The 144,179-nt window shown below is 41.2% G+C and overlaps 1 protein-coding gene across 1 annotated transcript; it reads left to right on the top strand.

The window, feature by feature from the left end:
• The first annotated feature begins 111,257 nt into the window (after positions 1-111,257).
• On the top strand, positions 111,258-112,973 carry LOC110493840. The gene is made up of 2 exons (XM_021568351.2): positions 111,258-112,265; positions 112,401-112,973. Exons 1-2 carry the CDS (start codon positions 111,536-111,538, stop codon positions 112,580-112,582), a joined length of 912 nt encoding a protein of 303 aa, XP_021424026.2. The 5' UTR covers positions 111,258-111,535; the 3' UTR covers positions 112,583-112,973.
• Positions 112,974-144,179: the final 31,206 nt, after the last annotated feature.

A 144,179-nucleotide genomic window follows, 5' to 3' on the forward strand; every position in this document is an offset into this window, starting at 1 on the left:
TAATCAAGTCTCCGTATAAATGCACCTGCACTGTGATAGTCTCAGAGGTCCGTTAAAAGCGCAGAGAGCATCATGAAGAACAAGGAACACACCAGGCAGGTCCGAGATACTGGTGTGAAGAAGTTTAAAGCCGGATTTGGATACAAAAATATTTCCCAAGCTTTAAACATCCCAAGGAGCACTGTGCAAGCGATAATATTGAAATGGAAGGAGTATCAGACCACTGCAAATCTACCAAGACCTTGCCGTCCCTCTAAACTTTCAGCTCATACAAGGAGAAGACTGATCAGAGATGCAGCCAAGCGGCCCGTGATCACTCTGGATGAACTGCAGAGATCTACAGCTGAGGTGGGAGACTCTGTCCATAGGACAACAATCAGTCGTATATTGCACAAATCTGCCCTTTATGGAAGAGTGGCAAGAAGAAAGCCATTTCTTAAAGATATCCATAAAAAGTGTCGTTTAAAGTTTGCCACAAGCCACCTGGGAGACACACCAAACATGTGGAAGAAGGTGCTCTGGTCAGATGAAACCAAAATTGAACTTTTTGGCAACAATGCAAAACGTTATGTTTGGCGTAAAAGCAACACAGCTGAACACACCATCCCCACTGTCAAACATGGTGGTGGCAGCATCATGGTTTGGGCCTGCTTTTCTTCAGCATGGACAGGGAAGATGGTTAAAATTGATGGGAAGATGGATGGAGCCAAATACAGGACCATTCTGGAAAAAAACCTGATGGAGTCTGCAAAAGACCTGAGACTGGGATGGAAATTTGCCTTCCAACAAGACAATGATCCAAAACATAAAGCAAAATCTACAATGGAATGGTTCAAAAATAAACATATCCAGGTGTTAGAATGGCCAAGTCAAAGTCCAGACCTGAATCCAATCGAGAATCTGTGGAAAGAACTGAAAACTGCTGTTCACAAATGCTCTCCATCCAACCTCACTGAGCTCGAGATGTTTTGCAAGGAGGAATGGGGAAAAATGTCAGTCTCTCGATGTGCAAAACTGATAGAGACATACCCCAAGCGACTTACAGCTGTAATCGCAGCAAAAGGTGGCGCTACAAAGTATTAACTTAAGGGGGCTGAATAATTTTACACGCCCAATTTTTCAGTTTTTGATTTGTTAAAAAGTTTGAAATATCCAATAAATGTCGTTCCACTTCATGATTGTGTCCCACTTGTTGTTGATTCTTCACAAAAAAATACAGTTTTATATCTTTATGTTTGAAGCCTGAAATGTGGCAAAAGGTCGCAAAGTTCAAGGGGGCCGAATACTTTCGCAAGGCACTGTATAATTAATACTCAAACCAATCATTAAATACTAATTTCCAAAGAAAAGAGGGAGAGAGGGGAACATGTATGTATTATCCTAATTAAGGAATGATTGACATGAGGGAATGCATGCGTGCAAGGGTGTGGGTGCTGCTGATGGCTCTTTTGTCAGAGCTAACAGGGTGCCCTGTGGGACCCCAAACACAGGCAGATGGCCCAGACTCACAAACCTGGCTTTAACTGTGAAGGTGTGTGTATGTGTGTGTGTGTAAAAGGATGATGGAGACAATGGATGAGGGACAACAATGGGTGGACGGAGGATGAAGGTGAGGAGGTACCGGTGAAGGTATCATGCCGGAAATGCCACACTATGTCTAACAATTTTTTATATTTACTAAAGAGACCGTCTATTATCAGAGGTATAAAGAAAAGCATTTAGGGATGGATAGGACACACTAAACTGTCAAGCAGTCCCACGGGGGAGACGAGCAGTGATACGGTGGGGTTAAACCAGTTGGGAGGGTGTTGTGTGTGTGTGTGGTAGATCACAAGTCCATTTGGATCTTGTTAGAGTTTGAATGGAGCCATGTGGTGCTGGGTCACACCCCCAGTGCTGTTGCTGGGATACACGACTCTGAAACTCCGAGAAGGGCGGGTACTGAATACTCCATCTTCCTCACCCTTCCTCTACCCTTCCCCCACTTCACCCTCTCTTATCACTCCTCGTCTCTCCCGTGGGACTGCTTGGAGGTTTAGTATGTCCTATCCATCCCTAAATGCTTTAATATATACCTCTGATAATAGACTGTCTGCTATCTCTACACTGTAAAACTTTTCCCTGTAAATTTACAGCATTATACTTGCACCACAGTGGCCAGCTTAATGCTGTAATTTTGCTTTACAGCAGAGATGCTGTCATATGTTTTACATAACTATTTTACTTACTATAAAGACATATTACAGCATCCTTGCTGTACATTTACAGGATGCAGTAATGTTTTACAGTGAGGAAAATAGTACTATAAAGCAAATTACAGTATTAAGCTGGCAACTGTGGTGCCAGGATAATGCTGAAAATATACAATGAAATTCTACTTGAAATCTAAATGTAAGATAAACAATACGTTTGTACATAAAATAAATGTATTCAAATTGGTAACAACATTACAAATTAATAAACAACATAATTGACAATAGAAGTATTAAGAAGTTAACACATGTAACCAAATTAGAGAATCATCACAACACTTATGAGAGAGAGAGAGAGAGGGAGAAGGAGTTAAAATTGGGATTGGGTACAATCTTAGATTTTCCGATTCAGAGCTCCGAGCTCCAACTTGCAGGACTAAGTGAAATAAAACAATGAAAATGGTAATAAGAAAAATAGACATAGTACAATATATATAATAACAACTGTAGCAGTGATTAATAAATACATGTCCATAGGGGTGGACATTGCCCATAGGTGGAGCAGCAGGCAGACTAAATTACCATTGAGGGGTGTAGAGACAAGTGAAATAAAAGAAATACAAATAATAACACAAAAATAGGTAGTGGTGGCAATTCAGCAGCCTGATGGTCTGGGGGTATAACTAATTGGCAAGTCTTCCAGTTTTCACCGTAATGCTCCTGTGCCAAACGCGTCTGAGTAATGGAAATGGGGAGAAGATGGCTCGGATGGCTGAGGTCCCTGATGTTCTTCTTGGCCTTCCTGCAACACCTGGTGTTGTAGGTGTCCTGGAGAGCAGGCAGTGTGTGCCCAACGGGGCGTTCGGCTGGGTGTATCACCCTCTGAAGCAGTTTGCGGTCCGCGTCGGGGGAGTTGCCATACCAGGCTATGATGGACCGGAGAGCATCCAGGAGAGAGAAGTCACTGCAGCATCAGTTGTTCCTCATGGGGCTTCGTAACAAGCCTCCTCAATTCTGATTTGTCAGCTCTTCTAACCACAAGGACAAGCATAGAAAAATAAAGAATAGAATGAGAGAGAGATCACCAGGGGTGTTACTCTGTTGGTAAAAAGACAGGGGACAAGCGACATATCAAGCTGGTGTCGTGTGTATGTGCACTTACTTAACTAGACGTCTTCATTCAAACTCAGGGGAGCTCTTGGAAGAATTGAGCAAGGTAGGGATTGAGAACAAACGGCTAGCTTCCTCTGGGCCACCTTGTCATGCACTTTGTTTCAGCTTCAGGATTCATCATGTTTGATTGATTCGAACACACCACTTGACTTTTTCCACATTTTGCTACATTACTGCCTTATTCTAAAATGGACAAAAAATTATTTTAAATAGTCAACAATCTACACACAATACCCCATAATTACAAAGTGAAAACAGTTTTTTTTTCTCAAATATAAAAAAACTGAAATATATTATTTACATACATTGGAAGTCAGAAGGAGAGAGAAGGATTTATTTCAGCTTGTATTTCTTTCATCACATTCCCAGTGGGTCAGAAGTTTACATACACTCAATTAGTATTTGGTAGCATTGCCTTTAAATTGTTTAACTTGGGTCAAACGTTTCGGGTAGCCTTCCACAAGCTTCCCACAATAAGTTGGGTGAATTTTGGCCCATTCCTCCTGACAGAGCTGGAGTAACTGAATCAGGTTTCTAGGCCTCCTTACTTGGAACACGCTTTTTCAGGTCTGCCCACAATTGTTCTATGGGATTGAGGTCAGGGCTTTGAGATGGCCACTCCAATACATTGACTTTGTTGTCCGTAAGCCATTTTGCCACAACTTTGGAAGTATGCTTGGGGTCATTGTATGGAAGACCCATTTGCGACCAAGCTTTAATTTCCTGACTGATGTCTTGAGATGTTGCTTCAATACATCCACATAATTTTCCTACCTCATGATGCCATCTATTTTGTGAAGTGCACCAGTCCCTCCAGCAGCAATGCACCCCCACAACATGATGCTGCCACCCCAGAGCTTCACGGTTGGGATGGTGTTCTTCGGCTTGCAAGCGTCCCCCTTTATCCTCCAAACATAACGACGGTCATTATAGACAAACAGTTCTATTTTGTTTCATCAGACCAGAGGACATTTCTCCAAAAAGTTTGATCTTTGTCCCAATGTGCAGTTGCAAACCGTAGTCTGGCTTTTTGGAGAAGTGGCTTCTTCCTTGCTTTTCAGGTTGTGTTGATATTGGACTTGTTTTATTGTGGATATAGATACTTGTCACGTGCTGACCTTTATTTCCTTTGTTTTGTCTTTATTTAGTATGGTCAGGAAGTGAGTTGGGGTGGGCAGTCTGTTTGTTTTTCTATGTTTGGTTTCTGTTTCGGCCTAGTATGTTTCTCAATCAGAGGCAGGTGTCATTAGTTGTCTCTGATTGAGAATCATACTTAGGTAGCCTGGGTTTCACTGTTGGTTTGTGGGTGTTCATTTCCGTGTGTGTGTTTGTCGCCACATGGTACTGTTTCGTTTTTTGTAGATTTCACGTTATCGTTTATTGTTTTTGTGCGAGTGTTCATTTTGTCTTTAAAACATTATGGACACTTACCACGCTGCATCTTGGTCCGATCCTTACTAGCACGGCAGAGCGGCTGGAAGCCCGAGAGGTAGCCCCAAAAATTGATTAGGGGGGGCACAAGGGGACTGTGGCGAAGCCAGGAAAGGAGACCTGCGCCAACTTCCCGTGCTTAACAGAGAGCGAGAGGGACCGGGCAGGCACCGTGTTACGCGGTGGAGCGCACAGTTTCCCCAGTGCGTAGAGGAGATCTGCCATTACAGAAACACCCACCAACCAAGGACAAAGCAGCGTGGTAACAGGCAGCAGCAGCAGCAGCAGGAGAGGCAGTGATACCTGGATAACTGGACTTGGGAAGAGATTCTGGACGGTAAAGGACCCTGGGAACAGCCAGGGGAATATCGCCGCCCCAAAGCAGAGCTGCAGGCAGAGAGGCGGCATTATGAGGAGCTAGCACAGCAGAGCGGCTGGAAGCCCGAGAGGCAGCCCCAAAAATTTATTAGGGGGGTGGCACAAGGGGACTTTGGCGAAGCCAGGAAAGGAGACCTGTGCCAACTTCCCGTGCTTACCGGAGAGCGAGAGGGACCGGGCAGGCACCGTGCCGGCCAGAGTCTCCCGTCTGTCCTGAGCCGCCAGAGTCTCCCGTCTGTCCTGAGCCGCCAGAGTCTCCCGTCTGTCCTGAGCCGCCAGAGTCTCCCGTCTGTCCTGAGCCGCCAGAGTCTCCCGTCTGTCCTGAGCCGCCGGAGTCTCCCGTCTGTCCTGAGCCGCCGGAGCCACCCGCCTGTCCTGAGCCGCCAGAGCCGCCAGTCTGTCCTGAGCCGCCAGCAGCTGCCAGAGCCGCCAGTCTGTCCTGATCCGCCAGTCAGCCAGGAGCCGCCAGAGCCGCCAGTCAGCCAGCCAGGAGCCGCCAGAGCCGTCAGCCAGCCAGGAGCGGCCAGAGCCGCCAGTCAGCCAGGAGCTGCCAGAGCCACCAGTCAGCCAGGAGCTGCCAGAGCCGTCAGTCAGCCAGGAGCTGCCAGAGCCGTCAGTCAGCCAGGAGCTGCCAGAGCCGTCAGTCAGCCAGGAGCTGCCAGAGCCGCCAGTCAGCCAGATGCTGGCAGAGCCGTCAGTCAGCCAGGAGCTGCCAGAGCAGCCAGCCAGCCAGGAGCTGCCAGAGCCGTCAGCCAGCCAGGAGCTGCCAGAGCTGTCAGTCAGCCAGGAGCTGCCAGAGCCGCCAGTCAGCCAGGAGCTGCCAGAGCCATCAGTCAGCCAGGCGATGCCAGAATCACCCTTCACTCCGGAGCTGCCGGAGTCTCCCGCCTGTCTGGCGCTGCCGGAATCTCCAGGCCATTTGGGACCCATGGCTATGGTCCCCAGTCGGAGGTCTGCGGGCAAGGGTTGCCGCTCATAAGAGGCCACGGGGCGGTTGAGGAGGCGGACAAAAACTGTGGTGAAGTTGGGTCCACGTCCCGCACCAGAGCTGCCACCGCGGACAGACGCCCACCCAGAACCTCCCCTATAGGTTCAGGTTTTGCGACCGGAGTCCGCACCTTTGGGGGGGTACTGTCACATTCTGACCTTTATTTCCTTTGTTTTGTCTTTATTTAATATGGTCAGGGCGTGAGTTGGGATGGGCAGTCTGTTTGCTTTTCTATGTTGGGTTTCTGTTTTGGCCTAGTATAGTTCTCAAACAGAGGCAGGTGTCGTTAGTTGTCTCTGATTGAGAATCATACTTAGGTAGCCTGGGTTTCAATGTTGGTTTGTGGGTGTTTGTTTCTGTGTGTGTGTTTGTCGCCACACGGTACCGTTTATTGTTTTTGTTCGAGTGTTCATTTTGTCTTTATTAAAAACATTATGGACACTTACCACGCTGCATCTTGGTCCGATCCTTACTCCTCTTCAGACGAAGAGGAGGTCTGCCGTTATAATACTTTTTTTTACCTGTTTCCTCCTGTTTCCTCCAGCATCTTCACAAGGTCCTTTGCTGTTGTTCTGGGATTGATTTGCACTTTTCGCACCAAAGTACGTTCATCTCCAGGAGACAGAACACGTCTCCTTCCTGAGCGGTATGGCGGCTGCGTGGTCCCATGGTGTATACTTGTGTACTATTGTTTGTACAGATGACCGTGGTACCTTCAGGCATTTGGAAATTGCTCCCAAGGATGAACCAGACTTGTGGAGGTCTACAATTTTTTTTCTGAGGTCTTAGCTGATTTCTTTTGATTTTCCCATGATGTCAAGCAAAGAGGCACTGAGTTAGAAGGTAGGCCTTAAAATACATCCACAGGTACACCTCCAATATACTCAAATTATGTAAATTTGCCTATCAGAAGCTTCTAAAGCCATGACATAATTTTCGGGAATTTTCCAAGCTGTTTATTAAAGGCACAGTCAACTTAGTGTAAGTAAACTTCTGAACCACTGAAATTGTGATACAGTGAATTATAAGTTAAATAATCTGTCTGTAAACAATTGTTGGAAATATTACTTGTGTCATGCACAAAGTAGATGTCCTATCCAACTTGCCAAAACTATAGTTTGTTTTAACAAGAAATTTGTGGAGTGGTTGAAAAACAAGTATTAATGACTCCAACCTAAGTGTATGTAAACTTCCGACTTCAACTGTTAGTGTTAAGACCCTTCGCTAATAGACTCGAAATTGTGCTCAGGTGCATCCTATTTCCATTGATCATCCCTGAGATGTTTCTATAACTTGATTGGAGTCTGCCTGTAGTAAATGGAGAGACCTGAAAATAGCTGTGCAACAACGCTCCCCATCCAACCTGACAGGATATGGAGAGAAGAATGGGGGAAACTCCACAAATACAGGTGTGCCAATCTTGTACCGTCATACCTAAGAAGACTCAAAGCTGTAATTGCTGCCAAAGGTGGTTCAACAAAGTACTGAGTAAAGGATCTAAATTCTTAATTAAGTACATTTTTTATTTTTTTATAAATTTGCATGTCTATTAACCAGTTTTTGCTTTGCCATTATGGATGACAGTATGGATTGATGAAGAAAAAAGCATTTCATCCATTTTAGAATAAGGCTGTAACCTAACAAAAAGTGGAAAAAGTAAAGGGTTCTGAATACTTTCTGAAGGCACTGTATATCCAATATAGTTCATGAAATCAATTGAGGCATTGAACAAATACAAATAAGACAGATAGATACACCTACTTCAAACCCTAGCAAACTAATACAACATTGCTATAGCCTACACAGTGTCACAGATTATTTTACCAGACTCACAACATTTTCCTTTCCTGCCGGTCCATCAAATGTTTGGAACTACTGGTAAAGTGAACAGGTTTAACTAAAACTTTTTTTTATAAAACAAATGCTTAGCGGGAGAGGCAATATGGACAATCCTGGCCAACAGAACTATTATTTATGTCGCGCAGATGAGAGCCAAGTGAACCGAATCACACAGGGTTGTGACAGCTAAGGATACTGTGCCAGTGTTTTTGCCAGTTATGCTCTCCCCATTGAGTAGAATATATCACGGTGACATCTAAATGGCTACCAATATTAGTTATTACCTGTGTAGACTGCTATCTTACTTGAAATACTGTATAATCCTGGGAGGGGAAAATTTGCCACATTACTCGTTTCCACTGTTAGGCTACAGATGATCAGTGGTACTGCACCTTAGGTCGGCAGGCACCTCGATACAATATGATGCGCTGGTCACTCGCAACTGCTTTAGCGGCTCGTGAGTATGACCCACAATGCAGTTTATGTGTAACATGCAACCCGTCATTTTGAAATAATATGGGTCATCTTTTGAACTGCTCGAAACAAGCCATTCTCTCTGTAGTAAGGGAGGAAACATAATGTTCACAAATCTGCGCTCAGTGTATTCTCTATGGCACTCAGAAGCTTGTGATACAGCCTATAATCACAATATTCTCTGTGCGATGTTTTTCTAGGTCTCACAGTTAGATATTTATGAGCAATTTAGAGCAGACCAAATGGCTTTGTCAATTTGAGCTAGCTAGCTAGCTAGCTAGCAAACATTAGCTAGCTATCTAGGAAACATGCAGTAATTCAACGTTGGCTAGCCATAAAAATGCTTAAAAACAAGCCAAGGTACGTACCCAACAGCTGCTGAAAATATTATTCCACTTCACAGCTACTTCAGGGAGATATTACTTAAAATAGTCTGAGCTTCATGTGTCGCACCTGACAGCATGAGGTTGGCGCCTGAAACGGATAATTTGAATCTACAGTAGGCCAGAGGAGGCGCCTTTGAGGTGGAAGGGGAGGACCATCCTCCTAACTGAATTTCATAAAAATTCTAATTGTTTTTTTGCCGGTCACAGACAGCACTTGTGTTCCACAAGTGAAGGGAAAGGGTGAGAGGAGGCGAGCGTGTGGATAGTGGAAAGGAAATTATAGCAAAGTCAGCATCCTGTTTTTATATGGCTGCTACAAATGTGAACTGTGTGTGTGATCAGGGGTGTTTTCATTCTGCCAATTCTGTTGAAAACGTTTCTTAAACGGAAACAAATGGAACGAAATGAGGATAAACACACCTGAATTTGTCCAATGGAAACTTTCCTTTGCAACTGTAGGACTAATAATTACAACCTCGATCAGCTAGATGCAGGTAAGAGTGTACAAGGTGGAATTGAATGTGTAAATATCTATCACTTTGATTACTCAATTTTCTCGACCTGTACCCATGTTATATGGTGGGTACATGGAAAATCTGAGTATCATGTAGTAGCATAAACCTATCAATGTTACATTGAGCTAGGTGAATGGAATATGAATAACAGTCATCCAATATGCTGTAATAGAAATAAGGCCATGCTCATAAAAAAAAATCATCCTCCCTCACTTTAAACGGCACCGACCACCACTGCAGTAGGCATAAGCTGTTACTGTAAATAAATACAGTATGTTAAAAGTTTTACAGGGTGGTTCTAAATTACAGTTCATAACTTTTTTTCAGCATTTTCTCCATATCTGTTAAACACAGATATGGTATTATACTGTGCATCCTACAGTGTTTTACTGTTGAAATTACAGAAAAGTCTTACAGTGAATCTCTCTTGTGTGCTTCTGTTTTGTGACATTGTTTGATCATTGTTATTTTGTGTTGCCAAGGCCTTGATGTTGTGTTTGAGTGTGTCCTAAGGCCTGTGTGCCGTGGGTTTGAAGCCAGACCACTGCTTATTACTGACCTCTTCAGTTCCTTCTCATTGTCTGAAGGTTGCAACCCATGTAGCTTGTAATGAGAGATATACTCCTGATTGATGTGCACTTTCATGTTTAGTTAGTGGTCATGGCTAGGGAGGGTCATTGTCATGTCTGAGACTGAAGGACTCTGTTTGTCCTGGGTTTAGGACCAATTACACTAATGAATAAGATCTACAGATACCAGAATATGTTTTTTTTAAATGACAAAAGATGAAAACACCTAAAGCATTTCTCAGGAGAAGTGGACACACATCTGGACATTTAGACTAATTTAGTACATTACGACTACCATCTGATGTGTCTGCCACTAGGGTGTAAAATACTTAATAAAAAATATTTTAAAGTACTACTTAAGTAGTTTTTTGGGGTATCTGTACTTTAATTTACTATTTACATTTTGCAAACTTTTACTTTTACTCCACTACATTCCCAAAGACAATAATGTACTTTCTACTCCATACATTTTCCCTGACACCCAAAAGTACTCATTACATTTTAATGCTTAGCAGCACAGGAAAGTGGTCTAATTCACACACTTAAAGAGAAAATTCCTGGTCATTCCTACTGCATCTGATCTAGCAGATTCACTAAAAACAAATGTATTGTTTGTAAATTATGTGTTGGAGTGTGCCCCTGTCTATCCATAAATTTAAAAAAAAAGAAAATTATGCCATTTGGTTTGCTTAATATAAGGAATTTGAAATGATTTATACTTTTACTTTTGATAATTAAGTATATTTTAGCAATTACATTTACTTTCGATACTTAAGTATATTTAATACCAGATACATTTTTTACTGGGTGACTTTCACTTTTACTTTAGTCAGTGCGTTCGGAAAGTATTCAGACCCCTTGACTTTTTCCACATTTTGTTACGTTACAGCCTCATTCTAAAAAAAATTATGTTTTTAATCCCTCATCAATCGTCACACAATACCCCATATTGATTAAGCCATTATTAAAAATAAAAACAGAAATACCCAATTTACATAAGTATTAAGACCCTTTGCTATGAGACTCAAAATTGAGCTCAGGTGCATCCTGTTTACATTGATCATCCTTGAGATGTTTCTACAACTTGATTGGAGTCCACCTTTGGTAAATTAAATTAAGTTGATTGGACATGATTTGGAAAGGCACACACCTGTCTATATAAAGTCCTACAGTTGACGGTGCAGAGCAAAAACCAAGCCATGATGTCAAAGGAATTGGCCATAGAGCTCTGTGACAGGATTGTATCGAGGCACAAAATGTCTGCAGCATTGATGGTCCCCAAGAATACAGTGGCCTCCTTCTTTCTTAAATGCTCCAGAGAGCTCAGAACCTCAGACGATTCACCTTCTAACAGGACAACGACCCGAAACACACAGCCAAGACAACGCAGGAGTGACAAGTCTCTGAATGTCCTTGAGTGGCCCAGCCAGAGCCCGGACTTGAAACCGATCGAACATCTCTAGAGAGACCTGAAAATACCTGTGCAGCAATACTCCCCAACCAACCTGACAGAGCTTGATAGGATCTGCAGAGAAGAATAGGAGAAACTTCCCAAATACAAGTGTGCCAAGCTTGGGGTCTCTCGAGTGGCACAGCGGTCTGAGGCACTGCATCTCAGTGCTAGAGGCATCACTACAGACCCTGGGTCGTTTCCAGGCTGTATCACAACAGGCCGTGATTGGGAGTCCAATAGGGCGGCGCACAATTTGCCCAGCGTCACCCGGGTTAGGGTTTGGCCGGGGTAGGCAGTCATTGTAAATAGAATTTACTTTAAAAATATTTGTATATATTTAACCTTTATTTAACTAGGTAAGTCAGTTTCACTTGCCTAGTCAAAAAGAGGTTAAATAAAAAATAATTAAAAAAACACCCAAGAAGAATCGCTGCCAAAGGTGCATCAACAAAGTGTTGAGTAAAGGGTCTGAATACTTATGTAAATGTGATATTTCGGTTTTTATTTTTTTATTTGTCATTATGGGTATTGTGTGTAGATTGATGAGGGGGAAACATTTTTGGAATCAATTTTAGAATAAGGCCGTAACGTTACAACATTTGGAAAAAGTCAAGGGGTCTGAATAGTTTCCGAATCCCCTGTATGGCTTTGCTTCTGAGTGTGTGTGTATGCACAATATCTATGTATGTATGTATGTGTGTGTGTAGGCTTAGGAGTGAAGATGTTATCCCCTGGTCATTTATCAAGGCGGTGACACTCTCTCCCCTGCGCTCTTGCTTGCACAGGCAATGTTTTATAAAACAATAACACGTCAGCATGCGCCCACCAACCATCCATTACCCTCCTCTCTCACCCTATGGTTTACAGTATATGCTAGAGCTGTGTGGATTTCAGTCTGTGTGTATGTGTGTGTTTGTGTGCATGTGTGTCTCTCCTGCCCAATCATTGGCTGATTATGATTCTGGAGTGTGTGGAGGTGACCGGTACATCTGGCTCCTGCAAGGCATGCAGCTGGTGTAATCTCTGTCCTTTTTGTATTTTTCTCTGTTCTCTCTGCATCCTCTCTCAACTCTCTGTTGTGTCTCTGATCTTGCTGATACAACCCGATGTACTGAAGTCCAGAATGGGTTAGTACAGGTTTATGGATATAGGTTTCTAGCGCTGTAATAGTAGTGCTGTAATGGTAGATAATAAAACCTGTAAAGCCATCTGCAGAAGAGCAGGGAGGAAGAGGAGAAAAGGGAGCAGAGGCTCAGGAGAAGAGATGATTTATGGATACTAAACGGGAGGGTGAAGGTGTTGAGTGTTAGCGGGAGAATGTATTGGTGTTAAGACACACAGTAAAGCTGCCCACACATAACTCACCTCTCAACCAGCTGACGCACTGTCAGCCTCTGTACACACACACACACAAGTGCATACAGCATACACCCCTGTATACACACATTCATGATATTACAGCAAGGGAAAATAATACTGTAGCAATACTCTCGACAATAAGACTTAAGTACCAGAAACAGGTAGTCATTTGAAAATAGAGACAGGCTCTAAAATCCAAATGGGTATGGTTAATTTCCTAGATGATCCGTATGCATGTTGGCTCTGAGAGAGTGTGACCATTGAAGTTCAGGACGTTATAAGTTATAGAGCTCTTAGACCAGTTTACGAGGACCATTATCACACAGTTAGTCTCAATTTTATGTGCATTTTCTCTGGGCTTGGCTGGAACCATCAATTTAATGCCAACATAAAGTATAGTTTGATAGCAGTGAATCACAGTGACCACTTCTTTGGCACACCGAGACTATCCTTTGGTTTAGAGCTAAAGTCACAGAGAAGAGAAGAGTAAAGGAGAGAGAGAGAGAGAGAGAGAGAGAGAGAGAGGTAGAGAGAGAGGTACAGGTAGTTTCTCATTTGAAACATTTGTGTCTTTAATGCTAACTGGGAGTGTGTTGTTGACGAAACATGTTTTTTCTTGCCTGAGTTATAATACACCGACATTATTTTTCACATCGTGAATTTGACAAAATGTTTAATTAATTGTGTGTTTGGTGTAGACTTACCTTGTCCTGACGCTTCATAGCTGTGTGGTTCTCTCTCGGACAAGTTGGAATTCCCCGTCAAGATGAGAGACACTGAGGCCTAACTAGCCTGGAGCCTCAAATGGAGGACGCTAACAAACCTTTTCAATGCTGTGTTTATTTTGCTTTATTCGGGGACAATGTGGACCGCCCGTACTTTCAATGTACTGTAACAACTGTTTGCTTGAAGGGTAGTACAGGTATGAAGTGGTTACTCTTAGCAAACAAGTAGCGACCTACTCAACCTACTGGGGAATCTACGCCCACCTACTTTTTCTTTCTCTTCTACCCCAGTAGCTGGACTCCGCTCTGGCCTGGTGGAAGTGTCGAAGCCGTGTCGGCTATCCATATCTGAATAGCCGGTACTCTGCAGGTATCCCTCCCCAAAGGGGTCTCCCCCTTCCCTGGAGAATGGAGTCAGTACGATACTCCTGGATGACATGGTGGATGTTCCTGTTCTCGATCCTACCAACCAGTCATGGAGATATGTCACTCGGGCCCTCTGGCAATGGGGGCCTCCTTGGAGATGTTAAGCCCGGACCGGACACAGACAACAAACAGCTTCGCTGCCCTGGATTCAGTGGTTCCGGCACCTTCTTCCCTGGGGGCTTCCGATTTGAGATTGGATCTGGAGGTCTGTTCTTAGCCACCTCGTGCGTTTCTGTCGGTAGGATTAGTGGGGTTCCGTGTGGTAGAGGGGATCAATCCAATTCGCAAAGAAATAGATACAGTTATAGAGGCCCAAGAAAAAATAAAAAAAAATGTCCGATAGATCTATTCAGATAGCAGCCGATAAGACAACTAACGATTAGCGGACTGCAGATGGGCGTTCAGGTAACGTCGCGACCGAGGAGCCAGCTGGATAATTCCCTCGGGCAGATAACGTCGGTAGTCCAGTTGTGAAGGCCCGGTGGGGCTCCGCGTTGGCAGTAAAACGGGTCCGGGTCCCAGGAGTGGCTGATGGAACTCTTCAGCTGGTTAGCTCTGGAATAATTGATGTTTGCTCTGGGATCGACGTAAGCCGATAGTCACACGGATAGCAGCTAGCTAGCTGCGAGATCCAGGTATAAATGTCCAGAGTTTGCGGTTGAAATCCGGGGACATGGAGAGAAAAATATGTCCGGTATGTTCTGGTCCGAGCCGCACCGTACAAAACTGCCGATAGGTTTTCGAGCTAAAGGATAGCTGATGACCACAAACCGTGGTTAGCTGAATACTAACGATTAGCCAGTAAATAAGCTAACTAGCTTCTGGCTAGCTTCTAGCTAGCTTCTGATTAGCTTCAGGCTAGCTTCTGGTTAGCTTCTGGCTAGCTTCTGGTGAGCTTCTATGGAGGATTACAGATTTGAGGTAAATAATACTTTATTTTGTTATAAATTGGTGAGGCGGGTTGCAGGAGAGTGTTTTGAAGTCGAGTTTATGGAAAATAAAAAATATATATAAAAAGGTATGCGAAGAAAGTTGTAAATATATACAGTATATATATATACGGGACACGACAAGACGAGGACAAAGGACATCTGACTGCTATGCCATCTTGGTGACGAATTATGAAAAACAAGCATTCTAATTTAGAATTCCATAAAGTGAGTGTGGAAGAGGTGAAACATTTATTGTTGTCGATCAACAAGTCTGACAACTTGGATCGAAATTTTCTGAAAATAATGATGGACGATATTGCTACTCCTATTTGCTATATCTTCAGTCTAAGCCTACTAGCAAGTTTGTGCCCCCAGGCCTGGACAGAAGCAAAAGTCATTTGGCTACCCAAGAATAGTAAAGCCCCCTTTACTGGCTTAAATAGCCAACTTTTTTTGTGTGTGACTTTTTTCACCCTGTTACCAAGCCTTAGTAAACTTCTGGAAAAAATTGTGTTTGACCAGATACAATGCTAGTTCACTGTAAACAAATTGACAACAGATTTTCAGCACGCTTATAGGGATGGACATTCAACAAGCATGGCACTTACACAAATGACTGATGATTGGCTGAGAGAAATTGATGATAAAAAGATTGTGGGAGCAGTTTTGTTAGACTTCAATGCGGCTTTTGACGTTATTAATCATAGTCTGCTGCTGGAAAAACATATGTGTTATGGCTTTACACCCCCTGCTATATTGTGGATAAAGAGTTACCTGTCTAACAGAACACAGAGGGTGTTCTTTAATGGAAGCCTCTCCAACATAATCCAGTTAGAATCAGGAATTCCCCAGGGCAGCTGTCTAGGCCCCTAACTTTTTTCATTCTTTACTAACAACATGCCACACTTAACAAAAAGCTGCAGGTAGTTTCAAAATGAGTGGCAAAGAATAAGTTAATCCTAGATTTTTCAAAAACTATTAGTATTGTATTTGGGACAAATCATTCACTAAACCTCAACTAAATCTTGTAAAGAACCATGTGGAAATTGAGCAAGTTCAGATGACTAAACTGTGTCACTGAGTTGTCATGATGCTGCAGAAAATGTACATTATCGCTGGAGCAATGGCAGACATGTAAGTAACCGAATTTATGTCCCTCTAACTGCCTTGAATGCCTCTGTTTATCCTACAGCTACTGTATGCAGTAATCATGTGCCTATGAACCAGAGTTATACTGTTAGCACTGAGGCGGTGTGCGGTGTGCCCCAGTTGGAAGTCCACTGTGTGCAGCATACCCTGCACTATCAGCAGGTTCATGAAATCAATAACTTGCTAGTAACAGATGACATTCATAACCCTAAACCTAACTCTGACTATCTCTGAAACTCACTTAGATAATAACTTTGATGATACAGTGTTGTGGCCTATGTTCAGAACCAAAATCCTGTAAAGCTTAGAGAGGATCTCTTTTTAAATACTTTTGAATTGTAAACTGTCATGTCAAAACATGTTCATACAACAGTAGCTAAGTTGGGAAGTCTGTCAATAATAAAGCACTGCTCTGTCTTCTTATCCACACTATCAACAAGGCAGGTCCTTCAATCCCTAGTTTTGGCGCACCTGGACTACAGTTCAGTCACGTAGTCATGGGACACAAAGAGGGAGCACGTCTGGCCCTTAAATGTACTCGGAGAGCTAACATTAATAATACGCATGCCAATCTCTCATGGCTCAAAGTGGAAGAGAGATTGACATCATCACTAAATGTAAGTGTTGACATGCTGAATTCACAGAGCTGTCTGTTTAAACAACTAGCACACAGCTTGGACACCCATGCGTTCTCCACAAGACATGCCACCAGAGATCTCTTCATGATCCACAAGTCCAGAACAGACTATGGGATTTGCACAGTACTACATAGAGCCATGACTACATGGAACTCTATTCCACATCAAGTAACTGATGCAAGCAGTAGCATAAGATAAATACATTTTAAAAACTGATACACCTTATTGAACAGCTGGGACTGTGAAGAGATGTACACATTGTAATTTTGTTGTATGGTGGTATTATACATTTTGTATTGTAGATTTGTAGTGGTTAATAATGTTATATGACGTACTGTTTTATCTCTATTTTTATGTGTTATGTAAATGCCATAATGTTTTTTGACCCAGGAAGAGTAGCTGCTCTTGGCAAGCTGTCAATTTGTGATTGTTTATTTAACTTACTTTGGCAATGTAACACACTGTATGTTTCCTATGCCAACAAAGCCCATTTGAATTGAGAGACAGGGAGAAAGGGAAAAAGGTTTGGAGATGGAAAATAGAGCTTGGCTCAGCTAGGAAGCACCTGGTCTGTCCTGAGAGAAGAGCCTTTCTCATTACCACACACACACATACACACACTGCGGGCAGGTTGAGCATGCTGCTTTCTCTGTCCTTGATGAGTGTGTTATTAACAGAGAGGGGAGAAATGAAGGGCCACATGAGTATTCACATAGCCTGTCATCGCCCCTCTCCCCCGCTCTCTTCTTCTATTCTCTCACCCTGTCTCGCTCCTGCCTCCCAGCCATGTCCTCATCTATTTATCTCCCCTTTCTCTTCCTCCCTCTGTCGTCCACACCCCAACTATTCATACTAAAGACCATTTAAATGTCCAACACTGGAGGGTGCAAGGAGTGATAGAGGGAATAAGAAAGAAAATAATAAGTAACAACTTGTGAATGTTGTGAATAAGCAGTTGATGCCCTCTATTTCTGCTGCCCATTGGATAAAAGTGGACAGATATGTGTTTTACTACTGGAAAAGTGCTGGAAAAATGGTGACTTCTTGCTCATGCTTGAAATACTTCTGATCTCTTGGGGCTTATTGTCCGTCCGTCTATCCCTTAATTGTCACGCCCTGATCTGTTTCACCTGTCCTTCTGATTGTCTCCACCCCCTCCAGGTGTTGCTTATTTTCCCCAGTGTATTTATCCCTGTGTTTCCTGTCTCTCTGTGCTATTTTGTCTGGTATGTTTGTCATGTCAACCAGCGTGTTTTTCCCGTTCTCCTTTTGCTATTCTCTTTTTGATAGTCTTCCCGGCTTTGACCCCTGCCTGACTCTGGACTACTTTCCCGCCTGCCTGATCATCCTGCCTGCCGTGACCTTGATTCTGCCTGCCGTGACCTTGATTCTGCCTGCCCTTCGTTACCTTTTGAACCCTGAACTGGTTTTGACCTTTTGCCTGTCCACGACCATTCTCTTGCCTTTCCCTATTGGATTATTAAATATTGTAAGACTCCATCCATCTGCCTCCTGTGTCTGCATCTAGGTCTCGCCTTGTGTCATGATATTAACAGTGGTCTAATTGTCACCTGGTTAAAAATAGCAGCCACTATGTCCTCTTCATTAGTAACACTTAGCACCTAATTTACTGGCTGAAGTGACTAAGCAGCTTTCAGATAGTCACCCTCCATTCTTCCCTCAGTCTCCCCCTCCTCTCTCCGGTGCAACCCCCATCTCTCCCAGACCCAGGGTGACAGTGGTAAAGGAAAGGTTTGAGAATGGAAAGGGAACCTTAAGAGGGACCCTAGCATAAAGTGGATGCCCATCCTCCTTTGGTCAGCTGGGAAAATATTCCAGTGTTAAACTCTGTCATGATTATACTAATATAATGTCACCCATTGACTCTACACTTATACATCTTTCTTTCTCTTTCAGCTCCTCATGTCTCGGTGTTCTTTAGTGTCATTGCCATTCTCTTTTTCCATGTTTGAATTCTCCACACAGCTTGACACACAGGCTTCCCTGCTACTTCTCACAACCTGGTGTGGAATATCACATTCTCTCAACTCCAGATAATCCAATACTATATCAGTTTTGGACTTGCACCTAAAGACTCTCAGTCCATGAGAAACAAGATTCTCTGGTCTGATGAAACCAAGATTGAACTCTTTGGCCTGAATGCCAAGCGCCACGTCTGGAGGAAACCTGACACCATCCCTTCGGTGAAGCAAAGTGGTGGCAGATTCGTGCCGTGGGGATGTTTTCAGTGACAGGGACTGGGAGACTAGCTCTCAGGACCTCAGACTGGGGCGAAGGTTCGCCTTCTAACTTGACAACGATCCTAAGCACACAGCCAAGAATTAAACCTGATCGAACATATCTGGAGAGACCTTAAAATAGCTGTGCAGAAACACTCCCCATCTAACCTGACAGAGCTTGAGAGGATAATCAGAGAAGAATGGGAAAAACTCCCCAAATACAGGTGTGCCAAGTTTGCAGCATCTACCCAAGAAGACTTGAGGCTGTAATCGCTGCCAAACGTGCTTTAACAAAGTACTGAGTAAAGGTTCTAAATACTAATGTAAATATAATATTTATAATAATATTTTAATTTTTTCTTAATTATCAAACATTTTGAAATAAACTGCTTTTGCTTTGTCGTTATTGGTTATTGGGTGTAGATTCATGAGGGGAAAAAACTATTTTATCAATTTTAGAATAAGGCTGTAACCTAACAAAATGTGGAAAAAGTCAAGGGGTCTGAATACTTTCCGAAGGCACTTTATGTGTGTGTGTTTGCGTGCATGTGTCCGTGTTGTAGTTGGCTTTGAGGCAATTAAGAATAAAGTAACAATACAGGGATGATGCAGCCCAGGGCGAACGTCAGACTCCTTTAGTGGCCCTTTGAGGCAGACCTGTAGTACACCCGTATATAACATAACAGAGCCTCACTCATAACACTAAGCATTACTGTGTATCTGTGTGTGTAAATGGTTCATCATCACTGCAAGTTGCTCTGTCAAAAGATGTATACTTAAACCAACCAAAAGAAGGGGAAACACAAGCCACTGACTGGCCTAATTGTGTTTTTGATTAGAATGTGAAAGCATCATGATAAAATGCACATGAGAAGGGGGAGAGGTAAAAGCTTTTACCTTTACTAAGAGCTGCATTAAAACAACTCTCATTCTGAAGGAGTGTGTTTATGAAAACGGCCATATCAAGCAGATTTGTGTGTGTGTGTGTGTGTGTGTGTGTGTGTGTGTGTGTGTGTGTGTGTGTGTGTCTGCGTGTGTGTGATAGAGACAGAGAGAGAGTGAGAGAGTAAATTGAAGCAGGTCTTTTAGGCTGCTTTTCAGCTCCCACCTCTAATTAGAATCCAGCGTTTCTCGTCCTTCCAAACAATACGTGCTGTTCCCTCTGAAGAGCCTGTGTGCCCGCCCTCAGCCCCTCTACATTAGATCTGTGTTCAGCACCACCCACTCCCACCATGACAGACGGGCTGCATGAAAAGCATGTTTGATTCTCTCCCTGCTATACTATTAAATGACTGGTTTATTGTCTGTCAATGAGGGGACCAAGTGTAATGGACAAAAGCTACGCTGCACAGCCAGAGTCAAGAGGATGTTTTTATGCATGTTCCCTCTGAGGGAGTTGTATACTGTCTACATCTCTGCCAATAATGAGGAATCAACAGAAGCAACACAAGGCTACTTTGTTTTACAATGTTCACAGATTTTGTATTGGACTTTATGTAAAACTGATTTTCCTGTGTGGCTCAGTTGGTAGAGCATGGTGCAAACAACACAAAAGGTTGTGGCTTTGATTCCTGCAGGGGCCGCCCATATGTAAAATGTATGTACACATTTTGATAAAATTGTCTGCTAAATGGTACAGGTAACTGCCAAAATAATGTAAACATTTGAGTAAAAAGAGGGTTACTAAAGCTTTGTTCAGATTGCAGGCCTTTAGGTTCATGTATAAAAATGCTGGGTAGGCCATTATTTTGTCCATTAATTGACCTGCCATGGTTATGCCCCCATAGGATGACAATGCCCCATCCACAAGGCACGAGTGGTCACTGAATGGTTTGATGAGCATGAAAACAATGTGATATTGCCATGGCCATCTGCCATGGCCACCTGTCACCAGATCTCAACAAAATACCCAATTATGGAATTTCTTGTGGAAGAATGGTATCGCATCCCTCCAGTAGAGTTCAAGACACTTGTAGAATCTGTTCTGGCTCGTGGTGGCCCAACGCCCTATTAAGACACTTTATGGTGCTGTTTCCTTTATTTTGGCAATTACCTATATACATGTATATATTATTAGGCCTACTTTACATGTTCATTATCAGCCTTGCCTGCACGGAAGTGGTGGAAGTGGTGTTAGATGGCCAGTAGGAGGAACCCTTCTCTACTCTAAAAAAATTGCCCAACGCCCCAGGGCAGTGATTGGGGACATTGCCCTGTGTAGGGCGCTATACTTCAGATGGGATGTTAAATGGGTGTCTTGATGCTCTGTGGTCACTGAAGATCCCATGGCACTTATTGTTAGAGTAGGGGTGTTAACCCTGGTTTTCTGGCTAAATTCCAAATCTGGCCCTCATACGATCTTGGTCACCTAATCATTCCCAGTTTACAATTATCCTCCCCCCTGTAACTGTTCCCCAGGTCATTGCTGTAAATGAGAATGTGTTTTCAGTCAACTTACCTGGTGAAATAACTTAATTGGATTTAAGAAATGTTTTATTGTTCTAACTGTAAGCAGTAATAGGCTTAGTTGATGCCACAACCTACAGTATTTTATGGTTAAACTTGTATAGTATTAGAGCTGCTTCGGAGGCATTGTGTTCAGTAACAGTGCCCTAGTTAGTAAGCCTTTATCCTGCCTGTATCAGGCCAGATGATCACACTTTTTTCTAGCTCATTATGTATGTAGTGTGTCCCCTGGGAATTGGACAAGGAGAGGGTCCCAAACCACAGATGCTGAAGAGTATCTAGCTATCAAACATACGCATTCTCCCCGGTAGCACACAGGGCCTCAATCAATTAACCCTTTGAGGAGTGATGTTTTGTCAGCTACTCAGTGTTCTATTGTGGATTTTTTCCTGTTCTGGAAGGATTCGAATCAGCAGTCCTTTGTGATTTAGAATCTTCAACAAAATGTAAATGTTTTATTGTAACAATACACATAGAAAGTGAAGGTACATGAATGCACGTCACAAAGGTGAAATATAAGCAAAACTGGAGACACCTCGTCAAGGTTATTGACACGTCAGTGCTTCTGTAGCTAGCAAAATAGTGTAGAAGCCATTGCTAACTAACTGTAAACCGGCTAGCTAATCATCTTGGCTAACTTTGTGGCGAAACAATTCACTTATTTACTGTCTATTAGCCACTGCAAATGTCTTTGCTAGCAAACATATCCAGTAGTGTTTTTTTTCCCACTTTCAAATAGACAAATCAGTATAGACAAGCAGACTAAACAGTATCAAAATACATAAAAATACATTTAAGATAACGTAGGTTATCAGAGGTAATTATTAAAATGAAGATATTTACATCATGTAAAAAAATGTACAGTAGTCAAAGACTTTTCATGGAACAAAAGATGGACACTAATCGACTAACTTTTAATTACCTAAGCAGGTACACTAGTGTGATAGGGATACAAATAATAATAAGATACTACATTTGTAAAGCTCTTTTTGTTACATTTAAAAATAAAATAAAATATATAAAAACAGTAAAGACATGTTATTGTATCTATATAAAAAAACACAACAATCAAATCTAATTGGAATGATATATATGCTAGCCGGTAGAGGTGAGACTTAAGACCTGCTTTAAATGCCCCAACAGTTGCGCTCCCTTAGATGGTTAAGAAGGGAGTTCTATAAGCGTGGAGTGAGGTAGGAAAAAGCACGGTCCCCCATAGTGCAGAGCTGGGTATTGGGGGCATGGAGCAGGTTAAATGCAGGGCGCGTGGAGGGTCGCATAGACGGAGAGTAGATCGCTCTGGTACAAAGCTCCAGTGCCATTTAGAGCTTTGAACAAAAGGAGTATTTTATTTTGCATAGGCAAAGTAGTGGAGATCAGCCAGGATGGGGGGATGTGGATGAGGGATGGCCTCAGGCGGCGATGGGTGACATGTTATTTAAAATCCCCAGCACTTTTGTTCGTAAAGGGGGACATTCACACCCACTATCCTTTTGGCCTTTGCCTGTCATCCAAACTGCTAATTCCCCAAACCCCTCATGAGAGCAGAGGTGCTCTGGGACATGGGGGCTGAGGGGATGGTGGAGGGTTGATGGAGGCTTTTAGAAATGGCGTTTTAAAATGTCCCTTTGTTTACATGGAGCTCCCCTGCGACCCTAATGAAGAGTGGCAGGTTATTAATTGTAGGTTCTTTAAGTAGTTCTTTAAGTAAAGATTATGTGCGGTGCACCAATGACGTCTGCTCCATTGAGACCAGTGTGGTAGAAGCACCAGACCTTAGGTTATCACTGAGTGATGAGACATTGTAGGAGGAAAAATGGTTTTCATGTTGATGTGAAATATTTTTATTTCATGTGAAGTACTTCGACATTATTTGCTGTATAACTTGAAAACAGCAGACAAGGCATGCCGACAGTCAGGGTTGGGGAGTACTGGATTACAGATACTTTTTAAAAACTAAATGATTACATCGAGGATTACTTTTAAATTCAAAAAGGATGTTTTCCTAAAAAAATGGACACTTTTCTGTTTTCTCAATGACATTCAAATCAGCATTGAAAAAAGACACAAGTTTAAATTTGTTCAACTTGAGCGAGTCTGACCATAAATCAGAGACCACTATGATGACACACCAAATGTGTTTGATGGATCATGGGAAAAGAGCTGAATTTGTAATTTTTTTTAGGCAAAAGTCCAAGCTATGTGTTCCAATGGTGCGACTGCTGTCGGCATCCAAAGATTATCCAACTTGAAAAAACGCTTGGAGGTAAGGATGACATCAGTGGTGTAGTCTACGGTTATACGGATATCACTTATTATTAATATCTACATAGCGCATTGTTGTGAATCACACTGCTGCTCTCATTTATCTATTTGTGCCTCTATTTGGATTGTGGTTGTTGTGGATGGCTGTTCACAAATCGAAATGTGTATTTGAACTCAACAATGGTTGAATTCAATATTTTTTTTTAACCAGTGGACAGTCAGTGAAAAATGTGCTCTTGAAACAGCTGCATAGTGCAGATCCCAGCCTATGGAATAAAAGTGTGGCTTTTATTGCACAATCTAATTCATGCTGATAATTTATTCTTATTTTTATCCATAGGCCTAATGGACACATGCTCAAACTCACACACTGATAGACTTCAAGGGGCAATCTGTAGTTGCTACATCAATTTTGGGACTTATAGAAATTATATAGTGGCGCAGTGGTCCAAGACACTGCATCTCAGTACAAGAGGTGTTGCTGCAGTACCTTGTTCAAATCCAGGCTGCATCACATCCGGCTGTGATTGGGAGTCCCACTGGACCACAATTGGTCCAGTGTCATCTGGGTTTGGCCGGGGTAGGCCATCATTCTAACTAAGAATTTCTCCTTAACTGACTTGCCTAGTTAAATAAAGGTTACATTTAAATAAATAAAAATGATTGAAGAATATAATTTATAAAATGCCTCATGAGCTTAGTTCCACTGTCACACTCCTTGAGAACCTAAAATATAAGCTTGTTTTTCTCCAATGTTTGTAAAGATTGTAAATGTACACAAACACTGTTTAACATCACAATAATTTGGATATCATGGGTGGTCAGTCCATTTCTCCAGGCCCAGTCCTGTTTTTACCAAAACAGATGCGGGGCAGCTGTTTTGTTATTGTCTCATCTGTGTATTTGCCCTTTAAACAGCTGCATATGATCAATATATCAAAGTGTCATCAAATAAAAGGTCAACAATAGGCCTATAGCAATTGCAGCATATGGCATTCATTTTTCACATGTAAATAGCACTTTTCAGTAGTATTTCAGTAGTATTCAGTAATACCATTCCATGAGCGCAGCGTTTATTTTTCAACTCAAATCAATGAGCCCAATCAGTCCCCCATTGCAACAAAATCATAAACAACAGAATGGGGCTGGCTAATAAATCCTTGTTTTTGGGGTTATGCTCAGGTTAAACAATTTAGCTAACCTATACTTTCATATGTCCAAGTCCTATTCTTTAAGATCAAGAGGTATAACATTTATTGGAATGACTTTAATTCTGATTGACTTTGGTTATATTAAGACATAATTTAATCGTATTATTATATGTAGTAGCCAACCCATAAAGTAGAATTTAACATCCATATGGCCAACTATGTACATTTTAACATTGATTTATCCTGCAATAGATATCGTTCAATTGGTAACATACATGATCTTCTTCTAATGCCTCTTAAGGGGAAAGTCATCTAAAAGTAACAGAATGTAATCAGATTACGTTACTGAGTTTGGTTAATCCAAATGTTATGTTACTGTTTACAATTTTGGACAGGTAACAAGTAACTGTAACGGATTACATTTAGAAAGTAACCTACCCAACCCTGCCGACAGAATGAGTCTGTCATTTTTATATGGGCTAGATATCCTTGTGGCGAAAAATAATCTCAGAGACAACAAACCCACTCCACAGCATGCGTTAAGTGAAATGATGATTAAGTCAATACTCCATATTGAATCGTGGTTTATCTGCTACACCTCATTTCCTTCCACCTTCTTTACCATCTGCACATCTCTCCATCTTCCCGCTAACAGGAAAGGTAAACAGTCGTCATTCTTTGGTTTTTAGGGCTAAATAGCATTGCTAATGGCTGATTTATGGAGGGGGGAGGGGTAGTGACGTGTCTAAAAGGGCGCTGATGGAGAGTAAATAGACTGTTATTTATCGTCATTGAGAGGCTTCTCTGAGCAGAACATTTTCTCTACAAATTGAAATATAGCTGAGTTTACCCTCCTGATTACTGCTGCAGTTTACTCCCGGAGCCTGAGGCCATCATTAAACAGAGCAGAACACACTGACACCACATTGTTGTGTGGGACAAATGTATGAACAGGGACAGGCGCAAAATCCAATACCACACGCCTGGGACCCTGCACTATTATGGGCCTGTGTCCACTCTCACACTGTCTTGCTCACTCAGCCAATATTTGTCTTACTGCTGGGATGTGGGCATTTTCTCCTGATGCAACTTAGGCCTACTACTTCTTTATTTTTCCAGCTTGTTAGCCTAATATGTTTCTTTTATGCATTTGTGAACTTTCACCATGCAGGCATCAATTCGCACATTCTGATTGAATATGTTAGGTTTCACTGGAGGCTTCGTGCCATGGATCATCACTGGAGTCTCACCGGACTGAGGAGACGTACTGGAAGCCTGGTACGTGGAGCTGCCACAGGGCTTACCAGGCTGGGGAGACATACTGGAGTTCTGGTACGTGGAACCGGAACAGGTCTCACTGGACTAGGGAGATGCACTGGAAGCCTGGTGCGTGGCGCAGGCACTGGCTACACTGGGCCGTGGAGGCGCACTGGAGGTCTCAAGCGTAGAGCCGGCACAACCAGTCCTGGCTGGATAGTTACTTTCGCCTGGAAAATGCGGGGCGCTGGCACAGGATGCACTGGACTGTGCAGACGCACCAGAGACACAGTGCGCAGAGCCGGTGCAGGATATCCTGGGCCGAAGAGACGCACTGGAGGCCAGGCGTGCTGAGCCGGCACCATCCGTCCTGGCTGGATGCCCACTCTAGCCCGTCCACTGCAGGGAGCTGGAATGTAGTGCACCGGGCTGTGCATGCGCACTGGAGACACCATGTGCTTTACCGCATAACACGGTGCCTGACCAGTACCACGCTCCTTGGGGAGTGGCTTCCCGGTCTTCCTTGCCAGCCTTGACCCTATGTAACGCTGGTCCCCTTGACTAGCTGCTTCCGCCTTCCTCGCTGCTTCAACCTGCTCCAACAGCAGGCGATCCTTTCCAGCCAGGATCTCCTCCCACGTCCAGGATCCCTTTCCTTCCAGAATGTCTTCCCATGTACACTCTGTCTGCTCCTCCCGGTCACGCCGTTTGTGGTGCGTAGTTCTGTCACGATCACCGTCGTTGTGGAAATGATCGGACCTAGGTGCAGCGTGGTGGGCGTACATGTTTACATGTTTCTTTATTATGAATGTCGCCAACAAAACAAGAAACAACAAAAATGAATGTGAAGCTTACAGGCCACTAACAAAGACAACTACCCACAAAATACAAAAGGAAAAAAAGGCTGTCTAAGTATGATTCCCAATCAGAGACAACGATAGACAGCTGTCCCTGATTGAGAACCGTACCCGGCCAAAACATAGAACATAGAGTTCCCCACCCGAGTCACACCCTGACCAACCAAACAGAGAATAAAAAGATCTCTACGGTCAGGGCGTGACACACGCACACAGGGCTGTTACTACGGTGACCATATGATGACCACACTGGCGGTCACGAGTCATGAAGGCAGTCCACGTGATCATTTTGTCATGTAATTAGGCTTCTCCAAGCTCTGATTCTGCTGATGGTCATTAGTAGCCTACCAAACTTGATAACTAAAGTGGCCAAATAACTACTTAAAATTAAGCACAGTAAATCCGCTTCTAGCGGATGTAGAGCCTAACTGGCATACATATGCAGCATGGATAATTTTCACCATAAAAATGCACCTTTATAAATAAAAGCATTACATGCATAATCACATTTGCGGTCACATTTGATAATGGTGTTTTCCTGCTAATGGAACATTCACGCTTATAGCCTACTGCCGCGTGCACATTTCTGCGCTTATAATGTGAAGAAATATCCTAATAGTTTATCAACATTTCAAGCGAAACATTCTGATCTGTTGTGTCAGCCTCATTGCGTCAAAACGTTTTTTATGTTAGTGGTTGTATTAATTTGGGATCCAGTGCATTCCACATCTGTCCCAGACTATGTTTGGAATATTTATTTCTCACACAGAATAGGTCAACTTTTGTACTATGCCAGATAGTAGATTGACATAGACTAGTGCTTTTGCTATTCGTTACGCCTAATCATCTTGTTGGCTGTCAAAAAATAAATGTGGACAGTTCTTCCAATATGCGCCTCGGAATTGGATAAAGACATGCACAGTTGCGTCCCCAATGTGTCTGTTTTCACTTGCAGCCTGTGAGAAAGAACCGATCATGTGACAGAGATCCATGTGACAGAGACAAAGATCCATGAGTGAGGGGTGCAGACTTAGAATGTATTAAAAATGAAAACATGTTGCCCAATGTTTGTATCACAACTTAAGTTAGATAAATAGCTCTAAAATAATCTTATTGGAGTACCTGTTTCTTTGTTAACCTCTCAACACAGAATGGCCACTTGTGCGCACTCCCTCAAATCGCTTGGAAATATCCTTTCTATTTTATTCAGTTGTATTCTTCCTACTATAATATAATGCCATATGGCATAGCCAGATCAGTACCTAATATAAGGACAACTCAATAGTATGCTATTCTGTTCTTCTGAAATAGACTACATTTTCTTTATATTATGTTTGTTTAGACCTGTCTAAAATAAATAATGCATTTATTTTGAAGTCCTAGGTCTAGGCTATATTACATGGATTCATTAGACTTTTTTAAAATGTAGACGTTTCAACGGTCTGCTTCAGTGGCTTGTAGGCTATGTGTGGAAGCCAGAAGATGCTAAATGTGTTAATAAACCATCAATTACCGTGAGACCAGCAGTTATTTGCTTGACAATCACCTGCTGATGAAATTTCCTGACCACCACAGCCCTACACACACACACACACACACGCAAACAGACTTATTTACTATTGCTAATTCTGCACAAACAGTAAACACTTGCCACCCAAATCCCCCTTCCCTGATACATGCACAAATATCACACTTATCCTAAAATGTTTATTCTATTGAGCCATTTACTTTATTTTCTTATTGTTGTTGCATTGTCAAGATGGAACCTGCAAATAAGCATTTCCTTGGAGGGTGCATAACGTGTCCATAATAAAGCACTTCTCTGCCTTTTTAACAACACTATCAACAAGGCGGGTCCTACAGGCTTTAGTTTGTCGCAAATGCAAAATGCACCGAAGTGTCCGTTTAATTAAACTACTAGCACACAGCTCGGACTCCCATGCATTCCCCACAAGACACGCCACCAAATGTCTCTTCACAGTACCTAAGTCTAGAACAGACTATGGGAGGCGCACAGTACTACTGTACCTAATGCCATGACTACATGTATCTCTATTCCACATCAGGTAACTGATGCAAAAATCAGACAAAAATACATCTTATGGAACAGCGGGGATTGTGAAGAGAAACACAAGCACAGACACAAATGACACACACATGCACATGGATGATGTATTGTAAATATGTGGTGGTGTTGTGGTGGCCTGAGAGAACACACTGAATTGGTTGGGTAAGGTGTTATGAAATGTAATGTTATGTAGTATTTTTAACTGTATGTAACTGTCTCATGTTGCCTTTGTGGCAGCTAATGGGGATCCATAACACATACAAAATGTGAATCCTGTACATGCGACTAATAAAACTGTAAGTTGGTTTGTGACTAACGTGGGAGATAATGTCTTAGCATAGAGGTGATGGGTATGAATATTATGAATATCGAATAAGCACGTTAGGATTTACTACTGAGGGACGGTGCTTCCAATGCTTCATAAAGTTTAATGCAGTGGAATATATGCACGTTTGCATTTTAATACTCATGAATTGGCCTTTCTCCGATGTGGTATGTCACCTATACCTGCAAGCTGTATCGCTACAACAGAGAGATGGATCGATGCACTAGCCCCAGTGATCATAAGTCTGAAACACAGTGCTTAAAAGGGCACTTCCTGAAAGGGCACTTCCTGATTTGACCTCGTTTTAGATTTGGTTCATTAGGAAATGCCAGCGGCCATGGCTGAATTCAAACGTGAGTTGGTTTCGGGATGTGGTTGTGTTGTGTGTGCAGGAGGGAAGAGTTAGACACATTATTTTGCCGTTAGTTACACCAAAGTTGCTTTAACACAAAAATAAGACTAAGTGCATTGTATCATATTTCTCAAATTCTCTTCACGAGAAACAACCACATACGCTCATTTGTCTTACTCGGATCAAAATAAGAGATTTCTAAATGATCTGAAATAAGTCTAATTTAACTCCCCTGTATATGTCTACATGAATTAGACAATGAGATTAGAGAAGGATCAAATAAAACTCAATATGAGAGTGTTATGACTCCAAGGATTTGGATGCATCTTCTCAAACATGTCTCAGTTTGCACAATAGTCTCACCGCTATTTTTTTTTGTTACCAATCATTTTTAGGCCCAACTGGTACAACTAGCTCCGATCAACCAGTACCACATATCGTACGGGCGTGAGTATTTGAATTTCAGTGACAGTTAGAGAGCCAGTCACTGCAGTCTATTAAAACATGTCAAGCCTCTCCGCAATAGCTGTGATTTCAACAAGACGCCAACGTAGACTACGAATGACTTGAAAAGAACCGAGGTACCTCACAATTTTACAGCAAACATTAGATGTTTAGACACTAATGTTAGACCGACTGTGCAAATTGTTTGCTTTAACATGTTATTTATTAGGTAGTTAATGTATGTTGAATGTTGGTTGCCATACTAAATTATCTAATTTACCTAGCTGCTACCAGAGATTAATAAACATATTTTATCAGGCTAACGTTAGCTAGCTAGCCGACTGGTGAGTTGAGTTTTGAATAGCTAGGTTTTTTGCTAACTTGTTAAATCAAACTGAGTAGCTGGACGAGCTAGCTACACATGCTAACATAGTTATATCTAAACTAAGGTAAGGCGAAGAATCTACCTAACATACCAAAATGTAAAGGTAGCTAGCTAGTTATCCAAATCATAACTAGTGGGTTGAAAATATTGGTATAATAACATTAGCTAGTGAAACAAACACAGCTAACGTTAGCTAGCTAGCATGTGACGTTGCCACTGTTTTGACATCAGTGCAGGCTGGAGCAAGTTTTGTTACAGTATGCCAGAGGTAGCTAGGATTAACAATGCATGAATGCAACTTTCTAGCTATAAATGCATCAAATGGATTGTGTTTCGAAGTAATAACTATGTCATGTTGTCGATGTCATTTCTTGACAGAAGGCTGTTGTAGCTTACAGCCGATTTAATTGATAAAGTTAAAACAAAGTGCATGACTATTTCTCTTGCATCTACGCGGAGCAGTGCTGGTAAAATAACCAGATATATTGTCCGAAAATAAACTGTGCATTCTTAACTTGAATTGTGAAATGTATAATTAACAAGTGTCTATTTAGTGTTGCTAAATTTAACTGCCAGTGCCAATACAGCGCATATACAAACTATTCAGACAGACAATTTTACTTTTCCACATTTTGTTACATTACAGCCTTATTCTAAAATGTATTAAATTGTTTATTTTTTTCCAATCAGTCTACACACAATACCCCATAATGACAAAGCAAAAAACAAGTTAAGACAATTTTGCAAATGTGAATATTCTTTTGTTGAAATATCACATAAGTATTCAGACCCTTTACTCAGTACTTTGTTGAAACACCTTTGGCAACAATTGCAGCCTCGAATCTTTGGCGCACCTTGAATGAGTTTATCCCATTCATCTCTACAGATCCTCTCAAGCTCTGTCAGGTTGGATGGGGAGCGTTCTGCACAGCTATTTTCAGGTCACTCCAGAGATGTTCCATCGGGTTCAAGTGTAGGCTCTGGTTGGGCCACTCAAGGACATTTGGAGACTTGTCCCGAAGCCACTCCTGCGTTGTTTTGGCTGTGTGCTTCGGGTCGTAGTCCTGTTGGAAGGCGAACCTTCACCCCTGTCTGAGGTCCTGAGCGCTCTGGAGCAGGTATTCATTAGGATCTCTGTACTTTGCTCTGTTTCTTTCCCTCAATCCTGACTAGTCTCCCATTCCCTCCTGCTGAAAAACATCCCATGGCATGATGCTGCCACCACCATGCCGCCACCATCATGCTGCCACCACCATGCTCCACCGTAGGGATGGTGCCAGGTTTCCTCCCGACATGACTCTTGGCCGTCCGGCCAAATCCTGGTTTCATCAGACCAGAGAATCTTGTTGCCATTGATCTGAGAGTCCTTTAGGTACCTTTTGGCAAACTCCAAGCGGGCTGTCATGCGCCTTTTACTGAGGAGTGGCTTCTGTCTGGCAAATTTACCATAAAGACCTGATTGGTGGAGTGTTGCAGAGATGGTTGTCCTTTTGGAAGTTTCTCCCATTGGGTTTCCGATTGCTCAGTTTGGCCGGGCTGCCAGTTTTAGGAAGAGTCTTGGTGGTTCCAAACGTCTTCCATTTAAGAATGGAGGCCACTGTGTTTTGGGGGACCTACAATGCTGCAGACATTTTTTTGGTACCGGTACCCTTTTTTGGTATCTTTCCCCTGTACCTCGACACAATCCTGTCTTAAAGTTCTACAGACATTTCCTTCTTCCTCATGGCTTAGGTTTTGCTCTGACATGCACTGTCAACTGTGGGACCTTATAAAAATAGGTTTGTTTCTTTACAAATCATGTCAAATCTATTGAATTTACCACAGGTGGACTCAATAATGTTTGCCAAGTGTGCACAACGTGGGTTGCCAGGACTGGTGGTTAGTAGACTGGCAACGTTGAGTGCCGGAGGTAGGGAGCAGGAGTAAGTGTGGCACAAAGGGTCTGAACACTTATGGAAATAAGGTATTTCAGTTTTTTATTTTAATACATGTGCAAACATTTATAAAAATCTGTTTTTGCTTTGTTATTATGGGCTATTGAATAATTTTTTAATTTTTTTTATTTAATCGATTTTAAAATAAGGCTGTAACGTTACAAAATGTGGAAAAAGTCACGGGGTCTGAATACTTTCCCAGATGCACTGTATGTGTATAGGCTAGTTCTTATGATAAACATGTACAATACATGAGCAGCCAAACTAATGTGACTGCGAGGTAAAGTTAGGTAGAGAGGAGGAGCAGGAAAGCTTTTTTCACACTTGTGAATAATATTGAAGTATCAAGGTGTTTTATGAGTACAATAAAAATTATTGTACTCAATATTTTTGTTCTGATAAGTATTTTAGAAAGCTATGGCAACCTTTTCTTAGGTATACTTTTAGGTTTGTGTGTGTGTAGGCCAGCAGAGGCGGAAGTATTATGACCCCTACACGGTCCAAACTGTGCCCGCAGGAGGCCCTGACCGAGTGGTTTCAACGCCCAGCTCCCACACAACCCGGCACGGTATGATCACCAAGGGCTCATCACAACCATCCAACTGCATGTAGTATTTGTAATTTACTTTTATGGTCTCTCCTGCTTGAGACTCTCATTGCCTGCTTTTGTGTAATGTATCTCTATCAAATCTCTTCTCACAGTTTCTGTGCAGTCTTCAGATATCTGGCAGAGGCTTTCCTCTGAGATATAGCTGGCTTGACTGCCGGGATACTGGCACATCCCCGGGAGCACCACCCCCTGCCCTGTGGACATGAGCTTCATTGAGCAGCCTCTAGACATGCCCCCTCCTTACACCCCAGCTTCCTCCCTAGTAGGAGGAACTGCCTATACCCCTCGCTCCGGGACTCTGTTCTCACAGCACTCGGGCTACGCTGTTGCAAGGTGAGTTTGTCATGTCACCGCACATTAAGTTCTCTCAGGAAATACATTTGAATTAAAACACCCTGCACCCTATTGGTGTGACATTTTTTAGGTATTTGAAAGATATTAAAATATACATATATATGGCATAACAGTAGTCTTGAAAACCCAACGTTAGGCAAGTGACTAGGGTCTGGTTTCAATCACGGACTCTTTTGGCAATTTCGATAAGGAAAAATGAATTGTTCCGGGTTGGGTCCTTTTCAGACAGACAACTCTCCCAACAAATCACAAGGCAGACAATGCCAGAACGTTACGATTCGAAACCATTGTTTGCAGGCATAACCTTTGCAGTGGTTTTAGTGAAGGTAGTTGATACAAACTAGCCACTTGCGAATTGTACTCATTAAAGGGCACTTCCTGATTTGGCCTCGTTTTTATCAATGCTCATTAACAAATGCTAGCGACCATGACTAAAGGCAAATGAGAGTTGTCTTGGGATTGTTGTTTGATGTGGGTGTTTCTTTGGCATTCAATCAACATAAACACTTGTATTCATGTAAATTAAGCATTGCTTTGGAGAGAACAAAGTTTTGAAGTTGAGGACTTCTCCCATCCTTACTGACTCACCATCTCAAGATGGTCAGCTAATTCAGTTCTATGTGTAGGTTAAAGCAGCTAGCTAGCATAGCTTGCTGATAACTGCAGCTGGCTATCGAATCTAGCTAATATTTGTCTACCAAATCAGTTACAGCAAGAGACAGTGTCTGGAATGTGTTTCATAAGACACTTGTTCTACGACTCCTTGCTACGAAAGTAGCTTTCAACATAGTTTCAAAGTTTCATCATGTCAAGTAAAGACGTTACCAATATATAAACTGCGAGTTGAATGCCCACATGCCCTTCTGTCAGCTCAGCTGTCCTACAACACAATATTCTATATTTGGCTAGTTTAATCTCAAATCAAATCAATTTGTCACATGTTTCGTAAACAACAGGTATAGGCTAACAGTGGAATGCTAACAGTGGAATGCTTACACACGGGCCCTTCCCAATAATGCAGAGAATAACAACAGGAATAAATGCACAATGAGTAACTTGGCTATATACACGGGGTACCGAGTCAATGTGCAGGGGTACGAGCTAATTGAGGTAGATACTGTATGGGCTCCCGAGTGGCGCAGCGGCACTGCATCTCAGTGCTAGAGGCATCACTACAGACCCTGGTTCGATTCCAGGCTGTATCACAAGGGCGGTGCACAAAAAGCGTCGCCCGGTTTAGGGGTTTGGCCGGGGAAGGCCGTAATTGTAAATAAGAATTTGTTCTTAGTTAGGGATAGGCGTCCTGCTAGTGGGACAACATCCGGTGAAATTGGAGGGCTCGCAATTCAAATAAATAATCATAATATTAAACATTCATGAACATACAAGTATCTTATCATTTAAAGGCTTAAATTATTATTAATCTAACTGCGTTGTCAGATTTACAATAGGCTTTACAGCGAAAGCATACCATGTGATTGTCTGAGGACGGCGCCCCACATAAACATATTTTTCAACCAGCACAGGCTTCATAAAATCACAAATAGCGATTAAATAAATCACTTACTTCTGAAGATCTTCCTCTCTTTGCAATCCCAAGGGTCCCAGCTACAACATGAATGGTCGTTTTGTTAGATAAAATCTTTATTTATATTCCAAAAAGTCAGTTAAAAAGTCTAGTTAAATAAAAAAAAAACATAGGTAAGACTAAAGTGACCAGGCAACAGGATAGATAATAAACAGTAGCAGCGGTGTATGAGATGAGTCAAAAGAGTTAGTGCAAAAAGGGTCAACGCAGATAGCTACCTGGACTAACTATTTAGCAGTTTAATGGCTTGGGGGTAGAAGCTGTTCCGGGTCCTGTTGGTTCCAGACTTGGTGCATCGATTTCCGCTTGCCATGCGGTAGCAGAGAGAAGAGTCTATGACTTGGGTGGCTAGAGTTTTTTCAGCATTCCGCCTGGCATAGTGGATGGCAGGGAGCTCAGCCCCAGTGATGTACTGGGCCGTACACACTACCCTCTGTAGTGCCTTGCGGTCAGATGCCAAACAGTTGCCATACCAAGCGGTGAGATGAGATGCTCTCAGTGGTGCAGCTGTTTCCTGAGAGGGAATAGGCTTTGTCATGCCCTCTTCACGACTGTGTTGGTGTGTTTGGACCATTTTAGATTGTTGTTGATGTGGACACCAAGGAACTTGAATCTCTCAACCTACTCCTATACAGCCCCGTCGATGAGAATGGGGGCATGCTCGGTCCTCCTTTTCCTGTAGTCTACGATCAGCGCCGTTGTCTTGCTGATGTTTAGGGAGAGAGTGTTGTCCTTTTACCACACTGCCAAGTCACTGACCTCATCCTTATAGGCTGTCTCGTCATCGGTGATCAAGCCAACCACCGTCGTGTCATCCGAAAACGTAACTTCTTATGGCTTGGGGGCAGTATTGAGTAGCTTGGATGAATAAGGTGCCCAGAGTAAACTGCCTGATACTCAGGCCCAGAAGCTAAGATATGCATATTTGGATATATTTTGATAGAAAACACTCTGAAGTTTCTAAAACTGTTTGAATTATGTATGTGAGTATAACAGAACTCATATGGCAGGCACAAACCTGAGGAAAAAATCCAACCAGGAAGTGGGAAATCTGAGGTTTGTAGTTTTTCAACTCTTTGCCTATCCAAGATGCAGTGTAAATTTGAGGCTTCCCGCTAACTGGATCGATATGACAACAGCCAGTGACAGTGCAGGGCGCCAAATTCAAACGGAAATCTCATTATTAAAATTCCTCAAACATAAGTATTTTACATAATTTTAAAGATAAACTTGTTGTTAATCCCACCAACCTCTCTGGGATATGTGGGACACGTCCCACCTGGCCAAAAGCCAGGGAAAATGCAGAGCGCCAAATTCAAATAAATTACTATAAAATCAAACTTTCATTAAATCACACATGCAAATTAAAGCTACACTTGTTGTGAATCCAGCCAACATGTCAGATTTCAAAAAGGCTTTTCGGCGAATGCAAACGATGCTATTATTTGAGGATAGCACCATAGTAAACAAAGAGAGAAAAGCATATTTCAACTCTGCAGGCAAAACTCAGAAATAAAAATATATTTCATGCCTTACCTTTGACAAGCTTCTTTTGTTGGCACTCCAATATGTCCCATAAACATCACAAATGGTCCTTTTGTTTGATTAATTCCGTCGATATATATCCAAAATGTCCAATTTGCGCAACGTGACTACAAAATATCTCAAAAGATACCTGTAAACTTTGCCAAAACATTTCAAACTACTTTTGTAATGTACATAATCGATAAATTGAAGACGGGATGATCTGTGTTCAATACAGGAGGAAAACAAACTGTAGCATGCTTTCTGGTCATGCGCCTCTATCTAACAGTACACTTCAAGTTACCCTCGGTCAAGATGGCCTTCTTCTTCATTACACAAAGGAAAAACCACAAACAATTTCTAAAGACTGGTGACGTCCAGTGGAAGCGGTAGGAACTGCAAGAATGTCTCTTAGAAATCTGGATTCCCAATGAAATCCCATTGAAAAGAGGGACCTCAAACAAAAAAATCTGAATGGTTTCGCCTGCTAAATAAGTTCTGTTATACTCACAGACATGATTCAAACAGTTTTAGAACTCTTCAGAGTGTTTTCTATCCAAATCTACTAATAATATCATATCTTATCTTCTGGGGCTGAGTAGCAGGCAGTTGAATTTGGGCATGCATTTTATCCGGACGTGAAAATACTGCCCCCTGTCACCAAGAAGTTAACATGGATTTCAATTTCCTTGCATTAATATTTCCCAGCCACTAGCTGGCTATGGATGTGCATTTTCTTTTTTTGCGTATGGCCCCATACATCTTGTTGAGTACGGTCTTAGTGCCACCATCGGTTTGTGGGGGATCGATTTATTTGTATTTTTTTTAAATGATTTTTTTTTTTTTTTCTTCTTCTTCTTCTTGGTATGGCAGCTTATCATTAGGCATTCTAACCCAGGCTAGCAAAATACTTTGTATTTTTGTATTTATTAAGGATCCCCTTACCATTAGAGACTGTGTACCAGCTGTTGTAGAGAAAGGCACACACACATCTCTCCCCTTAAAATAAAATCAAACTTTATTTGTCACATGCTCCAAATACAACGTGTAGACCTTACCGTGGAATGCTTACTTAACCTTACCGTGAAGTGCAGTTCACAATATAGTTAAGAAATTATTTACCAAATAAATTAAAGTATAACATTTTAAAAAGTAACACAATAAAATAACAATAACGAGGCTATATACAGGGGGTACCGGTATCGAGTCAATGTGCGGGGGTACTGGTTAGTCGAGGTAATTTGTACATGTGGCTAGAGGTGTGACTATGCATAGAAAATAAACAGTGAGTAGCAGCAGTGTAAAAAGACAAACAAATATAGTGTCAATGTAAATAATCCGGTGGCCATTTTGTTAATTGTTCAGCAGTCTTATGGCTTGGGGATAGAAGTTGTTCAGGAGCCTTTTGGTCCTACACTTGCTGCTCCGGTACAGCTTGCCATGGGGTAGCAGAGAAAACAGTCTGTGACCTGGATGACTGGAGTCTTGGACAATTCTGTTGGGCTTTCCTCTGACACCGCCTAGTACATAGGTCCTGCATGGCAGGAAGCTTGGCCCCGGTGATGTACGCAGTACACTCTGTAGCACCTTACGGTCAGATGACGAGCAGTCGCCATACCAGGTGGTGATACAACCGGTCACGATGCTCTCATTGGTGCAGCTGTAGAACTTTTTGAGGATCTGTGGACCCATGTCAAATCTTTTCAGTCTCCTGAGGGAGAATAGGAGTTTTCGTGCCCTCTTCACGACTGTCTTGGTGTGTTTGTTGGTGATATCGACACCAAAAAAACTTGAAGCTCTCAACCTGCTCCACTACAGCCCCTTCGATAAGAATGGGGGCATTCTCGGTCCTCCTTTTCCTGTATTTCACAATCATATCCTTTGTCTTGATCACATTAAGGGAGAGGTTGTTGTCCTGGCACCACACTACCAGGTCTCTGACCTCCTCCGTATAGGCTGTCTCATTATTGTCGGGGATCAGGCCTACCACTGTTGTGTCGTCAGCAAACTTAATGATGGTGTTAGAGTCACATTTGGCCATGCTGTTGTGGGTGAACAGGGAGTACAGGAGGGGACTAAGCACACACCCCTGATGGGCCCCAGTGTTGAGGATCAGTGTAGCAGACGTGTTGTTATCTACCCTTACCACCTAGGGGCGGCCCGTCAGGAAGTCCAGGATCCAGTTGCAGAAGGTGTTTAGTCCCAGGGTCCTTAGCTTAGTAGTGATGAGCTTTGTGGGCACTATGGTGTTGAAAGCTGAGCTGTAGTCAATGAACAGCATTCTCCCAAAGGTGTTCCTTTTGTCCAGTTGCGAAAGGGTCGTGAGGAATGTGATTGGGGCGGTATGCGAATTGGAGTGGGTCTAGGGTATCCGGGAGGATGCTATTGATGTGGGCCATGACCAGCCTTTCAACGCACTTCATGGCTACCGATGTGAGGGCTACGGGCCGGTAATCATTTAGGCAGGTTATCTTTGCTTCCTTGGGGAAAGGGACTATGGTGGTCTGCTTGAAATATGTAGGTATTAGACTCGGTCAGGGAGAGGTTGAAAATGTCAGTGAACACACTTGCCAGTTGGTCCACGCATGCTTTGAGTACACGTCCTGGTAATCCGTCTGGCCCTGCGGCTTTGTGAATGTTGACCTGTTTAAAGGACTTGCTCACATTGGCTACTGAGAGCGTCGGTAGCCAGAACAGTCGTCCAGAACAGCTAGTGCTCTCGTGCATGCTTCAGTGTTGTTTGCCTCGAAGCGAGCATAAAAGACATTTAGCTCGTCTGGTAGGCTCACGTCACTGGGCAGTTCATGGCTGGGTTCCCTTTTGTAGTCCGTAATAGTTTTCAAGCCCTGCCATATCCGGCGAGCGTCAGAGCAGGTGTAGTAGGATTCAATATTAATGCTGTATTGATGCTTTGCTTATTTGATGGTTCATCTGAGGGCATAGCGGGATGTCTTATAAGCATCCAGATTAGTGTCCCGCTCCTTGAAAGCGGCAGCTCTAGCCTTTAGCTCGATGTGGATGTTGCCTGTAATCCATGGCTTCTGGTTGGGATATGTACGTACAGTCACTGTGGGAATGACGTCGTCGATGCACTTATTATTGAAGCCAATGACTGAGGTGGTATACTCCTCAATTCCATTTGATGAATCCCAGAACATATTCCAATCTGTGCTAGCAAAACAGTCCTGTGGCGTAGCATCCACGTCATCTGACCGGTTCAGTATTGAGCGAGACACTGGTACTTCCTGTTTTAGTTGTTTGTTCTTTTAACAGGAATCAAGAGGAATAATTATGGTAAGATTTACCAAATGGAGGGCGGGGGAGAGCTTTGTATGCATCTCTGTGTGTGGAGCAAAGGTGGTCATGTTTTTTTTTCCTCTAGTTACACATGTGACATGCTGGTAGAAATGAGGTAAACCGGATTGTTTGCCTGCATTAAAGTACCTGGCCACTAGGAGCGCTGCTTCTGGATGAGCATTTTCTTGTTTGCTTATGGCCTTATACAGCTGGTTGAGCGTGGTCTTAGTTCCTGCAGTGGTAAATAGATGGCTACGAATAATATAGATAGAGTATATTATGATAAAATGTAGACTACACTATCTCAGGCGAGCAATACCTTGAGACTTCTTTAATATTAAATATTGAGCACCAGCTGTTGACAAATAGACACCCCGCCCCTCGTCTTACCAGACGTAGCTTCTCTGTCCTGCCGGTGCATGGAAAATCCCGTCAGGTCTATATTATCCGTGTCATCGTTCAGCCACGACTTGTTGAAACAAAAGGTATGACAGATTTTAATGTCCCATTGGTAGTATAATCTTGATTGTAGGGCATCCATTTTTATTTTGCAATGATTGCACGTTGGCCAAGAGATCGGGTGGCAGTTTACTCACTCGTCTACAAATTCTCAGAAGGCAGCCTGATCTCCACCCCATTTTTCTCCGTCTTTTCTTCACGCAAATGATGGGGATTTGGTCCCGTTCCCAAGAAAACAGTATATCCTTCACGTTGAACGCATTAAAGAAAAATTATTCGTCCTGTTCGAGTTGAGTTGTCCTGATGGCCAGAAATTATTTTTGGTCATAAGAGATAGTAGCAGCAATTATGTACAAAATAAGTAAAACAAGAAGCTACAAACAACACGAAAATACAAACAATATAGCACAGTTGGTTAAGAGCATGTAAAACGTCCGACATCTCCTCCGGCGCAATTCTACCTTATTCTCTTACGCCATCTCTTCCTCTTTCGAGTCCAGGGAATTAGGGCCTGGTCCGGAATGAGCAGTACATCCACAGCTGTTGACTCATTGAAGTATAACTCTTGATCCAAATTGAGGTGTGTGATCGCTGTTCTGATGTCCAGAAGCTGTTTAGGAAATTATGGCGGAAATATCATGTCAATATTAAGACGACTATCCACTGCAGCGACATCTTCATACAGTAGACAGCTGGTCTATCCTGATGTACGCTGTTAGATCTTTCCTGGAAACAAATCCCAGAACTAATATCCCTACAGATGTAGGCAACATATGGACATTGCACAAACATCAGCCAGCTTATGTGTAAATACATCAACAAAGACAAAACATTTTCTGCTCCAAATATCATATTGATGCGCTTATATAGACAGTATGCCTACACTTTACCTAACAAATCAAAATCAATTGTGTGTGTATAGTATAAATTCCACTATCAAACCAGAACTAGAATGGTATTTCTATGTCAATGGTCTTTTTGACGAAATCTAACATTTATTTGATATTTCAAACTTTTTTAACAAATCAAAACCTGAAATATTGGGCGTGCAAAATTATTCAGCCCCCTTAAGTTAATACTTTGTAGCGCAACCTTTTGCTGCGATTACAGCTGTAAGTCGCTTGGGGTATGTCTCTATCAGTTTTGCACATCGAGAGACTGAATTTTTTTCCCATTCCTCCTTGCAAAACAGCTCAAGCTCAGTGAGGTTGGATGGAAAGCATTTGTGAACAGCAGTTTTCAGTTCTTTCCACAGATTCTCGATTGGATTCAGGTCTGGACTTTGACTTGGCCATTCTAACACCTGGATATGTTTATTTTTGAACCATTCCATTGTAGATTTTGCTTTATGTTTTGGATCATTGTCTTGTTGGAAGACAAATCTCCGTCCCAGTCTCAGGTCTTTTGCAGACTCCATCAGGTTTTCTTCCAGAATGGTCCTGTATTTGGCTCCATCCATCTTCCCATCAGTTTTAACCATCTTCCCTGTCCCTGCTGAAGAAAAGCAGGCCCAAACCATGATGCTGCCACCACCATGTTTGACAGTGGGGATGGTGTGTTCAGCTGTGTTGCTTTTACGCCAAACATAACGTTTTGTATTGTTGCCAAAAAGTTCAATTTTGGTTTCATCTGACCAGAGCACCTTCTTCCACATGTTTGGTGTGTCTCCCAGGTGGCTTGTGGCAAACTTTAAATGACACTTTTTATGGATATCTTTAAGAAATGGCTTTCTTCTTGCCACTCTTCCATAAAGGCCAGATTTGTGCAATATATGACTGATTGTTGTCCTATGGACAGAGTCTCCCACCTCAGCTGTAGATCTCTGCAGTTCATCCAGAGTGATCATGGGCCTCTTGGCTGCATCTCTGATCAGTCTTCTCCTTGTATGAGCTGAAAGTTTAGAGGGACGGCCAGGTCTTGGTAGATTTGCAGTGGTCTGATACTCCTTCCATTTCAATATTATCACTTGCACAGTGCTCCTTGGGATGTTTAAAGCTTGGGAAATCTTTTTGTATCCAAATCCAGCTTTAAACTTCTTCACAACAGTATCTCGGACCTGCCTGGTGTGTTCCTTGTTCTTCATGATGCTCTCTGCGCTTTTAACGGACCTCTGAGACTATCACAGTACAGGTGCATTTATACGGAGACTTGATTACACACAGGTGGATTGTATTTATCATCATTAGTCATTTAGGTCAACATTGGATCATTCAGAGATCCTCACTGAACTTCTGGAGAGAGTTTGCTGCACTGAAAGTAAAGGGGCTGAATAATTTTGCACGCCCAATTTTTCAGTTTTTGATGTGTTAAAAAAGTTTGAAATATCCAATAAATGTAGTTCCACTTCATGATTGTGTCCCACTTGTTGTTGATTCTTCACAAAAAAATACAGTTTTATATCTTTATGTTTGAAGCCTAAAATGTGGCAAAAGGTCGCAAAGTTCAAGGGGGCCGAATACTTTCGCATGGCACTGTATTCATTGTGGATGTATTGAAATGCTTGTGTTCCTAGCTCCAACAGTACAATAGTATCTAACAATGCACACATCTAAATAATGACATTCAGAAATATATAAACATTAGTACGAGCAATGTCAGTGACATTGACTAAAATACAGTATGAACATTTGAAATGAGTAAAACAGTCTGTAAACATTATCCAATTCGGGAAAGTATTTCTGGTCGTAATGCTGGTGATTCTAATAATGTAAGAAATAACACAAACAAATACTGCAAAGTTGCTTAGGAGCTAGAAGCAGAGTGTCTATCGGTGCCATCATCATGTTTGCAATCATCTGTTTGAGTGTTCATGTGTTAGTGACAGCACTTTCAATGTCACACCAATTTTAGACAAGGGTGTTTGCAATAACCTCTCTGTGTTTATTGGGAGTTTTACTATGCCTAGAGGTAGTAGAGGTTGTTCCAGTTACGAGCTGGTATGTTGTGAATGACGTCTTCATAGACAGGCCTCGCAGGCATTTTGCAGGGAGTTTTCCACTTTGGCTCTCGGTCTAAACAAGGTTAGTGACAGCACTTTCAATTTCACACCAATTTTAGACAAGGCCAATTTGGACTATTTTGTTATTTTACAAGCAATCTAACCTCTTCCCAGTGATTTTTTTTCTTCCCATGTGGTTAGACAATGATGTAAACATTACAAAGCATTAGTTGTTAACATTTAAAGAATATGCATGCACATTTATATTTCCAGTACCAGTCAAGTTTGGACACCTACTCATTCCAGGGTTTTTCTTTAGTTTTACTGGTTTCTACATTGTAGAATAATAGTGAAGGCATCAAAACTATGAAATAACACATGGGATCATGAAGTAACTGAAAAAGTGTTAAACAAATCAAAATGTATTTTAAATTTTAAATTCTTCAGTTGCCACTCTTTGCCTTGATGACAGCTTTGCATACTCGGGCAATCTCTCAACCAGCTTCACTTGGAATGCTTTTCCAACAGTCTTGAAGGAGTTCCCACATATACCTATTTATTGTTTTGTTTCTTAAAGTGTAATAAGTGTGTGTGTCTTCAGAGTGCAGGACCCTAGTGTGTGTGTGTGTGTGTGTAGCAACATTTAGCCATCACAACACACAGGACAACATTGCCATTTTACTCTACAAAATAATTGTTTTACTATGGCTAAGTTTCCTACCCACTTCGGAACAGCCTGAGCGGTGTCTCTGACAAGTTAAATAGTGCCACAGACAAGATGAATCAATATTGAATGGACACTTCTTAAAAATAGATATTGTCTGAGGTTGTGTGAATTTGTCAGGTCTTTGTTAGAGAGCAGTGGTAGGGGTTGATTTGTTTTAGAGGTTTGTTTCTTAAATGTGTTTTTAATAAGAGTGTGTTGAAAGCATACACAGAACAGAGGAAGGGAGAGTGACTGTAGTATAGACTGGGGCAAAATACGGTAGTACAGTATATTCTGAGCAGGAGGATGAGCAGGCAATGGAGGCGTGGCTGGGAGTGACCCCAGTGGGCCGTCATGGAGGGGCAGGGTCCTTCCTGCAGTCCACGAAGATTGGCCAGGGCTTAGTTTGTGAAGCGGGTGGGGCTTTTTCGGAGGCTGAAGCTGCAGGGGTGCCTGAAGAGACAAACCAGCAGTGTGTGTATAAACCAAATGTTTCACAAATGATCAATAATAAACATGTTTCTACATTTCATACAATTCTTTGATTTGATTTTTATTTGTTGGTGAGTCATTCTTCATTTGTAGCTGAATCTTAACTTTTACTTCAGTTCACAAGAAACAGCAACAGATGGCTAAATATTTAAGATACAAATAGCAAAAACAGGATAACAGAACTATAGTGCATTAACAAAACTTCTATGTTATGAATATATTGACGCAGGTGATTTTTAATTCACCCATTTCAATATAAGATATTGACCATAGGTGTTATTCAGAATTTGTTTCCCACCTTTTCCTTCCCCTAGTTTCTCCTTCTTCCTTCCCCCCTACTATTGTTCCCCAGCTTTGGTGTTTGCAATGTCAAAATAGTGGGTTCAATTCTTGGGACCAACCATACTTAAAAAAATATGCAAAGTCACTTTGGTTACAATTGTCTACTAAATGGCATAAATATATATACATAATTTGACATTATTTAAATTACAATCTAGCATTCATTACAGACAAGAAAAAGTTCTGAAATGTTCTCCTGATGGCTGTCTGCCCACCAGTAGGAAAAACATTGCCTACCAGAAAATACATCCTATTGCATTGTAATGCAAAAACTAATTTTTTTCTCATCTGTTCATGGTTTTCAGTAATTGATCATTGGAAGTGATGGTATGGTAGATGATAGACATTGAGCTGAAGGTTGCAGCACGAGAGAGGAAAAGATTGAAAAGTCACAAATAATAAACGTCACATGGAGAGAGGCCTTTTGGCCGAATCTCAATGGCTGTAGACCTATGGCCACCTTTTGGCATGCTTGCAAATCAAATCAAATTTTATTGGTCACATACACGTGTTTAGCAGATGTTATTGCCGGTGTAGCGAAATGCTTGTGTTTCTAGCTCCAACAGTGCAGTAATATCTAACAATTTCACATATACCCAATGGTTTTAGGAATATATATGGATGAGCAATGTCAGAGTGGCATAAACTAAGATACAGTAGAATAGTATGGAATACAGTATATTCACATATAAGGTGAGTAATGCTAAATATGTAAACATTATTAAAGTAACCAGTAATTTCAAGTCTATGTATATAGACAGCAGCCTCTGTGCTAGTGATGGCATAAAACAGTCTGATGGCCTTGAGATAAACAGCTTCTATCAGTCTCTCGGTCCCAGCTCTGATGCACCTGTACTGACCTCGCCTTTTGGATGATAGCGGGTGAACAGGCAGTGGCTCGGGTGGTTGTTGTGATTGATGATATTTTGGACCGGTGCTGTAAGTGTCGTGGAGTGCAGGAAGTTTGCCCCCGGTGATGCGTTGGGCAGACCGCACCACCCTCTGGAAAGCCCTACGGTTGCGGGCGGTGCAGTTGCGGTGCAGTTGCCGTACCAAGCGGTGACACAGCCCGACAGGATGCTCTCAATTGTGCATTTGTAAAAGTTTGAGGGTGTTAGGTGCCAAGCCAAATTTCTTCAGCCCCCTGAGGTTGAAGAGCCACTGTTGTGGCTTCTTCACACTGTCTGTGGGTGGACCATTTTTCCAGTTTGTCCATGATGTGTACACCGAGGAACTTGAAGCTTTCCACCTTCTCCACTGCGGTTCTGTCGATGTGGATAGGTGGGTGCTCCCTCTGCTGTTTCCTGAAGCCCACGATCATCTCCTTTTGTTTTGTTGACATTGAGTGAGAGGTTATTATTTTCCTGGCACCCCAGTCCCAGGGCCCTCACCTCCTCTCTGTAGGCTGTCTCGTCATTGTTGGTAATCAAGCCTACTACTGTTGTCATCTGCGAACTTGATGATTGAGTTGGAGGCGAGCTTTGCCAAGCAGTCGTGGGTGAACAGAGGGAGTACAGGAGGGGGCTGAGCACGCGCCCTTGTGGGGCCCCAGTGTTGAAGATCAGCGAAGTGGAGGTGTTGAATTCAGGACCCAGTTTCACAGGGCAGGGTTCAGACCCAGGGCATCAAGCTTAATGATGAGTTTGGAGGGTACTGTGGTGTTGAATTCTGAGCTATAGTCAATGAACAGCATTCTTACATAGGTATTCCTCTTGTCCAGATGGGATAGGGCAGTGTGCAATGTGATGGCGATTATATTGTCTGTGGATCTATTGGGGCAGTTAGCAAATTGAAGTGGGTCTAGGGTGACAGGTGATATGATCCTTGACTAGTCTCTCAAAGCACTTCATGATGACAGAAGTGACTGCTACGGGGCAATAGTCATTTAGTTAACTTCTTCGATATAGGGGGTGCTCTTTTAATTTTTGGATGAAAAAAGTTCACGTTTTAAACAAGATATTTTGTCACGAAAAGATGCTCGACTATGCATATAATTGAAAGCTTTGGAAAGAAAACACTCTGATGTTTCCAAAACTGCAAAGATATATGTCTGTGAGTGCCACAGAACTGATGTTACAGAAAAAACCCAGATAAAAATACAATCAGGAAGTGCCGCATTTTTTTAAACCGCCTCATGGCAATGACTCCTTATATGGCTGTGGAGGAGCTAGGAGTCAGCTTACCTTTTCCACGTTTTCCCCAAGGTGTCTGCAGCATTGTGACGTATTTGTAGGCATATCATTGGAAGATTGACCATAAGAGACTACATTTACCAGGTGGTCGCTTCGTGTCCTCCGTCGCAATTATTGCGTAATTTCCAGCTGCAGTATTTTTTCAGTTTTCTTCTGATGAGAAGCCAGCTGCCACCACTGATAGATTATCGAATAGATATGTGAAAAACACCTTGAGGATTGATTCTAAAACAACGTTTGCCATGTTTCTGTCGATATTATGGAGCTAATTTGGAAAAAAGTTTGGCATTGTAAGTGACTGCACTTTCGGGTTTTTTTCTTAGCCAAACGTGATGAACAAAACGGAGCTATTTCACTTACACAAATAATCTTTTTTGCTATCCAACTGAGAGTCTCGTCATTGAAAACATCCGAAGTTCTTCAAAGGTAAACGATTTTATTTGAATGCTTTTCTTGTTTTTGTGAAAATGTTGCCTGCTGAATGCTAGGCTTAATGCTAGCATTAATTGGCTGGCCCTCGCTTCATACTCGTCGCCAAACCCACTGGCTCCATGTCATCTACAAGACCCTGCTAGGTAAAGTCCCCCCTTATCTCAGCTCGCTGGTCACCATAGCATCTCCCACCTGTAGCACACGCTCCAGCAGGTATATCTCTCTAGTCACCCCCAAAACCAATTCTTTCTTTGGCCGCCTCTCTTTCCAGTTCTCTGCTGCCAATGACTGGAACGAGCTGCAAAAATCTCTGAAACTGGAAACACTTATCTCCCTCACTAGCTTTAAGCACCAACTGTCAGAGCAGCTCACAGATTACTGCACCTGTACATAGCCCACCTATAATTTAGCCCAAACAACTACCTCTTTGCCAACTGTATTTAATTTATTTATTTATTTTGCTCCTTTGCACCCCATTATTTTTATTTCTACTTTGCACATTCTTCCATTGCAAAACTACCATTCCAGTGTTTTACTTGCTATATTGTATTTACCTTGCCACCATGGCCTTTTTTGCCTTTACCTCCCTTCTCACCTCATTTGCTCACATTGTATATAGACTTGTTTATACTGTATTATTGACTGTATGTTTGTTTTACTCCATGTGTAACTCTGTGTCGTTGTATCTGTCGAACTGCTTTGCTTTATCTTGGCCAGGTCGCAATTGTAAATGAGAACTTGTTCTCAACTTGCCTAGCTGGTTAAATAAAGGTAAAATAAAAAATAAAAATAAAAATGGATTCTGATTGGTCAGACCAGCATTGAATAGACTTTAGCACGGGTAGTCCCTATTTGAATTTCTGCCTATAGAAAGGGATGAGCAAAATTGAGTCATGATCTGATTTGCCAAAGGTAGGGACGGGGGAAGGCCTTGTAGGCATCCTGGAAGTTGGAGTAGCAGTGGTCGAGTGTTTTAGCAGTGCGAGTACTACAGCCAATGTGTTGATAGAACTTTGGAAGCATTTTCCTCAAATTTGCTTTGTTAAAATCCCCAGCTACAATAAATACGGCCTCAGGATATGTGATTTCCAGTTTGCAGTGTAGTTCCTTGAGGGCGAATATACATGCCTGTGACTATAACCTAAGAAAATTATCTTGAGGTAATATATTCCGAAGCGGTGGATGATGTGCACACCTGAGTCGGATTAAAAGTCCACTCCGAATACCTCTTCTCTGCTGGTGGCGTCTTGGAGCAGCCTCTGGGATAAGCTCAATTGAACTGGGGGGTACAAACAAGGGATCCAATTTGGGAAAGTCGTATTCCTGGTTGTAATGCAGGTGAGTTACTGCCACATCCAGCTGCATGTAATCAAACTTTTTGGGCAAATACTGGAATAAAGAAATAAAACACAAAAAAACTAAATACTATAAAGTTGCTTAGGAGCTAGAAGCAGAACTTCCATGCCTGTCGGTGCCATCTTGCAATGGTCCAAGCCAGCTGCCCTGCTGAACACCACACACAACCAAATTTGCATTAGAGGCTTCCATTTATAGGAAATCCTCTATGTTCTATTGGATAGATAACTGTCTATCCATGATAAGGCAGAGGATGTTAACTTCTTATTACTTGGGGTCAATATTTTGACGATTAGATGATTCTACGATGAGATTAGATAGAAAACACTCTAAAGTTTCCAAAACTGTTAACCTCACTAGGGTACGTGACATCCAGTGAAATTGCAGAACGCCAAATTCAAAATCAGAAATAGTCATTATAAAAATTCATAAAAAATAAGTGTTATACATAGGTTTAAAGATGAACTTCTTGTTCATTCAACCATGGTGTCAGATTTCGAAAGCATACCATACCATGCATACCATACCACTATCTGAGAACAGCGCCCAGCAGACTAATCATTACAAACAGTAACCAGCCATGTAGAGTTACATAAGTCAGAAATAGAGAGAAAATTAATAACTTACCTTTGATCTTCATATGGTTGCACTCGGAAAACATTCATTTACTCAATAAATGTTCAATTTATATCCAAAACCCTTAATTTTGTTCAGTAATCCACATGCTCAAATGTAGTCTCAACAGGCAGACGACAAATCCAAATAGTGTCTGTAATGTTCTTAGAAACATGTCAAACAATGTTTATAATCAATCCTAAGGTTGTTTTTAGCCTACATAATCGATAATATTTCAACCGGACAATAATGTTGTCAATGTAAAAGGTAAACAAGAAAGGCGCGCTCTCGGTCTCGCGCATGAAAAATCTCTAGGCCACTAGTGTCTAATTTTTCAGAATACAAACCTAAAACAATTTCTAATGACTGTTGACATCTAGTGGAAGGCATAGGAAGTACAATTTGAGTTCTAAGTCAATGATATTGTAAAGGCATTCAATAGAAAACCCAAAAAATCCTACTTCCTGGATGGATTCTTCTCAGGTTTTCGCCTGCCAAATTAGTTCTGTTATACTCAGACATTATTGTAACAGTTTTCGAAACAGTGTTTTCTATCCAAATCTACCAATTTTATGCATATCCTAGCTTCTGGGCCTGAGTAGCAGGCAGTTTACTTTGGGCACGCTTTTCATCCGGAGGTGAGAATAGTGCCCCCTACACTAGAGAATTTAAAATAATGTCTGTGAGTATAACCGAACTGAGATGGCAAGCGAAAACTTGAGGAAAATCCATCCAGGATGTGGGTATTTTCATTTGAATGCCTATAGACTATCTAAGGGGTTAGGACTCAGATTGCAGTTCTAGTCCTATGGCTTCCACTAGATGTCAACAGTTTAGACATGGTTTCAGGCTTGTTTTCTGAATAATCAAATCAAATCAAATTTTATTTGTCACATACACATGGTTAGCAGATGTTAATGCGAGTGTAGCGAAATGCTTGTGCTTCTAGTTCCGACAATGCAGTAATAACAAGTAATCTAACTAACAATTCCAAAACTACTGTCTTGTACACAGTGTAAGGGGATAAAGAATATGTACATAAGGATATATGAATGAGTGATGGTACAGAGCAGCATAGGCAAGATACAGTAGATGGTATCGGGTACAGTATGCACAAATGAGATGAGTATGTAAACAAAGTGGCATAGTATAGTATAAAGTGGCTAGTGATACATGTATTACATAAGGATACCGTCGATGATATAGAGTACAGTATATACGTATGCATATGAGATGAATAATGTAGGGTAAGTAACATTTATATAAGGTAGCATTGTTTAAAGTGGCTAGTGATATATTTACATCATTTCCCATCAATTCCCATTATTAAAGTGGCTGGAGTTGAGTCAGTGTCAGTGTGTTGGCAGCAGCCACTCAGTGTTAGTGGTGGCTGTTTAACAGTCTGATAGCCTTGAGATAGAAGCTGTTTTTCAGTCTCTCGGTCCCAGCTTTGATGCACCTGTACTGACCTCGCCTTCTGGATGATAGCGGGGTGAACAGGCAGTGGCTCGGGTGGTTGATGTCCTTGATGATCTTTATGGCCTTCCTGTGACATCGGGTGGTGTAGGTGTCCTGGAGGGCAGGTAGTTTGCCCCCGGTGATGCGTTGTGCAGACCTCACTACCCTCTGGAGAGCCTTACGGTTGAGGGCGGTGCAGTTGCCATACCAGGCGGTGATACAGCCCGCCAGGATGCTCTCGATTGTGCATCTGTAGAAGTTTGTGAGTGCTTTTGGTGACAAGCCGAATTTCTTCAGCCTCCTGAGGTTGAAGAGGCGCTGCTGCGCCTTCTTCACGATGCTGTCTGTGTGAGTGGACCAATTCAGTTTGTCTGTGATGTGTATGCCGAGGAACTTAAAACTTGCTACCCTCTCCACTACTGTTCCATCGATGTGGATAGGGGGGTGTTCCCTCTGCTGTTTCCTGAAGTCCACAATCATCTCCTTAGTTTTGTTGACGTTGAGTGTGAGGTTGTTTTCCTGACACCACACTCCGAGGGCCCTCACCTCCTCCCTGTAGGCCGTCTCATGAGACCTTTTTCTCAGTGGACTAAGGAAGAATGCACAGCTGGTTTGCGCGTGTGACCGATTGCTCGCCCTTCGTTGTTTTTCATTTGTATTGAATCCGCTATTGTCCGGTTGAAATATTATCGATTATTTAGACAATTGACAACCTGAGGATTAATTATAAACATTGTTTCACATGTTTTGACCGCCTTTGAGCCAGTGGATTACTGAACAAAACGCGCCAACAAAACTGAGTTTTTGGGATATAAAGAGGGACGTTATCGAACAAAAGAAACATTTATTGTGTAGCTGAGACTCTTGTGACTGCAACCATATGAAGATCATCAAAGGTAAGTGCTAAATTTTATCGCTAATTCTTACTTTTGTAATTTCTTTACTTGGTTGTAAAATGTTTGTATGCTTTTGTAAGCGGGGTGCTGTCCCCAGATAATCACATTGTATGCTTTCGACTTAAATCATTTTTGAAATCTGTCAAAGCGGCTGGATTAACAAGAAGTTCATCTTTAAGCTGATGTGTAATATTTGTATTTTTTATGACGGTTTATTATGACTATTTCTGTGTTTTGAATTTGGCGCTCTGCAATTTCACAGGATGTTGTCGAGGTGGGTCGCTAGCGGAACGCCTGCACCAGAAAGGTTAATCCATAACACCTACGTTTTTGCAGCAATACGTTATGAGCTTTGTCTTCGCCTGCCCTGCTATGCTCTCCGGCAAGAGATAGACGTGCTCTACACTTTGGTGTTGAGGAGGAGCAGCCTCAGGACGATCATTCACAGGTAGGAGATACTCAGCAGCCACAGACAAAGGATCAGGCAGGTTAATCCCCTGCTGAAGCAGACAGATCTTGCCTCTTCACCCTGCGGTTGTGACCCTGGATGACAGTTGTCTGGTTGATCCCTGCCAGTTGCAGGGTAGTGGCCTGCATTATGGCCCAGTTAGTCAGAATCAGCTGCCTGCTCTTGCAGTAGTCATGCAAGATTAGAGTCCATCTTGTTAGTCGCCATGCTTCTTGGGACTCAGAGCCCGACGAAGATGGACTCCACAAGACGGCATCAGTCTGGCCACTGGGCAGCCGAAGCAGTGGCACCCCGGACACACCGCTTCAGGTTCGCCACGCCTGGAGTGAAGACTGCTTTCTTTTTTGGATACCTAAATCTCCCTGTGATCAACCTGTCCTGGTGCCTGGCAGCCAACATGATGCGCTGCTTATCGTAATCTAGCAGGTTCTGCCACAGCCCGACGATGTTGCTGACCTAAGGGGGAAAGTCAAAATTAAAACCCCAAATTAGTGATATGTGGCAAAGATATAAAATTCAGATCCAGGCACTAATATGGGTTTCAAATATTAAACATCTGTTATTTTCTGGGCTAGAACATAATAAAAAGGTTTGCTGACCTGCTGGTTATTGAGGGTCAAGCTGGTCTGTTTCCTCAGCTCCACAAGATACTGCCAGGCTGGCGACCGGATACCTGGTATGTTGTGCTCATACAGCCTGAAACATTGTACAATTTGACATTAGTGCTGGAGGCCTACTGGGAGATGGACAAGACGACATAAAATAAAATGTTGCTGAAGCTTGTGTGTGTATATTATCTATCTTTTTTTCTTTTTTTCTTTTTTTTTGTAAATGTTAATGATTTAATGTAATCTTTAATTCAGTGCTCTTGAATGTAAGACACTTCTGAAAAAGTCCAATAAACGAATCTGAGCTGATTTGTTTATATGGTGCTTTACTAGTGAAACATATTTACATACCAACTACTCGTCATCCACCTGAGGGGGTGCACCTGGGAGACCAGGTGGCATGTCAGCAGCCTGGGCACTGGTGGTTGAAGGCTGGACTGGGAGTGGAGCAGGCTGGGGACTGGACACAGTAGGCAGGGCAGGCTGGACTGGGAGTGGAGCTTTATTTAATCAAGCTTTAATTATACAGCAAATTTCAGACATGGAATGCAGTGTGCTTTACAGGAAGAACAAATATAAACAATGGAAATAAAATCTGAAATATTTACTACACAACAAACATAAGATAAAAAAATTAAAGAATGACAGGAACTGAACAACTAAAAAGCACCCTATGGAAAAACAAAGCTAAAAATGTGTTTTAAGATCTCTTTTAACCTCTAGTGACACCCCATCCCGTGAACGGGACCGTTGTCATCATCTGACACTAATTAGCATAACGCAACAGACATAAATATTACTAGAAAATATTCCTATTCATGAAAATCACAAGTGAAATATATTGAGACACAGCTTAGCCTTTTGTTAATCACCCTGTCATCTCAGTTTTTCAAAATATGCTTTACAGCCAAAGCTAGACAAGCATTTGTGTAAGTTTATCGATAGCCTAGCATAGCATTTTGTCCAGCTAGCAGCAGGTAACTTGGTCACGGAAATCAGAAAAGCAATCAAATTAAACCGTTTACCTTTGATGAGCTTCGGATGGTTTCACTCACGAGACTCCCAGTTAGATAGCAAATGTTCATTTTTTCCCAAAATATTATTTTTGTAGGCGAAATAGCTCCCGTTTGTTCTTCACGTTTGGCTGAGAAATCGACCGGAAAATGCGGTCACTACAACGGCAAACTTTTTTCCAAATTAGCTCCATAATATCGACAGAAACATGGCAAACGTTGCTTAGAATCAATCCTCAAGGTGTTTTTCACATATCTATTCGATAATATATCCGTCGGGACAATTGGTTTCTCATTAGAAGCGATTGGAATAATGGCTACCTCAGTACTTTACGCAAGATTTTCTGCGTGAGCCATCATGTGACCACTTGCTCAATGTGGTCCCTTGCGGCTATTCTTCAACATAAATGCGTAAAAAGACGTCACAATGCTGTAGACACCTTGGAGAATACGTAGAAAGCGTAAGCTCATTTGTAGCCCATTCACAACCATATACGGAGTTATTGGCATGCAGGGCTTTCAAAATATGGGGCACTTCCTGGTTGGATTTTTATCTGGGTTTCGCCTGTAACATCAGTTCTGTTGCACTCACAGACAATATCTTTGCAGTTTTGGAAACGTCAGAGTGTTTTCTATCCAAAGCTGTCAATTATATGCATAGTCGAGCATCTTGTCGTGACAAAATATCCCGTTTAAAACTGGATTTTTTTAAATCCGAAAATGAAAATACTGCTCCCTAGTTATAAAAGGTTAATAAAGATATAATACTTATTTAATCAACCCTTTCCCTTATAATGGAATGGTTATGGTTTTATTTGATTCCTACATAACATTCAGAATTTATGTGGATAAATGCATGTATAAAATGCATGTTTTCTACTGTGGAAAGTCATACCTGAAAATAAAACATTTCATACAAATTATATACAAATTTGCAGTGTTGTGTTCAAGACCACCTAAAGCGAGACCAACACCGGAGGTGCAGCGAGAGAGAGTCAAGGCCGTGACCAGAAAAATGTGAGTCCAATTCAAGACCATGATTGTAATTTGTCAAATCACCACCATAAGAGTTCAAAATGTCCAGAATTTCTATGTTCATGTTTCAGAACACATTTTGTTTTACCTTTATTTAACTAGGCAAGTCGGTTAATGATAGCCTACACTGGCCAAACCCAGAAGACGCTGTGCCAATTGTGCATGCCCTATGGGACTCCCAATCACAGCCAGTTGTTATACAGCCTGGATTCGAACCAAGGTGTCCGCAGTGACACCTCAAGCACTGAGATACAGTGCCTTAGACCGCTGCGCCAATCGGGAGCCTGTATGGGTTCTTTAGACATTCAAAATAGTGAAAAAATGCATGCTGAGGGAAAATAAAGCGCCACTCTACAAATTATTACCAACCCAAAAACAGTGGGGAACAATGGTCCGGGGGTCCCATCGGATGGGGCCACAGTGTGAAAAGGGATGAGGATTTGTAAAATAATGATTATCATAATGATAATTATGTTATTATTTTTAATGATGTTCTGATTTAACCCTTTCCTTTCCAACAAAAACTGAAGAGGTTAACACTGAAGAGAAAAAAGATCCAACCAGGATTTCTCTTTGCTTATCTCTGGTGAGATAAATCTAGCTAGCTAAGTCAGCCATTGGCTAGGCCATCAGAAAATTGATAAAGGCATTTGCCATTCATGTACAGTCTTATCCAGAGGAACTGGATACATTTTTGTACTTTTTCCCCATACTGGTCCCCTGTGGGAATTGAACCCATAACCCTGGCATGTGTCATGCTCTACCAACTGAGCCACAATAGCAAGCAGTAGCTTTACCAAGATTTAGTTAGATAGCTTTTGTTATCTGCTAGTTTGCAGTGGCTGCAGAAGGTGTTCTCAAAGAGGATGTTGTTGCTAATTTAGTTTCTCCCTTTACAAGAATAATTTTCAACAAGAAGTAAGTTTCAAATGATCATCATCTGGTGAGTGGAACTGTGTTTTTTATTGTATCGCTCTTGCTGTTGTTAGCCATCTCTTTGAAAATAACTTGAAACATTGTTGCATTTAAAGTGGAACTGACAGCATTTTAGCAAGATTAAATCTTATTAAAATCTGTCCATTTAAACCCCCAAGAAGAATATGACACTTAAAACATTTAAAAAATCTGACAAGCGACTACTTGGTTATGGTCATTTTCACGTTTTCATAAATTCTTAGAATGTTTGGGAATTACGTATACTCAGGCATTTGTGAAATATATATAGCAATATAGATTGTGAAAGCGGACATGCATTTTGACAATTAATAGACACTGCAGGAAATAAATCCAAACATCTGTCTTGTCCAGCACCAGAGTCTACACAGACCGATGCATTATAGCCAATCAGAGCTACAGTAGGAATTTATACAAACAAGCCATTTGCCACACGGGTCTGCCAACATTAACTTTTAACTTGGCCATGTGTTTACAGGCAGTTGCAACATTACGACCTTTAGATCATTAGAACGCATTTGCCAAAAGCCACAAAATACTCCTTAATGGATTTCTGCAAATATGTAAACACCACAAGAGTGTAAGAAATGACACTGGAGAAAAGAAACAGGTACGGGAAGTTGACATTTAATTAGAAACGGACATGCAATGGGACAGGAACAGGGTCAGAACTGGGAAACACAAAGACAGATTACAAACAATGTAGCAGCGGGGAACAGAGCTGGGTAACTGACTAATATAGGGGAGGTAATAAACAGGTGAATGAGTGAGTCCAGGTGAGACCAATATCGCTGAAGCGCGTGACGAGGGAAGGCAGGTGTGCGTAAATGATGGTGGCAGGAGTGCGTAATGCAGTGGGAGCAGGCGTGATACAGGAGTCCTCTTACATTTGGGAACATGCAGTCATACAGTCATTACAGTCATATTGATAAAACAACCATGATAACATAGGCTCTCTCTTCCTCAGAGAGCAAGATGAGTTCAAATGTAATGGAGGGACATTAGGTAAACACTTATCTAATTGTAGCCTCCTAGTCCTTTTGCAGCTTGCCTGCCAATGCATGCTAGCTAGCTACTTCCAGACACAAATGAGAGAACACCTCACTCTGGCCATTTTACTCGACACAGCAGACAGGGTTAGGCTGTTTGCATGTTATCTAGAGCATTTTTGACTAACTATTACTTTTTTAGTCTATGTGTCCGGTCACATTCTGGGGGTATTGCACGTTTGGAAATTCACCAGTTGTTCTGCGCTCTGGCACAAAGACGAGAGTGCTCTGAAATCAGAGTAGATAGCCAGAGTGAATTTGTGAACATGAGATATGCTAACTGGATAAGAGTTGTTCAAGTTCTTGCTAGCTAACCAAATGACCCATGCATCTCTAGTTGTGTATAGCTACCAAAAATGCGGAAAAAGTCAGTCACTCACCCATTCCTCCAATGTCATGACATGACATCCTCCTATCGTCCTGGCTAGCTATCTAGCTAACGTTAGGCTATGTGTTTTTAGCTTGCTACATAAATATACAATAGCCTATTAGCCACATTATGACTGACTGATCATTTCCCTTGCTAGTCTGATTGTGTTGCCATTCCCAGCCTTAGTTACATTTGTCCGTTTTCGTCCAGAATATTGAGTCATTGAAACTGAAACAGTGCAACCTGAATGGAGGCAGTAAACAATGTTCTAGGCCAGCTGTGATTTATAACCTGATAGCAGTATTTTTGGGACTAAGAAATGTATTGGTCAATTATATTAATCATGCATTGAACTGCATCCATCTATTCTGCCAACAATGCCTTAGTGTACGTCATGGAACATTAAGTCAAAAATAACCTATTTTTAAAACCTCTTATGAAGTTGGATTTGTAGCATAAACTGGGCATTTTATATTTTCGACTGATATTATGATTGTCTATTTGTTTCATATCTGCAAAGTAGTTAAAACGCTGTCCATTTCACTTTAAAACTTAGGTCACCAGTTACTTTGTACGCTAAAGGTGAAATGTTTTTTGCAATGGGAAGTAATAGTTTCAATTGGGAAATGCTTAATGGTTGTGTTTTCGTATTCTTATGATTGGGTCCTACTGTCTTATTATGTCAGAGTTTATGGACTGCTTATCATTTAACATCATACTGTGTGTGACTGCTGTCTTTCCATCAGCTCAATGCAGTGGTGAAGTGGTGCCTGGAAAAGTGGGTACACTGACATTTTGTCCAAATGTTCCCTGACAGCCCGCCCAGCGAAGTAAAGGCAGCCTGTGTGAAAAACCTGTGTGATTTTAAAAAAAATGAGTTTTCCTATAGTCCACAACAATGCTTAAACCACATCAATCTGATTGGGTAGGACTGTCATGGCCTGGCTCCTCATTCAGTGGGTCTCTGATCACCTAGGCCCATCCATGTCTACGCCTCTGACACAAACAGCGCATGATGACAATTGTGCATTACAAATAGCCTACTAACCAACAGTTCACACTAAACTTTTTCAATACCTGCTTTGCATACCCATTGCTGCCTTAGTTAGCATTTATGGGAGATATCATAAGTTGAAATGTCTTTCCTAGCCTACCGGCTACCGATGTCGTTCTTCTGTGAGCTGCTCCATGCCAAAACCAGTTGAGAGCTGCACACTCTTACTGCCTGCAGATGATATTCCTTAGAAACTAGGCTGTGTGTGCAGCACTCATGTGAATATATTTCACGTGCTTTGCGATTGTGTAGGCTACTTTGTGCATGATTTCTCTATTGTACTACAAAATTGATGTCTTATACTGTACCTGCACTACACTACTTTGATATGCATGAGTAGGAATTAAGAAGTGAGTATACGCAATGCCCATTGAAAAATGAGTGGGCATGTGGCTTATACCTGCCTATAGCCTCTACTATACCACAGGCCCTTTTGTGTTTTACATAAAGTGCACTCTCTTATGAGTGCGCTGGTTTTATGGTTACTGTCCTATCAGAATCACCACCGTCACACACTGAAGGCCTGTAGGTTTGCCACTGCGCAAACACGTCTACAATAGATATAAAGGCTGTTAAGATACTGTATTATTTTTTCAAGAAAGGAGTATATATATTTGGCCTGGCGAAGCACTGACTGAATGGAAGCTGATAATAATGAGTATTTTACTCTGCTGGTCTCGGCTGGTCTCAGGAAGAAATTATGAGTTCTCACTGTTTGAGACAGTGTCAAGACCGAGTACAAATGTACCCGACACCTAGACAAGAACAGACACTCAATATGTGGGTTTTCTCTCTTTATTTTGACAGGGAAGACATGTTGAGACCTAGGTCTCTTTTCCAAACGCACCCTATATGATACAATACAAAATACACATTAAACACATCCTCTGGATACATTGACTTCAATACAAAACCTTGGAGTCTCATGGTTGTGACCCCCTTCCATAGACTTCCAGAGAACGTCCTCAAACCTATCAGAGCTCTTGCAGCATGAACTGACATGTAATTTATACAAATTAAAAACTGAAATACCATATTTGCATAAGTATTCAGAACCTTTATTCGGTACATTGTTGAAACGCCTTTGGCAGCGAATACAGCATTGAGTCTTCTTGGGTATGACTCTACAAGCTTGGCACACCTGTATTTGGGAAGTTTCTCCCATTCTTCTCTGCAGATCCTCTCAAGCTCTATCAAGTTGGATGGGGAGCGTTGTTGCACAGCTATTTTCAGGTCTCTCCAGAGATGTTAGACCGGGTTCAAGTCCGGATTCTGGCTGGACCACTCAAGGACATTCATACTCATTGTCCTGTTGGAAGGTGAACCTTTGCCCCAGTCTGAGGTCCTAAGTGCTCTGGAGCGGGTTTTCATCAAGGATCTTTGTACTTTGCAACATTGACCTTTGACCCCATCCCAGTCCCTGCTGCTGACATCCCCGTAGCATGATGCTTCCACCCCCATGCTTCACCATATTTCCTCCAGACATGACGCTTGACATTAAGGCCAAAGTGTTCAATCTTGGTTTCATCAGATCAGGGAGTCTTTAGATGCCTTTTGGATAACTCCAAGCGGGCTGTCATGAAAGCCATTTCCCAGTAAGGCACGTCTGGCCACTCTACCATAAGGCCTGATTGGTGGAGTTTAGCAGAGATAGGTTGTCCTTCTGGAAGGTTCTCCCATCTCCACAGAGGAACTCTAGAGCTCTGTCAGACTGACCATTAGGTTCTTGTTCATCTCCCCGACCAAGGCCCTTCTCCCCCGATTGCTCAGTTTGGCTGGGCGGCCAGATCTAGGAAGAGTCTTGGTGGTTCAAAACATCTTCCATTTAAGAAGGATGGAGGCCACTGTGTTCTTGGGGACCTTCAATAATGCTGAAAAGTTTTGGTACCCTTCCCCAGATCTGTGCCTTGACACAATCCTGTCTCGTAGCTCTACGGACAATTCCTTCAACCTCATGGCTTGGTTTTTTCTCTGACATGCACTGTCAACTGTGGGACTTTATATAGACAGGTATGTGTCTTTCTAAATCATGTCCAATCAATTGAATTTACCACAGGTGGACTTCAAAAAAGTTGTAGAAACATCTCAAGGATGATCAATGGAAACAGGATGCACCTGAGCTCAATTTCTTATCTCATAGCAAAGGGTCTGAATAATGTATCAGTTGTTTTTTATACATTTGCAAACATTTCTTAAAACCTGTTTCACTTTGTCATTATGGGGTATTGTGTGTAGATTGCTGAGGAATTACTTTTATTAAATACATTTTAGAATTTGGATGTAACGTAACAATGTGGAAAGTCAAGAGGTCTGAAAACTTTCCTAAGGCACTGTATATTTCTTTCACTTACTTAGCTAGCAAATGCAGCTAGTTAGTTTAGCCTACTCAAACACCCGGCTCAAACAGAGAGGGATGCTATGTTAGCTAGCTTGTTATGGCTGTCCAACACTGGAACTCTTCCAAGGTAAGCTTTTGGTTTTATTAATTTATTGCCACGGGATTACTGTAAACTATACTGCATGATTTGTAGCAGGTATACTGACACGTTATTTCTAGTAGCTATGGTGACTAAAATTTGGCTTGGAAAGTTTTCTTTTCACCTGGTAACAGACAAGTGATGTGTTGTGCACTGAAGTCCACATGCGAAGGGAAAATGTGAAAGGAGGAGAGCGCATATATGCAAGAAGAAATGATGCAACGATCAAAAGGATCATGCTGTATATATGTACGTAAACCTTTGCATGCCATCTACCATAGGGCCCTTTGTTTAGTTACAGGCCACAGTTTTGATACTCATCACTGTATACTGTATCAATAGGTTGGCTGTACTTCGCTAAAGACCCGTAGATATCTACATTAGTCCTTACTTCATAACCTTCTGTCTTATCTACATTTTCTGTTGAAGTATAGACACCTGAGTTGCCTAACCCATTCACAGGATTGGTTAACTGTTGAGGTTCTTACAGTCTCCACCAAGCTAGTTAAATCTGCTTTTAGTTTTAATGCATGGTATTGCTGGAAAAAAATTATAAATACATTTTATCTTGATGTTCTGGTGCCGTTCAAGCAAGTTAAAGTATTGATTGGTGATTTATTTGTGGTTGATTTGTGGTGTTTCATGTGTGCTTAGCATGACTGTGTTTTTGTATTTGAATGTCTGTGTATATATACACAGTGCCGATGAAAAAGTATTCGCTCCCTTTCAGATGTTCTATTCTTGCATATTTTTTTTATACTGAATGCTATCAGATCTTCAAACAACCAAATATTAGATGAAGGGAACCTACGTTTTCAAATACGTATTTATGTATTTAATTAACAAAGTTATGCAACACACAATTCCCCGGTGTGAAAACGTAATTGCCCCCTTACATTCAATAACTGGTTGTGCCACCTTTAGCTGCAATGACTGCAACAAAATGCTTCCGGTAGTTGATGAGCAGTCTCTCACATCACTGTTGGGGAATTTTGGCCAACTCTTGCATGCAGAACTGCTTCAACATTTGTTGGTTTTCAAGCATGAACTGCTCCTTTCAAGTCCTGCCACAACATCTCAATTGGGATTAGATCTGGTCTTGACTAGGCCATTCCAAAACATAAAATGTATTTATTCTTAACCATTTTTATTTAGACTTGATTGTGTGTTGGATAATTGTCTTGCTACATGACCCAGCTGCACTTCAGGTCACAGACAGATGGCCTGACACTCACACTACCACCAAAGTAGTGATGGCACACCTTTTCGTACTGGTGCCCCATGGGAATCGACCCCACAACCCTGGTGTTGCGAGTGCCATGCTCTACCAACAGAGCCACACATGACCTGTAGAATTATCTGATACAGAGCAGAATTCATAGTTCCTTCTATTAAAGCAAGGGGTCCAGATCCTGAAGCAGCAAAGCATCTCCAAACCATCACACTAAATCAAATCACTTTTTATTGGTCACATGTTTAGCAGATGTTATTGGGAGTGTAGCTAAATGCTTGTGCTTCTAGTTCCGACAAGTTAACTAACTATCACAATTACCTAATACACACAAATCTAAATAAAGGAATGGAATAAGAATATATACAGTGGGGACAGTTGTTGCCTTCTCACCAAGCTGCTTGCCTATTGTCCTGTAGCCCATCCCAGCCTTGTGTAGGTCTACAATTTTATCCCTGATGTCCTTACACAGCTCTTTGGTCTTGGCCATTGTGGAGAGGTTGGAGTTTGTTTGATTGAGTGTGTGGACAGGTGTCTTTTATACAGGTAACGAGTTCAAACAGGTGCAGTTAATACAGGTAATGAGTGGAGAACAGGAGTGCTTCTTAAAGAAAAACTAACAGGTCTGTGAGAGCCGGAATTCTTACTGGTTGGTAGGTGATCAAATACTTATGTCATGCAATAAAATGCAAATGAATTACTTAAAAATCAAACAATGTGATTTTCGGGATTTTTGTTTTAGATTCCGTCTCTCGCAGTTGAAGTGTACCTATGATAAAAATTACAGACCTCTACATGCTTTGTAAGTAGGGAAACCTGCAAAATCGTCAGTGTATCAAATACTTGTTCTTCCCACTGTACATATAAATATATGGATGAGCAATGACTGAGTGGCATAGGCAAAATGCAATAGATGGTATAAAATACATTGTATGCTGTACATATGAGATGAATAATGCAAGATATATAATACAGTATATACTGTACATATGAGATGAGTAATGCAATATATATATAAGCATTATTAATGTGGCATTATTACAGTGACTAGTGACCCATTTATTAAATAGGCCAATGATTGACCGTTGGTATGAGGTTCTTACTTTGGAATGCAGTGTCTGGTTTTCACCAGCTATAATGGGACACATGCTGTCCAAAAAGTTGACTCAGTGTGCCAAAAAGCACCTGGATGATCATCAAGACTCTTGAAAGAATGTGGATGGACAGATGATTCAAAAGTATAGCTATTTGGAAGACATGGGTCACATTATGCCAGGTGAAAACTGTATTCCAATCAAATAATTATGGAATTGTTAGGTTATTTGTTCCCTCAGGTTCCATTTATCTAACATTAGGTTATGGTTGAAGATCTGATAACATTCAGTATAAAAAATATGCAAAAGTAGAGAATTTGAAAGGGGGCAAAACGTTTTCACTGCACTGTATATTACAATTGTTGTCACACGCTGATCTGTTTCACCTGTCTTTGTGCTTGTCTCCACCCCCCTCCTAGTGTCGCCCATCTTCCCCATTATCCCCAGTGCATTTATACCTGTATTCTCTGTTTTTCTGTTGCTAGTTCATTTTGTTTGTCAAGCCTACTAGCGTTTTTCCCTTTGCTCCTGTCTTTTTCTAGTTCCTGTTTTGTTGTTTTCCCTGTTTTGACCATTCTGCCTGTCCTGACCCTGAGCCTGCCTGCCGTTCTGTACCTTATGGACTCTGATCTGGATTACTGACCTCTGCCTGCCCTTGACCTGTCGTTTTGCCTGACCCCTGTTCTAGTAATAAACTTTTGTTACTTCGACACTCTGCATCTGGGTCTTCTCCTGAAACGTGATAGTACAAACTGGCCATGACTGACCCAGCATACTTGGTCCAGTGCCGCAATGCCATCTCCTCCCAAGGAGCCACCATTGGAAGGCACAAGGAGTTTCTTAGTGGTCTTATTGAAAGGTGCCAGACCTTGGCCGAACGCCATGACCGAGCATTGAACACATTACTGGAGCAATTCTGCGAGTTGTCTGTTAGGCAGCCTACCACAACGTTAACTTCCCAGCTCCATAATAACCCACCTCCCGGCCACCCTGATTTCCCAGGAACCCAGTTTACCTTCCCCGTAACACTTCGATGGAAAGTCGGGCACCTGTCGGGCGTTTCTCGCTCAGTGTTCCCTCATCAACAAGCTGCAGTCCTCCTCTTTACCCTCGGACCGCTCTAAGATAGCGTACCTCATCACGCTGATGTCCAGGAGGGCTCTCGCCTGGTCTACGGTAGTATGGGCACAACAGTTGGCCATTTGCCTCAGTCTGGAGGAGTTCTTGGTGGATGTGAAGAAAGTTTGATGCTCCATTGTCCGGGAGAGGAGGCTTTCCGGAGTCTGCCAATTCACCTCTTCCGGAGCTGATGCAACTAGGCAAAGCTAGCCGAACGTATATGGATCTTCCCCAGAACCTACAATAACTCAACCCTAGTCTTTGTGTGGATTTGCGGTGGGTAATTACGCAGTGTAGCCCACTGGCAAAAAAATAAAAAACAGCGTGCGGGCAGATTTCCTCCAGCCACGAATGTGCCCCCGAGACAACTGCTCAGTCCACGGACACCACACAAAAATAAACAAAATAACCATGCCAAAAATATTCCAAAGAGGGAAAAAGAAAAGCTCCGGGTAGCAAGTTTCACTACCCTACTCAAATCTCCCACTGAGGTATACAGCCGATTGTACTCCTCGGACAGATCTTCCAACAGCAAGTAGAGAAAGAGTCTGGGCAGGGGCCTGGAAACTAACCAATGTACTCTCTCCAACGCAGCACACAAACTATCCACCACAGTGGCAAGTTTACCAAACAAACAAATGCAACCAACACTTGGCCTACCAAACATTACAACTCAAAAGCTGTAACAAAAGATGCAAACAAAGCACCTACAGAGTTCTCAAACATTAACTCCACATTTTCTCCCAAACACAACACACATTGTAGTAAGCCCAACGACACTAGTATTAGGCCTTCATAATTAGGCTATACGTCAAAATGTCTAGGAACCAACCTTATGATCCCGTACAAGCCCCCACTTGTCACGAACTAGCTCGAAGTTCATAACAGAAAGGGAGACAACATGGAGATAAGGAATAGCAAAATATATGTATTAACTGAAATAAACTATGGTGTCAGTAATCAGTAGTGTAAGTGAGTGATTGTTTGCATAAATGTGATAATTTTTTAACCTTTATTTTACTAGGCAAGTCAGTTAAGAACAAATTCTTATTTTCAATGACGGCCTAGGAACAGTCGGTTAACTGCCTGTTCAGGGGCAGAACGACAGATTTGTACCTTGTCAGCTTGTCAGCAACCTTTTGGTTACTAGTCCAACACTCTAACCACTAGGCTACCCTGCCGTCCCATAATGAGGGGTGTTGAAAGGTGCCAAAGCAAACAAAATAAAAATGCCACAACCAAACAGTGTGTCTGCATGGAGAGAGTATCCTCAATGAATGGGGAAGAGGTGTATTTATCCTGGGACACACCCGAGCCCAAAATGGGACACCCGTGTCCCATTTTGCTGACAACCCTCCCGGCTCAGCCCACCGACATCCTATTAAGGAAAAACAGAGCAAAGAGAAAGAATTCGGCAGACGGAGTGGGAGGGTCATCACACTAAGAAAAAGCCATATCTCAGACTGGCCAATAAAAAGAAAAGACTAAGATGTGCAAAAGAACACAGACACTGGGCAGAGGAACTCTGCCTAGATGGCCAGCATCCCGGAGTCGCCTCTTCATGATTGACGTTGAGACTGATGTTTTACGTGTACTTTTTAATGAAGCTGCCAGTTGAGGACTTGTGAGGCATCTGTTTCTCAAACTAGATACTCTAATGTACTTGTCCGCTTGCTCAGTTGTGCACCAGGACTCCCACTACTCTTTCTGTTCTGGTGAGGGTTTGTGCTGTTCAGTGAAGGGAGTAGTACACAGTGTTGTACAAGATCTTCAGTTTCTAGGCACAAATGTAAATGGTCACGCCAATACAGGGCGCACATACAAGACCGGCCCAAAACCAGGATCCAACCAGTCCGGAGGAAAAACAAAGGGAAACGCACTACCACAAACATACACGGAGGAAAATAAGCCTGCACAAAGAGCAGGCGGGCCTTACCGGCTTAACCTGTTGCGACGAGCAATCCCGTATCCGGGAGCGTAATTATAGCCTCAAGCTCATTACCATAACGCAACGTTAACTATTCATGAAAATCGCAAATGAAATGAAATAAATATATTGGCTCACAAGCTTAGCCTTTTGTTAACAACACTGTCATCTCAGATTTTCAAAAAATGCTTTTCAACCATAGCTACACAAGCATTTGTGTAAAAGGAATTGATAGCTAGCATAGCATTAAGCCTAGCATTCAGCAGGCAACATTTTCACAAAAACAAGAAAAGCATTCAAATACAATCTTTTACCTTTGAAGAACTTTCTGATGAAGGAGGAGACTCTCAGTTAGATAGCAAATGTTCAGTTTTTCCAAAAATATTATTTGTGTAGGAGAAATTGCTCCGTTTTGTTCATCACGTTTGGCTAAGAAAAAACCCCGAAAATTCAGTCTTTAAAACAAACTTTTTTCCAAATTAACTCCATAATATCGACAGAAACATGGCAAACGTTGTTTAGAATCAACCCTCAAGGTGTTTTTCACATACCTATTCGATGAAAAATCACTCGTAGCAGTTTGGTTTCTCCTCTGTTCAAAATGAAAAAATGCACGCACCTGGAGATTACGCAATAGTTTCGACGGAGGACACCGAGCGGACACCTGGTAAATGTAGTCTCTTATGGTCAATTTTCCAATTATATGCCTACAAATACGTCACAATGCTGCAAACACCTTGGGGAAACGACAGAAAGTGTAGGCTCATTCCTTGCGCATTCACAGCCATATAAGGAGACATTGGAACACAGCCTATTCAAAATCTGGCTCACTTCCTGTATGAAATTTCATCTTGGTTTCGCCTGTAGCATTAGTTCTGTGGCACTCACAGATAATATCTTTGCAGTTTTGGAAACGTCAGAGTGTTTGCTTTCCAAAGTTGTCAATTATATGCATAGTCAAGCATCTTTTCGTGACAAAATATCTTGTTTAAAACGGGAAATTTTTTCATCCAAAAATGAAATACTGCCCCCAGAGGTTCAAGAGGTTAAGAGCATGACTGTAAAAACTGTTAAATCTCTGTGGATTGATGAGGAATTGAAAAATGGCATGGTTGAGAGGGATGAGGCAAAGGGAATGGCAAATAAGACTGGCAAACGTATTGAAAAATGAGAAATCATGTTACTAAACTGAATAAAAAGAAGAATAAACTACAATATGAAACAAAGATCAATGACATTAAGAATGATAGTAAAACGCTTTGAAGCATCTTAAATGAAAATTTGGTTAAAAAAAAGCAAACTCAGCTCCATCATTCATTGAATCAGATAGCACGTTCATCACAAAACTAACTGATAAAGTGAGTTGGAAGAGGTGAAAAAATGGTTGTTTATCAACAATGACAAGCAACCGGGGTCTGACAACTTGGATGGAAACTTACTGAGGATAATAGCGGACGATATTGCCACTCGTATTTGCCATATTTTCAATTTAAGCCTACGTGAAAGTGTGTGCCCCCAGGCTTGGAGGTAAGCAACAGTCATTCCACTACCTAAGAATAGTAAAGCACCCTTTACTGGCTCAAATAGCTGACCAATCAGCCTGTTAGCAACCCTTAGTAAAATTTTTGACAAAATTGTGTTTGATCAGATACAACGCTATTTTTCAGTGAACAAATTGACAACAAACTTTCAGAATGCTTATAGGGAGGGACATTAAAACAAGAACAGCACACAAATGACAGATGATTGGCTAAGAGAAATTGATGATTTAACTTCTTGGTTGACAGGAGGCAGTATTTTCACGTCCGGATGAAATGCATGCCCAAATTCAACTGCCGGCTACTCAGCCCCACTAATATATTATTAGTAGATTTGGATAGAAAACACTCTGAAGTTTCTAAAACTGTTTGAATCATGTTTTCATTGGGAATCCAGATTTCTAAGGGACCTTCTTGCAGTTCCAACCGCTTCCACTGGATGTCACCAGTCTTTAGAAATTGGTTGAGGTTTTTCCTTTCTGTAATGAAGAAGTACAGCAATCTTGAACGAAGGTAACTTGAAGTGTACTGTTAGATAGAGGCGCGTGACCAGAAAGCTAGCTAGTTTGTTTTCCTCCTGTATTGAACACAGATCATCCCGTCTTCAATTTATCGATTATTACAAATGTAGTTTGAAATGTTTGAAATGTTTGTTGCGCAAGTTGGAACCAGTGTTTTTCTGGATCAAATGCGCCAAATAAATCGACATTTTGGATATATATCAACAGAATTAATCGAACAAAAGGACCATATGTGATGTTTATGGGACATATTGGAGTGCCAACAAAAGACGCTGGTCAAAGGTAAGGCATGAGTTATATTTTTATTTCTGCATTTTGTGTCGCGCCTGCAGGGTTGAAATATGCTTTTCTCTCTTTGTTTACGGAGGTGCCATCCTCAGATAATAACATCGTTTGCTTTTGCTGAAAAGCCTTTTTGAAATCGGACATGTTGGCTGGATTCACAACAAGTGTAGCTTTAATTTGCTATCTTGCATGTGTGATTTAATGAAGGTTTGATTTTTATAGTAATTTATTTGAATTTGGCGCTCTGCATTTTCCCTGGCTTTTGGCCAGGTGGGACGATAGTGTCCCACATATCCCAGAGAGGTTAAATATTGGGGGGATTTTTTGTTAGACTTCAGTGCGGCTTTTGACATTATCGATCATAGTCTGCTGCTGGAAAAACTTTACATGGCTTTACACCCCCTGCTATATTGTGGATAAAGAGTTACCTGTCTATCAAAACCCATAGGGGGTCTCTAATGGAAGCCTCTCCAACATAATGCAGGTAGAATCAGGAATTCCCCAATGCAGCTGTCTAGGCCCATTACTATTTTCAATCTTTACTAATGACAAGCCAGTGTCTATGTTTGCGGATGACTCAACACTATACATGTCAGCTACTACAGCGACTGAAATGACTGCAACACTGGCAAGGAATAAGTTAGTCCTAAATATTTATAAAACTGAAAGCATTGTGTTTGGGACAAATAATTCACTAAACTCTGAACCTCAACTAAATGTTGTCATAAATAATGTGAAAATTGAGCAAGTTGAGGTGACTAAACTGCTTGGAGTAACCCTGGATTGTAAATTGTCATCATCAAAACATGTTGATACATCAGTAGCTAAGAAGGGAGAAGTCTGTTCATAATAAAGCGATACTCTTCCTTTTCAACAGCCCTATTGACAAAGGCAGGTCCTATAGGCTCTAGTTTTTGAGCAAGTTGCGGTTGTCATGGTCAAAACATGTTGATACAACAGAAGCTAAAATGGGGAGAGGTATGTCCATACAGTGGGGCAAAAAAGTATTTAGTCAGCCACCAATTGTGAAAGTTCTCCCACTTAAAAAGATGAGAGAGGAATTTTCATCATAGGTACATTTCAACTATGACAGACGAAATGAGAAAAAAAAATCCAGAAAATCACATTGTAGGATTTTTAATGAATTTATTTGCAAATTATGGTGGGAAATAAGTATTTGGTCACCTAAAAACAAGCTAGATTTCCGGCTCTCACAGAGCTGTAACTTCTTCTTTAAGAGGCTCCTCTGTCCTCCACTCGTTTCCTGTATTAATGGCACCTGTTTGAACTTGTTATCAGTATAAAAGACACCTGTCCACAACCTCAAACAGTCACACTCCAAACTCCACTATGGCCAAGACCAAAGAGCTGCAAAGGACACCAGGAATACAATTGTAGACCTGCACCAGGCTGGGAAGACTGAATCTGCAATAGGTAAGCAGCTTGGTTTGAAGAAATCAACTGTGGGAGCAATTATTAGGAAATGGAAGACATACAAGACCACTGATAATCTCCCTCGATCTGGGGCTCCACGCAAGATCTCACCCCGTGTGGTCAAAATGATCCCAAGAACGGTGAGCAAAAATCCCAGAACCACACGGGGGGACCTAGTGAATGACCTGCAGAGAGCTGGGACCAAAGTAACAAAGCCTACCATCAGTAACACACTACACCGCCAGGGACTCAAATCCTGCAGTGCCAGACATGTCCCCCTGCTTAAGCCAGTACATGTCCAGGCCCGTCTGAAGTATGCTAGAGAGCATTTGGATGATCCAGAAGAAGATTGGGAGAATGTCATATGGTCAGATGAAACCAAAATAGAACTTTTTGGTAAAAAATCAACTCATTGTGTTTGGAGGACAAAGAATGCTGAGTTGCATCCAAAGAACACCATACCTACTGTGAAGCATGGGGGTGGAAACATCATGCTTTGGGGCTGTTTTTCTGCAAAGGACCAGGACGACTGATCCGTGTAAAGGAAAGAATGAATGGGGCCATGTATCGTGAGATTTTGAGTGAAAACCTTCTTCCATCAGCAAAGGCATTGAAGATGAAACGTGGCTGGGTCTCTCCTGGCTCGAAGTGCTTGAATACACCGAGCTATCTGTTTGAACTAATGGCGCACAGCTCAGACATCCATGCGTACCCCACAAGACATGCCACAAGAGGTCTCTTCGCAGTCCCCAAGTCCAGAATAGACTATGGGAGGTGCACATTACCTCCTACATAGAGCCATGACTACATGGAACTCTATTCCACATCAAGTAAATGATGCAAGCAGAAATGTTAGATGAAAAAACAGATACAAATACACCTTTTGGAACAGCTGGGACTTGTGAACCAACACAAACATAGTCACAGACACATGCATACACACACACACACACGATAACATACACATTATACACACACATACACATGGATGTTGTGCTGTACATATGTGGAATGGTGAAGTAGGGGCCTGATGGCACATAGTTTGATGTGAAATCTGTGAATGTATTGTAATGGTTTAAAATTTTTATAAACTGCCTTCATTCAGGAGAAGTAGCTGCTGCCTTGGAAGCAGCTAATGGGGATCCATAATAAATGCAAATACAGTATTTATGTATTTCCAGCATCCCTATGGAACGCTTTCGACACCTTGTTGAGTCCATGCCCTGAAAAATGGAGGTTGTTCAGAGGGCGAAAGGCAGATAAACTGAATATTAGGAAGGTGCTCATAATGTTTTGTACAATCAGTGTATATGGAAGTAGTTTAGTGCCAACTGTTATTTTTGTATGGGTCCAAAAAAATATACATAATTTCCTGATCTTTCGTATATCCCGATAGACACTTTAAAACAAACTTCCTTTGATTAATTGTTTAACTTTTTATTTTTACATGTTTGAACATGTTGTTTAATGTGTTTCTGTGGGCTAATTGCAGGAAAGCCAAATTCAATGTTTCATAAAATAAAAATGTTATGGCTTCGACTCTTAAATAATGCATATCTCTGTGGGAATGTGTGCGACTGTGAGAAAAGAGAGAATAGAACAGAACATGATACAAATAGATTATCAGCCAAGGAGGAAATTCTTTCCACAATCTTGTGCATAGTAAAATACATGACCACATCAGTACAAATAATCAAATACAGTGTCAAGATGCCGGGTAAAAATAATAATGAGAAGACAACAATGTGTCAACTGTGTGTTGACTGTTAGATCCCCATTAAAACATGCTAATCTTCAGCCTGTTGTTGCCATTTTGTGTGATGCATGGTGTTGTCAACACAAAGTTCTACTGTAACGTTATTAGACCTAATCATTCATTAACCCCTATCTGACTGAGGAGAGGATATGCATAGTGAATGTGTGCGTGTGTGAGGGAGAGAGAGTAGGGCCATCGTTCATTAGAGTAAAGCACAATCAGCGGTAAACTAAGCATGGAGGCCTGGCTCATTATGGTTTATTTAAACAACACAGCACCTCATTCCAAATCTACTCTCTGCCATATGTATACAGTAATTAGTGACGTGAGGAGGAGGTGGTGAGCTGCTCTGTGTGTGCGTTCATGTGTGTGTGCGTCTGCCAAAAGTGCCTGTGTGTGTGTGCGTGCGTGTTTGTGAGTGAGCATGTGTGTATGATGATTTTCATTTTGCGTTTTGCCTCAGTTCTGCCCCTACAACTAAGGATCTAATCAATCTGCCGGCTATTAAGTTTGTTAATTGATAATGCATACTAATTAGCTCTGGCTCTGTTTCCACGGTTACATAGAGACGGTGATTGTAGGCAGGGGTCCAAATGGACTTTTAAATCAGCGAGCGTGAGGTGAAAGCCACCAGGTCATCACACACATGTGGAGGCTCCTCAGAGGAGGAAGGGGAGGACGACCATCCTTCTCAGTGAATTTCATAAAAATAAAAATAGTGAAACATTTCAAACTTTTTCTTTATTTGTTGATAAATCTATACGGAATATATTCACATCACCAAATAAGTGCTTAAAACACTGTTTTGCAATGAAGGTCTACAGTAGCCTCAACAGCACTCTGAAGGGTAGAACCATGGTGTAGCATGAGGACAGCTAGCTTCCGTCCTCCCCTGGGTACGTTGAATTAAATTCAAAACTTCATAGGCTCATGGTTATCACCCCCTTCCATAGAATTACACAGTAATTATGACAACTTCTGGAGGACATCCTCCAACCTATCAGAGCTATTGCAGCATGAACTGATATGTTGTCCACCCAATCAAAGGATCAGAGAACTAATTTAGTACTGAAAGCATAAGCCACAGCTAGCTAGCACTGCAGTGTTTATAATGTGGTGTGTAATTGGCTCAAAGAGAGAGAAAGACAATAATTGAAGGGTTTTGAACAAATTAATTCCTTCAAAAATGAAGGAGAAGAAATAGAGAGAGAGCTATATGTTGTCATGTTTTTAACTTTCACTTACATAGCTAGCAAATGCAGCTAGCTAGTTTTGCCTACTCACATACCCAGCTCAAACAGAGGGATGCTATGTTAGCTAGCTGGCAATGATTAACCTACACTGGAACTCTTCTAAATCAAGGTCATCTTTTGGTTTTAACTATTTATTGCCATATGGACCCGCCGGTGTAACTGCTAAACTGCTTACTGACTGTACACTGTACTGCATGATTGTAGTGGGTCTACTAACACTTTCGTTTTTTAAGCTACGTTGACTATGTAGTTACTTTAGGTATGATGACAACAATGAAGGCTGTTTGTTGAGGTCAGCAGTTATTATATAGTTTGACTTGCAAAGGTTTGTTCGCCTGGTCACAGACAGCTGATGTGTTGTGAATTGAGTTCCATAATCGAAGGGAAAAGGTGAGAGGAGGAGAGCATGTAGATGCGAGAAGGAATACAACATGGATGCTATGAAAGTGAACTGTGTTTACGTGTGATCAGGGGTGCATTCATTCCGGCAATTTAGTTGAAAAACGCTTCTTAAACTGAAGCAAACAGAACGCAACTGGGATAAACATACCTGGATTAGGCAATAGAGACTCTCGTTTGCAACTTTTAATGATTACACAGATATTTTTCTCTTGACCTGTGTGCACCTACTGTGCGTTGTAAACTTTCATTCACAGGCTAGGTTGTAGCAACCTCATGATGGGTTTCAGGAAAATTTTACTATCATGTAGTAGACTAAACCTATCGTTGTTACATCGAACTGTTTGAATGGAATATGAATGACAGACATCCAATATGCTGTAATAGAAATAAGGCCATGTTCAAAAAACATTTTTTGTCCTCCATCTTAATTAAACGCCACAGATCGCCACGCATGTGCACCCACAAATATACTGTACATACACACAGTACCAGTGAAAAGTTTGGACACACCTACTCATTCAAGGGTTTTTCTTTATTTTTATTATTTTCTACAATGTAGAAGAATAGTGAAGACGTCAAAAATATGAAATAACACATATGGAATCATGTAGTAATGATGAAAAAATTGTTAAACAAATGAAAATATATTTAATATTTGAGAATCTTCAAAGTAGCCATCCTTTGCTTTGCCTTGATGACATCTTTGCACACTCTTGGCATTCTCTCACCAGCTTCACCTGGAATGCTTTTCCAACAGTCTTGAAGGAGTTCCCACATATGCTGAACACTTGTTGGCTGCTTTTCCTTCACTCTGCAGTACAACTCATCACAAACCATCTCAATTGGCTTGAGTTCAGGTGATTGCGGAGGCCAGGTCATCTGATGCAACACTTCATTACTCTCCTTCTTGGTCAAATAGCCCTTACACAGCCTGGAGGTGTGTTGGGTCATTGTCCTGTTGAAAAACAAATGATAGTCCCACTATGTGCAAACCAGATGGGATGGCATATCGCTGCATAGTGCTGTGGGAGCCATGCTGGTTAAGAGTGCCTGGTCTACTAAATAAATCACTGACAGTTTCACCACTAAAGCACGCCCACACCATCACACCTCCTCCTCCATGCTTCATGGTGGGAACCACACATGTGGAGATCATCCATTCACCAATTCTGCATCTCACAAAGACAAGGCGGTTTGAACCAAAAATCTCAAATTTGGATTCATCAGACCAAAGGACAGATTTCCATTTTGTCGATTGCTCGTGTTTCTTATTTCATAGTTTTTTTCTTCACTATTATTCTACAATGTAGAAAATTGTAAAAATAAAGAAAAATCCCTTGAATGAGTAGGTGTGTCCAAACTTTTGACTGGTACTGTACATAGACACACACATACAGTAGACACAAGTACACATAAACAGATACATAATTTTTCTCACTTTATACACAATGATATTGGGCTGGATGCTGATAGTGGAAACTTGCTTAATGACAGAGAAATGATAGTCAAAGCTTTTCTTTTAGACTATCTACAGAAAACAATTTGTGGAGGATTTGCTTTTACCTAGAACAATCTGGCCTTAATGGCAATGTCTCCATCGGTACAGCCATAAGAGGACTGGCCACCCCTCAGAGCCTGGTTCCTCCCTAAGTTCCTGCCTTTCTAGGGAGTTTTTCTTAGCCACCGTGCCTCTACATCTGCATTGTTTGCTGTTTAGGGTTTCAGGCTGTGTTTCTGTATAGCACTTTGTGACTGATCTGCTGATGTAAAAAGGGTGTTAAAAATAAATTTGATTGAAATTTGATTGATTTGATTACATCAAGAAATTTACAGGGGCCGACGGATTGGATCCCGGTCTGCTTAACAGAACTCATCATTGTTGGCTCAATAACGACCATTTTTTATTTAACATTGTTATCGGGACATCTTCCAAAACGATGGAAATCAGCTCGTGGTCCGACTTCATAAGGGCAAAGATAGTAGTGATCTTAATAATTATCGGCCCATTTCAAGCTTCCTTGTCTCGCTAAGATTCTTGAATCGTTGGTAAATATACAACTTTGTTCTTTTTTACCTGAGAAATGTATTTTGCATGTAAACCATTCAGGTTTTAGGCCTGTGCATTGCACTATTAGAGCAACAACTTTAGTTGTTAATGATCTTGTCAATGCTTTAGACACTAAAATTAAATGTGCTGCTTTGTTTGTGGACCTGTCAAAAGCTTTTGATACTATTGATCTTGCTATTTTATTGAATAAGTGTTCCTCGGTAGACCTGAGCTCTGACGCCTGTTCATTGTTTCATGTTTATCTTAGTGACAGAACTCATGCCATCGTGATCGATGAGTCCAATTTTATTGAAGTACATAAAGGTGGTGTTCCACATGGGTCAATACTAGGACATGTTTAAAAAAATATTCATATAAATGCTATTAGTCAATCTGTTTAAAAAATACCTATTTCATCTACACTGCATGACCAAAATCATTAATATGGAGTTGGTTCCCCCAATGATGCTACCACAGCCTTCACTATTCTCGGAAGGCTTTCCACTAGATGTTGGAACATTGCTGCAGTAACTTTCTTCCGTTCAACCACAAGAGCATTAGTGAGGTCGGGCACTGATGTTGGGCGATTAGGCCTCGCAGTCAGCGTTCCAATCCATCCCAAAGGTGTTCAATGGGGTTGAGGTCAGGGCTCTGTGTAAACCAGTCAGGTTCTTCTACAACAATCTTGACAAACCATTTTTGTATGGAGCTCGCTTTGTGCACGGGGCAATTGTCATGCTGGAACTGGAAAGGGCCTTCCCCAAACTGTTGCCACAAAGTTGGAAGCATAATCGTCTAGAATATCATTGTATGCTGTAGAGTTAAGATTTACCTTCATGGGAACTAAAGGGGCCTAGCCTGAATCATGAACTTTAGTTGGCATTATGCATTTGGGCAGACAGCGTTCTCCTGGTACCGCCAAACCCAGGTTTGTCGGACTGCCAGATGGTGAAGCGTGATTCATCACTCCAGAGAACGCATTTCCACTGTTCCATAGTCCAATGGCGACAAGCTTTACACCACTCCAACCAACACTTGGCATTGCGCATGCTGATCTTAGGCCTGCGTACAGCTGCTCAGCCATGGAAACCCATTTCATGAAGCTCTCGACAAACAGTTCTTGTCTTGACCTTGCTTCCTGAGGGAGTTTGGAAGTCGGTAGTGAGTGTTGCAAACGAGGACAGATTATTTTTACGCGCTACACGCTTCAGCATTTTGCGGTCACGTTCTGTGAGCTTGTGTTGCCTACCCCTTCGCGGCTGAACTGTTGTTGCTCCTAGACCAAGGGGGGACAAAGTACGGCCCACGTGCCGAACCCGGCCCACCTGGCACTTCAATCCGGCCCACGAGACATTGCATTTTGGTATTTTTTTATAATAATTTTTTTAATCTATTTTTTTTCTCCCCAATTTCATGGTATCCAATTGGTAGTTAGAGTCTTGTCCCATTGCTGCTACTCCCGTATGGACTTGCGAGAGACAAAGGGGTGAGAGCCGTGTATCCTCCGAAACACGACCCAGCCAAGTCGCACCGCTTCTTGACACAATGCCCGCTTAACTTCACTAGGGTACGGGGCAGCATTCGGAATTTTGGATGAAAAGCATGCCCATATTAAACTGCCTGCTACTTAGGCCCAGAAGCTAGGCTCTGCATATAATTAGTAGATTTGGATAGAAAATAGTCTAAAGTTTCCAAAACTGTTAAAATAATGTCTATGAGTATAAGAGAACTGATATGGCAGCCGAAAACCTGAGGAAAATCCAACCAGGAAGTACTAGTATTTTGAAAGGCTGTTTTTTCATTGAAAGCCTATCCACCATACAAAGACTTAGGACCCAGTTCACAATAGCTATGGCTTCCTCTACATGTGCCCAGTCTTTAGGCCTTGTTTCAGGCTTTTACTCCTAAAAATTAGGGAGATACAGCACTCGCAATGAGAGGCCAGTGGAAATTTCCAGCCATGAGTCCGGGAGCCCACATTTCTTGTTTCTCCTTTTCTCTTGAAAAAGCTTTTGTCTGGTTGAAATTTGATTGATTATTTATGACAAAAACAACCTGGGGATTGATTCTAAACATCGTTTGACATGTTTCTACTAGCTTTTATTGTACTTTTTTGACTTTTCGTCTTGATGTTGAGAGCGCCCATTGTGCCTTTGGATTTCTGAACTAAACGCACCAACAAAACTGAGGTTTTTGGACATAAAGAGGGACATTATCGAACAAAACGAACATTTATTGTGTAATATGAAGTCCTGGGAGTACCACCAGATGAAGATCATCAAAGGTGAGTGATTAATTTCATTGCTATTTCTGACTTTTGTGAGCCCTCTCCTTGGCTGGAAAAGGCTGTATGGTTTTGTGACTAGGCACTGACCTAACATAATCGCGTCGTGTGGAAAAGTGGCATCCTATGACGGTGCCAGGTTGAAAATCACTAAGTGCTTCAGGAAGGCCATTCTACTGCCAATGTTTGTCTATGCAGATTGCATGGATGTGTACTCGATTTTATACACCTGTCAGCAACAGGTGTGGTTGAAATAGCCGAATCCACTAATTTGCAAGTGTGTCCACATACTTTTGTATATATAGTGCATATTCAGATGATACTATTATGTACTCAATTTCCCCAACTGCTGACATGGTTGTGACAAGATTTTGCAGTCGTGCTGGAAGCCCTTACTGATTTAAACATTTTAAATAATATGGACAAAACTAAATGCATGTTGTTTTCAAGTTCTCGTAAGATTGTCTCAGATGGGGTAAATCTTCACTCATTGGATGGTTCTATAATCGAATGAGTCCCTGCATACAAATACCTTGGTATTTGGATTGACAACGACAACGATTCACAGGAGACAAAGGGCTGTGAGACATGGGTTTGATTCTAGACACATTAAAAGTGGGATGTATACTGAGGGAACGAGGCAACAAAAGACAAACAGCAGAGGGGCAAATGATCTTGGAGATTGGGAAAGGGCCGATAAACCGGGGGAAAGTTTGCGGGACTCCACCCAGTAGGGCAGATCCTGGGTGGACAGCCATACCCTCTGCCCGAGACAATACCGGGGAACCGAGGTCCTGTAGCGGTCCACTTGTCGTCAATACCTGGAGGTGGTCTTGAGAAGAGCTGACCGCACTCTCTTCCAGGTACGATGACAGCGGCGGACAAACATCTGGGCCAAGGGTATGCTGACCTCTTCCTCTTGCTCCGGGAAGAGTGGGGGCTGATAACCCTGGGAACACTCAAAGGGCGAGAGACCCGTGCCAGAACAAGGCAGGGTGTTGTGGGCATATTCGACCCACACTAGTTGCTGGCTCCATGTGGTGGGGTTGGTGGAGACCAGGTAGCGAAGAGTCATCTCCAGGTCTTGGTTGGTTCACTCCGACTGGCCGTTGGGCTGGGGGTGGAACCCATAGGACAGGTTGGCCGATGTCCCAATGAGTGTGCAGAACAGCTTCCAGAACTGGGACGTGAACTGAGGACCCCGGTCGGTGACCATGTCCACTGGGAGTCCATGGATCTGGAAGACGTGCTGCACCATGAGCTGGGCCGTCTCATTGGCAGAGGATAGCTTGGGGAGAGGAATGAAGTGGGCAGCTTTGGAAAACCAGTCCATGACTGTCAGGATGGTGGTGTTGCCATCAGACGGGGGGAGACCCATGACAAAGTCTAGGGATAATTTGAGATCAGGGACAGTGAGGAAAGGCAGAGGTTGAAGGAGACCAGCCGGAGCTTGCCGTGGAGTCTTGTTCTGCGCACAAATCGTTCATTCAGCAAAGACCGCAAAGATGTCAGGAACCATGGTAGGCCACCAAAAGCGTTGTCACACAAAGGCCATGGTCCGAACGAGAGCCCGGGTCGAAGACGAGCTTGGAGGAGTGGGCCCACTCCAGAAAATAGGATCGGACAGCGTCAGGAACAAACATCCGTTATCTGGGATCAATGCGCCTCACGAACCAGCTTCCGTATTCGCCCGAGTGCCCGTTGCCAGGCACAAGGTGGGAAGGATGGTGTTGGGTTCCGGGGGTGTAGCCGCGGGGCTGTAGTGGCGTGACAGTGCTTCTGGCTTGACATTCTTGGATACCGGTCGATATGAAAGGAAGAAGTTGAACCAGGTGAAAAGCAGGGCCCACCGAGCTTGCCTGGAATTGAGACACTTGGTGGTGCGAAGATATTCTAGGTTCTTCTGGTCTGTCCACACAATGAACGGATGTTCCGCGCACTCCAGCCAGTGCTTCCACTCCTCCAATGCCATCTTCACCTCGAGAAGTTCACGATTCCCCACATCGTATTTCCTCTCCGTGGCATTGAGGCAATGGGAAAAGAAGGCGCAGGGATGAAACTTGAGGTCCAGGGCAGAATGCTGGGACAGGACAGCCCCCACTCCGACATCCGAAGCATCGGCCTCCAGAGGCAATGTCATTTACAAAATAGCCTGCAACACTCTACTCAGCAAATTAGATGCAGTCTATCACAGTGCCATCTGTTTTGTCAGCATAGCCCCCATATACTACCCACCACTGCAACCTGTATGCTCTCGTTGGCTGGCCCTCGCTTCATATTCATCGCCAAACCCACTGGCTCCAGGTCATCTATAAGTGTTTGCTAGCTAAAGCCCCGCCTTATCTCAGCTGACTGGTCACCATGGCAGCACCCACCCGTAGCATGCGCTCCAGCAGGTATACTTCACTGGTCACCCCCAAAGCCAATTCCTCCTTTGGCCGCCTTTCCTTCCAGTTCTCTGCTAAAAATGACTGGAACGAATTGCAAAAATCACTGAAGCTGGAGACCCATCTCTCCCTCACTAACTTTAAGCACCAGCTGTCAGAGCAGCTCACAGATCACTGCACCATCATCCCTATACTGTTATTTATTTTATTTATTTTTCTCCTTTGCACCCCTGTATCTCTACTTGCACATTCATCTTCTCTACTTGCACATTCATCTTCTGCACATCTATCACTCCAGTGTTTAATTGCTATATTGTAATTATTTCGCCACTATGGCCTATTTATTGCCTTACCTCCCTTGTCCTACCTCATTTGCACACACTGTATATAGACCTTTTCTATTGTATTATTGACTGTGTGTTTGTTTATTCCATGTGTAACTCTGTGTTGTTGTTTTTGTCACACTGCTTTGCTTTATCTTGGCTAGGTCGCAGTTGTAAATGAGAACTTCTTCTCAACTAGCCTACCTGATTAAATAAAGGTGAAATAAAAATGTATAAAAAAGAGTCAGAGTACCCAGAGAGATTTTGAATCATCAAGATGGTATGAAAAGGGGTGCAAGTAAGGGGAGAGGAAAAGTTCTCCGTAAGGCTCACCAGAGTACTCGCTCCTACCGGTGAGCCTGGTCTTTTAGTGGACAGGTGGCCACGAAATGTCCAGTAGTCCTTCAATACAGGCAAATCTTCATGTGAAGCCTGTATAGCCATTAGAGTTCACTTATCCAGATCAGAGTTCAGTAATCCAGATCAGAGTCCATAAAGTACAGAACAGCAGGCAGTCTCGGGGTCAGAGCAGGCAGAGGTCAATAATCCAGGCTGGTGTGACAAGGTACAGAGCTAGGTACAGAAAACTAGAAAAGGACAGGTGCAAGGGGAAAAACACTGTTAAACACTGGCTTGACGAATGAAACAAACTGGCAACAGACAAAACAGATAACACAGGTATAAATACACTGGGGATAATGGGGTAGATGGGTGACACCTGGAAGGGAGTGGAGACAAGCACAAAGACAGGTAAAACAGATCAGTGTGTGACACTTTCTACCTGTTCTTGATCATGGTGATACTATTTATCAGCTGCCTCTACTCTTAAACCCCTGGATACCATTTTTCATAGTGCCCTTCTTTTTATGAAAGGAGACAGTTGTATTACTCATCGCTGTATTCTTTACTAAAAGGTTGGCTGGACCTCTTTGGAGTCACGTAGATCACATTATTACGCTATTTTTGTTGACAAAGCCCTGTTCCACAAACTTCCGACCTAACATCACTGTTAAGATTTAAAAATACAAGTTATCTAACCCGTTCACAGGGTTTGTTAACTCCGGAGACTCCTTTGGTGTCTAGTGAGTTAGGTAGATCAGCCTTTGGTTTCCGTGCTCCTTGCATGTAGAATGAATCTACAACGCACTTTAAAATTGAAAGATTTAGTGCCTCTAGGACATTTCAAACGGTTTTTAGGGGACATTTTAACTGAAGAATGTGTCTTACTTATTATTGTGTTTTGCTTTTTGTGTATTGTTGTGTACAATAATTGTTGTGTATAATAATGTGTATATGAATGTGTAGTTTTATGTGTTCATTGCATTTTGATGTGTATTGTGGCGCTATACAGGGCTCATCTGGAAAAGAGACCTTGGTCTCAGCATTGACTGTCAAAATAAAGGTAAACAAATGTTTTTGAAATACAAATAATACACGGAACATGGAACAGGAGACAAAGGGCAATTAAAAGTGGCAATGCAACCTCAAGGGCAAATGGATCAATTTGCCATAAATGCAGGCCACAGAGATTACGAAGTGTGTTGCCATTTTAATTATGGAGTGTTTTGCCGCCTGTTAGCTGTCAGTCAAACTGTGTAAAAGTTCAACCTAATTTAATCTTAGGCATTAATTCTGAGTGGTTAAAACCTCTTCGGGCTAGAGACTGTATTTTCACGTCCGGAGGAAAAGGATTCCCAAAGTAAACTGCCTGCTACTCAGGCCCAGAAGTTAGGATATGCATATAATTGGTAGATTTGGATAGAAAACACTCTAAAGTTTCTAAAACTTGTAAAACTATGTCTGTGAATGTAACAGAACTTATTTGGCAGGCAAAACCCTGAGGACAAACCATCCCAGGATTTTATTTTTGAGGTGACAGTGTTTTCAATGGGTTTTCTATGTGGATCTAGATTTCTAAGGCACTTGCTTGCAGTTCCTATCGCTTCCACTAGATGTCAAAAGTCTTTAGAAATTGGTTGATGTTTTTTCTTTGAGAAATGAAGACGTAGCCGTTTCCTATCTGAGTGGATAGCCAAATGTACTGTTGTGGTTGGGGCGCACAACCTGAAAGCTCGCTCCACTTTGTTTTTATCCGCTATTGAACGCATTTTATCCCGTCTTAAATTTTCACATGTGGAGTTTTCTTACATATGAAACTGCAAAATATATTTTCACGTGATTAGTTATGACATGCAACTTGAAATTACACATGTGAAAGTATGATTTTAACAAGGAGTTTTCTTACATGTAAAACTGTAAATTATACTTTCACGTGATTGGTTATCATGTGAAACTGCATATTTGACTTCCACATGTGAAACTGCATTTTCGATTTTGTGAAAACATGAACACGTTATTCTCCTCACATGTGAAAAGGTGGAGTTAACGTGCAAACTCTCACATGTGAACGACTGACCTCACAACAGACCTTGTTTTCACATGTGAAAATTTCAGCTCAATGTGAAAACAGATGTCACAGGTGAAAATGCAATTTCACATGTACAAATTTGATTTTAATTTGTGTATCTTAGTCATTCGCAAAGACACTTTCTGGAGAAACCAATGAAGTGTATTGATTTTCAAAAATAGCTTGCATTCCCTTTGAATTTTGTTTTATTTTCCTCCCTAATCACTCCATCCTTGACTCAATCTTTAACTATCTTCCAATGTAAATGAGCAAAATAAATTTACATTGAAAACAATAGGCCACTGTAGCAGGGAACATAGATTACTCACAGAGTGCTGAAATGACAGATATCATCAATTTAAGTGATAATAAAGGCATAATAACAATCTAAATATTGCAGCATCTTTAGGGCTGAAGCTGGGAAAAAACTGTCCATTAATCTGAAGCCTAATGGGAGATTTGAAATACAAAGCAGTTAGCAGAGGCCCTGCATTACCCAACATTCTCATTCACTCGACTTGCCAATTTTTTAAAGCCATCTATCCTGTCATTTTTTGTCTGCAGATAGACAGACAGATGCACACACTCGCATGGTAAACCTCTCCTCTCTCCCTCCTATCTTCACAGAGAGGGACCCTGTGATAAAGTTAACTTATCACAGCTTTAAAACACACGTATCTCTACTTGTGAACAAACACACACACCATGCCTCACACACCAAACCCCCTAAATGATTAGCTGTAAATCTTTGTGCAAGGTCAAGGGGATACAGAAGGTACATTAAAATCTGAAGGGTCAGCACTTTTTACTTTCTATGTTCTTTATACCTCCCTGAGTAAGATACAAAGAAGAAAGGAGAGAAGGGGGAGGTGGGGTGCCCAGGGAAAGAGGGACTTAGAGAGAGACAGAGAAAGACACACTGAGTATACAAAACATGAAGAGCATCTGCTCTTTCCATGACATAGACTGACCAGGGGAATCCAGGTGAAAGCTATGATCCCTGATTGTCAATTCTTCTTCTTCCCGGAGAGATATTTATTCCTGTCGGCACGACACAAAGAATCCAGGTGGCTGTACTGACTCCAACAGCATATTCCGAGAGAGCCATGTTTCTGTGAAACAGAATATGTTACAATCCCTGATGTCTCTCTGGAAAGCAATCATTGCCCTAATTTTGTCTGTCTTGTTATCTAGCGACTGGACATGGGAGAGTAATATACCCGGAAGCTAACTACCAATTGGATACCACGAAATTTGGGAGAAAAAGGGGTAATATAAAATAAAAATAGATTATCCTTCATAACGTGGCTATTTTGAAAGATATCACAAAGACCTACATAAGTGTTACTAATGCTCTCCTCTTTCTGGAGGACCGAGTTTTCAAATCAGTGGAATGCCCGATGGAAGCTAAGGAGATGGAGAAAATTCTGGCGTTTGATTGCAAATAATGCAGAGGTAGTCAAAAAAAGAATACACAAAAGAAGGCTGTTGTGTAAAACACCTGTCTCTGGATTATATCTTCAAACTAAGGGCAACCATGGACTCCATGATGGAGAGGGAGAAACGTTCATCCATGTATACGGGTAAGAGAGTCTAGCTAGCAACATTTTCAGATATTATACATATCTAATTTTGTCAGAAAGTCCTTTTCATTGTAAGTTAAAGAATACTGTTAGCTAGCTAGCTAGCTAATGTTAGTTGGCTGGCTCCCTAGCTAACGTTAAGTGTACGATCTGTGTAGTAATATTATTTGTATCTCAGAGCCATTTGCATTGCTAGTTATAGCCTGACGTTAGCTAGCCAGCTAACATTGAACCGAGGTAGTTGGTTAGCTTTCGCTACCTGCAGATTCATGTAGGGTAGTAACGTTATACATTGTTAGTATGGTACATTGTTTAGCTAGCCAGTGTAAGAATATTCAAAGATAAATACACAACGCAGAGGCCTAAAGGTGAAGAGGTAATTAATGATGAATGAAAATAGTTTTTTTTCTGTAATGGGGAACTGAAGATTAAGTGATTTCACTCACTGTAGTAGTGTATAGTGGTGAGTCATCAACATACAGAGACACACTGACTTTACTCAGAGCCAGTGGCATGTCATTAGTCAAGATTACTTCATTCAAAGGACCTAGACAGGTGCTCTGGGAAATTCCCGATTCTACCTCAAATATGTTGGAGAGGCTTCCTGTTGAACGGGTAACTCTTTATCCACAATATATCATGAGGTGTAAAGCCATAACGCATACATTTTGCCATCAACAGACTATGATCGATAATGTCAAAAGCTGCCTGAAGTTTAACAAAAAAGTTCTCAATGTTTTTATCATCAATTTCTCTCAGCCAATCATCAGTCATTGTGTAAGTGCCGTGATTATTGCATGTCCTATAAGCGTGCTTAAAGTCTGTTGTCAATTAGTTTACTGTAAAATAGCATTGTATCTGGTCAAAGATTATTTCTCAAAGTTTACTAAGGGTTGGTAATAGGCTGATTGGTCGGCTATTTGAGCCAATAAAGGGAGCTTTACTATTCTTGGGTAATGGAATGACTTTTGCTTCCCTCCAGGTCTGAGGGCACACACTTTCCAGTAGGCTTACACTGAAAATACGGCAAACAGTAGTGGCAATATCGTCCGCTATTATTCTCAGCACTTTTCCATCCATGTTGTCAGACCCCACTTGTCATTGTTGATAGACAACAATACTTTTTTCACATCTTCCACACTCACTTTACGGAATTCAAAATTACAATGCTTGTCTTTCATAATTTGGTCAGTTGTGCTTGGATGTGTAATGTCAGTGTTTGTTGCTGGCATGTCATACTTAAGTTTGCTTATCTTGCCAGTGAAAAATCAATGGGTTTTATAATAAATTAGCCATCTGATTCAATGAATAATGGAGCTGAGTTTGATTTTTTGCCAAAGATTTCATTTAACTTTTTATGGCTGCAGGGGCAGTATTGAGTAGCTTGGATGAAAAGGTGCCCATTGTAAATGGCCAGCTCCTCAGTCTCAGTTGCTAATATATGCATATTATTTTTAGTATTGGATAGAAAACACTAAAGTTTCCAAAACTGTCACAATATTGTCTGTGAGTATAACATAACTGATATTGCAGGCGAAACCCTGAGGAAATTCAAAACAGGAAGTGGCTTCTATTTTGAAAACTCAATGCTCCATAGCCTCCCTTTGCTGCATTTAAAGGGATATGAACCAGATTCATTTTCCTATTGCTTCCTCAAGGTGTCAACAGTCTTCAGACATAGTTTCAGGCTTTTATTTTGAAAAATGAGCCAGAACGATAACATCGCGTCAACTGGTCACATGAGTTTTGCTCGTGCAACAGAATTTGGACAGCTATTGTTTTCCCCTCTCCTACTGTGAAAGACATTTGTGGTTGATATATTATCGATTATATATTTAAAAAATAACCTGAGCATTGATTATAAAAAATGTTTGACATGTTTCTGTGGACAGTATGGAAACTATTTGGAATTTTCTTCTGCGTTGTCGTGACCGCTCTTTCCTGTGGATTTCTGAACATAACGCGACAAAAAAAACAAAAAAATAATAATCTTTATGGAACAAAAGGAACATTTGTTGTGTAACTGGGAGTCTCGTGAGTGAAAACATCCGAAGATCATCAAAGGTAAACGATTAATTTGATTGCTTTTCTGATTTTCGTGACCGAGCTACCTGATGCTAAGTGTACTTAATGTTTTATCGTGCGATCGATAAATTTACACAAACGCTTGGATTGCTTTCACTGTAAAGCATAATTTCAAAATCTGACACGACAGGTGGATTAACAAAAGGCTAAACTGTGTTTTCCTATATTGCACTTGTGATTTTATGAGTATAAATATTTATAGTAATATTTATTGTATGTAGCGCTATGCTATTCAGCGGTTGTTGATGACACTTATCCCGATATCGGGATTGTAGCCATAACAAGTTTTAAGGTGCTCCAAAGCTTTTACTATCATTCTTTATATTATTTATATTTGTTTTATTGTATAGTTTCTTCTTCTTTTTATTCAGTTTAGTCACATGATTTCTCAATTTGCTGTATGTTTTCCAATCGGTTGTGCAGCCAGACTTATTTGCCATTCCTTTTGCGTCATCCCTCTCAACCATACAATTGTTCAATTCCTCATTAATCCACAGGGATTTAACAGTTTTTACAGTCAGTTTCTTAATAAAGGGTGCCTGCTTATTAGTATATGGAATTAGCAATTCCATAAATGTAACCCTATATTAGGCTCAGCCTTTGGAACTTTCGTAGATATGGCTACTACTGTATATTGTGATCACTACATCAGATGGATTCGGATACTGCTTTAAAGCTAATTTTATTCCTGTGCTGTTTGTAAATACCCTGGTAGGTTGACTAATTACCAAAACCAGGTTGCAGGCACTAGTTACACTTTGAAGCTTTTTATTGAGTGGGCATATTTATGAAAGCCAGTCAATATCACCCAGAAAATATACCTCCTCTTGATATCACATACATTATCAAACATGTTATCCAGATACTGACAATTAGCACTTGGTGGTCTATAGCAGCTGATTGGTCGGCTATTTGAATTTAGGTGAGGCAGATGAACCTGTATCCATAATACTTCAACAGTATTTAACATGAGGTCCTCTGTAAGCTTAACAGGAAAGTGGCTCTGAATAAAAATGGCAACACCTCCACCATTGGCATTTCTGTTTATTCTGTAGATGTTATAACCATGTTTTGCTACCACTGTATCATCAAAGGAGTTATCTAAGTTATTTTCAGATATTGTCAGAATATGAATGTTATTAGCAAAGTATAGATTTTATGAACCTTGTTTCTTATGTTTAAAACCTCTTGAGGCTAGGGGACGGTTGCGTCCCACTTGGGCAAAAAACAGGGAAAATGCAGCGCGAAAAAAAAAGAATATAAAAATCTAACTTTCATTAAATCACACATGTAAGATACTCAATTAAAGCTACACTCGTTGTGAATCCAGCCAACATGTCAGATTTTTAAAGGGCTTTTCGGCGAAAGCATAAGAAGCTATTATCTGATGACAGCACAATAGTCAACAAAGAGAGTAGCATATTTCAACCTTGCAGGCGCTACACAAAACGCAGAAATAAAATATAAAACATGCATTACCTTTGACGAGCTTCTTTTGTTGGCACTCCAATATGTCCCATAAACATCACAATTGGTCCTTTTGTTCGATTAATTCCGTCCATATATATCCAAATGTCCATTTATTTGACGCGTTTGATCCAGAAAAAAACAGCTTCCAAAAAACGCAACATCACTACAAATTATTTCAAAAGTTGCCTATAAACTTTGCCAAAATATTTCAAACTACTTTTGTAATACAACTTTAGGTATTTTTAAACGTTAATAATCGATCAAATTGTAGACGGGTCTATCTGTGATCAATACAGGAAGAAAACAAACCATGCTACTTTTCATGTCTTGCGCAACTCTCAACAGTGTTACCCAGTTCCTAGATAGCCTTCTTCTTCATTGCACAAATTAATAACCTCAACCAAATCCAAAAGACTGGTGACATCCAGTGGAAGCGGTAGGAACTGAAAACAGGTTCCTAAGAAATATAATTTGGCATTGAGAACCCAGTGAACAGAAAGAGACCAAAAATATATAATTCTGAACTGTTAGTCCTGGGGGTTTTGCCTGCTACATAAGTTATGTTATACTCACAGACATGATTCAAACAGTTTTAGAAACTTCAGAGTGTTTTCTATCCAATTCTAATAATTCTAATAATATGCATATCTTATATTCCTGGCATGAGTAGCAGAAAGTTGAAATTGGGCACGTTATTTATCTAATACCGTAAGAAGTTAACCTGGCTATTTTTAGCACTTTTATGGGATGCTTGATTGTTTTCATTGCTTTATTGGGAAGCTTAGCTGAAGTAGACATACTCATGTTATTTACTGTATTTTATTGCAGGGTGATCTGTACACAGTGGACTTCCTATGAGGGCATACCGCCTCAGTGCTAACAGTATAACTCTGTTTCATAGGCACATGATTACTGCATATAATAGCTGTAGGATCAGCAGAGGCATTCAAGGCAGTTAGAGGGACATCAATTAGGTGACTTACATTGTGTCTTCCAATGCCCTTGGGATAATGTACATTTGCTGAAGCATTATGACAACTCAGCGACACAATGGTAGGGATTAATTGAGCTGGGCGTGGGTCATCAATAAGTCACTGTCTTAATCCAGCCTTATAATGCTGTGAAAGGTTCCAGGAACCCAAATGATTTGGGTGGATGCCAGCCTCCTTATAAAATGAGCTTTATTTTCAGAAAATATCAAACTTGTCAACAAATGTTAGTCCCACAGAGCTGCAATAGTTACGTGTCCAGTTATGGAGGGCTAAAAGTCTACTGAAACGTTCAATCCCACAATTTAGGGAGGGCACAGAGCGAGATATTGTGGGGCATTTGTTGGTGTCAAGCAGAGGCCCAATCAGTTCTTTAAAATCAATTTTCAGCTGTTTTGAGCTGCCCTACATAATGTAATTGAATCCCACATAAACTATGATAAACTCAGTTTCTGATGCAGGTTTAACATGTTTGGGGGCAGCTTAGCAGTTGCAGACACAGGCAGTCCCAGCGATGAAGGTGCAGATAGATCATGCAACAGGGCGGTGAAGCTATTCCTCTTGTCAATCTTCTCCTAACCCCTCGCAGACTCTCCAGTCCCCTTAGCAGCATGTTGCTGCCTTTGTCTTTCCACATCTTGTGACATGGGACCAGCGCTGATTGGAACAATCCTCTTGCTGTTTACCATCTACTCCAATAAAAAAATGGAGGAGCAGATGGAGATGACATCCTTGACAGGCAAGTTACAAGGCAGCACAGGCCATTCGGATAGGGACAGATGACAAGGCGGGGACACATCCATCAAGTCCGAGCGGCATCTAGCCACATGAGTTGAGAATGATAAAGTTAAAATTTGAATTTGCTTGCTTAGGATAGCCACCTCATTCCTGTAATCTACCACAAGCAAACAATTTCCCCATTAGAACTCTGGATTGTCATTATTGTCCTGGACAAAAGTGCTGGAAACGTTTATTAGCTATTCCAGGCAAAGCGAGCTCCATTGCAACCTAGCTAGCTAGCTGGCTAGTTGGTAGCAGGTTTGGACACAAACACTTATGAACAAAATAAAATTAAAACAAAACATTTCGGAAACAACAGGCCAAAACAACAGGTCAAGGCGAAGGAGGTATCCGAGTTACCTAGCTAGCTAATAAGCTAGAAACAAACCAAAACATTGTTTAGAAAGCTGCTTTTAGTTGCCTGGTTTGCTAGAATGACATATACTGAATACATTTATAAACAGATGGGTTTTATTGGTGTTAAAATACACCAGTTTTGCTATTTTGGACCACCAGGCTGCTGATGTCATGCAGCCTGTCGTTTTTGTGTTTATACTTTTTCACAATGACAACGACAAGTTTGATGTCGGACGACAATAGAATGTCCATGATGTCACTGTGACAACTGTCTACAGACATGTCAATAGACATGTATAATCCAGTCTTGAAATATTTTGTTATTTAGGACACTATTGCGCTCACTGTATTTGAGTCCTTAAAGAGATGGGTTGGGCTTAGGAGGGTGTGAACAATGCTGAATGGGTGTAGACAAAGAAGAGCTCTCCAGTAGATGTACCAAAACATCAAAGGGCCATTTTCTCCAATGTAGGGCTACAAGTTTATCAGCTTTGAAAGCAGAATTACTTTCCCATTGTTTCTCAAAAGTAGTGTATGACATACCATTTTTGAGCTCTGAGTCTCTACTTTTATCCAATGTGAAAAACACCATTTCAAATGTTGGTACATAAGACCGAATCAAGCCGGTCGGTCACATTTTCTTATTGATGTAAATGAAGTAATCCAAAATGTCATCAGCTCTTTTTAAGAATTTAACTGTACTCCGATTTATATATATTTTTTAAGAAATACGGGTTGATTAGTTAATTAATTTCTGTACCCTGATTACGTAATCCACGTTACATGTAATCCATTCCTACTCAACCCTGCTAGCTAGCTAGGCTAGCTTTCTACAATGAGACATCAGAACATATAGTGCTTTGCTGGAACACGGCACGATTAACAATAGATCCCTAGCTAGTAAGCTATTTCTTTGTTTAAAGAGCAACTCCCCCGAAAACCCAACTAATCCCATTGAAAATGGCCTATCTGGCATCGATATGAGTCAGAAACATTTATTCTAGTATCAAAATAGACTACAAAATGTCAATAAGATAATTTGGGTAATAAAGTCAGTCTTGTCTAAAATGGAGTTTAGAACCTGAGTGCGTTACAACAAATAAATGAAGGTTGGGTTTGGACTGCAATTATGTAAAAAATTCAGGACCACTTTCGCCAAGCTCCATGTGAAAATTGCCCCTCCACCCACTGCACTTCCCTTCAATGAATGTGGCTCTGTTGTTTCAGCTCCCCCAATGCGTTCAAATGATTATGGTTGTTTGAGACTCAGAGACCTTGTATTCAGTAATAAAATTATATAAGACAATTCTATAACTTTTTACAGTATTTTCTTATTATTGAATTGAATGGTATGACAATTGACATGTTTGGCAAGGTAGGCCAGACAAAATGTTGATAGGTACAGTATCTGTGAATGACAATAAAATATGAAAGACAAGTGTAATATTTGCATATTGTTATATGAGCAGAACACTGCTACAATATAATGTGAAAAATGTGTTATTCTACATGGAACTGTTTTTTCTGTTGGTGTTTTACCACCTTTTTCTCCCCAATTCCGTGATATCCAATTGTGATCGTCTCATCACTGCAACTCCCCAACGAGCTCAGGAGAGGCGAAGGTCGAGTCATGTGTCCTCCAAAACATGACCCACCAAACCTCGCTCCTTAACACCCACCCGCTTAACCAATGTGTCGGAAGAAACACTGCTCAACTGACAACCGAAGTCAGCCTGCAGGCGCCCAGCCCGCCTCAAAGAGTCACTAGAGCGCGATGAGCCAAGTAAAGCCCCACAGGCCTCCCCTAAACCAGACAATGCTGGGCCAATTGTGCGCCACCCTATGGGACTCCCAGTCATGTCTGGTTGTGACACAGCCTGGGATCGAACCCGGGTCTGTAGTGATGCCTCAAGCAGTGCCTTAGACCGCTATGCCACTCGGGAGGCCCTACCTGTTACAATTGAAAGTTATCAAAACACTTTGTTTAGAATATCTACATACATTCAGCAATTGCATTCTTCTCCTATTGCTCTGTAATCCTCCTGCATCTCGGCCTGCAGTTACTGTACTCTGCCTTCTGGACCCATGAGGCAATCTCTGTCATATCCAGGATGGAGTGGCATGCACTACACCCCTCCTGCCACCTGACTGCACATGTCCATAACCCGTAAAACATTACAAAGATGGAAGGGACTTCATCACCCACTGGAAACTTGAAGAGCTGTGCATGTCAGTGTGTTAGACAGCCAAATCTTTAGATGTGGGGAAATAGACCATAGAAATAAAAATGCCATTCTAGTTCTGGTTAGACAGCTGAAGTTGTACTCTACACCAACTGATTTTGATTTGTTAGGTAAAGTGTAGGCATACTGTCTTGATCACATCAATATTATATTTACAGCAGAAAATGTTTTGTGTTTAGAACATCCATAGAATTTTGGTTGATGTTTGTGCAATGTCCACATGTATCCTCCACCTGTGGGGATATTAGTTATGGGATTTGTCTCCTGGGAAAGATCTAACAGCGGACATAAGGAGAGATGAGACAAATACTGTGTTGTAGGACAGCTGAGTTGAGCTGACTGAAGACCGTGGGCATTTAACTAGCAGTAGTTTCGAATTTCCATGGTAACATGTATTTACATGACGTGATGAAACGTTAAGTCTAAGTTGCAAGCCAGTTTCGTAAGGTGTTGTATAACGTCTTATGAAACACATTCCAGACACTGGCTCTTGCTATCTTGCCATAAATGATTTGACAGAGAAATATCAGCTAAATAGGATAGTAGTAGTAGTAGTAGTAGTAGTAGTAGTAGCAGTAGTAGTAGTAGCAGTCACCAAGCTATGCTAGCTAGCTGCTGTCAGCTTGGCTAAACACAAGGTCAGTTCGGGCTTTAGCCTACACATAGACGTGAATTAGCTGACCATCTTGAGATGGCGAGGCAGTCAGGAGGGGAGAAGTCCTCAAACTTTGTTCTCTCCATAGCAAAGCTAGCTTAGCTTATCTCGCTGTACACACTACTGAAACTTGTTTGTTGTGATTGAATGGCAAAGACACACCCAAGAAACACCCACATCAAACCTCTCCCCCAATGCAAATCTTGTTTGGCTTCAGTCATGGCCACTGCATTTCTTAATGACCAAGCCAAAAAATGAGGCCAAATCAGGAGGTGCAATTCTCCTTTAAGCTTACCAGCTTTGAGTGCACAACGGTCCATCAGTTCTCGAAGTAGCTATCCACTCCGATTGATCACCCTGGTCTTTCCACATCCTTCATCCAACTCCCTTTTGGCTGGCCAAACTTATTTTCTTAGCAGATAATCTCCTGTTGACAACATAGTCCTATACTTTTTGAAAAAAAGGCTTCCAAAATGGTTAATCGGCTGTCCCCATAGGAAAACTATTTTTGGTTACAGATAGCACTTTTTTTTGGTTCACTGTAGAACTCAATTGGGTTCCATGTAGAACTCTCTGTGTAAAGAGTTCCACATGGAACCAAAGGGGTTCTTCAAAGGGTTATCATATGTGGACAGCCGAAGAACCCTTTTAGGTTCTAGATAGGGATTTACTTTCTAAGAGTGTAGGTAAACTTTTGTGTTAGTTCCGTAATATCCACTGTGATTGTTTGTTTGGGGTCCCCCAAAAAGGCAAGTGTCACTGTCGCTTACGTACTGTATGTGTTCCTCTTAGAGCGTCCAGACCATTTGTCCTGCAAAATGCAACCCGACCAATGGAATTTATATGTGTTCACAGAGGCCAAACCGAGGTTGAACGTCACCATCTGATCTTCATAGCATCTCCTCTGATCCTTGCCACAATATTATCGTCAATTAAAGCTATTTCAAGGAAAAAAATCATACCTATTGTAGGCTACTTTTAATCAGAGTAATCACATTAAGCATATGTGTTTACACACAAATTATGACTAATTTGAAAAATATACACATTGTTAGTCACGTTTTTTTTGAATGGGTGCCAATTATCTATCTAACCTATACTGTACCTCAGACTGTAGCACAGAGTACAGTTTCATTCTGGAATTCTAAGTGTTCTATTTCCAGACTTCTTAGTTTTCCACTCTGGAATTATTTTAGGTGTTCCATTCCAGAATTATCATGTTTTATGCAGGATTTTATGTATTATTTTCAGGCATTCTTAGTTTTTTTAAATGTTTAATTCAGTGTTCTTTGTAATTCTAGAATCAATTCTGAAATGTTTTATTAAGAATAACTTAGTGTTTTATTCCAGAGATCAACAGTTGAAGGACTCAGGTAGAATAAACAGTAGACACTGCCGGAGTTGATGAGAAACTCTCTCTCTCCCTTCCCATAATCGTGCATGTGTATGCCTGTGCATGTACAGGCTATTGTGTGTGTGCTTGCATGTGTGTGACTACGTGTGTGTGAGGGGGCAGAGCAGCCAGCTGGGTTGTAGGAGTAATAAAGAAGGAGAATCAATAGGCCATGCAATAGAGCCAAGGTGCTGCCATCTATCACGCCGCCTCCCTGACTCCCATCATTCATCATGCCCAATGAGGCAGCAAATAGGAAAATGACTATTTGTATCAAACACATCTGCACTCATCCACTGAGGTATTTTATTCCCATTAACTCTCAAAGTAAAATACCCCGGTTTTCCAGCTGCTGTGTTTTGTGTGTGTGTGTTTAAATATTTGTTGGGGCTGGCAATTGAAGATTTAGCACATAGGAGCACATTTTATGTCTGTTGTTTCTTTGCTGAGAAAACAATGTGTTAAGACCCTCTCTCTGCATCCAACATAAATTCTTATGAATATTCCTCTTGCTCTCTCTATCTCTCTGAGAGAGCCCCCTCCCTCCTCTCTGTCTGCTGTGAATATTTCAGAGTTGTAAGTAGCCATCATTTTACCCAGGCAAGCTTCTCATTTCCCCATAAATTAGCCCAGACGCTGGTTTGCATGGACTGGGGCTTGCTTGTGTGTGTGTGTGTGTGTGTGCGTGTGTGCGTTTGTGTGTGGCTGTGGCTAGCTGGGGTGGAAAGGGGAGTACTGTGGTCATTATGGTCTAATATCCCATGAAATGGTGGAATCATTATGCTCTCTGTTTAACGAGTTGCGTGTGAATATTACAGAAAGATGTATTTTGTCTGATATCTCCTATAAATCACTAACAGCGTTTTAGTTACATGAAATCTCATTTAAATCTGTTCATATACATACCCAGGAAGAATATTACACCTTTTTTTATATTTTCTGATAAGCGAGCACTTAGATATGGTCATTTTGACATTGTCATACATTCATAGAATGTTTGGGAACGACGTAGAGTAAGGCATTTGTGAAAATTCTATTGCCATATAGAGTGGGAAAGCGGCCGTGCATTTGGACAATCAATAAACACTGCACTAAATAAAACCTAATAAAAACACATGTCTTGTCCAGTACCGGAGTATGCACAGACCGGTGCGCAATAGCCAATCAGAGCTACTGTAGGCCTATATGCAAATAAGCCATTTTCAACATGGGCCTTTCATCATTCACTTTGAATTGGACTGTGTGTTTACAGACAGTAGCAACAGCACGACATTAGATTCACTGCACTCTATACTCCTCTGTAAACTGGCCATCTCTGTTTACCCGATGCAAAACCCACTGGTTGATGCTTATTTTTAAAACCTTCTTAGGCCTCACTCCCCCCTATCTGAGATAACTACTCCAACCCTCATCCTCCACATACAACAACAATTCCGACAGTCTCATTCTGTTAAAGGTCCCCAAAGCGCACATATCCCTGTGTCGTTCCTCTTTTCAGTTCACTGCAGCTAGCGACTGGAACAATCTGCAAAAAACACTCAAACTGGAAAGTTTCATCTCCATCTCTTCATTCAAAGACTCAATCATAGACCCTCTTACTGACACTTGTAGCTGTTTCATGTGATATATTGTTGTTTCTTCCTTTTTGCCCTTTGTATTTGTATTTATTAAGGATCCCAATTAGCTGCTACCAAGTCAGCTGCTACTCTTCCTGGGATCCGGCAACATTAAGGCTGTAATATACAATAACAAATATTACATTACATTTCATAACACTTTTCACAACACATTACGTTTGTGCCCTCAGGCCACTACTATACTACCACATACAGTTGAAGGCGGAAGTCTACATACACTTATGTTGGAGTCATTAAACCTCATTTTTTAACCACTCCACAAATATCTTGATAACAAACTATAGTTTTGGCAAGTTGTTTAGGACATCTACTTTGTGCATGACACAAGTCATTTTTCCAACAATTGTTTACAGACAGATTATTTCACTTATCATTGTATCGCAATTCCAGTGGGTCAAAAATGTACATACACTAAGTTGACAGTGCCTTTAAACAGCTTGGACAATTCCAGAAAATTATGGCATGGCTTTAGAAGCTTCTGATAGGCTAATTGACATAATTTGAGTCAATTGGAGGTGTACCTGTAGATTAATTTCTAAGCCTACCTTCAAACTCAGTGCCTCTTTGCTTGAAATCATGGGAAACTCAAAATATATCAGTCAAGACCTCATAAAAAAAAAATTCATCCTTGGGACCAATTTCCAAACGCCTGAAGGTACCACATTCATCTGTACAAACAATAGCACGCAAGTATAAACACCATGGGACCACGCAGCCGTCATAACGCTCAGGAAGGATACGCTGCAAGTTCTGTCTCCTAGAGATGAACGTACTTTTGTGTGAAAATTGCATATCAATCCTAGAACAACACTAAAGGACCTTGTGAAGGTGCTGGAGGAAAAAGGTACCAAATTATCTCTATCCACAGTAAAAACGAGTCCTATATCGACATACCCTGAAAGGCTGCTCAGCAAGGAAGAAGCCACTGCTCCAAAACTGCCATAAAAAATTGACAGTTTGCAACAAAGATCAAACTTTTTGGAGAAATGTCCTCTGGTCTAATGAAACAAAATATAACTTTTTGGCCATAATGACCGTCGTTATGTTTGGAGGAAAAAAAGGGGATGCATGCAAGCCAAAGAACACCATCCCAACCGTGAAGCACGGGGGTGGCAGCATCATGTTGTGGGGGTGCTTTGCTGCAGGATGGACTGGTGCACTTCACAAAATAGATGACATCACGAGGAAAGAAAATGATGTGGATATATTGAAGCAACAACTCAAGACATCAATCAGGAAGTTAAAGCTTGGTCGCAAATGGGTCTTCCAAATGGACAATGACCCCAAGCATACTTCCAAAGTTGTGGAAAAATGGCTTAAGGACAACAAAGTCAAGGTATTGGAGTGGCCATCACAAAGTCCTGACATCAATCCTATAGAAGATTTGTGGGCAGAACTGAAAAAGCGTGTGCGAGCAAATAGGCCTACAAACCTGACTCAGTTACACCAGCTCTGCCAGAAGGAATGGGCCAAAATTCACCCAACTTATTGTGGGAAGCTTGTGGAAGGCTACCTGAAACATTTGACCCAAGTTAAACAATTTAAAGGTAATGCTACCAAATTCCAATTGAGTGCATGTAAACTTCTGACCCACTGGGAATGTGGTGAAAGAAATTAATGCTGAAATAAATCTGTCTCTTTATTATTATTCCTACATTTCACGATCCTAAAATAAAGTGGTGATCCTAACTGAACTAAAATAGGTATTTTTTTACTAGGATTAAATGTCAGGGATTGTGAAAACTGCATTTAAATGTATTTGGCTAAGGTGTATGTAAACATCCGACTTATCCATATTCATTATTTTTTTGTGTTTAATTTTTTACCCCCCTTTTTCTTCCAAATTTCATTATATCCAATTGCCATCCAATTACGATCTTGTCTCATCGCTGCAACTCCTCAAAAGTCTTGGGAGAGTCGAAGGTCGAGTCATGCATCCTCCGAAATGACCCGCCAAGACGCGCTTCTTAAGACCGGAAGCGAGCTGCACCAATGTCTCGGAGGAAAGAATTTTCAACTGTCAACCAAAGTCAGCTTACAAGGAATCGCCACAAGGAGTGCGATTAGCCAAGTAAAGTGACTCAGGTCATTGTTGTCCTTGACGATCCGTTTGACCTTCCTGTGACATCGGGTGTTGTAGGTGTACTGGAGGGCAGCTAGTTTGCCCCCGATGATCCATTGTGCAGACCTCACTACCTTCTGGAGAGCCTTACAGTTGTGGGCGGAGCAGTTGCCATACCAGGCGGTGATACAGCCCGACAGGATGCTCTCAATTGTGCATCTGTAAAAGTTTGAGAGTGTTTTTGGTGACAAGCCAAATTTCTTCAGCCTCCTAAGGTACCCTTGTGGGGCCCTATTGTTGAGGATCAGCGGGGTGGAGATGTTGTTACCTACCCTCACCACCTGGGGGCGGCCCGTCAGGATGTCCAGGACCCAGTTGCATAGGGCGGTGTCGAGACCCAGGGTCTTTAAGCGTAATGACGAGTTTAGATTATACTCTGGTGTTATATGCTGAGCTGTAGTCGATGAACAGCATTCTAACATAGGTATTCCTCTTGTTCAGATGGGTCAGGGCAGTGTGCAGTGTGATTGCGATTGTGTCGTCTGTGGAACTTTTGGGCGGTAAGCAAATTGGAGTTGGTCTAGGGTGGAGGTGATATGGTCCTTGACTAGTCTCTCAAAGCAGTTCATGACGACGGAAGTAAGTGCAACAGGGCGATAGTCATTTAGCTCAGTTACCTTCGCTTTCTTGGGAACAGGAACAATGGTGGCCCTCTTGAAGCACGTGGGAACAGCAGACTGGGATAGGGATTGATTGAATGTCCGTAAACACTACAGCCAGCTGGTCTGTGCATGCTCTGAGGACGCGGCTGGGGATGCCGTCTGGGCCGGCAACCTTGCGAGGGTTAATACATACATTTATATGTTTTACTCACGTTGGCTGCAGTGAAGGAGAGCCCGCAGGTTTTGGTAGCGGGCCATGTCAGTGGCACTGTGTTGTCCTCAAAGCGAGCAAAGAAGTTGTTTAGTTTGTCTAGGAGCAAGACATCCTGTTCCGCGACGGGGCTGGTTTTCCTTTTGTAGTCCGCGATTGACTGTAGACCCTGCCACATACCTCTCATGTCTGAGCCACTCTACTTTGTCTCTATACAGACGCTTAGCTTGTTTGATTGCCTTGCAGAGGGAATAGCTACACTGTTTGTATTCGGTCATGTTTCCGGTCACCTTGTCCTGATTAAAAGCCGTGGTTCGCACTTTCAGTTTTGCACGAATGCTGCCATCAATCCACAGTTTCTGGTTGGGGAATGTTTTTAATAGACGCTGTGGGTACAACATCACCGATGCACTTGCTAACTAAATCAGCGTATTCATCAATATTATTGTCCGACGCTATGCTTAACATTTTTCAGTCCACGTGTTCGAAGCAATCTTGAAGCGTGGAATCCGATTGGTTGGACCAACGTTGAACAGACCTGAGCACAGGTGCTTCCTGTTTAAGTTTCTGTCTATAGGCTGGGTGCAACAAAATGGAATCGTGGTCAGATTTTCCGAAAGGAGGGCGGGGGAGGGCTTTATATGCATCGCGGAAGTTAGAATAACAATGATCCAGGGTTTTGCCAGCCCGGGTTGCGCATTCGATATGGTGATAACATTTAGGGAGCCTTGTTTTCAGATTAGCCTTGTTAAAACCCCAAGCTAAAATAAATGCTGCCTCAGGATATGTGGTTTCCAGTTTACATAGAGTCAAATTAAGTTCTTTCAGGGCCATCGATGTGTCTGATTGGGGCGGGATATCCCCGACCCTGATTATGATCGAAGCGAATTCTCTTGGTAGATAATGCGGTCGGCATTTGATTTTAAGGAATTCTAGTTCAGGTGAACAAAAGGACTTGAGTTCCTGTATGTTGCTATGATCACACCACGTCTCGTTAATCATAAGGCATTACACCCCCACCCTTCTTCTTACCAGGGAGATGTTTGTTTCTGTCGGCGTGATGCATGAAGAAGCCAAGTGGCTGTACCTAGTCTGATGACGTATTCCGAGTGAGCCATGTTTCTGTGAAACAAAGAATGTTGCAAACTCTGATGTTTCTCTGGAAGGCTAACCTCGGATTTTATCTTCCTTGTTGTCAAGAGTCAGGACATTAGCGAGTAGTATGCTCGGGAGCGGTGCGCGATGTGCCCGTCTACAGAGCCTGACCAGAAGACCGCTCCGTCTGCCACTTCTGCGGCGCCGTTATTCTGGGTCGCTGGCTGGGATCCGATCCATTGTCCTGGGTGGTGGACCAAACAGAGGATCCGCTTCGGGAAAGTCGTATTCCTGGACATAATGTTGGTGAGTTGACGTTGCTCTTATGTCCAATAGTTCCTCCCGACTGTATGTAATAAAACCTGGGGTAACAGTGTAAGAAATAACACATAAAAAAACAAAATACTGCGTAGTTTCCAAGGAACACGAAGCGACCATCTCTGTCAGTGTCGGATGTTATTATGTCATTACAGACCACAGACGATTAATTGTTCTTTACATCACCAACATAGGAATCATTACAAAATGTATTTTATGACCTCTTATACACACAGTATATTAGGCCCATCCTTTAGAGCTTTGGTTTTCCTAGATATAGCTACTATATTGTGATCACTACATCCAGTGGATGTGGATACTGCTTTAAAACTGAATTATGCCTCAGTTGTAAAGATCTAACCAATACATGTTGATGATTTCATTCCTGGCATGTTTGTACATACCCTGGTAGGTTGACTGATAACCTGAACCAGGTTGCAGACACTGGTTACAGTTTGAAGCTTTTTCTTGAGCTTGATGAAAGTCAGTCAATATTTAGGTCATCCAGAAAATATGCCTCTCTGTTGCTATCAGATACATTATCAAGCATTTCACACATATTATCCAGATACTGACTGTTAGCACTTGCTGGTCTATAGCAGCTTCCCACCCGAATTGGCTTTAGTTGAGGCAGGTGAACTTGTAGCCGTATTACTTTAAAAGTATTTAACAAGAGATCCTCTCTAAGTGTTACATGAATACTGTATCATCAAAAGTATTATCTAAGTGTGTCAAAGATTGTCAGAATATGAATGTCATCAGTTACTAGCAAATTATTTATTTCATAAACCTTGCTACATATGATATGTGGTTTATTTCTAGCACTTTTCAGGGATGCTTGATTGTTTTCATTGCTTTACTGGGAAGCTTAGCTGAAGCAGACATGCTCATGTTATTTATGTTAGTGCAGGGTGAACTGTACACAGTGGACTTCCTACGAGGGCACACAGCCTCAGTGCTAACAGTATAACTCAGGTTCATAGGTACATGATTACTGCATAAAATAGCTGTAGGATCAGCAGAGGCATTCAGGCAGTTAGAGGGACATAAATTAGTTTACTTACATTGTGTCTTCAAACGTCCCTGGGATAATGTACATTTGCTGAAGCATTATGACATCTCAGCGACACTTGGCAGGCACGTTCCAGGTAGGACAGATGACAAGGTGGGGATACATCCATCAAGCCTGAATGGTGTCCAGACACATGAGTTGATAACGAGAAAGATCTAATGACCTTTTTCCCCATAAGTTCGCAGATAAGTTAAATGTGCTTGCTATGGATAGACACCTCATTCCTGTAATCCTCCGCAAGCAAACATTTGTCGCATTGGAACTCCGGATTGTCAATGTTGTCCTGGACGAGTCAGAATATTTATTTATTTAACTAGGCAAGTCAGTTAAGAACAAATTCTTATTCTCAATAATGGCCTAGGAACTGCCCCTGAAATGCCTGTTCAGGAGCAGAATGACAGATTTGTCACTGCTAATTATCGGCATATATATTTATTATGGCTATCAAAATGTTAGCTTTTAAAATTAGATCCAACTATAATATCAAGGGGCTAGAAATCCAGGGCTTTAAACAAAGTTGTCATTGTATGCTGACGACTCATATTTTAAATCTGCAATTTGTATCCCTGCACAGCCTCAGAGGATCTAGATAATTTATCTAACCTCTATGGATTACAACCTAAGTATACCATATTACATATTGGATAGCAAAAAAAAAAAAAACACTTTTACATTACTGTGTAGTTTACCAATAAAATGGTCTGAAGGTGAAGTGCACATATTCGGTATTCATATCCCGCATGAAAGAAACAATCTTACTACAATACATTTAGTGAAAATAGATAATATTGTGCTACCATGGAAAGGTATTAAATACCTGTCTATTTGTGGAAAAATCATCCTGGTCAATTCTTAGTGATATCCCAGTTTACCTTTTTACCTATGCCTACAATGAACAACTTTTTTTCAATTATATGATCAGAAAAATACTCCACTATTTTTGGAATGGCAAGACAGACAAAATAGAACAGGTATATTTCTATAATTAATTCAGAGGGCTGAAATTATTAAAAATTAAAGCATTGACACTCTTTCTGAAGGCACCAGTCATACAAAGTTGGACATAAATCCAAACAAATATTTCAACAAATATTATGGTTAAACTCAAATATCCTAATTGATAAAAAACAACAACATTATTTGCAGAAAAATAGGACTGGTGGAGTTGTGTCACACATGCAGTTAACAGAATTATATGGAAATGTCTGCTCTATCCAAAATTACAACCAACGGATTGCAGCATTACCACAAAAATGGAGGAGGCAGAAGTGGAAGGGGGAGAAGGTAAGGAATTTGTCTGTCGGCATTACATTAAAGACCTAAATTTGTTAAACAAAATTGTGATAAATAAAGTTTACCAGTTGAGTTAAAGGACCAAAAAATGTAAAGCTGTGCCATACAGGTTGCAAAATAGTTGAGAAGAGATTTTCTATGTGCTGATTCCATGGAACATGGTTTATGAACTGATAAACAAACCAACGCTGGATTCAAAACCAAGAGTTTTGATTTATTTAAATTTAAATTATTACACAAATTCTTGCAACCAATTGGATGTTATGTACAGTGGGGCAAAAAAGTATTTAGTCAGCCCCCAATTGTGCAAGTTCTCCCACTTAAAAGGTTGAGGCCTGTAATTTTCATCATAGGTACACTTCAACTATGACAGACAAAATTAGAAAAAAATCGCGAAAATCACATTGTAGGATTTTTTATGAATTTATTTGCCAACTATTGTGGAAAATAAGTGTCAGTAGCGTTTTGCTTGGCACAACAGAGTTTTGGCAGCCATTGCCTTTCCCTCTCCTACTGAAAAAGAAAGTTGCGGTTGATATATTGTCGATTATATATTTAAAAAACAACCTGAGGATTGATTATAAAAAACATTTTACATGTTTCTGTGGACATTACAGATACTATTTGGAATTTGTCTGTGTTGTCGTGACCGCTCTTTCCTGTGGATTTCTGAACATAACGCGCCAAACAAACGGAGGTATTTTGGATATAAAAATAATCTTTATGGAACAAAGGGAACATTTATTGTGTAACTCGTGAGTGAAAACATCCGAAGATCATCAAAGGTAAACAATTAATTTGATAACTTTTCTGATTTGTGACCAAGCTACTTGATGCTAGGTGTTCATAATGTTTTGTCGAGCGATCGATAAACTTACACAAACGCTTGGATTGCTTTAGCTGTAAAGCATCTTTTCAAAATCTGACACGACAGGTGGATTAACAAAAGGCTAAGCTATGTTTTGCTATATTGCACTTGTGATTTCATGAGTATAAATATTTTTAGTAATATTATTTGAATGTGGCGCTATGCAATTCAGCGGTTGTTGATGACAATTATCCCGCTAAAGGGATGGGTAGCGTCAAGAAGTTTAAGGGAGGGGTGGGCAGATTTAGGGGAAAATAATAAAAAATATATTTAAAAATAAATTACATTCAGAATTAGACATAATGCCGACATTTACATTGATAAAACCCACAATATACAGTGCCTTGCGAAAGTATTCGGCCCCCTTGAACTTTGCGACCTTTTGCCACATTTCAGGCTTCAAACATAAAGATATAAAACTGTATTTTTTTGTGAAGAATCAACAACAAGTGGGACACAATCATGAAGTGGAACGACATTTATTGGATATTTCAAACTTTTTTAACAAATCAAAAACTGAAAAATTGGGCGTGCAAAATTATTCAGAACCTTTACTTTCAGTGCAGCAAACTCTCTCCAGAAGTTCAGTGAGGATCTCTGAATGATCCAATGTTGACCTAAATGACTAATGATGATAAATACAATCCACCTGTGTGTAATCAAGTCTCCGTTTAAATGCACCTGCACGGTGATAGTCTCAGAGGTCCGTTAAAAGCTCAGAGAGCATCATGAAGAACAAGGAACACACCAGGCAGGTCCGAGATACTGTTGTGAAGAAGTTTAAAGCCTGATTTGGATACAAAAAGATTTCCCAAGCTTTAAACATCCCAAGGAGCACTGTGCAAGCGATAATATTGAAATGGAAGGAGTATCAGACCACTGCAAATCTACCAAGACCTGGCCGTCCCTCTAAACTTTCAGCTCATACAAGGAGAAGACTGATCAGAGATGCAGCCAAGAGGCCCATGATCACTCTGGATGAACTGCAGAGATCTACAGCTGAGGTGGGAGACTCTGTCCATAGGACAACAATCAGTCGTATATTGCACAAATCTGGCCTTTATGAATGAGTGGCAAGAAGAAAGCCATTTCTTAAAGATATCCATAAAAAGTGTCGTTTAAAGTTTGCCACAAGCCACCTGGGAGACACACCAAACATGTGGAAGAAGGTGCTCTGGTCAGATGAAACAACAATGCAAAACGTTATGTTTGGCGTAAAAGCAACACAGCTGAACACACCATCCTCACTGTCAAACATGGTGGTGGCAGCATCATGGTTTGGGCCTGCTTTTCTTCAGCAGGGACAGGGAAGATGGTTAAAATTGATGGGAAGATGTATGGAGCCAAATACAGGACCATTCTGGAAGAAAACCTGATGGAGTCTGCAAAAGACCTGAGACTGGGACGGAGATTTGTCTTCCAACAAGACAATGATCCAAAACATAAAGCAACATCTACAATGGAATGTTTCAAAAATAAACCCATCCAGGTGTTAGAATGGCCAAGTCAAAGTCCAGACCTGAATCCAATCGAGAATCTGTGGAAAGAACTGAAAACTGCTGTTCACAAATGCTCTCCATCCAACCTCACTGAGCTCGAGCTGTTTTGCAAGGAGGAATGGGAAGAAATTTCAGTCTCTCGATGTGCAAAACTGATAGAGACATACCCCAAGCGACTTACAGCTGTAATCGCAGCAAAAGGTGGCGCTACAAAGTATTAATTTAAGGGGGCTGAATCATTTTGCACGCCCAATTTTTCAGTTTTTGATTTGTTAAAAAAGTTTTAAATATCCAATAAATGTCGTTCCACTTCATGATTGTGTCCCACTTGTTGTTGATTCTTCACAAAAAATACAGTTTTATATCTTTATGTTTGAAGCCTGAAATGTGGCAAAAGGTCGCAAAGTTCAAGGGGCCGAATACTTTCGCAAGGCACTGTATCTGCAGTATTAATGCTGATCAACCCCCCCCCCCCCCCACCCAAATATTAAATAAATAACCAGTACATAAACCCTCTCAAACTTTTTCAGTTTGCAGTTGGCTGTCATAATTGCAATGATTAAATGGGAAGAGTAACCTGCTCACCGTTCTGCATGCTTGTCCCAACCCACATTTTGACAACTGAATGAAGACTTGCCTGCATGCCCATTTGACCCATGTCAAATACATTTGATTGACAACTAAGAGATATGCTAACTGTGGATGACAGTCATTCAAGTTAAGCATAGCTAGCTAGCAAAGGAATTCTCATTTCTTGTTAACTAACCAAATGACACGTAGCCACAGAAAAACGATATAGGGGGGGGGGGGATTTGGCCACTTAACCCCAGTCGTACATTTACAACATTCTCCCATTGACAACATCCTCCCAGCAGCTAGCTAACCTTAGACTCCATGATTTGAGCTTGCTAAATAAATAGCTACCTAAATAGATAAGCTAGCCTATTATTCACATTATGACTGACTTGTGATCATCGCCCTTGCTAGTTTGACTCTATTGGCATTCCTAGCCTTAGTTACATTTGTCAGTTTTTGTCCAAAGTATTGAGTCATTGAAACTGAAACAATGCATCCCGAATAGCTAGAGGAAGCAAACAATGCATTGATCATGCATTGAACTGCATCCATCTATTCTGCCAACAATTCCTTACTCTGCGTCATGGAATTTTGAATCAAATAGGACCTCTTTTTAAAACATCTTATAGCACAAACTGGGAATTTTATATTTTTGACAGATATGATTATCTGTTTGTTTCATATCTGCAAAGTAGTTAAAAACACTGTTAGTTCCACTTTAATAAGAGGAACAGGGCTGTTGTAATGTGGATTGAGGGTGGAGTGCATGTGCCTGGATAACATCTCTGTTATTAAGTTATGTGTTAAAAGACACCACAAATGTTTTTTGCATGTGTTTTTGTTATGACATGTAGTGGCTGTAGCAGTCCCTTCTCTCAGTTTTTGTACACATCACACACACAGTCCCAGCGCACAAACAGGATAAAGCTATATTTCTCCAGGCTCACTGCTCTACCATTGGAGGGGGATCTAATAGACAAAGGTCACTGAACACATCTATCAGAGCTCTTCAGTGGCCCTCTTTAACAACCCACACATACATGGTATGCCTATGGATGAATTGTACGCACACACACACACACACAATTGATTTCAGGGTGAGGGGTGTGTTTGGATACTTGATTTCAGAGTGAGGGCTGTGTTTGGATCTGATGCTGTGTGTGTGTGTGTGTGTGTTTAGGTGTGTGTTTAGGTGTGTGTTAAGGTGCATCTGATATGTACTACTTCCATTACTGTTACAGTTCATATAAGGAAATCAGTCAATTTAAATAAATAATATATTGATTTCACATGACTGGGCATGGGCACAGCCACAGGCTCACCCACTTGGGAGCCAGGCCCAGCCAATCAGAATGAGTGTTTCCCCACAACTCAAGGAAATACAATTGAGCTTGTCCGTCAGAAAAATGTGTCTGAAGTGAACCGTCTCATTTTCTTTGCTTGTCTTATTATATTTTTCAAGTTCACATTTTAAAGGTTTCCACACAGTGGTTCAGATTATTAATTCCTCCAGCTGTCCGGGTGGCTGGTCTCATAGGAGAAATTATGTCCTTTATTACCAATTACACAGAACACTTAGCTTTCTCAATATAAATTAGCGCTTTGTGCTAAAGCATAATTAAGCCACATAGTCCACTATGAATGAATATTCTAATATAAATGTAAAGGTGCACTATGCAGGAATCGCTCAGCCACTTCCTTCTTACTAAACTTCTAATTTCAGTTTGTAACAAAACAAGCAAGTATATCATTGTATCAGCTACATCTCTGTGAACTATATTTTACATTACCAAAAATATTGTATTTTCAGATGCTTGAAGCTGGTGTACAAAACTAAAAGTTAAAGATGCAAAAACTAAACTTAAGAACAGGAAGCATAGAAACAGTGCATTAAGAATAGCTCTACCGCCTGCTGGGCTATGTTCTCAAATAATTGTAAGGTATGCTTTCGCCGTAAAGCATTTTTGAAATCTGACACCGTGGTTGGATTCACAAGAAGTTAATCTAAACCTATGTAAAATAGTTGTATCTTTTCTACATTTTTATGATGAGTATTTCTGTATTTGAATTTGGCGCTCTGCAATCTCACTGGTCGTGAATCCCACGTCGTGAATCTCACGAATCACGACGTGGCCTTATCTCCAAAACTGAAAATATTTTGAAGCCGAAACTTGGTGAGCATAGGTTTGGCATAATGGGCAGTTGGCCCCGAACAAGATGGCGTCTAGGCCTCAACGGTTTTTGAGTTATGGCAATTTTCTGGGATTAAAGGTCCAAAATGAAAATAGAGCAATAATTTTTCCGCTTCACGTCAAAGTCAAGGAACCTCCGGTGTCAATAAAAAAATAACCAGCCATTTATCTATCGTCATTTAAGAGAAATCGTACAATGTCAAATTGGTGATGTTCAAAAATAGGTGTTTAAAAAAAAAAAACAGTTACAGATCCAGTTGCAGCGTGTTCATACGAATCTTTTTAAAGTGTGCTTCCGAGCTCTGCGAGATTTCTGTGATTTTCTGAAATGACACACACTCACTAAACCCTCCGTAAATAAGTCAGTTCTAAACATAAAGACTTAAAACTCAAAATTCTATAATTGCCTACCGCAAGGAGGATATGCGTTCACTTTCAGCTTCCTGTGTAAACCGGAAGTGCCTTAAAATGGTGTCATAGGTGCTGTTTCCAAGGGTTAAAAAGGTCAGATCTTTTCAAAACTTCATATGTGTGATTAGGCAACCCCCATGAACTCTAAGTCAGTCATTTCTCTCTCTCACACACACACACACACACTCACAGCAAGGATGGAGTGACAAAGTGCGGTGCTTAGAGACACAGAGAGCCTGCAATGGCATTTCCATATTCTCTAGGCCGTGCCGAGTTCAACGAGATGCCCCGCTTGACCGTAGCTCGCTCTGAGTGCAGTAACCGTGAAAAAAAGTAGGCCCAAAATGAAGCCTGGCCCTTAATGTCATTTGCTTTTGGGTGACAGTGAGAGAATCGGTCCTCCCGATCTGTGCAAGCCTAGCCGTGACCATGTGGCATTAACCCTTAACAGTAAAACAGGGTTTTTTGATCTCACAGATTACAGTGACATCTCTCCCCATAGGAATACATTGCCTGCTCCTCTAAAATCAACCTGAAGCCTATGTGGGTTATGAATGCCTTATGAACCTGTCTTCGATGACAGTCCATCAGGACACTATGAGGTCTACCTGTGTCGATTCTAAGCTTCCTGAAGCAACCGGAAGTGGTTAAAGTCACCCTAAACGTGTTTTTCCATACCCAACCTGCAGATTGTGATAAATAGTGCATTCAACCCTGTGTAAATCGGTCAGTTCTTGACGTAAACACATAAAACTCAGGATTCTGTAAAGTCATACCCCAATGAGGATATGTGTTTACTTATAGCTTCCTGTGCCAACCGGAAGTGCCATAATTGGTGTCACAGGGGCTGTTTTGAAGGGTTAAAAAAGTCAGATCTTTCCAAAACTTCATGTGTGTGATTAGGCAACCCCCATGAACTGTAAATCAGTCATTTATCCCATAAAACTTCAAAGAAAAACTAAATCACACACACACACAGCTTGGAAGGAGGGACGTATTGGGATGCGTAGAGACAGACACTGCCTGCTTTGTTTGAGCTAAAAAAGAACCGTCAGACCTAGAGTTCTGAAACTTTAGAAACCTGTTCTAGACCTCAGGTCGATAGTGCGTGGTGAGTTACGTGGCTCTAGAAGGTTCTCGGACCGAGAAACAGCCTCGTACATTTGCAATAACTTCAATTCATTTTTGCATCACGAAAATGACGACATTTAGAAATGTCCCAGAGTAGCAGGACTAGGTGCATTGCGACCGTCTCGGCCCATATAGACAGACCCCAGCGTTTCTGTCCGATAGCTCATTCAATGACCCCGTAGCAAGGCATGGAAAAAAGTGGATTTTCAGCACCAATTAGGGTCTTGCTCGGGCACCAAATGAATCCTACAGACGAAGAACCATATATGTGACATTTAAAAAAAAATGAGATATACATGAAACATCATTATTGGACACCATTTTTCTATAGTGAACCGGTTTCACAAGCTTTCCACGTGCTAATTAACAATAATTTTAAATTTAAAGATAGGCTCTCGTGGAATAACCGTTTATGTGCACCACTCAGAATGGACGGACAAGCGCACAACCTTTCTGTTGCTGATGAAAATCGCAGAAATGTGGGAAAGAAACGTAAAACAAAACTAAAAGAATGGAAAGACAGGCAAAGGAAGATCTTACGGGATGCGGGAAAACACTATACAAATCGTAAGGGTCAAGAAAAAACTGGGAAAAGCTGTCCAAAAGAGGTATGTGGAAGAACCGTATATCAAACAATCAAGCTAGCTAGCTATAGAGTACAGTAACTAACATGTATGTTCTGGGTTGTCTAATTTGTAACTATAGAGAAAACATATTAGCTAAAGTTCGTTGGCTAATAACTCATACATTATCGTTACAAATGTTATTGCTAGATTATAGAAGAAACATAGGTAGCTACTTTTTCTCCGTCCACCGGATGATTCGACATGGCTACAGTAGCTAGCTAGTTACACTGTATCCTGCAGGAAAGAGCTTGTTCCACGACGTGCAGAAAGGATTGTGGAAAGTTGACTGATGAACGCAAGCTGCATCTGTTCAACAGGTTCTATACTGTCCCATACGAGAAACAACAAGCGTTGATTCTCTCCGGCTTAGAACAGGTTAGAAATAAGACAAAACGCCTAGTATTATAATAGCTATATTGAACACTTGCATAGTTTAACTTTGACAGTAATGATACGTACATTAACGTTAACTCTAAAAGTGCTGTGTTACACAATGGTGCAATACAAACTCATTCTGTGTATAGATTGGGAGTGTGTGAAAGATGGAGGTCCTGATCAAGCAATATCCTGAATGTGCTACAGTATATTAAATTCTGAATTCATCATTGTCAATTTTTATTGCAGCATGAGGTGAAACGGAGACGTAAACCTGAGGATACAAAGGAGAACAAACGACGGAAACAAACCTTCAAATACCATGTACAGCAAGCAGGCCAGAGATTGAATGTGTGCAAGGTTACTTTCATGTCTGTGTTCCAGCTAACCAACAGCCGTCTTCAGGCAAGTGAAAATATGAATTAATGTCTATATGAATATCAATTACAAACATATTGTATTCTCTGTACTAGTTTTTAATAACCTGCTAATTGAAATGTAATTGTTTTGGTCAGGTTATTCAGGAAAAGTTAGCTGAGGCAGGTGAGGTTGCAGGGTCTCCAGATCAGGCTACTGAGGCTAGGTCTCCTTTAGAAGATGGAAGAGGGAAGCATAGCAATAGGTAATGCGCTATGGATTCCAGCCTGGATTATTTCACTATAGCAGTGCTCTAAACAATCTTCTAAACATTAACATAGAGTATCGAATGGATGAATAACGAATTCTGAAACAAAAATATAAAAATGTTTATTACTTTTAAACAAAATGATGGTAACTAAGCTGTCCAACTACCACCTGAGCATTGAGGACTGAGTGCCGATTACCTTCCCCTCCCACCGGACAGCACTGGCCTAATTCTCGCCGCCCTACAGGACCCCCCGGCCACAAACGGCAATGGCGTGACCGGGATTTGTACCCCGGTTATAGCGACACAGTTGCACTCTAAGGCAGGTCCCTAGACCATTGAGAGAATACAAGTTTAACAACACCTTGTTGTCTCCTTACAGGCCACATCGGATACATGCTACAGTGAAAGAGGGCATCAAGGAGCACATTCTATCTTTCCCAAGAACCCAGAACCACTACTCACGGATGAAGGGGGATGTACACAGAGAATACCTCAGCCCTGATCTGAATTTGTTGTGAATGTACCGACTCTAGAAAGAGAATAATACCACATCATCTGCAAAATTCTGGGTTTATAGGGACATTTTCAAACAGCAGTCTCAATTTCGGCCAACCCAGGAGTGACACCTGTGGCAAATGTGACGCATTCTTCACTAAGATGTCAGCAGCAACATCTGAAGAGGAGAAGAGGAAGATTGCAGTTGAAAGTGAGTTACACCATCGAAAAGCCGAAAAGGCCTACATACAGCTTCAAAGTGACACTGAGTGGGCTAAAGCCAATGCTGACTGCCATGTCATTTCTGTGGATCTACAGGGGGTGATGTACACCCCTAATCTGACCCACTCCAATGTCTACTACCAGCGGCAGCTGTCAAATTTTAACTTTTGCATCCAGGAACTTGGAAAAGAAGATCCTGCATACATGTGTGTTTGGCATGAGGGGATTGCACACCGAGGGTCCATTGAGGTGGCAAGCTGCCTAATGAAGTGGGTGAAGACAAAATTCACGCCACTCACCAAACCAGAGGTGCGCAAGTTGATCATATTCAGTGACAGATGCTGTGGGCAGAATAACAACTGGTGGATGCTCAATCTGATGTCGATGCTCGTCTCTATGGGTTACTTTACCCAAGTTGAGCAGAAGTTCATGGTCTCTGGTCATTCTTTTCAACCTTGTGATCGATCTTTTGCCACCATCGAGAAGAGGCGCAAGGTGTCAGTCCTTCATACACCTGATGATGTTTCAAAGATGATACTTGAAGCACAACCAGCAAAACCATTCAAGGTGATGAGGATGCAATGTGAAGACTTCAGGCACCTCCCAGATTCTGTCCTCAAGCGACCAGCTGGACTACAGATCACCTCAGTGAGGTGGTTAAAAGTCACAGGTATTGCACAGAGAATAGTTTACTAACATCCCATCAACATGCAACATGTTGTTCTAACAATAAAATATCCTAATGCTTGACTGTGAAAGTTGTTATTGATGTCAGGAACTTAAAATGTTTCTGTTCTAATTTCAGTTGAGGATCCTTGGAATCTGTACGCCAAACAGAGCCACAGTCTATTTGAGGGATGGAAGTCGTGGCTGATCTCCAAACCAAAACAAGGAGCTACACCTCAACCTCCCTATTTTGCAAGCCACTACCCTAGAGCATATGAGAGTCCTCTGCCCATCAAAAAAAAAACAAGTACCAAGATCTGATGACCATGCTCAACTACTTGCCAGCTGCTGCATGCTCTTTTTAAGAATCACTGCAGAGTGAATAATTTGTTGTTAAACCAAGCTACATAATTAAACGTTTTTTCTGTGAGTTTATGATCCCCTGAACCTGCATACTGTAGTATGTTGAATCTGTATACATTTCAGAAGACATGTCACCCCTATTGTAGGAAATTAAATGTATCGTAGGTGTTTTCTATGTGAATCAATTTGTGTATGATTTGAACCAGCACAATATATTTAATTAATTTAATTTTAAGATGTTGTTCCTAGTGTAGAAAATGTTATGTACAATGTGTTCTGTTGATAATTATTTTGTGTGATCATTTGAACCTTTTTTAATCTGAATGAATTAAAAACAAATAAGTCATCACATACAGTATGTGAGTATTCATTTGATCTTGATTCCCTTTTTTTATTCATTACAATATACACTGTCTCTCTGTCACCACATTTAGCATTAACTCTAAACAGTTAATACTTATTTACTGCTGTCACCTCAGTGCAGAAGGAAATGTCTTGCCTTTAGCATGGGTTTAACGCAATTCACAACTTAATTGCTGATCATAGTGTTAAACACAAAGAGAATGGTTTTCTGAACGTTTTGTAATATTGACCTTCGGGACCTGCATAATGGACATGCATATTGGCACATCACATTTATCCCTATTTGATATTTACAAGTTGTGCTTGTTTTGATTGAATTAATTTAATTGTATTCTATTTTGGTAGTTCTATGGTATGTTCACATTGAGGGCTTCATTTTAAATGAGACTAAGATTTCATGACTCAACTTTTAAGAAAAGTCATCATTGCTAAAGTTGATAGACCACCTTTAAATGAACCTCCATACAAATGAATTAACTGCATATTGCATTTAAGTTATTTACATGAAGGGCATATGTACTTGAAAGTACTTAAAACATCATATCAGGTGTTAAAAAAGGACATCTTACAAGAGTCATGCAAAATGTCACATATACTGTTCTTCCACAAACTGAAATCATCACTGGAGATATACTGTTCTTCCACATTCTAAAAATTAAAACGGCAATAAAAAAAATATTATTTGAAATAACAAAAAAATATAAATTGTTGTTGGAAGATATGGGTATGGTGAATTATTTCTCAACCATAAAACACCTAATGTGGTACACACAATTAATAATATAAAAATAACTGATTATCTTAAAATGGAAAAATTGTCACATATATGGTTCTTCGTCTGTAGGGTTCAAATGACCAATCGAGCCGAAACTTGGGATTCGGGGTCGCCTCAGCTAGGCCTACACATAACATCAGAACTGGACCCACAGCTAGAACGTAGCTACGTGTTTTACGTTTTTATTATGGTTTGAACAGAAGGCGTTGTGAATTTTGGGCCAGCTCTGAAGTATGTGATAGTTGGCTACTAAACGAGTTGGAAAAAGTGGGTTTGGTGTCAGTTTGGTGTAAGAATGATATCTAATTGACTGATGGACAGTGACTTGCTGGTGACTATTGTCCATTTGCAATATGTTTAAACAGTGAGGTACCATCACCAAAGTGACAGTCTGAAATCAACCCTAACGAGCGATGGAGAGGAACCAGAATCACTGCCCAGCCAACCCGAGTTCATCGGGCCAGTCAATTTGAGCATGCCAAATTCGTGATGGTAAATGCCCATTGAAACATATTGCAAATGCACGTGCATTTGCAGTATGATTCAACAGTGAAAAAAACATCACCAATTGGACATGATGAAATAAACACAACGAGCGATGGAAAGGAGCAACTATCACTGCCCGGCCATCCTGTGTTCATCAGGCCAGTCAATTTTGCATTTCTGCAGGATTTTTGAGCATGACAAATTCGTGATGGTAAATGCCCATTGAAACATATTGCAAATGCACATGCACTTGCAGTATGATTCAACAGTGAAAAAAACATCACCAATTGGACATGATGAAATAAACACAACGAGCGATGGAAAGGAGTAACTATCACTGCCCGGCCATCCTGTGTTCATCAGGCCAGTCAATTTTGCATTTTTGAAGGATTTTTGAGCATGTGAAATTTGTGATGGTACATGGCAAATGGACATAACATCCTGATTTGGCATTTTCAAATCTTTCATATTGCATTTGGACATTTCTTATGGCATTTGGCCCAAAAAAAAGTGACTTTTGACTTCCTATGAAATCATATTACAAATGGACAAAACATATGCCTTATGCACAAGTTAAAAAACAATGATAACAAAAGTTGACAAAAGTATATTCTACAGTTCTTACACATGATTAATTGACAAAAAGCGAAAGAATTTCGAAAAACGGTCCAGAAAGCACTTTTTTAAGGGGGTGATTTTTTGAAAAAAAGTTCACATTTTCGACTTTTGACTTTCCATGAAATCATATTGCAAATGGAGCAAACATATGCCTTATGCACAAGTTTTAAAAAAAATGATAATAAAATGACTAAAGTATGTTGATACAGTTCTTATAAATGTGTAATTGACACAAAAATCTAAAGAATTTTGAAAAACGGTCCAGAAAGCACTTTAAGGGTGTGTGAAGTTTTTTTAAATTTCTGCTATTTTTTACTTTTGACTTCCTATGAAATCATATTGCAAATGGATAAAACATATGCCTTATACACAAGTTTAAAAAAAAAAAAAGATTTTTTTTTCACTGTTTAAACCCGTTGGATTTTTGAAGTGTTATTTGCCATATGGCATTTGCAATCAACTTTGAACGAAACGACGCCGAATTGAGTGGTATTGGACACCGTGTATATGGTTTGTCCAGTGCCAATGACTTCCCATTCATTTTTGTCCATTTCAGGGGGGTGTTCCCTTACACAATTAATGGAACAGAAAGAGTCAGCATGGAAGGATCACTAAAAGCAGTCCAAGTGTATTTTGTTACCTCACTCTTTAGCAGGGCGTCTAGCACATCACAAGCAGAGAGTTATTGAAATGAAAACAAAGATTCACTAGAAGTTGATAGGTCTTCTATCATGCCAACTACAGGCTGGGGGAGGGAAGAGCTGTTGATTTACTGACCAGGGTCAATTAAATCACCATTTTTTTTCAAATACAAAGCCTGCAGACTTAACATGTTTTATTAAAAGCATCATTTAATCAATTTTTTCTAAAAAAAGATGTTAGAACCTGATACAACTTCATTAGGCAGGGAGAGAGATTAATTTGCATACTTTAGTCCATTAACTGTTTCTCCAAATTTGGGAAGGTAATTCTGCTTTGGAAGTTGATAAACTTGTATCCTCAATTTTGAGAAAATGGCCTCTGAATGTTTTTGTACCTACTGGAGAGCTCTCCTTTGTCTACACCCATTCAGCATTGTTACAACCCCTCTTAAGCTTTAGCCCCACCCATCCCTTTAAGGATTTACATGTGAGGTCACGTGCTAAAAAGTGAGTTGTGTAGTAAAGATTAACACTAAAAGTGGTAAGAGTAGTAGCCTACAATAAGGAAAAATTCCAGGTAAACAGAAAGTGTCCAGTATTTTATAAATATTAGATGACACTTACCCAGACACACTTGTTTAAATTGATGTGTCATGTGAAAGAAATGCTATAGACCACAGCCACATCTTGCTAAGTGGATGGGTCTCTAGAGAAGGTGTAAACAGTACAGAGAAATGGTTACTTGCATAGTAGCAATCTCAGAAACAGATAGTGTCAATACAAAGAAAATAATATAGAGTATGTACAAGAACAATATCAATAACAATATCAGTGATAGATGAGGTAGTAATATGCATACAGGTCTATCAGGGGTAAAGTGGCTGAGCAGCGGGATAAAAATAAATAATAGTAGCAGCATCGTATGGCGTGTGTGTTAGGAGAGTGGACCCCCACCCCGCCAGGTAGCACACTTTAAGGGGCATTGCACTAGAAACGGCACTGACTAGGGAAACGTTACCACTGTTCTTAGTGCCCGTCTGCACGTTCAAACTAAAACAATGTAACTAATAATGGCGCAAAAAATGCCACCTAGATATGAATTCGGAGGGCAGATATTATGAAATATTAAAGCATTAGACTTCTCACTAAAAGCGTCAGTCAAAAGTTATACTTTAATTCGAAACTGGATTTAACTAAAACTGACATTGAAAGCGCACATTTTTAAATACCAAACTCTAAAAGTAATTGGAAAGGTAGATACAAATTAGTTGTGACATTGTGGATACGATAAACAATGTACACAAGATGAGGCATTTTAAAAACAGGTTTTCAAACACTTCTTTTTCACAAGTATACTGTAGCAGGTGTAGCCTTATTATCAGGCTACCTACAGAAAATCCCCCAACTGGCAATGTATTCGATGCTTAAGTATGCTAAAGTGTAACATTTCTAACTCAAAACAGCAGTACAGTATTTCTACATCAACATCTTTATGCTTTCGTTAATAAAATAACGAGAAAAAATACATTGAAAAAGAAACATGTTTATTTAACTTCTTATGGGCAGGTGGGACAGTACCTGGCCAACATCCGGTGAAATTGCAGAGTGTGAAATTCAAACTACAGTATTATAAATATTTAATTTTCATAAAATCACGTGTAATACATCAAAATTAAGCTTAACTTCTTGTTAATCTAGCCGCGTTGTCAGAATCCAAAAAGGCTTTACGGCGAAAGCAAACCATGCGATTATCTGAGGACAGCGACCCGCATACAACACTTGAAAACCATATTGCGACAAGAAAGTCAGAAATAGCTATATAAAAAATGCTTTACCTTTGATGATCTTCTTCTGTTGGCACTCCAAAAGGTCCCAGTTACATCACAAATTGTCCTTTTGTTTGATAATGTCCTTCTTTATAACCATAAAAACTCAGTTTAGCTGGCGCGCTTCAGTCAATAATCCACCCACTTTCCCACCATCAAAATGCATACAAAATGAATCCCAAACGTTACTAATAAACTTTTCCAAACAAGTCAAACAACGTTTATAATCAAACCTTAGGTACCCTAATACGCAAATAAACGATCAAATTTAAGACGGAGAATCGTTGTTGTCTTTACCGGAGAAAAATACCAAAGAACGCGCTCTCTTCCACGTGCTTGGAAACACTACAGCCAAAATGGGAGCCACCTAGAAAAACTACCATTTCTGGCTCATTTTCCCAAAAACCAGTCTGAAACTCTTTCTAAAGACTTGACATCTAGTGGAAGCCCTAGGAACTGCAATCTGGGAGCACTTGGCCTTAAAATTAAAGTGATAGCCATTGAAAACAGTGGTAGGCTAAAATATATATTTTGTCCTCTGGGTTTTACCTGCCATATCCGTAATGTTATACTCACAGATATAGTTTTAACAGTTTTAGAAACTTTAGAGTGTTTTCTATCCAAATCCAAATTATATGCATATCCTATCTACTGGGCCTGAGTAACGGGCAGTTTACTTTGGGCATGCTTTTCATCCGGACGTGGAAATACTACCCCCTACCCAAGAGAGGTTCAATTGGGGTCATAGGTGCTGTTTTGAAGGTCACATCTTTCCAAAATGACATATGTGTGATTAGACAACCCTCATGAAACGGTACATATTATAAAAGCAGGTTTTTGTCTGTTTTTGTTTGCCCTTTTTGGAAGACTTACAAGTTCCATTTAGGTAGTGCTATGTATCCATTTGTAGTCTAGATTGAATATATTTCCAGATTATGGTTGGGGGGGGGGGGGGGGGGGGGGGTATAAAGAGCAACATATACGAAGAGCAGCTGTCTCTGACATTTTGGGGGTAAGATATTGAAATCCAGAAAGGTCTTAGGACAAGGCCCAAAAGGAAGCCTGACCTAAATTTAAGGTGCAACCACAGGAACATTTCTAAAGACAGATTGATATGGCAATTATAACCCACATAGGCATCAGTTTGAAGTTAGGCCAGCAGGCAATGTATTCCTATGGGGAGAGATGTCAATGTCAACTGTTAGAAGAAATACTCCCTGTTTTCACTATTAAGGGTTAATTCCACATGGTCAAGGGTAGGCTTGGGCAGACCGGGAGGACCGTAGGAATGTTCATGTGGTTGAATTGTGTTTCTAGCCTCAATGATTCTGCTGCTGTCACCCAAAAGCACCACAAATGTAGGTAAGGCTTCATTTTGGGCCTACCTTTTTGCACGGTTGGGACTATGGTGATGCCATTTGTTTCCCTTTCTGTGATGATTTCAGCCTGCCCATGTGTTAATTTCAGCCTTATTCGATGGCAAAGTTCAAACTTCCCCTTTAGGATATGATGGGGAACATTCAATCTTTTCATGTTGATATCTGTCGAGCTACAGGTGACCGTGAACATGTTGAAAGAGGAATTTTGAATTGCTTGCACAGAAGCAGAGTTAGAGCATAACCTGTAAACCAATGTTATCCTTAAGGAGAATTCGGATGTGTCAAACTAAATGAACAGGCGAGGCACAGCTAGAATAACTCTGTGGCTTATCCACCCCAACCTCCCCCCGATGACCCCATCGAAAACGGCGATCCGAAGCCGTAATATGTCAAAAGCATGTCTAAATAAATACTAGTCAGGCTTCATTCAGGGCCTACTTTTTGCACAGTCGCTGCGGTCAGACCGAGCGAGCTATGGTTAAGTGGGACACCTCATTGCACTTGGCAGGGCCGAGAGACTACGGTGATGCTGTAACGGCTGTTTGAAGAAGTGGACCAAAGCTCAGCGTGGTAAGTGTTCATGATTTATTAATAGAACTGAACACTGACCAACAAAGACAACGAATGAAACCGAAACAGTTCTCTCTGGTGCAGACACAAAAACAGAAAACTACCCACAAAACACAGGTGGGAAAAGGCTACCTAATTATGGTTCAATGATCGACAGCTGCCTCTGATTGAGAACCACACCAGGCCAAACACACAGAAATAGAAAACATAGAACACAAAACATAGAATGCCCACCCCAACTCATGCCATGACCAAACCAAAATAGAGACATACAAAGGATCTCTAAGGTCAGGGCGTGACAGATGCTTTGCCAACACTTTCAGTGTTGATTTTAGCCTGTCCATTTGGCAATGGTAAATCACTGTTTAAACTTATTGGAAATGGACAATAAGTCAGCCATCGAGTCAGCCATCCATCATTCAATATGATATCATACTGACACCAAACACACTTTGTCCATCTCGTCTAGATACCAACTATCACATATTTTAGAGCCGGCCCAAAATTCACAGCTTCTTCTGCTAAATCCATAAAAAAAACACACACATAGTTACATTCTAGCTGCGGGTCCAGTAGGTCTAGCTGAGGCGACCCCGAATCCCGAGTTTCGGCTCGATAGGTCATTCAGAGCCCGTAACAGCAACCGTAATTGGTGCTGAAAAGTATTTTTTGGGGGGCGTTGCTGCGAGGTCCCTGAAAGAACTATTGGACAGAAACTTGTAGGGTCTGTCTCTATGGGCTGAGTCAGTTTCAATGCACCTAATCTAGTAATTCTGGTAATTTTGTAAATGTTTCTCGGCCTGTAAACATTCTAGTGCCATATAGCTCACGTGCACTACCAACATATGCTCTAGAACAGGTTTATAATGTTTCAGAGCTCTAGGTCTGACGGTTCTTTGAACGCCGCTAACTATTGCAGGCTCTGTGTGTCTGTAATCCCCACACTGTGTCACTCCATCTTGGCCATGTGTGTGTGTGAGTACAGAAGATCACAGGAAATGACTTAGAGGTATGAAATCTATCTTAACGGATTCACCTTGTCACGCCCTGACCTTAGAGATCCTTATTTTATTCTCTATGTTTGGTTAGGTCATTGTGTGACTCGGGTGGGAGAATCTATGTTTTCTATTTCTTTTTTGTTTTTGCCTAGTGTGGTTCCCAATCAGAGGCAGCTGTCTATCGTTGTCTCTGATTGGGGATCATATATAATTTGTGATTTTCCGTTTGGGTTTTGTGGGGAGTTATTTTCTGTTTAGCTGTTTTGTTGCCTGACAGAACTGTGCGCTTTCGTTTTTCTACTCTGTTATTTTGTTGCGGTGTTGAACGCCTACAACGCTTGTCGTGGAAATTTCCTCTATTTACCAAATCATGAGAGCACACACAAGTCAGAGTTAGTTATCACAAAGTCCATCTTTAATTGTATGAGCTCTATCACAACCCTGTGACTGAGATCAATTCAGTGTCTATCAATGAATTCTCTGAGAGCCCCTTACACATTGCAGCTGAGATCCTTTAATAGCAAAAAACACACACAGGATAAGACAGCATCGGCATAATTCATCGTTCAGCTTTGTCCCCTAAAACATGTTCTTTACTCAAACTCAGAACCATAAACCAATCCTCCATATCAACAGGCATATATCAAATCCATCCTATCTTGACAAGATCACAGAGACACACTGACTGGCACACAGACATTGTGGAGCCAAGAGATACACGCTTGACCTCTCCACTCTCTCCGGCCCAAGCAACTTAGTCTTGACATAGAACAGATACTGCAACCCCGCCACAGTATTATACAAAAATAACATTCTGACGAGAAATAACTTACTAACATATGATGAACACTAAAACATCTTACCTATGTTACCAACCAATTCTGATTATTCCCCAACACGCTGCACCTTGGTCTCCTTCGTCAACCCACGAGAGCAGTTACACACCTTAACACGACTCAACTGGGTCTATACGCAAAGCCACCCTTGACAGTGTGTAATTAACCCTTAAAAGTGAAAACGGGTAGTATTTCTTCTAACAGTTGACATCTCTCCCCATAGGAATACATTGCCTGCTGCCCCAACTTCAACCTGAAGCCTATGTGGATTATGACTGCCATATACATTGTCTGCTGCCCTAACTTCAACCTGATGCCTACTTTTGTCTTTGGAACTTGACTCAAACACACTTTTTACAGTTTTAAAATGTTACATTTTGAAGATTTCACCCTTGAGATCTGACTTTCAGACCGTTTCACATATGAAATCCTATGGTGGAGCGCACTCGTCACTTTTTGGATTTTTGGTTTATAACACCCGGCATGTTTCATTTGCAATATGTTTTTTACCAACTGCCGCCCAATTGAGTGGTATTTGCAATTGTGCATCTGGTTGGCCCAATGTCAATAAGATGCCATTCATTTTTGTCCAATTTATGGGGGTCTTCCCTTACCTTAAGGTCTTGTAAGCATTTCATGGTAAAGTCTACACCTGTTGTATTCAGAGCATGTTTTTATTTTTTATTTAGCTAGGCAAGTCAGTTAAGAACACATTCGTATTTTATAAGGACGGCCTATCCCGGCCAAACCCAGGCGACACTGGGCCAAGTGTGTACCCTCTAGCACTGAGACCCAGTGTCTTAGACCGCTGTGCCGCTCTGGAGCCTAAAAATTTTATGTGACCAATAAAATTTGATATACAGGGAGTACCATACCAGATCAATGTACATGGTAGACAGAGGATGTACATAAAGGCAGGGTAAAGTGACTTATCAAAATAAAACCTTTTCTATTTTTTGCATTAACAGGGTCTCAATTACAAACATTTGTCACAAACAGGAAGAAAAAATTACATTACAAATATAACAAGAATAAAAATAAGCACAACCTCAACACCACCATTTCTACAAATAAACATCTACAATCAATAGAAACAATGGCAATCGACAATGAACACCAGAGTCCTAAACTGCCCTAGCAGCACGAGAAAATCCAGATGGAAGAAATGTTGTAAAATGTCCAACAATGGGTGGGGGGGAACTAAAACCGTATTTAACTAAATTGGTTGAGGCCAGAGGGACCTCAAGAGTTAATCAATCTTGTGAGTGGGTTTGGTACCTCATTATTTTATATGTTAGCAACGAAGTTAGGTAAGTTGGAAGCTTGTGTATTAGAGCTTTGAACAACAAGGGAACAATGAAGTGTTATTAGGACCAGACAATTTTTGATATAGGATGCAGTGGTGAGTTAACTGTCACCTGTGATAAAGCAAAGGGCGCTATGGTAGATGACATCCAAATGTTTAAGAGTAGTGACTGCTGCAATCTGGTAAATGGTGTCACTATAGTCAAGAACTGGCAGGAAAGTTGACTGTACAATCTGCTTCCTGCTATTTAGGAAAGGCACAATCTATTTCTAAAAAATATGCTTTTAACTATCTTTTTTCTACCCATCTACCTAGAGCACCTATTGGTAAATGGATAGAAAAAAAAGCAGACGTTGAATATACCTTTGTATTTGTATTTATTAAGGATCCCTGTTAGCTGTTGCCAAGGCAGCAGCGACTCTTCCTGGGGACCAGCAACATTAAGGCAGTTATATACAATTTTAAATATTACATTACATTTCACAACACATTAAGTGTGTTCTCTAGGGACACTGCTCTACTACAGTACCACGTATGTACAATTTAAATCAATGTGTACGCGTGTCATGTGTTTGCATGTGTCTGTGCCTGTCTCTTCACAGTCCCACTGTTCCATAATGTGTATTTTTATGTTTTTTAAATCTGATTCTTCTGCTTGCATCAGTTACCTGATGTGGTATAGTTCTATGAGCCATGGCTCTAAGTAGTACTGTGTGCCTCCTATAGTCTGTTCTTGACTTGGGGATTGTGAAGAGACTTGAAAATGACTGTCTAGCAATCATCAACAACCAACTTGATAGAGCTTGATGATTTAAAAAAATAAAATTATTGGCAAATATTGTACTATCCATGTTTCCAAAGCTCTACAGAGACTTATCCAGAAAGACTAACATCTGTAATCACTGGACAAAGGGGATTGTATTGACTCAGGGGGTTGATAACATATCTAATCAAAATACATTGAAAAGGTTAGAATTTTCCTTCCACTTTGACATTAGATCGTTAACAATGAAATCCATTTTAATCCCACTTTTAACCCCAAAAAATGTGGAAAAGGTCCAGGGGTATGAATACTGTCTGAAGATACTGTAAAGTCTTGTGAGTGTGCAATGAGTCCGTGCTAGATAGGTTCAATGCAGATAATCAATGTAACCATCTAAGCTGTCTTGGAGCCTGTTGGTCCGAGAGCCGATGCTCCGGTACGATTTGCTGGACGGTAGAAGAGTGAACGTCTATGGCTGGGGTGGCTGAAGTCTTTGGCAGTTTTTTGGGCCTTCCTCTGACACCTCCTGATGTAGAGGATGGCAGGGAGTTCGGCCCCAGTGATGTGCTGGGCCGTCTGCACCACCCTCTGTAGCATTTTGCGGTCGTGGGCGGTGCATTTGCCATACCAAGCGGAGATGCAGCCAGTCAAGATGCTCTCGATGGTGCAGTTGTAGAACTTTGAGGATCCGAGGGCCCATGGCAAATCTTTTCAGCCTCCTGAGGGTGAAGAGGCACTGTCGTGCCTCTTTCTATTTTATGCCTCAATTGGAACATAAGCTATAATGCAAAGCTAGGAGTTCAGTGGAGGGGAGAAATGTGAATTTATTTTAACAACCTGCCGATGTCATTGCAGACTTTTCATCAGGTAATAAGATTAATTATTTGCAAAAGTGACTCCAATAGGCTATGCTACATATATAGGCCTAAGGCTTCCTGCTGTAATCTAGGCTACATTCTCTCCCAATCTACTGAAATTCTGCTGAGCGGTACTGGGGGTGGTGGTACCCTCAAGGATATAGAACAGGCCAGTAACCAGATGGATGCTAGTTTGAATCTGAGGGCCGACAGGGAAAATCTGCCGGGAGTGAAACTGAGTGACTCAAAGGTGGCTGGTGTCAGAATCTCAGGTGCCACTTACTGCCATTGTGCCCTTGAACAAAGTACTATGGCACTGCTCTGCTGCTCACCCTGTGCTGCTTTCAGACTCTTGGGTGTGTGTGAGGTCCGGAATTAAATAAGAAGACACATTTTAATGGATTATTAAATATGTATCCTATTATATTGTTATTATGGCTGCTAGCTGACATAGCATGTGTGTTTTATAAGGCCTATATTTCCCTGTGAAAGATTAAGGTCCTGGTCTGTCAAGTCCCCTTTCTGCCTGAACGTTGATCATTAGTGTTTTCCTGCTTTTCTAAACGGATAAATAACAACCAACACAATTAGGCCATTGGAAAGCGTGGGAAAGAGAGCCGCCTGTGCCGACATGCTGCTGCTTGCAGTGGTTCTAATTGATATTGAGCGAGCTGTTAGTGGGGCGCACAGGGCCACTGCTGGTTAATCTGCGCTTTAATCAACGCATTTAATGAGAGCGGCTGCTCGCAGCCTATTTGGAGAGAAGAGAGTTGCAAAGAACGTCTGTCAGGGTCCGACGATTATTCTTGGACGAATTGTCATGATTAGAGAACTGGATAACTTTGAGTTTTTCTAATGTGAAGAGCAACCCTGAGGATGCGATGGAGCCCTCATATTTATTTGGCCATTTGGATCTCCATTAGCTTTTACAGAAGTTACTCTTCTTGGTGTCCACAACAAACACAAAACGTGATACACGAATAGACAAGGAAAGTCACACAAATTTAAAATACAACCATATACAAACACTGCATCAAAAAAAGAGTTGGTGATTGTGTATCAAATTTTGTTTGTCTCATACATGTTTAGCAGATGTTATTGCGGATGTAGCAAAATTGTGTTTCTAGCTCCAACAGTGCCGTAATATCTTATGATTCACAGCCATGCACACAATACACACGATCTAAAAGTAACAGAATGGAATATATCAATATTAGGATGAGCAATGTCAGAGTGGCATAGACTAAAATACAGTAGAATAGAATACAGTCCATACATTTGAGATGGGTAGGGCAAAAATGTGAATATTATTAAAGTGACTAGTGTTTCATTATTAACGTGGCCAGTGATATCAAGTATATGTACAGTACTGTGCAAAAGTTAAGGTGTGGAAAAATGCTGTAAAGTAAGACTGCTTTCAAAAATAGACATGTTAATAGTGTATATTTATCAATTAACAAAATCCAAAGTGAGTGATCAGAAGAAAAATCTACATCAAATCAATATTTGGTGTGACCAAGCTTTACATTCAAAACAGCATCAATTCTTCTAGGTACACTTGCACACAAATTTTGAAGGAACTCGGCAGATAGGTTGGCCCAAACATCTTGGAGAACTAACCAGTTATTCCTAGGATTTAGGCAGCATCGGGTGCTTCGCTCTCTTCGTGTAATCCCAGACAGACTTGATGTTGAGATCAGGGCTCTGCGGGGGCCATAGCATCACTTCCAGGACTTGCTGTTCTTTACACTGAAGATAGCTCTTAATGACTTTCGTTGTATGTTTGGGGTCGTTGTCATGCTGCTTAGTACATTTTGGGCCAATCAGATGGTATTGCATGATGGATAAGTATATTCCTGTACTTCTCAGCATTGAGGGGAACCATTCATTCTGACAAAAACTCCAACCCAATTTGCACAAATGCAGCCGAAACATGCAAGGAACCTCCACCATGCTTCACTGTTGCCTCCAGACACTCATTCGTGTATCGATCTCCAGGCCTTCAGCAAACAAACAGCCAAATATTTCAAATTGATTTATCAGTCCAGAGCACCTGCTGCCATTTTTCTGCACCCAGTTCCTGTGTTTTCGTGCATAGTTGAGTCGCTTGGCCTTGTGTCCTGTTGCTGTGCTCATTCTTGCCATGGTGTTTGACGTTTGACAATACACTGCCTTCAGCAACCTTACCTTGTTAGCTGAATTTGGCTGTTCCTCGCCAAGTTTTATTCCTACTACACAGCTGTTTCTGTTTAAGTTAATGATTGTGTTTCAACCTACATATTGAAATTATGATCATTAGCACCTGTTTGGTATAATTGTTTAATCATATACCTGACTATATACCTACACATTCGCTGACTTTGAAAGTGTACCTACAAGAAGTGATGCTGTTTTGAAGGCAACGGGTGGTCACACCAAATATGGATATGATTTAGATGTTTCTTCGGTTCACTCACTTTGCATTTAGTTATTTGATCAATATAATCCATTAACATGTCTATTTTTGAAAGCATTCTTACGTTACAGCATTTTTTCACACCCGCCTCAAACTTTTGCACAGTACTGTATATGGGGAAGCAGCCTCTAAGGTGCAGGGTTACGTAACTGGAAGCCGCCTACTGATGTCCATTTAACAGTCGGATGGATGGCTGTTAACCTGTACTGACCTCACCTTCTGGATGATCGTGGGGTGAACAGGCAGTGGCTCGGGTGGTTGTTGTCCTTGATGTTCTTTTTGGCCTTCCTGTGACATTGGGTGGTGTAGGTGTCCTGGAGGGCAGGTAGTTTTCCCCTGGTGATGCGTTGGGCAGACGGCACTACCCTCTGGAGAGCCTTACGGTTGAGAGTGGTGCCGTTGCCATACCAGGCGTGATACAGCCCGACAGGATGCTTTTGGGCTCCCGAGTGGTGTAGCGGTCTAAGGCACTGCATCTCAGTGCAAGAGGCATCACTGCAGTCCCTGGTTTGAATCCAGGCTTCATCACATCTGGCTGTGATTGGGAGTCTCATAGGGCACTGCACAATTGGCCCAGTGTTGTAAGGGGTAGGCAGTCATTGTAAATAAGAACTTGTTCTTAACTGACATGCTTAGTTAAATAAAGGTTGAAAATAATAATGATCTCAATTGTGCATCTGTAAAACTTTGAGGGTTGTAGGTGCCAAGACAAATTTCTTCAGCCGCCTGAGGTGCTGTTGAGCTTGAGGTGCTGTTGCGCTTTCTTCACCACACTGTCTGTGTGGGTGGACCATTTCAGATCGTCTAGGGTGTCAGGTAAGGTAGAGGTGATATAATCCTTAACTAGCATCTCAAAGCACTTCATGATGACAGAAGTGAGTGCTACGGGTCAATAGTAATTTAGTTCAGTTACCTTTGTTCCTGTACCCAATAAAGCAATGGTGGACATCTTGAAGCAAATGGGGACAGCGGCCTGGGATAGGGAGAGATTGAATATGTCCGTCAACACTCCAGCCAGCTGGTCTGCGCATGCTCTGAGAACGCAGCTAGGGATGTCGTCTGGGCCAAGGTTTAACACGCTTAAAAGTCTTAAATCATGTCGGCCACAGAGAAGGAGAGCCCACAGTCCTTGGTAGCGGGCCACATCGGTGGCACTGTGTTATCCTCAAAGCGGCGAAGGTATTTTGCTTGTCTGGAAGCAAGACAGGTTTTCCCTTTGTAGTCTGATGGTCTACATACCCTGTCACAGACGTCTCGTGTCAGAGCCGTTGAATTGCGACTCCACTTTGTCTCTATACTAACGTTTTGCCTGTTTGATTGCCTTACAGAGGGAAAAGCTACACTGTTTGTATTCGATGGTTCGCTCTTTCAGTTCGCACGAATGCTGCCATCTATCCACGGTTTCTGTTTAGGTTAGGTTTTAATAGTCAGTGTGGGTACAGATTGGGTGACTGTTAGAGCTAGCAAAGGGTGCTTTACTACGTTTAGCTTCTTTCCACACCCGTGGACACAGTCCTTTAGGCTTTGGTAAAGATTTAGAAAATAGGGGTGGCAATACAGTCTGTCACTATTCTCAATTTTCCATCAAGGTTGTCTATACCTGGTGGTTTATCATTATTGATGGATAGTTTTTCCACCTCTCCCACGCTAACCTTCTCTTTCATTATTTTATCATTAAAATGTAATTTCACTTCTGAGTTTTTCCACTTTACAAGTGAAATAGTAATTGAAATGATTGGCAACATTGAAAGGTTTTGTTATAAATGACCTAACCAACTACAATGATGAGGGAGATTAATTTGGTTTTCTGCCCATTATATAATTTAAGGTACTTAAGTATTTTTCCATTGTGTTTTATTGAATTTATCTTTGTTTGGTAATATAATTCCTTATTTTTGTTAAGTTTAGTCACAACATTTCTCACTTTACAGTATGTCAACCAATCAGCTGAGTAGCCTAACTTGTTTGCCACCACTTTTGCATAGTTCCTTTGAACAGTACCTTTTTTCAATTCATCATTAATCCAGTGGGCTCTAACAGTTTACAGTTAGTTTCTTAACAGGTGCATGCTTGTCAACAATTGGCATGAATAGTTTTACAAATAATTCCAATGCTGAATCTGGATTCACTTCCTTATTTTAAAATTGTTTTATTTTTTATTTCACCTATTTTAACCAGGTAGGCCAGTTGAGAACAAGTTCTCATTTACAACTGCGACCTGGCCAAGAAAAAGCAAAGCAGTGTGACAAAAACAACACAGAGTTACACATGGGATAAACAAACGTACAGTCGATAACACAATAGAAAAAGTCTATGTACAGTGTGTGCAAATGTAGTAAGATTAGGGAGGTAAGGCAATAAATGGGCCATAGAGGCAAAATAATTTAAATTTAGCATTAACAATGGAGTGATAGATGTTCAGATTATGAAGTGCAAGTAGAGATACTGGGGTGCAAAAGAGCAACATCAAAAAAATAACAATATGGGGGTAAGTTGGGTGTGCTATTAGGTACAGTGATTGGTAAGCTGCTCTGACAGCTTGTTATTTTTGCAATTCAGGTGGGTGCTGCTATGGTGAGCAGTGAGCTGAGATAAGGCGAGGCTTTACCTAGCAAAGACTTATAGATGACATGGAGCCAGTAGGTTTGGCGACGAATATGTAGCGAGGCCCAGCCAACGAGAGTAAACAGGTCGCAGTGGTGGATAGTATATGGGGCTTTGGTGACAGAACGGATGGCACTATGATAGACTAAATCCAATTTTCTGAGTAGAGTGTTGGAGGCTATTTTGTAAATGAAGTCGTCAAGGATCAGTAGGATAGTCAGTTTTACGAGGGTATGTTCAGCAGCATGAGTGAAGGAGGCTTTGTTGTGAAATATGAAGTCAATTCTAAATGTCCTTTTGGATTGGAGATGCTTAATGTGAGTCTGGAAGGAGAAATACAGTCTAACCAGACACCTAGGTATTTGTAGTTGTCCACATATTCTAAGTTAGAACCATCCAGAGTAGTGATGCTAGTCGGGCTGTCGGGTGCGGGCAACAATTGGTTGAACAGCATGCTTTTAGTTTCACAGCATTTAAAAGCTGTTGGAAGCCACGGAAGGAGTCTTGTATGGCATTGAAGCTTGTTTGGAGGTTTAACAGTGTTCAAAAAAGGGCCAGATGTGTACAGAATGGTGTCGTCTGCATAGATGTGGATCAGAGAAACACCAGCAGCAAGAGAGACATCATTGATGTATACAGAGAAGAGTCGGCCTGAGAATTGAACCCTGTGGCACCCCAAAGAGACTGCCAGAGGTCCGGACAACAGGCCCTCCGATTTGACACCCTGAAATCTATCTGAGAAGTAGTTGGTGAAACAGGCGAGGGAGTCATTTGAGAAACCAAGGCTATTGAGTCTGCCGATAAGAATGCGGTGATTGACAGAGTCGAAAGCCTTGGCCAGGTCGATGAAGACGGCTGCACAAGTACTGTCTTTTATCGATGGCGGTTATATCGTTTAGGACCTTGAGCGTGGCTGAGGTGCACCCATGACCAGCTCGGAAACCAGATTGCATAGTGGAGATTCGAAATGGTCAGTGATCTGTTTGTTAACTTGGCTTTGCGAAGATTTTAGAAAAGGCAGGGCAGGATGTATATAGGTCTATAACAGTTTGGGTCTCCCCTTTGAAGAGGCGATGACCTTGGAAGCTTTCTAATCTTTAGGGATCTCAGACGATACAAAAGAGGTTGAACAGGCTAGTAATAGGGGTTGCAACATTTTTGGCAGATACTTTTAGAAAGAGAGTCCAGATTGTTTAGCCCAGCTGATTTGTAGGGATACAGATTTTTCAGCTCTTTCAGAACATTGGCTGTCTGGATTTGGGTGAAGGAGAAGCGGGGGGGGCTTGGGCAAGTTTGTGCGGGGGGTGCAAAGCTGTTGGCCGGGGTAGGGTTAGCCAGGTGGAAAGCATGGCCAGCCGTAGAAAAATGCTTATTGATATGATCGATTATCATAGATTTATCGGTGGTGACTGTTTCCTAGACTCACTGCAGTAGGCAGCTGGGAGGATGTGCTCTTATTCTCCATGGACTTCAGTGTCCCATTTCTGTTTGAATAAGCTAGCCTTATCTTTCCTAACTGACTGTGTATATTGGTTCCTGACTTCCCTGAAAAGTTGCATATCACGGGGGCTATTTGATGCTAATGTAGTACGTCACAGGATGTTTTTGAGCTGGTCAAGGGCAGTCAAGTCTGGGGTTAACCAAGGGCTGAATCTGTTCTCCGTTCTACATCTTTTGAATGGGGCATGCTTATTTAAGATGGTGAGGAAAGCACTTTTAAAGGGCAACCAGTCATCCCCTACTGACGGCATGAGGTCAATTCCAGGATACGCGGGCCAGGTCGATTAGAAAGGCCTGCTCACTGAAGTGTTTAAGGGAGCGTTTGACAGAGATGAGGGGTGGTCGTTTGACCGCAGACACATTACGGATGCAGGCCTTGAAGCAGTGATCGCTGAGATCCTGGTTGAGGTGTATTTCGAAGGCAAGTTGGTCAGGATGATATCTATGAGGGTGCCCATGGCTACAGATTTAGGGTTGTACCGGGTAGGTTCCTTGATAATTTGTTTGAGATTGAGGGCATCCAGTTTAGATTGTAGGACGGCCGGGGTGTTAAACATATTCCAGTTTAGGTCACCTAACAGTACAAACTCTGAAGATATGTGAATTGATTTCCCCCATCTATGGTGTCCAGGGCACAGCTGGGGCTGAGGGTGGTCTATAACAAGCGGCAATGGTGAGAGACTTATTTCTGGAAAGGTGGATTTTTTTTAAATAGAAGCGTAAATTGTCTGGAAAACATATAACCAGCCTATGTGACAGACCCAGGCCAATAGTGGTCAAGTTCCTGAGGCTACAAGACAAGATGGCTGTTCTCTTCAGATGAACACTGTCCTCTCCATGACTCCCATCTTTGGCATCTGACCAATTGAACATTTGCGGTGGTACTTAATGATTATGATGTCAGTTCGGTTGTCATCTGAGACATTCTCATCAATGATAAGATGACAAACTCTACAGTGGAAAGTCTACACATCAGAGTTATCGGATTGACATGAAATTGTTGTTCCATTTAAATGTTTGATTATGAAATTATTCGTGATGGGATGAAATGTGATTTTAGCTTCTAAAATGTGAGATTTGGGTTTTCATAACATAGGGCTCTGCTCAATCAGTGGCCCGCCCCTGTGAAGGGACATGGAATATAAAACTTTTCAAACACGCCCTCCTCTCCCTTCCTATTTAAAGCCTTGACGACAATGTAACCTCCTGTTCCGAGGATGTGAGGAAGACGGTCCGATGTCAGAAAGGTTCAGATAATAACTACAGAACGAAGCAAACATCAGCGTGAGCTTTGGTTGCGAATGGTATAAACTTTGAACTCTTTTTCACTACAAAAGAGTTAGCAACAGCCGCTGCAAATGAGGGTTAGAAAGGAACAGACAGAGTATCCCGTCTATCACACAACGACGTTACTACAACGTATTCAATTGACCACCAGAGACATTCTTCAAAGGACTCGGTTTGGCAACACGGCCTTCTATCTACCACCAACCTATTGAAGCGCAGCTCAGAGTAAATATTTATTGCATTTTCCTTTTCCAAATGGGAGGTAATTTAGAATGCATAAGATATTGTATTTACGATAGCACAACTTCGCCCTTTGTTCCTCAGTCTGCCCGCTCTTTCACTCAAACCCAGCCCATTTTCTTTTGTGTAACAAGCTGTCATATCTGTTCCGCCCGCTAGGGACATTTTCCTTTATGATGTAATTTGTAATCAAGTTATGATTTAATTATGTGTAATTCTGTGTGAGTATTTAGGTATTTAGTAAATAATAAATAAAATAAAATATATTTTGTATTGATGATTCAAGCCAGGGTTAGTGCAGATAACCAAGAATTTACAACTTTCAGATGAGACTGAATTAAGATAACGATTAATATTGACTGCGATTGATGTAAAATATGACTAGGTCTTTAAGTGTTTATTCGGAAGATAACAGCTCTATAAATATTATTTTGTGGTGCCCCGACTCTCTAGTTAATTACATTTACATGATTAGCTCAATCAGGTAATATTAATTACGGAGAAATTATTTTATAGAATAGCATGTCATATCACTTAATCCAAAGACCCGACAGTAGCCAAAGACCCGACAGTAGCAATGTAAACTAATGCTGGAACTACACGCAGTTCCAGACAGGGAAGGTCACAGGGCAGATTTAAACAAACAAACGGCAGAAATTTAGACAGCAACAGGCCTGTGACAATTTGTGGCCCCAGACACAAGGACAAACCGTGTCGTTGACCGTGTTCAAACTGTCAAGGAAACATTGCTAGCTTAATAGCTAGTTAGCAGTTAGGGTAGCTGCTCTGCAAAACTGCTCTTCAAACTTTTGATTGGCAGGATCCCTGGACAGATACAGCAGTCCCAGCAACTGAGTCTAACCGCATTGTGAGATTCAAAGTCAGCTAGTAACCAAACCTTTTCAAAATAACACTTTTTCAGAAACGTTTCAAATTGTTCAAAACAACAAACCAAGCTCTCCTTTGTTCCGTGTTCAACACGTAGCGTATCGGGTGTTCACAGATATGTAGGCTAGACTACGAATCAATCGACTCCAAAGAGGAACACTGCACAAACTGATCCAGCTAAATTTAAGGGCAGCATCAGAACGCCTTAGGACCTTATGACCTATAGCCTACTATACACAGAATAATGCCATAATGACAAGTAAAATAAAGCTATTTCCTGTTGCGAGCATAACATTCGGTCAGGAATTCACAGTAGCCATTCACTTCAGCACCATGGACATCGCTTGGCGGTTACAGAGCTACTAGGATTTTTGGAATGAACTTACTCGAAAGACTATGTCTAACCTCATTGTTTCGAGAAAATCCTAAAGGCAGATTGTTTCACGAACATGAAAAGAAGAGACAGCATAAGCTATGACTCAACTTGAATAAAATCTACCATATCAGACATGTGGGCGAGAGAGAGAGGTAAATGTTTTTACCAAGGGTCATCTAATCAATGTTAGACTATCTTGCACATCATTAAATTTAAGCTTTTCACTCCGTTATAGGAAATCAATTTGGGGGAAATGAGGTAAGCTAATTGTCAAACTAAGCCCCTAGAACGTTACCTAACTGAAGGACCCGTGCAGTGCATCTAAGAAGAGAACACATGCCGTCTGACAGAGGGACATACAGGGGTGTATGTTACAGGCACACCAAAGAGACCACTGCCAGAATATCAAATGGGACATTATTTGTGTGTGTCCATCGGTGAGTAATTAACAAGGGGCACCCATTGTGTGTGCACACACACATGCACGTGACGGGGTTAACAGCTGACGTTGAATCAACATGTAAAATTGATTGGATTTGAAAAAGGTAATCAACCTAAGGTAATTTCCTATTTTTTTCACCCAACATTTGCCTAAATGACATGGTGACATTTTTTATGATTTCACATTGAATTCCCTTTAGTTAAAGCAAGCAAACCCAAAACAATCGATCGCCCTCTGGCCCGTCTGTTAACGTCACGATTCTTAAGTCGTTTTTCTGCCAAACGGCAACCCCATCTTCAAGCAATAAAGCACTCGAGGCAATTCTATAATATGAATATCCTCCTTAAACCCAGCAAAAAAACATTTGCTGAATTACTTGATTTTTTTTCATCACATAAGTAACCCTTAAGGGAGACCACAGTTGGTTGTCTCATGGGTTGGTTGTCACAGTGAGCATTGCTCCCAATCTAAATTGCACTATGTAATATTTTTAAGGTTAAAATGCGTGAATTCCTTGAAAGAACTCACCCACTGGTGAATTCATGCCAGCATGACAAAACACTGAGGTGAGGGGAATTTATTTTTCATAATATATATATTTTCTTCCTAAATGTATCCATGGACAATTATGTTTGTTGAAAAGAGAATATATTTTAAACCTCTGAGTTCCTACTGTAGGTCAAACAATGTGGTAACTACCATCTTAATTATCATTGGGGAGGTGGTTGGATGTTTGTCACATGAAATGTGGGGTTGGTTGTTACTATCAGCTCCATTATTATAATGTTGGGGTTACTATTTGAACGATTATTACGGTGACTGCAGTCATTTGGCTGGCAAATAACCATCATCTAAAATTGCATGACTGTCACATTCCTATGTGTGTGCAAACACATGCATACACACACATTTACTCAAAATGTCATGTTATTCAACATTGTGTTGTGTTACAGCCTGAATTTATTTACCCTAGAGTCAATTGACGCGCTGGTCTGTCAATCTAAGTAACATAATAAAAAATGTCTCACAAAAACGTCTGTAGCGTCTGAATGGTTTGACCTACAAACGATTATGACCACTCTATGCAAAGGGGAGACTCTCACGAACACGATGGTCTCCGTTTTGCTTGGAACTCGTCTGAAAGTAACCGGTACCGGTTAAAAATAATTAATGGAAGTATAAAGGTAGTTTTGTGCCTAATCAAAAAAAAAAAATATATATATATAGTGCCTTGCGAAAGTATTCGGCCCCTTTGAACTTTGCAACCTTTTGCCACATTTCAGGCTTCAAACAAAGATATAAAACTGTATTTTTTTGTGAAGAATCAACAACAAGTGGGACACAATCATGAAGTGGAACGACATTTATTGGATATTTCAAACTTTTTTAACAAATCAAAAACTGAAAAATTGGGCGTGCAAAATTATTCAGCCCCTTTACTTTCAGTGCAGCAAACTCTCTCCAGAAGTTCAGTGAGAATCTCTGAATGATCCAATGTTGACCTAAATGACTAATGATGATAAATACAATCCACCTGTGTGTAATCAAGTCTCCGTATAAATGCACCTGCACTGTGATAGTCTCAGAGGTCCGTTAAAATCGCAGAGAGCATCATGAAGAACAAGGAACACACCAGGCAGGTCCGAGATACTGTTGTGAAGAAGTTTAAAGCCGGATTTGGATACGAAAATATTTCCCAAGCATTAAACATCCCAAGGAGCACTGTGCAAGCGATAATATTGAAATGGAAGGAGTATCAGACCACTGCAAATCTACCAAGACCTGGCAGTCCCTCTAAACTTTCAGCTCATACAAGGAGAAGACTGATCAGAGATGCAGCCAAGAGGCCCATGATCACTCTGGATGAACTGCTGAGATCTACAGCTGAGGTGGGAGACTCTGTCAATAGGACAACAATCAGACGTATATTGCACAAATCTGGCCTTTATGGAAGCGTGGCAAGAAGAAAGCCATTTCTTAAAGATATCCATAAAAAGTGTTGTTTAAAGTTTGCCACAAGCCACCTGGGAGACACACCAAACATGTGGAAGAAGGTGCTCTGGTCAGATGAAACCAAAATTGAACTTTTTGGCAACAATGCAAAACGTTATGTTTGGCGTAAAAGCAACACACCATCCCCACTGTCAAACATGGTGGTGGCAGCATCATGGTTTGGGCCGGCTTTTCTTCAGCAGGGACAGGGAAGATGGTTAAAATTGATGGGAAGATGGATGGAGCCAAATACACGACCATTCTGGAAGAAAACCTGATGGAGTCTGCAAAAGACCTGAGACTGGAACGGAGATTTGTCTTCCAACAAGACAATGATCCAAAAAATAAAGCAAAATCTACAATGGAATGGATCAAAAATAAACATATCCAGGTTTTAGAATAGCCAAGTCAAAGTCCAGACCTGAATCCAATCGAGAATCTGTGGAAAGAACTGAAAACTGCTGTTCACAAATGCTCTCCATCCAACCTCACTGAGCTCGAGCTGTTTTGCAAGGAGGAATGGAAAAAAAATTCAGTCTCTCGATGTGCAAAACTGATAGAGACATACCCCAAGCGACTTACAGCTGTAATCGCAGCAAAAGGTGGCGCTACAAAGTATTAACTTAAGGGGGCTGAATAATTTTGCACGCCCAATTTTTCAGTTTTTGATTTGTTAAAAAAGTTTGAAATATCCAATAAATGTTGTTCCACTTCATGATTGTGTCCCACTTGTTGTTGATTCTTCACAAAAAAATACAGTTTTATATCTTTATGTTTGAAGCCTGAAATGTGGCAAAAGGTCGCAAAGTTCAAAGGGGCCGAATTCTTTCGCAAGGCACTGTGTGTGTGTGTGTGTATATATATATATATATATATATATATTAATAGTGAAGACATCAAAACTATGAAATGACACAAATGGAATCATGTAGTAACCAAATAAGTATTTTATATTTGAGATTCTTCAAAGTAGCCACCCTTTGCCTTGATGACAGCTTTACACACTCTTGGCATTCTCTGTGATATGAAAAACAGCTTCTAGCTCAAGGCCATCAGACTGTTAAATAGCCATCACTAGCACAGACAGGTTGCTGCCTATATACACATAATTGAAATAACTCTCCACTTTAATACATGGAACACAAATCACTTAATAATGTCACTTTAATAATGTTTACTTATATTGCATTACTCATATCATATGTAAATGATGTATTCTATACAATTCTACTGTATCGCAGTTTATGCCGCTCTGACATTACTCGTCAATATATTTATATATTCTTAATTCCATTCCTTTACTACAAGCATTTCGCTACACCGGCAAGAACATCTGCTAAACACGTGTATGTGACCATTAAAATTTGATTTTAACCAGTTTTACGAGGTAGTCACCTGGAATGCATTTCAATTAACAGCTGTGCCTTGTTAAAAGTTCATTTGTGGAATTTACTTCCTCCTTGATGCGTTTGAGCCAATCAGTTGTAACAAGGTAGGGGTGGAATAAAGAAGATGGTCTTATACTAAGTCCATATTAGGGCAAGAACAGCTCAAATAAGCAAAGAGAAACGACAGCCCATAATTTCTTTAAGACATGAAGGTCAGTCAATCAGGAACATGTCAAGTTCTTTGAAAGTTTCTTCAAGTGCAGTAGCAAAAACCATCAAGCGCTATGATGAACCTGGCTCTCATGAGGACAGCCACAGGAAACGAAGACCCAGAGTTACCTCTGCTGCAGAGGATAAGTTAATTAGAGTTAACTGCACCACAGAAATTGCAGCACATCAACTGTTCATTGGAGACTGTGAATCGGGCCTTCGTGTTTGATTTGCTGCAAAGAAACAACTACTAAAGGACACCAATAATAAGAAGAGACTTGCTTGGGCCAAGAAACATGAGCAATGGACATTAGACCGGATGAAATCTGTCCTTTGGTATAATGAGTCCACATTTGAGATTTTTGAGAGTAGGTGAATGGATGATCTCCACATGTGTGGTTCCACCATGAAGCATGGAAGAGGAGGTGTGATGTAGTTGGAGTGCTTTGCTGTTAACACTGGCTGTGATTTAACTAGAATTCAAGGCACACTTAACCAGCATTGCTACCACAGCATTCTCCAGCAATACGCCATCCCATCTGGTTTGCACTTAGTGGGACTATCATTTGTTTTTCAACAGGATAATGACCCAAAACACACCTCCAGGCTGTGTAAGGGCTATTTGACCAAGAAGGAGAGTGATGGTGCTGGATCAGATGACCTGGCCTCCACAATCACCCGAACTCAACCCAATTGATATGGTTTGGGATGATTTGGACCGCAGAGTGAAGGAAAAACAGCCAACAAATGCTCAGCATGTGGGAACTCCTTCAAGACTGTTGGAAAAACATTCCTCGTGAAGCCGGTTGAGAGAATGCCAAGATTGTGCAAAGCTGTCATCAAGTAAAAGGGTGGCTACTTTGAAGAATCTAAAATATATTTTGAATTTTTTGGTTACTACATGATTCCATATGTGTTATGTCATCATTGGTGTCTTCACTATTATTCTACAATGTGGGAAATAATAAACATTGAGTAGGTTTGTCCAAACTTTTGACTGGTACTGTATATTTTTTCATACCTAAAGGGGTCCTAAAAGTCTATATCAAATAGCTAAATGATCTATAGTATGACCATCTTAAAACAATTCCATATGCTGTGGTGGATGTGGACTGTTGCGCCGGTTTTTGTTCTGATGGCTATTTTCCTCATGCGAAGGTGCGCTGGGTCGATCTCCACATGAGACAATATGTCTTCAGTTGCTCCCACAAATCACTGCTTCTCTTCAGTAGAGTTATTTTGACCGAATTGCCAGAGCTTATAAAATTACAGAAAACAATGTAATTCTGCCCAATAAACACAGGAATCTCAATAAATAACACTGGAATCTCAAATCTGAAAAATGTATCTAAAATATTTTTCTCTGCTAATACAGGCTTATTAAAAGCCTAGTTCACACATTTTGGCCAACCTTTTTTCTTTTTTATTATTATTATATATATTTTTTTCAGGGGATGTTGCAGCACCCCTACTTCCAGCAGCGATGCCATTATTTAATGTAACATATTTGTATTATCATTAGCAAATTAACAGGATTCAAATATTCAACATTGGCTAGCTACCACCAATGTGCAAGTTGTGATAGGAAACATTGAACTTACAGATAGCTCATTCTATCTACTCAGTACTACAACTAAAATTCAACATGATCATGTTAACTACAACATTTGTTAACCAGCTAGCAATGTTAGTTATTTACTATATTGGTTGTAGTAATTTAACTCAACTAGTTAGCTACCTCTGCTAACATTACAGCTGCTACAGTGCTAGCTAGCAGAGATAGCTATGCTAGCTAGTTAGATTGCTGACAAATAATAGGACTGCTTCTTACCTTGTTGCAGAGTTGTATTCAGAAGGTTGTGGCGGTGGGGTGTAGACTATTGTGGAATCGGAATACTGTTATAAACGTTATCCGTAACCATTTCCATGGCTTGGTTAGACGAGTTGAAATTCCAGGAGTTGTTCAATGTTAGCTATAGGAATTCTATATTTTAAAATGACTGCAAGTAGGAAAACACCCCCCAATGAATTACTGTGCCTTGAAGTATCAAATTGTGTTCATTTGATTGGTAATTTTCAACTGTCACGCCCTCACTTCTGGTTTTGTACGTTGGATTGGATTATTTACCTTTCATTCACTGCGCCCTGCCTTCTATTCCCATGCATTTCATTGGCTTATGAGTTTGTGATGGTGTTACCCAAAATGCAAGGGAGTATTATTACATATTTTCTTATCTTTTATTTAAATAGGCAAGTCAGTTAAGAACAAATTCTTAATTTACAATAACGGCCTACATCGGCCAAACCCTCCCCTAACCCGGACGATGCTGGGCCAATTGTGCACCGCCATTTGGGACTCCCGATCATGGTCAGATGTGATACAGCCTGGGATCAAACCAGGGTCTGTAGTGATGCCTGAGATGCAGTGCCTTAGACTGCTGCTCCACTCTGGAATATGTGGACATGGACGAAGACCAAGGCGAGTAGAGGAAAACAATTGTGACTGAAACTGGAGCCACATTCTCTGAGCTATGTAAATAGACATTTCATAACCGTAGACATGGCTGTCGTGGACCCTATGCATAATCTTTTACTGGGGAGAGCAAAACATGTGTTTACCATGTGGAATAATATTGGTGTGCTGGATGATGGAATACTAAAATATCATCAGAATGTGAAAAATTGGACATGCGTTTTCTCCTATTCACTCTTAAGGGACTTGTGGTGAATGCCCATTATGATTGCTGACTGCATTTTGCCATGGCCTGTACCAACTTCTGTACAAGATGGAGCACGTTGGAGACGCTCATCGCCACTTGCTACAGTTCTGTGAGAGCTTTGCAAGGTTGTATGGAAAACAATATGGCACACCAAATATGTGCCTCAATAGCCAAATGAAATGTGGTGTAGACTATGGTCCAGTATGTCACGATCGTTGTAATAACATTCGGACCAAAGCGCAGCGTGATATGGGTTCCACATGTTTATTGAATGAAACACACAAAAACAATAAAGAAGGAACGAAAAGTGAAGTAAATGAAGTGCTCACAGGCAACTACACAAAAACAAGATCCCACAAAACACAGTGGGGAAATGGCTGCCTAAATATGATCCCCAATCAGAGACAAAGATAAACAGCTGTCTCTGATTGGAAACCATACCAGGCCAACATAGAAATAAAACAACCTAGATTACCCACCCTAGTCACACATCGACCTAACCAAAATAGAGAATAAAAAGGCTCTATGGTCAGGGCGTAAAACAGTATTTGGTTTCAGGTGCTTTTCATTTGAGTGAGCAAATGGTTTAATAAGTAAACAGAAGACCAACCTAATGAGAAAGGTTTTAACTACCCAAGAGGTTAAGAACATGGTCTTGCCAACTGACTGGCCAACGTAGAATTTGGCACTGATAGATAGGGCGGCCATGCTTCTAGCTCCTGGGCAAATTTGCAGTATTTTGTTTTTTTTATGTGTTATTTCTGACATTATTAGCCCAGTCATTTTTTGGTGTTATTACATACAGCTGGGAATGACTTTTGGATATCAGAGTGGTGGTAACTCACCAGCATTACCAGCATTGGGACCAGGAATACAACTTTCCCGAATCAGATCCTTTGTTCGTACCCCCCAGGGGGACTGGACAGGTTCCAGAAGATGATCCAAAACATCGCCGACAGAGAAGAGTTATTCGGAGTGGAATTCTAGTCCGACTCAGGAGGCGCACACACCAACCACCACTTCCGAGTATACACTACCGTTCAAAAGTTTGGGGTCACGTAGAAATGTCCTTGTTTTTGAAAGAAAATCACTTTTTTGTGCATTAAAATAACATCAAATTGATCAGAAATACAGTGTAGACATTGTTAATGTTGTAAATGACTATTGTAGCTGAAAACGGCAGATTTCTTATGGAATATCTTAAGTTGAAGTCGGAAGTTTAGATATACATTTATAATCAGCATTTCACAATTCCTGACATTTAATCCTAGTAAAAATGCCCTGTCTTAGGTCAGTTAGGATCACTACTTTATTGTAAAAATGTGAAATGTCAGAATAATAGTTAGTGATATATTTCAGCTTTTAGTTATTTCATCACATTACCAGTGGGTCAGAAATGCACATGCACTCAATTAGTATTTGGTAGCATTGCCTTTAAATGGTTTAACTTGGGTCAAACGTGTTGGTTAGCCTTCCACAAGCTTTCACAATAAGTTGGGTGAATTTTGGCCCATTCCTCCTGACAGAGCTGCTGTAACTGAGTCAGGTAGGCCTCCTTAATCGCACATGATTTTTTTGTTCTTTCCAAACATTTTCCATAGGATTGAGGTCAGGGCTTTGTGATTGCCACTCCAATACCTTGACTTTGTTGTCCTTAACAATTTTGCCACAACTTTGGAATATGTTTGGGGTCATTGTCCATTTGGAAGACCCATTTGCGACCAAGCTTTAACTTCCTGATGTCTTGAGATGTTGCTTCAATACATCCACAAAATTGATCTCCTCATGATGCAATCTATTTTATGAAGTGCATGAGTCCCTCCTGCAGCAAAGCACCCCCACAACATGATGCTGCCACCCCCGTGCTTCACAGTTGATAGTGTTCTTCGTCTTGCAAGTGTTCACATTTTTTCTCCAAACATAACGATGGTCATTATGGCCAAACAGTTCTATTTTTGTTTCATCAAACCAGAGGACATTTCTCCAAAAAGTACGATCTTTGTCCCCATGTGCAGTTGCAAACCGTAGTCTGGCTTTTTTATGGCTGTTTTGGAGCAGTGGTTTCTTCCTTGCTGAGTGGCTTTTCAGGTTATGTCAATATAGGACTTGTTTTACTGTGGATATAGATACTTTTGTGCATGTTCATAAGGCCCTTTGCTGTTGTTCTGGGATTGATTTTCACTTTTCCCACCAAAGTACGTTCATCTCTAGGAGACAGAACGTGTCTCCTTCCTGAGCGGTATGATGGTTCAGTGGTCCCATGCTGTTTATTCTTGCGTACTATTGTTTGTTCAGATGAGCGTGGTACCTTCAGGCATTTGGAAATTGCTCCCAAGGATGAACCAGACATGTGGAGGTTTACAATTTATTTGCTGAGGTCTTAGCTGATTTCTTTTGCTTTCCCATTATGTCAAGCAAAGAGGCAATGAGTTTGAAGGTAGGCCTTGAAATACATCCACAGGTACACCTCCAATTGACTCAAATTATGTCAATTAGCCTATCAGAAACTTCTAAATCCATGACATTTTTTTGAAATTTCCAAGCTGTTTAAAGGCACAGTCAACTTCTGACCCACTGGAATTGTGAGACAGTGAATTATAAGCAAAATAATCTGTCTGTAAACAATTATTGGAAAACATACTCGTGTCATGCACAAAGTAGATGTCCTTACCGACTTGCCAAAACTGTGACTCCAACCTAAGTGTATGTAAACATCCGACTTCAACTGTATTTATATATATATTTATGTGCTGCACTGCTTCTACTGTATATATAGTGGGGAGAACAAGTATTTGATACACTGCCGATTTTGCAGGTTTTCCGACTTACAAAGCATGTAGAGGTCTGTAATTTTTGTCATAGGTACACTTTAACTGTGAGAGACGGAATCTAAAACAAACATTTTATTGCATGACATAAGTATTTGATACATCAGAAAAGCAGAACTTAATATTTGGTACAGAAACCTTTGTTTGCAATTACAGAGATCATACGTTTCCTGTAGTTCTTGACCAGGTTTGCACACACTGAAGCAGGGATTTTGACCCACTCCTCCATACAGACCTTCTCCAGATCCTTCATGTTTCGGGGCTGTCGCTGGGCAATACGGACTTTCTGCTCCCTCCAATGATGTTCTATTGGGTTCAAGTCTAGAGACTGGCTAGGCCACTCCAGGACCTTGAGATGCTTCTTACAGAGCCACTCCTTCGTTGCCCTGGCTGTGTGTTTCGGTCGTTGTCATGCTGGAAGACCCAGCCACTTTGGGTTGTACTCATCCTTCTTCTTCCTCCAAACACGGTGAGTGGAGTTTAGACCAAAAAGCTCTATTTTTGTCTCATCAGACCACATGACCTTCTCCCATTCCTCCTCTGGATCATCCAGATGGTCATTGGCAAACTTCAGACGGGCCTGGACATGCGCTGGCTTGAGCAGGGGCACCTTGCGTGCGCTGCAGGATTTTAATCCATGACGGCGTAGTGTGTTACTAATGGTTTTCTTTGAGACCGTGGTCCCAGCTCTCTTCAGATCATTGACCAGGTCCTGCTGTGTAGTTCCTGGCTGATCCCTCACCTTCCTCATGATTATTGATGCCCCACGAGGTGAGATCTTGCATGGAGCCCCAGACCGAGGGTGATTGACTGTCATCTTGAACTTCTTCCTTTTTCTAAAAATTGCGCCAACAGTTGTTGCCTTCTCACCAAGCTGCTTGCCTATTGTCCTGCAGCCCATCCCAGCCTTGTGCAGGTCTACAATTTTATCCCTGATGTCCTTACACAGCTCTTTGGTCTTGGCCATTGTGGAGAGGTTGGAGTCTGTTTGATTGAATGTGTGGACAGGTGTCTTTTATACAGGTAACGAGTTCAAACAGGTGCAGTTAATACAGGTAAAGAGTGGAGAACAGGAGGGCTTCTTAAAGAAAAACTAACAGGTCTGTGAGAGCCGTAATTCTTACTGGTTGGTAGGTGATCAAATACTTATGTCATGCAATAAAATGCTAATTAATTACTTAAAAATCATACAATGTGATTTTCTTTT

The sequence above is a fragment of the Oncorhynchus mykiss genome, chromosome 6, assembly GCF_013265735.2.
Source record: "Oncorhynchus mykiss isolate Arlee chromosome 6, USDA_OmykA_1.1, whole genome shotgun sequence".
NCBI lineage: Eukaryota > Metazoa > Chordata > Actinopteri > Salmoniformes > Salmonidae > Oncorhynchus > Oncorhynchus mykiss.

Coding starts and splice junctions, on each gene's coding strand:
- LOC110493840 (XM_021568351.2), top strand. CDS start 111,536: ATGTCAGCAGCAACATCTGAAGAGGAGAAGAGGAAGATTGCAGTTGAA. Junction 112,266..112,400: donor GAGGTGGTTAAAAGTCACAG/GTATTGCACAGA, acceptor TTCTAATTTCAG/TTGAGGATCCTTGGAATCTG.